This window comes from Canis lupus, chromosome 32 (assembly GCF_011100685.1).
Source record: "Canis lupus familiaris isolate Mischka breed German Shepherd chromosome 32, alternate assembly UU_Cfam_GSD_1.0, whole genome shotgun sequence".
NCBI lineage: Eukaryota > Metazoa > Chordata > Mammalia > Carnivora > Canidae > Canis > Canis lupus.
Window position 1 is genome coordinate 17843141 of NC_049253.1, and position 144179 is coordinate 17987319.

The 144179-nt window shown below is 38.9% G+C and overlaps 5 long non-coding RNA genes and 1 pseudogene across 15 annotated transcripts in view; 2 read left to right on the forward strand and 4 right to left on the reverse strand.

The window, feature by feature from the left end:
* LOC111093669 overlaps window positions 1-3993 on the reverse strand; it is a 5707-nt gene extending 1714 nt beyond the window's left edge. Inside the window, exons 1-2 of the long non-coding RNA XR_005382538.1 lie at window positions 3246-3993; window positions 395-443 (exon numbers count right to left, since the gene is read on the reverse strand). This is a non-coding gene — a long non-coding RNA (uncharacterized LOC111093669). The remainder of the gene's footprint in view (window positions 1-394; window positions 444-3245) is intronic.
* A 36884-nt stretch (window positions 3994-40877) lies between these two features.
* LOC111093655 lies at window positions 40878-51130 on the reverse strand. Its single transcript, XR_005382765.1, has 3 exons — window positions 51071-51130; window positions 48548-49129; window positions 40878-41375 (listed from the first exon to the last, which is right to left on the reverse strand). It is a non-coding gene; the product is annotated as an uncharacterized LOC111093655 (long non-coding RNA).
* Window positions 51131-52466: 1336 nt separating this feature from the next.
* Window positions 52467-56987, forward strand: LOC119877798. Its single transcript, XR_005382777.1, has 2 exons — window positions 52467-52649; window positions 53767-56987. It is a non-coding gene; the product is annotated as an uncharacterized LOC119877798 (long non-coding RNA).
* Window positions 56988-61197: 4210 nt separating this feature from the next.
* On the reverse strand, window positions 61198-62100 carry LOC100685237 (annotated as a pseudogene).
* Window positions 62101-70753: 8653 nt separating this feature from the next.
* Window positions 70754-106632, reverse strand: LOC119867192. Of its 11 annotated transcripts, none has more exons than XR_005382770.1 (8): window positions 106515-106632; window positions 104810-105168; window positions 101136-101332; window positions 89720-89861; window positions 89512-89557; window positions 85117-85204; window positions 79491-79717; window positions 70754-71219 (listed from the first exon to the last, which is right to left on the reverse strand). It is a non-coding gene; the product is annotated as an uncharacterized LOC119867192 (long non-coding RNA). The 11 variants fall into 11 exon arrangements; XR_005382769.1 differs by lacking the exon at window positions 70754-71219 and adding an exon at window positions 78676-78897; XR_005382771.1 differs by lacking the exon at window positions 70754-71219 and adding an exon at window positions 78676-78897 and having other exon boundaries at window positions 89406-89557.
* Window positions 78726-81753, forward strand: LOC111093625. Its single transcript, XR_005382778.1, has 3 exons — window positions 78726-78893; window positions 81367-81493; window positions 81599-81753. It is a non-coding gene; the product is annotated as an uncharacterized LOC111093625 (long non-coding RNA).
* Window positions 106633-144179: the final 37547 nt, after the last annotated feature.

Consider the following 144179-nt stretch of genomic DNA (forward strand, 5'->3'; position numbering starts at 1 on the left):
CAGAGGGAGAAGCAGGCTCCCTGCAGGGAGCTTGATGTGGGACTTGATCCCAGGACCCCGGGATTATGACCTGAGCCACCTGAGCAAAAGGCAGACCCTCAACCGGCTCAATCACTGAGCCACCCAGGTGCCCCAGACTGTTTCTTTAAAAATAAAAATAAAAACAACATGCAAAAAAAAAAAAAAAAAAAAAAACCTTTATCAGACTGAAGGTAGTTCTCTGTGGATAATTTTTTTAAAAAATAAACTTTTCACAACAAATGGAAAGCAAGAAAAAAAGAAAAGGAAGGAAGAAGAGGAAAGAAGGAAAAAGAGAGAGGGAAGAAGGGAGGGAGAGAGGAAAGAGAACTTTGCATACTAAAGACTCTAAATGCCATGTAACATTTTTACTTACTTTGCAGCCATTAGCCATGGTTTCAGAATTTGATACCAGGATTTTCTACCTGAAATTGAAAGTAGATATTCACTTAAATAGACAAACAAAATTTACTCTATGAAGCATACACATAAATAATAGATTTTAAATCAATTATAAAAAAACATTTTAATAAAAATGTATAAATATATATTTCTCATTTCTAAATTTCTCATTTCGATGTAACTTTATAATAGCAAACATTTAAAAATATATGTTGAATGAGTAAATACTGGAAGGCTTGAATTCTGTTTTGCATCCTCATATGCTAGGATAAATGTTTTTTTATCCTAAAAACTCATGTTTTTTGACTTTTGGAAATTCTTTTTGTACAGTGGGAAACACATTGTTATTTCTTTTAGAATAAAACTTGTAATCTATAAAACCATTAATATTTCATGCCCCATAATTTTTTCACTTAGTCTGCTTCTAGAAAATGCCCAAAATGTAGAGCAAAAAAACAACAAATAAAAGGACCTAGTCAGTGGTTCTAAAAGTGTGGCACACAGACCTCTGGGGATCCCTGAGTCACTTTCAGAAAAACTATGATGTCAGAACCATTTTCATAACAATGCTACGATGTCAGTGACTTTTCCACAATGTTGGCATTTGCACTGATAGTACAAAGCAATTGAGAGAGAAACAGCTAGTGCTTGAGCACAATTCAAAGGCAATGGCATCCAATGTGTTCATAGTGTACGTGAAATAAAGTTACTACTGATGAGAAATCTAATTCAAAATGTCTATGGACCCTTATGTTCACTGCAGCATTATTTACAATGGCCAAGATAGGGAAGCAGTCCAAGCATCCATTGATGGATAAATAGATAAAAAATATGTGTGTGTATATGTGTGTGTGTATATATATACATATATAATGGAATATTATTCAGCCATGAAAAAGAATGAGAGCTTGCCATTTGCAAGCTGGACACATCGATGGACCTAGAGGATATAATGATGAGTTAAATAAGTTAGAGAAAAGCAAATACCATATATTTTCATCTGTGGAATCAAAACAAAACAAACAAAAAGCACAATCAGACCTATAAATACATAAAATAAACTGATGGTTCCCATAAAAAGGGATCTGGGGGCCTAAGCCAACTGGCTGAAGGAAAGAGGGAGATATAGGCCTCCAGTTATGGAGTGAATAAATCACAGGAATAAAAGGTACAGCATAAGGAATACAGTCAATGATTATGTAATAGCACTGTACGGTGACAGATGGTAGCTACACTCACGGGAAGCACAGCCTAACATATAGAGAAATGAATCACTATGTGTGGTACACCTGAAACTGTTGTAACATTGTGTGTCAACTATACCTTGAAAACTAAAATAAAGTAATACCTATGAAAAATATATAAAAGTGGTTTCACTTAATGTTCTTTATAAAGCAGTAGAAATGTTAATTTTATTAAAATTCAAAGCTATGTACATGTATTTTTAATTGTATGGAAAAAATGGGACATACACACATACTACTTCCTTATTATTTAAGCTTTTTAATTTTTTGAGATATAATAGACATACCACTTTCAGGTGTACAACATAATAATTCAACATTTACATAAATAGCAAGATGATCACAATGAGTCTTATCCTTCACAGCATACAGTTGCAATTTTTTTGTGTGTGTGTGGCGAGAACTTTTAAGATCTATTCTTTTCAAGCACTCCTGCTGCATATTGAAGTAAAATGTTGGTCTTGAGGAAAAACACGTGGACCACCATCTGGGTTGTGATCTGAACTAGCTGCTCTTTTCATGGAATATCATTTTGCCTGAAAGATCCACTGTCAGTCCTGATTATGGTTATTCAAGTTGGGCATTTGACAGATCTTTTCTCAAAAATTAACAACATAGCCTATTACTTTAAGGAAAACAACAGCTAGTATCTATTGCCAACGACTGAATTTGAGCTTTCAACAAAAATTACCAGTTTGAAAACCTCATACCCAACAACTGTGGTTGACAATTATATAACACTGAAAGGCTTTTCTGATAGGATCTGTGGTGATATAAATGACTGTGATTTTATCATATCATATAATAAAATGTGTTAACATCTGGAAAATATGAATAACTCAGTGAATCAATATTTTCTAAATAACCAGTGCATGATGTTATAAAACCAAGCATGGTTAAAACAGTCAGTCACATTTCAAGACAGATGAAAAGACCCAAATGTAACAGTGCACAGATAGTTCATTGATAGGGCTTCTGATTGCACATTGCAACTAATCTTTAAAAAACTAACACTTGCCTAGTTTGGGGGTAATATCAAAAAAGATTACTCATAAAGACCTTTATAGGGCTACTAAAACACCCTTTTCAAACTATATATGTGTACATACTTCAACTAAAATAACATATTGCAACAGATTGAATTCAGAAGCACATAGGAAAATCTGTCTTGTAAAAGAATTATTTGAAAAATGTGAAACAATGTCACTCTTGTCACTAATTTCTTATTTTAAATATAAAAGTAAATATAAATATTTTCACTGAATATGTAATATTAGCATGTACTTGGTTTATTATTTTAGAATTTTAAATAAATTGATATTTTTCTAGTTTCTCAGTTCTTATTTCTAAAATGTAGATATTGAGCAATATAAATCACATAACTGAAAACTCTTTGGGAACCCTCAATAATATTTAGAAGTGTAAAGCAGCCCTGAGACCAAATAGTTTGATACTACTGACCTAGATCAGTATTGCATATTCAGATATTTAAATATTACAAAATGAAATATTCACTCCAGATACATCAAGTGGCCACATTTTGAAATCTGAGCCTCCGTTTACCTTTACTAGACAGCGTACCTCTCATACCAAGTGATCTTCAGTCCTTTTCTGGGATCCTCCTTTCAAGGCACGATTAGAACCATAATGGCTATAAAGATCCTTCAAAACACAAACATCAACTCATCCTTCTCTACCAGAAAAAAAAAATTAGAATTAGAAATAAATTTGGGGGCATAGAATGAAGGCAAAGAGGAGAGAATTCAAAGCCACAAGCCAAAATAGTTGTTTCTCAAATTACTTGCTTCACATAAGTTCTTCTTAAAACTATTTATGGACACAAATAAAATCTAATAAGCTTGCAATAAAAAATATTGGGGGTTTTAATCCACACTGAAAATGAAAGGAAGCAAACAGCGTCTCCCTCCACAGCCAGTCCCTTGCTCTCTGAGGACATGGGCTGCCCAGAGGTGATTGACCCCATGAGACTCAGCAAACCGCATCCATTCACTCTCAGTTTCGGAGGATGGACGTTTGTGTTGCAGAGCTACAATGCTACACCAAAAACCACAGCAAGCAGAGTTCCAGAATTATACCAGTAATTATTCAGGGGTGTTTTCTGGCATTCTTTCAAAACAGACAGCTTGAAAAGCCAGCTCTGACTGCAGAGCAGGATTCTAAAGCAATCGTTGAGACCTTTGCAGTGATACATAAACTTTTCTCTCTTGGGTAAATAGAGGTACATAACAAAATTGGGATTTCAAGACAATCCAGGCCAAAATAATCCATATTGACCTGAAATAGATAACTGAGGCAGTAGGAAAGTGGTCTGGGGTTTTGTTTGTTTGTGGGAACTAGGATGAGAAGATAAGTTCAAATATCTGGAAAGTAGCTTAATTCTCAAATTTACTTTCTGCATGCTGAACGAGTAAGACACTGTCATTTCTACCCAGATCATCAATGAAAAAGAAATTATCTAAATTTTTTTTGAGATTTTTTGGAGAAGACATAAAAAAATAGAGTGAAAAATGAGAAGAAGCCTCAAAATATCCCCTGAGCAGGCATGAGAAGCCGCAAAATCCTTTTGCTATATTATAAATCAGTAAGGCCATATATCGTAAATGAAATGCAATATGTTTCCTCTTTCTTTCCCTTATATTGGGTTACATAACCAACCAAATGAACTTTATGATGTATGGATATTTAGGGCTATCTCAAAGAGCAAGATTGTTCAGTCTTATGACCCAATTCAGCTATCAAGGGAGTCAGTTATCCAAACTGACTGCAGCATTACATCTATTATTAAAGAGGATTTTTCTAAAAACAGATTCCATTGTTAGAAGCTTTATTGCCAGAAGTTAAAATCAGATAAAGAAGCATTCTGTATCGGGGGGAGGGGGGGGTGAAAATATAATTAAATACTAACCTAATTTATGTTAAATTACAAACCAACTGATTATGAAGACCATAAAATAATGTATAAAAGGCATATAAAAGAATAAATAAAACAGGTAGGATAGAAAACCGGGCTTCCAAATGATCAAACTATTTCATATTTGTGTATATACTTTTAAAACTATGCCGAGGAGAAAACAGAAAGTAATTATTACATCCAAAAAATGTTGAACTTTTTTTTTTCACTAGAATGGTGACTGTTCATATTTTTTCATCTTTCCTTTGTTTTCAAAATTTCTATCATTGTGTTGCTACTATTGTCAAATTTGAAAGAAGTAAACACAGGGGCGCCTGGGTGGCTCAGTCAGTTGTGTCTTAATTTCTACTCAGATCATGATCTCAGGGTTGTGGGATCAAGCCCCCAGTTGGTCTCAGCACTGGGCATGGAGCCTGCTTAAGATCGTCTCTCCCCCTCTACCTCTGACCCCACTCCCACACACACTCTAAAAGGAATAAAAATAAAAGAAGTAAACACAGTAAGTCTGAAAAAATACCCACTTTGGAACAAGAGTGACTGAGATTGAAGTAACACTGAGCTACATTCAGGCCAGAGAAGAAGGGAAGGGAAAGCTGCAAGCACACTAGCTGGTGGCATAGGTGTCAGCATCTCTGGGGTGAGCTCCAGGTCCCAAAGAAGCAGGTGACAATGACCACTTACTCCTTCATCCTTGAAGCTTCTGGAAACAAGCCTCTAGCACTCTCTATGTGGCTTACTCCTGATTCATTCTCTCCAAGGGAGATCTTTGGATAGGAAAAGGGACAGGGGCTGGGGCTGGCTCCAGTCCTACCTGCATCCACCACCCCAACCAAGCACCAAAGAGTATCTCCTTTTCCACTGGCTAGCGCCAATTAAATGAAACTTTTTTCCCCCCACAATTACATTAGCAAACAATTTATATTACAACATAGCAGCAAAAGTTTAAAAGGTTAAAAATGCAAATACCTAGGTGGACCTATGCCTCAGAGGCAAAGGCAATCATCATCCAGAAGGTAAACAAATGGATGTAAGAAGGGAAAGGTGGAGCTTGGAAAGACACATTTTTCAGGATTCACAATTACGCTTAAAGCTGCTCCTGTTCAGTCTCCTGTGCAGGGTGTTGGAAATGGACAGATGGAAGCCCTGCGCTAGGGCACTCTGACTAACCCTGTTCAGCCAGACCTGCACGGCAGTTCCAGTCCAAGCTGAACTCATGTGCACTTTCAGATTTGAACATGTCTAGGCATGTCTGAAGGACACAGCAGACTCACCACAGCATGATTTGGATGAAGCACACAGGAACATACGGGAAATAACCGATCCTAAAGGAACAGTTCCTCAGAAATGCATACTGGGCACAGGATGCCATAATCCTGGATGCCATAATCTTGGAAGGAAAAGGGATTATCAGCAGCAGAAGATGATATTGGGGATTAAGCCCCACAGATGATGTTGAAGGAATACACAAAACACTGCTGTAGGGCCTTTGACCTGGGAGCAAGGGAAGGCTCTCCCCACTTAAACAGATGATCCGGTCTACATGAACAAGAGCAGAGGCATCTGCCGTCTACGCTTACTCCCAGGTGCCAGGGACCAACGTGGAGGAACAGGTCTAGCACAGCCTGATCTCAACAGAAGTGAACAGACCCCAGCAGCGGCAGCAGCCATGGGAAAGGAATTCTCTCTACCTCACTGTTGCACAGAACCCAGAAGAGATTATCACGAGATTTTGCACTGTTGGAAATCAGCAGGGTGTCGCAACTGTGGAATGCCTTCAGTTGGGTTCAGTGGTGGCATTCTAGGGGTCGGTGAGAAATGGCATGGTGAGAAGTGTATAAAAACCCTTTCTCTCTACTCGCCACCACTCCACACAACACACACACACACACACAAACACATGCACATACATAATTCATTCTTTCCACAATTTTTTAAATGCCTACTTGGTAGGCATAAATACCTATTTGGTAATTATGAAGACAGATGTGACTCCTGTCCATGTATCACTTAGCAGCCATGTAAGCCCATCGCCTTGCTGGCTGATCACTACCGCTTAGTCCAGGAGTAGGATGCCATCTCTAGCTGGGCCAGTCATAGTCTTATTTCCCCACAGCCACAGCTGATTGATCCAGGGGAGAGGACCTGGCCCACATTGAGCCAACAAGTCTATGGCCTGGAAATCCTAGAACTGAAAGAGTTGACTGTCTCTTTGGGGAGCCTCGATTATGGCATACGAGGATTAGACACTATCAACATGTGGTTTGGGAAAAAAGGAGAAGCTAGTTTGAAGATAAGAATAAAGCAGAGGCAAAAGGTAAGATGAGAAAGAAAGATTCCTGGCAAGGCTGGATTTGCCTGATTCCTCATGCCCCTGAGATGGCTACCATCCTGCCTTTGAATTTTGAATTTCTTTTTTTTTTAAGATTTTATTTATTTATTCATGAGAGACACAGAAGGAGAGAGAGACAGAGAGAGAGAGAGAGAGAAAGAGAGGCAGAGACATAGGCAGAGGGAAAAGCAGGCTCCATTCAGGAAACCTGATGTGGGACTTGATCCCGGGACCGGGATCACACCCTGAGCCAAAGACAGATGCTCAACCACTGAGCCACCCAGGTGTCCCCTGCCATTGAATTTCATCAGCCAGTCAAGGTAAAATTAACCTGGGCTTCTGTCACATACAGCCAAAGGAGTCCCAATATATTGACACACACACACACAGTAAGTTGTGGCAGCAATTGAATTTGTGCTCTCACACAAGACTTGCTGAGAATTGAGGTTCTCAATTGAGAACCTCAATTCTCAGCAACAGGCGCCTCAGAAAGTTAAGAGCAGCAGCAGAAGAAATGGCGGTTGACCCATTACAGCTAAAAAGGGTATATTGGTGAACTTGGAAAAACATGCCTTGGATGTTTCCAGAAATGCTGGCGTGAGGGGAGATTCTACAAAGACTAGAGTTAGTGAAATAATTTGTTATTGTTGACAATATTCAGTGTTTAGATCCTGACTCACATGGCCTAGAGAAAACATAGCAACATTGCTTTACACAAGTTATAAAATGCCTGTTTGTTACTTATTATAGCACAGGCAGGTTTTTTTATAGAGTCTTTATTCACCAAGGATTTATTCAGAAAAGCACTGTATTTATCTAACCAAAATTTTGAGTCAACTAGATATAGCCTCATCCTCTCTTCCTGTCCCTCTAAGGGACATCTGTCTTCAATTTCATTCTCTTGACATTTTGTGCTTCAAACTCAATGTCACAGTTTGATGAAGGCTGGTGGCTAGCAGCTCTTGGAAATGGTCACAAACTCATAACTACAATGGTGTCTGTATCAGAGAATCAAAGGTTCGTTCTCTCCCTTTCCAGTTTAGTGTTTTCCCATCTGTTAGACCTCTAAACCAGATCCAGCTGCTTTTCTTGACACCTGTCGTGTTTATTTAGAACCTGCTTTTACCAGAATCATTTCAACATAATAAAAACACCAGATTTGGCTTCGATGGGCTTTTCAGAGAAGGCAACACATAATACAGGAGAAATAAAAGAAAGAAAGAGGGAGACTGCCAGGCATACAAAGCAATACGAGTCAATTATCCAACTGTGTATATGATGTTTTCTTGGCGGCAAGAAGGCACAAAAAATATTTTATTATTTTTGGCTTAAATTCTCGCCTTCCTTCTTCATAGGACAGTACTATGAAATTAAAACTAACTTTTATTTTTGTGTGAAAGCCAATGTTTGCAATTAAGTAACACACTATGGACCTTGTCAGATAATGAAAAGTAAACACATATTGCCTGTGTAAAGTGCACTTATTCACACACACACATACACCCCTTTCTCTTGCACAAAGATGTACACAGCACACTACCTTGTATAAGCTTGCTGCGCACAGAGAATTTGCCAGTGTCTCACATATTGACTTCCATTTAACTCTCTCGTTCAACCAGAAAGGTGTTATTCAGAATTTGAGATTGGAGTTTAGTAGGCTCTTTAACTTTGGTCAGAAATGCAACTGTGGAAACAGGAATGAAGTTGAAAGAAACAATATTTTCCACTTAACTTCTTTGTTGGAAGTGAGAAATGAACACTTTTATGACCAAACAGAATTTAGGTTCCACTGAGCAGAGTGAGTGCAAGTTTCAATACCTTGCCCATCCTAACAGAAATGCATCTGTTTGGAAAGTGATTAAAATCCCCCATTGCCCAAGGGCTTCCTGTGGCATAAACACAGCTTGGGCTACAGAGCTCTTGGCTCTGGGACTCAGCCAAGCCTTCCAGAGTGTTGGCAGAAACCCCACTCAGTATCTCCCTCTGGACCAACGGGAGAAGTAGTAAACAAATCCATCCATCACCAGCAACTGGGAAGTGCTGAGAGCCATAAGTTTTAGCCACCAATATAGAAAGAAACTGATAAATTACCATCCATCACCTATTCTGCTAAGCATAAGTACAGGTTCTCATTTAGCTGTGGACTTGCTAAAAGCTTGGAATACAGAATACTCAGCAGAAAGAAGACAAAGGCCTGAATCTCCCTAGGAAAGGATGTCACTAGCGGGATTTATTTTGTTTTTTTAGTACAGTTAGGGGACTCGCTTCTATTGTTGTACTTAAAATTCTTGATAAACTTTCCTAGATGTTTATAATTCTAAGGAGATACAATTAATATTGTGTCACCTGAGATACAAGGATCAATTGTTCATTCATTAATTTATTCATTCTTCTTAACAAATTTATCAAACAGCTACTAGATTCCTGGCACCATTTGTATTCTGAGGAAACATGAAAGAGGTGAAAGACTGGAGCATAATAGACAAATTCCTTTCTTTATTTTTTTTTAAAGATTTATTTATTTATTTTAGAAAGAGAGAGAACCCTTGGCCGGGGTGGGGGAGGGCAGAGGGAGAGGGAGAAAGAGAATCTTAAGCAGACTCCCCACTACACCCAGAGCCTGTCGTAAGGCTTAATCTCACAACCCTGAGATGATAACATGATCCAAAATCAGGAGTTGAACACTCAACCAACTGAGCCACCCAGGCGTCCTTTCTTTTAAAGGCTTGTCATCCAAGTGCAAGGACAAGGGATTTCTATATACCAAAATTTTAAAATACTGTAAGATAATTACATAGAATTGAATTAAAAAAGACAATAGTGTTTACAAAAACCAAGACATTCTCTGCTAGTGGTTAAAAAGTAGGAACTAGTGGTTATTCATTTTATAGCAATACTTGTGATTTTTTTTTCCCTTATCTGAGTGAAACCCAGTAAGGTTTTATGAGATGTTTAGCAATGTTTTTCTAAGTTAACTTCTGATGGATAGAGTAGAAATGAGCTGAAGAGTACATTCCCTGACATTGTTAGCACATAGAAGTTAGCACATACTAGTTACATAGAAGTTACTCTATTGAGAAATGAATGAATGAATATTTAGGAAATGCTCAAAAAAAGTTGACAAATTGGCAAGGAAGAGAACCTGCTTACCAAAGCAGGAGCAGAAAATACTCGCTCCTCCCCAGCCCCGAGGTCTTTAATATCACTTGAAGTTTTTGTTTCTTTGTTTTTATCAGCCTCACAATACAGAGGAGAATTAACTAATCAACCAGCAAGTTCTCTAAAATATATTTTCAAAGAAAATTGAATTGATTTTGTGAATCTCAGTGAGGTCAACTTCAATGTCCAGTAGATGAGTGTACGTGACCTTCCTTGCTAAATCAATTCTACCTGTAACTACATCCTAGAATCTACTCGCATTATTGGATCAAACTTGGGCCTCTATATATTGGTATTTTACACTTGAGTTTTCTCAAGGTAATAAGTTTATAATAAAATTTAAATGAGACAAAAATCCCCGGTTGGCCTTTTCCGATTTTTATTTCTTTTAATACTTTATTAACATGACCAGGTGTTATTGGCTACCTAGTTGCTTTTGTCAAGAAGGGTATTCAGGTGAGTGACATATTTGTTTAGAAAAGTGAGAAATTAGTTTTACATTATCAGCAACTGCCTCAGAGTTGGTGACATGAGAAAATATTCTGTGATTTTTTTGTGTGTTGTGAGGCAGAATTTTAGAAGATTATCATACTATTAAGAATTAAAATGAGGGAGAAATGATAGTCTTGGTCCTAGACTCGAATAGCTGGTGTGAAAATGGTGTTAAAAGTTTAACATAATATGGTTTATGGTAAGTAGGTAAAATTCCCCCAGATTTCTATCGTGTAATCTTGTGCAATATCAGGATCTAGTCATAAATGAGCTTGGTGGAAAACATGCCACTCAGAGCAACACTCTAGGGCTGTCATGTGTTCAACTAGCAGCTTGACATAAGGCCCTATTTCTTCCCATGCTGGCTCCTTGTACACCAGTTATATTCAAACTTAGCAAAAGCAAATGAGGAGGGCCCACAGGTTCTAGTCTTTTCCTTCACCATCCAGTGAGCAATACCCCAGGAGAAGGCTCTTATTCAAGGGGTAAACTTTAAGAAACCTACCTGATCTAAAGAATTCCAACTATTAATGTTTCTATGTGCATTAGCCTCTGCTAAAGCCACTGCTCCCAGGGAACAACTTAATCTAGATTTGACAAATTGGAATGAAATGGGAGATATCACTATGAAAAAAATTAATTAAAAAAAGAGATACCCGAAGACATAGTAGTCTAATGTAAACAAAAGAACATGGGCAACATAATAATGATATCAAATAAACTAGCATCTAAGACCAGAACATTAATTGTAACAAGGAATATTTTTAACTTATAAAATTTATAATCCAAAAAAAAAGATACAACAATGTTGACATATCAAATATCAAAAATAGGGATGCCTGGGTGGCTCAGTCAGTTAAGTGTCTGCCTTCAGTTCTAGTCATGATCCCAGAATCCTGAAATTGAGTCCTGCATCAGGCCCCCTGCAGAGCTTCCCCCTCTCCCTCTGCCACTCCCCCTGCTTGTGCTCTCTCTCTCTCAAATAAATAAAAATCTTAAATATATATATCAAAAATAATTCAAGCATTTGGTCATTCAACAAATATATACTAAACACCTGCAGTCTGCTAAGGGTTAGTCACTAGAGATATATCAATGAATAGGTTGATTCTCACACGACAGACACATTTCTCACAATCATAGGACCTACATTTTGGTACGAAGCATAATCATCAATAAACAAAGAAATATACACTATAATAAAGCAGAATAGGAGACTAAAGGAGGATATTGAAGACTAATTAGTATCTGATTTTCAGGGATGCTCTCTCTTAAAATGTGCTATTTGAGCAAAGAAATTAATGCAACTAGAAAGCAATCTGGAATTCCGGAGAAAGCACATCCCAGGAGACATGAGGTGCAGATACAGCAGACCCTAAGTCAGGAACAAGTTTGGAGTGTTCAAAGACTAGCGAGCAAGTCAGGGTGGCTGGAGCAGGAGCTGGGCAAGTGGGAGATGCAGTCAGAGGGGTAGTTGGGGCCAGATTGAGTGAGCCACTGCAAGGAACTTTTATTTTATTAAGAGAATTAGGAATTACTAAAAAATGTAAACAGTTTTGAGCATACAAGATTACTCTGACTGTTTTCCTAAGAATTGACTAAAAGGAGGTGCAAAGAAAGCCAGAAAGAGGGGTGAAGAGGCTTGGAGCAACCCAAGAGGGATGATGGAAGCAACCTGGATGAGGGTAATAGCAATACAAGTGCTGAGAAATGATGGAATCTGAGCTATATCCTAAAAATTGTATAGTGATGTGGGGTATGAGGAAAAGAGTAGAATCAAAGATAACTCCTAGATATGAGGCATATCTAGAATGAATCATGGTGTCATATAACTCCTAGATATGAGGCATATCATTCACTGAATCATGGTGTCATAGAGATTTGAAAGACTAAGAGAATGGAAAAATCAAGAATCTGTTCAAAGATGCAGATGCATGTGAGGAGTTAAGCCTAGTAGTGAGAAGAACTGGGAGTTGTCTTCTAGGAGCTTCTGTTTTCTCAGTGAAATAAAAGTGATGTGATTAGCTGAGAGTGAGGAGGTGGGAAGAAAGATAAAGTTTCTGCAAAGGGAAACTGCAACAAGTGGGGGATGTAGTAGAGGTGAAAGATACTGTCCCTTTTGTGGTCATAAGTGAAAGTAAAACTAGCCAAACTGACTTGTAGCTTTGGCCAGCATTTTCAGGGTTCACTCCTGAGCATGGGGTAGGTAGAGAGGCACATGTAACCAGAGTTGGAGTTTTAAAGCAGCACAGAATGGTGGGAAAGCAGAACGAGGGAACTGAGGGTTTATACAAAGGAGTGACTACAGTCATGGACAGTGGAATTTAGGCTGATATATAGAAAAAATCAAATATGAGGGAATGATGGACAATGGAAGTCATGGGATTCATGGATCAGATATGGTAGTTGAAGAACTGTAACAGTGGAAAATGAGCTGGGAAGATTGGAAGAGATAGTGGTGGAATGTCAAATGCTTGAAATTAAAACCATTTTAGTTATTGGTAATGGAAATTGTTTAAAATTATGTAATAACAAGATCTAGATATAGGAGTAAGTGGCTGAGGAAAGGTAGAAGAAAAATAATTGATAATAAGAGGAAAAGGTTTTAAGTGGTTCATCCACATGAATGCTGAAATCATCAAAAGAAAGGACAAGAGTAGTGGTGAATAATTTTGAGATCTTCAAAAAATGAAAAATGAACAGAATATTGATAAGTAATTTTGATCATAAGAGTCATGATCACAGTGAAGGATTTTAATATATCTCTTTTAGAACTTGGTAAAGCAAGCACAGAAAACATACTTAAGGCTCTAAGGAAATATAATTCACAATGAATAAGGCTACCTTTATAGAAATGTCTAGAACTAGGTACCATATTAGCCAAGAATACACATTGCTCTCTTGTATTTATTAAATTTTTACAACTGAATTATGTACTTCACCATAAAGAAATCTTTCAAAAAATTCTATTGAAGGAAAGGGGAAAAATTTAAATTATAATATTTTATATAGATGGAAAGAAATTATTAAAAAGATAAGGAAATTTGTCAGAATATTCACAGTAGGGGTGAAAACAGATGCTTCATCCTAATATATCATCTTAATGTATGGTATCATTTACTTAATTTGTCCCCTACACTTTTCCACTAAAAAACTGAACTGTTTAGAGTCCCAAAATAGTATACTGTATAAAATAACTTATATGAGAAATTATTTTAAATTGAATTAGTCATCTATATTCTTCCTGCATAACCTCACACACCCAGATAGTTTATTGCCCAGAACCGTCATTTCACTTGCTTCCATGTGTCTGCCCTGAAAACCTTGTGGAATAATTGTTGCTACTTCACTGCTTGAACAAGAATTGTGAGAATCAGTGAGATACTATTTCAAGGGTTCTTTGAATGTTTTAGACAAAAGAAGCTCTAGAAATGAAAATTATTGTCCTTCCACCTACTCCAAAAAAAATTACTATAATCCAAGTGGTGCCACCAATATATGTGTTCCTTTGCAATAGCAGTAGAGAAAGACAACAGACCCTTGTCCCTCAAACCTATCACTAGTCCTTCAAAGATAGAAACAAAAAGGGCCCCAAATATTCAGAATATTTACAAGCTCTTAGGTTTATTGTTTTTACAACATATAGGTATTGTGAGTGTAATAATAAAAACATTTCAGTTTGACTAACTTACCAAAGCGCTTTTGGGGCACCACAAATTTCCCTAGACCACTAGACCATGTCCTCAAAAAGGTAAGATGAAGAAAACTACACCAAGCAGTACGGTATGTGTCAGCTTTCGCAGGAACAAACAGCCCCAAGTAGCTCCGCAGCTTACAATGAGCACCTACGGACTTCTCATGCTACTTAAAGATTGTGACTCAGCTGGGTTCAGCAGGCCTCACATGTCTTCTCAGTCCCCAACACAGACATCACTATCTGAGACCTGCTATTCTTATGGTAAAGGGCAAGAGGAAAAAGGCCGAAGATGAAGCATCCCATTGCATTTAAGTTGCTACTGAGTGAGACAACTGTCACGTCTACTCACATCTCGTTGGCCAGAGCATGTAATGGAGAGCAAACAACTGGGAATAACCCCACCTGTCACAATGTCTCAATGAAATCTCCATTCACTCTATATGGGATTGTTCACACTGTGGGAGCTAAAGCTAGGTATTGTGCTTCCCCAGAGCTTCCCCTTGTGGCATTTTGTGCAGCTATTTATAAGTCTTTGTGAGTGCTTTGCTACTACTGTGGGGATCCCAGTTTTCTTCCTCCAAACATCCTTCTTACTGGCCTTCTCAGTGTTGTTAGGGAAGCTTGTGCTATTCAGGTTCAGATGGACTTCAGTGACAACCTAGATCCCCTATGATTGGTCCAAAAATTCAGCAGTGTCAAGACCCAATGATAGACTACTTTCAATCCTCTGTAATCCTTTCATTTTTAAAAATCCTATATGCAAATTAAAAACAGATTTTTATGGATTTTCATTTCCTCTTCAAAAGCCACATGATATCTAATAAAGTAATAAACCCTCACACAACAACAAGCACTCATGTATACAGTATATGCCCTTAACACAAAACTGTCACCAATATCATTGCTTAAGAATTGATTTTTCTCTCAACAAAAATTTGTAATAGGGGTGCCTGGGTAGCTCAGTGGCTGAGTGTCTGCCTTTGGCTCAGGTCATGATCCTGGGGTCCTGGGATCGAGTCTCTCATCAGGCTCCCTGCAGGGAGCCTGCTTCTCCCTCTGCCTATGTCCCTGCCTCTCTCTCTCTCTGTGTCTCATGAATAAATAAATATTTTTTAAAAATTGTAATAAGTATTTCAATACTTTTTATATGCTAGATGTCAAGCATTATACACATCATTAATTTATTTACTCCTTGTACCAACACTGGAGGTAAATGTCATCCTCACCAACCCTGCTCTACAGATGAGGTAACCGAGGAACAGAAGGCAAACGACCTGTCGAAGCTAACACGCCAGGTAAGTGGCAGAGCTGGGATTCAAATCTTCGGCTGTGTGCTCCAGAGTTCTTGCTCTTTTCCATTACGTTATCTGCCTTGTCCCCTTCACTCAATTTTTTCTCTATTTTAGGAGACTCTATGTCAAATTTCTCCAAGCAAAGGAAAAAAATTATGGTGCCCATTTACTTTATGCTGTTTTGAACTTTCAACTCTTGCATTTTCTCAAAGCCTCCACATTAGAAGACCATACACAAACATAATGGGGTTTATGTTTGTACCACACTTCAGAATTAGCTGAGCTGAGATTCAAAGATATTAAAATTGGTGCCCACTTCCATACCTAGCAGGAGGCAGTTGGGACTTCTTAAAGACATGAATCTACGTCAATCCTTATAATTATTGCCCAGGCCCTCATGGATCCAAAGCAGTGAATATCCTCACTGTATAAGTCAGCTTTTCTCTGAACCAACAGCTGCTTCTTAACGAATGGTCATTTCTATTTTACAACCTAGTATTTTATAAACCTTTTCCTTCTTCTCTCTTTTTCAGTATGCCACACAAAGCTGGATATGTTTTGAAATACTGTGCTGGGGCACCTGGGTGGCTCAGTTGGTTAAACATCTGACGCTTGGATGCAGCTTGGGTCCTGATCTCATGGCTCCTGGGATAGAGGCCCCAGCCCTGCATAGGGCTCCATGATTAGCAGAAGTCTGCTTGGATATTCTCTCCTTCTGCCCCTGCCCCCACTTACATGCACTCTCTCTCAAAAAAATAAATACATCTTAAAAAAAAAAAAATATATATATATATATACTGTGCTATTTTTAAGGATAACAATCTCAAACAAATAAAATCCACATATTTCGATACACTGCTTATAGGTTCAAATTCCTTCTTTTTCAAATCTTGCTATCAGAAGTAAAACAGTGAAAGTTCCATTGTGGAAGGTGGCTAATTCCAGGGGTTAGGAAGTTAACAAATAGTGAAGTTTGGAATGGGGATGGGCCTCAGAGGGAGAAGAAAAGCAGACTAAGCAACAATATAGCCGGATAAGATCTAGACTATGGAATTCATTGCTGTATAATCAAGAACTGGCTCTCAGTGGATATCATTAGTAACTTTCTTGGCACACTAAATGGCTTGGTGATATTGCCAAGAATATATGTAGATTCTCTTTTAAGAATTATGCCAGCTTTGGTGCAAATCATTTTCTTTGGTCAATCAATAATCAAGACTGTTGCTTCTTTAAAGAGACCATTATCATGACTATAGGTAAAGCAAGTTCACAATTTTATTTTAGAAATATACTCTGTGTGGAAGAAATATATATACATATATAGGTGTGTGTATATCTATCGATTGATCAATAGATAGATCCTCTGTGTGAACCAGTTGTCACCTGCCAGAGTCAATAACTAAATAACCACTTTCTACACAAGTCTCTTAAGTCATGTTTGCTTATTAACATATATGGGCAAAGGGTGTAGGACAGGAAAAGTTAATTTGGGGTATTGTTAAAATAATTCAGTGTTAGCGAGGTAATAGCCTAGGTCTTTATCACAAATATTATTTTCTAAAAATATTGAATAAAACCTAATCTTGTTTATAAGGCTTATGAATTTCACATGCACTTAGGAAATTCAAAGATACTATCTCCTACCATACTTGTAATAATCAATTATGACTACCATCTAGTGAGCATTTATAACATGCAAACCCAGTGCTAAGTACATTCCACATAATGAATAGCATGTCCATGCTATTATGCAGAATGCTACAGAGATTCTATGTCCCAGAAACAGAGGCTACCTCTGTTTCATTGTCTTTGCAGTAAAAATATAAATATGCTTCTGTTAAGTATACTAATAGAGTTTTGTCTTCATAAACACTAGTACAACACCCCTCAAATCAAATGTGATTTAATGGGGAACATGAAAACAGATTCGATGTGTCTGATCTGCTGTCTTTCTTTAAAACATCCATGAAGAAAAAGAGACAGTAGGTGACAATAGAAAAAGAAAAAAAAAATGATAAACCAAAATTTCCAGGCAACTTCCCCTAAATGCATTGCAAGTGGAGACAGATTGAAAAGCAAATTATTAAACTCTACCATAACCATCTGACCCCAAAGTAAAAGATATTCACTAAAAATAAAAAATAAAAAAATCTCTGACTCATATCCTCTTTTGCACACCTAACCCCAGAATGTAGAGGCTGGACTCTAGAAAAACAAGCAAATGATCATTTTTAAAAGTAACCAGAGTCTTGTTCTCCATTTTATATCATCTCTATCAGTTCTTTTCTCTTTTTATTTTTCCACTCCATTAATAGGAAATAGAGAGGGATATTAAAATAGTATCCAAGGATATTTTGCATTTGAGGGTGGAAAATAAAGCACACGAAAATCAAATCAGACACAGGAGAGCTGAGAGTGCTGAGATGTGTGTGCTCATTCACACAGGTTAGAAGCACCCGTGAGCTTCGAAGCTCATCAACTGGTTCCCCAGCATGGCCAGAGCACAAAAGTCACTATAGATAGCACCAGCGCTGTCAGATGTGATGAATGCCAGGAGGCGTTACAAACAGAATAAAAGTAAAATGCTACATCCTGACTTGCAGGGTTGTATTTGAAAGAGGACAGTTGTCTGAGCCCTAGTGAACAACAAAGAGGTCTAAGGAAACTGAACTTTGTTGAAAAATGCCATGCTGGATAACTCTTCCCGAGTCAGTGCGTCCAGGAAATAAACAATGGAACCTACTGAAACATAAGAGAAAGAAAACATTTGGCAGACAGGGTGAGATTTCCCTAAAGACTAAGAGAGGTCATGGCTCTGAAAATTCTTTTCTTCAAAATTATATAAGAATTTTCCAAGACTCAGTGTACTCACAAAGGTCTCAGAACCTCTATAAAATAGAAGCAGGCATCTTCACAAACAGAACAGCTGAAGTAAAGGCAGAGATACAAAGGATATTGGCTGAAATAAGAAAAGAATTACAATAGTGAATGCAAGTCTGCTTTGGATATAGTAAAATGCAGAATAGACATTGCAGAGAATTTTTAAACATTATGTGGAATAACAAATGTGAAAACCCATGTAGAACATAGGAGGGAAACACAAAAAGATAAAACAAGAAAAAATATACAGATAGGTATATGCATATATATGTAAGAGAAAGTGTATCCACTCTAAGATTTATGGGTGTCTATGAAGTGGAAATAATACCCTCAATGCAAGAAATTTAAATGATGTTACTCAAAATAGAACTATTAATTTAAGACATAACCTAAAATGTTCCAGAAATGAAAAAAATATATATGATTCTTACAGACCTTCAAAGAGTTTATCATGTTCTAAGCTTGATTACTGTTTATGTGAAAGGTAATGAAAAGACATTCCTGGATGTATTCTTTCTGTTAACAGACTTCCCCCCACCCCCATTCAAACACACTTCTGTAAATAGGGAGAGCTCATGAAAAGAAACTTAGGTGTCACACAGTACAAGCCAGCTGGGGAGGCCATGGAAATAATTGGACCTCAGGAATACCTGCAAAATCAATGCAGCCAGAGCTGTCTTTCCACACTCATCTCTGAGTCTCTTAGTATCTTAGGCTCCATTTTTTCCATTTTTCTCACAGAGTGCAGAATAGCTTTCTTCACAAGAGAACTTGGCTGCCAACAGTCATGAGAAAAGATTGAACACAGGGCCAAGATCAAAACCCATGGGGCTAGGCCTCCTGGGTGTCTCAGCAGTTGAGTGTCTGCCTTTGGCTCAGGTCATGATCCCAGGTCCTGGGATTAAGTTCCCTACAGGGAGACTGCGTCTCCCTCTGCCTATGTTTCTGCCTCTCTCTTTGTGTGTCTCTCATGAATAAATAAATAGAATCTTTTTAAAAAGAAAAGAAAAGAAAGGAGAAATGAAACAAAAAAAGAAAAGAAAAAAGAAAAGGAAAAGAAAGAAAAGAAAAGAAAAGAAAAGAAAAGAAAAGAAAAGAAAAGAAGAGAAAAGAAAAGAAAACAGGTGCCAGACCTAAGACTGTCATCAGAAATAAGTGCATATGGCAGCCCCAGAGCAATCATAGGTATCAGGCTGCAGAGGCCATCCCTGAAGAGGAGGAATTATAATCCCACAAAAGATGGTGAAAGGCATCTAGGAACTAGGAAGACACTCAGACCAAACAATGGATATTCTCTCAAAACTTAAAGATACCACTACCAGCTTTTAACAATGGTCCTAGATTTGAAAGGTCAACACAAATCAGAATTAGAAAAGTCCAGAAAGAACTCAGGAGGAAAAACTAGAAAGAAAAGAAAAATTATTTCAAAAATAAAGACTAAATAAGAAGGATTACAAGAATGAATATACACAATAATGAATTACTTTTTAAATGGTAGAAAGTGAAAGTAGAAAAAAATTTATATTGAAACATGTGAAGTAATAAAAAAAGATTCAAAAGACTGGCAAATACTGAGGACAGACCCCCCCAAAATTGCATATGGATAATAAATAAAAGTCCCTAAAAAAAAAAACAAACAAAACCAACAACAAAGAAACAAAACAAATAAAAATCTAATTCAAGAACACTTCCTAGAGATAAGATAAATAATATTTTAAACTACATTTTGAAAGTCCTAATCATGTACTTGAGAATATCAACACTTGACGGTGTTTTGGGATGGGATTAATTAGTAGAACAGATTGTTCTCCTTAATGTGGGCAGAGCTCCTTCAATCAGCCGAAGGCTTGATTAGAACAAAAGGCAGGATTTACTACCCCCAGTAAGAGACAAGTCTCCTGCCTGATGGCCTTTGAACTGAGTACATTAGCTCTTCCTGTTTCTTCAGTAGCCTGCAGCCTTCAGACTCAAACTGGCATAACAGCTCTGGAGATTTTGGATTTGCCATCCTCCATAATCACTTGAGCTAGTTCCTTTAAACAGATAGATAGATGATAAATAACAGAGAGAGGGAGAGAGATTGCTCCTATTGCTTCTGTTCTCTAGAGAACTCTAACTAGTGTACAGGAACTTGAACGAACCAGCTCTTAATTAAGTTGAAAGGGACCTTTTTCCAGTTAACACTGTTTTTCATCCATACCAGAGAAAACACGGTTCTTCCTTTTAATGATATCTTATTCATAAAAGCCCTTTGGAAATAATGTAATAAGTGTAAAAAGAGGACACTTAGTGAATAAAAATCTACTTTTATTCTAAGTGATTTGGAACTAATTAATATAACACACAGAAAAGAACTTATTCCAATTGGAAATTCTCCAAGTGATCACCTTCATGAAGAATTATTCAGTACTTTGATGGAATTGATAATGATGATAATGGTGGGAAAGATTATGATGATGAGGTGGGTGTCTCAAAATTTAAGTCTCCATGATATTTTTTAGAGATATTTCTTTCAGTATCTGAAAAAGGGCTAATAAACTAAAGGGTGAGCTGAACAAATCAACCTAGATAACAATGACCCCATTATTAGTTTTATACCTAGTGTTCTTGCATGGAAAATTACTTAGTATGTAAAATGTTGGTCAGCGAATTTAACTTGAAATCTCACTAAAATATGAGGATTAGTTAGGAGATTGAGTCTGATAAATTTGTGGGAACAGCTGGGCATTTTTCATTGTTGATTATTTTACTATTTCATGGCAACATTCCTAACCCTAGATGTGCACCAGTGTAGAAATACGATTTTCCACTGAAGAGAAGAAACAGCAACTGTGTGAAGATTTGTGACTATGGTTTTTGTTTTATTGTATAGCCTTTAATCTGAATCAAGAATGAATCCAAATAAAATCTGCATAATTAACTGTTGTTTTGTTTTTAAAGAAAATTGCAATGAATACATGAACATTTGCTAAATATCTCAGCCATTTTCACAATATTCACAGAAGCTAAATGAGATTCCAACCCTGTAGGGATTAACGGTCAACATCATTATGTCTATTAGTTACATCAATGATCCTTTCCCACCTTCACATGGAAGGATGAACATTGCAGCGTTAGTTTTATAAAAATTGGATTCAGTCATCAACTTTCATTTAACAACAAAAAAACACAAAGAAATTATTACGAGATTGAAATATGTAATATAGTCTATATGAATAATCACTCAATAAGTTTTGAAGAAAAAAACCTAGAAAAAAAATGTGGCATTCCTACTCTGTTTGTCTTCATTTATCCCCAGTAGGTTTGTTTACCGCTAGAAATGTTGTTTCTTCATCCCACTTTAAATAATGCGGCCTTACTTATCAAAATGTGAGAATTGTGCCACTGAGAGAAATTATCTTAATCTTCCTCCAGCTTTCAAGATTGATTTTAGCACGAAGTCACAGGTTCAATTTCATTTTAAAACTGAGAACCTAAAAAAAAATAAAATAAATAAAAAAAAATAAAACTGAGAACCTAGAGCAAATGATACTTATCTAGGAGAGGTGCCAAACAGGAAAGAGTATAAAGAAAGCCTTTTAGAGTGCTGTGCTCATTCAGGAAAAACAGCACCTGATGTTATCTGAGACAGAATATTTTAGGTTGTATCTAAACGGAATGTGCTGAAGAATGGAATAGTCGTCAGTCAACTGGCGATTTTCCCTGCAAAATGCCAAGCAATTACTTTTAGTTTCTTTATTTATTATTTATTTACACGTTTTTACTCAAAGTTGAATCCACAACTAGAATTCACACTTTTCTGGGCTCATTTGAAAGACTAACTTTCGGGGCCCCTGGGTGGCTCACTGGTTGAGCGTCTTTGGCTCAGGTCGGGATCCCCAGGACCTGGGATTGAGTCCCGCATCAGGCTCCCCACAGGGAGTCTGCTTCTCCCTCTGCCTTTATCTCTGTCTCTCTCTGTGTCATATATATATATATATATACATATATACATATATATATATATATACACACACACACACACATATTGAATGAATGAATGAATCCTCAGTCCAATTCTTCACAGAATTGTATTTGAATCAAGGGGTTTTAGTTGTGGGAATCTGTAAGTGGAGAAAAAGAAGGGAAAATTGTGAGCAGAAACAGCGAATTATTATTTCTGCGTTTCTATATTATTCCCCAATTGTTGGGGCAGAAGGCAGAGGTACAATCTATCCTTCTGTGGTAAATCCTATGGTTCATTTCCCAGATTCCCTCCTTCAGGATAAGAGTTCCTGACTTCCCTAACTGCTGGGAATATTTGCTGATGATTCACAGATGAATCCTTCCTTGGGAATTGCCCCTCAGTCAAAGGGAGTTTATCTCACCCAGAGTTGTGTTCCCTACCAGAGCAACCCACATCCTATAACGGGGTCAAGATGAGGGTACCCAGCCTGGTCTCTTGTTTCAACACAGGTCATATCTGAATGACCATCCCAGCTGCCAAGATCCCCACCAGATTGGCTGAGGTCTCTGGCAAATGCAGTGCAGCGAAATACCTGCCCCTGCTCAGTTCTGCGTCCCTTTTCTCCAACACAAATGGAGCTGCTGAGAGCACCCCTCAATTATCCCTTACACAAAGACCTCCATATCAGAGTCTGTTTGCAGGGACCCCAATTAAGACACCTTCCATAGGGTAAAAAATAAGGAGGAAGAAGCACTGATTGTCTAGAACCATGTCATACTTTAATCAAAATAATAGTGTTATGGCAAGTAGTGATTCTGATGCCAGTCTGATGAATATTCCTTACACTTGCATCAACCTGAAAAGGAACTGCAGTGATATGCCATGAGGCTCAGTGTTTGTCATGATTCATTCAAACTCTGCCCCACCCCCACCCAAAATCCAACATAGAATATCTTCTTCTAATTATAAAACTTACGCTTGTTCATTTTAGAAAATTTACACAAGAAAGAAAAATATAAACAAGATTGTAAAAGTCATCTGCACTTCTACCTCCAATATAGAATTGTAATTAAACTGGTCCACAACCTTCCAGATATTTCTCTGCGTATACACAGACTCATCACACATATACATACTCATTTTTTTTACTAACAAGCAACAACAACAAAAACCCCTCTACTTCTCAGACTTTTATTGCCTGTTTTTTCCAATTTAACCATATAAAAATATATCATTTTTACTGACTGCTTAATATTCTATTTTAGAAGTAAATACAATTTAATTTAATCCTCTACTGATACATTTAGATCTTCCTAATTATTCAGTATTCTAAATTTTGTGGAAATAAATATCCTAGTCTCACTGATCAGATTAATTCCTTTGAATTATTTATTATTATTAATATTCATAGTCTATGAAATATTATTCATAGTCTATGAAAATGACTCTTTTCATTCACACTTTTTCATTCTTTTGCTTCTTTTCTAATTTAATATGTAAAATACAACCTCATTAGCATTTCAATTGACACTTCTAGTAGTAGGAAGACAGACTTATTTTTTTTTGTATATTTTTTTATTGGAGTTTGATTTGCCAACGTATAGCATAACTATACACAGTGCTCATCCTGTCAAGTGCCCCCCTCAGTGCCTGTCACCCAATCACCCCATTCCCCCACCCACCTCCCTTTCCACCACCCCTTGTTCATTTCACAGAGTTAGGTGTCTCTCATGTTCTAAGACAGACTTATCATATCAGCATATGCCACAATTGTAAGAAACAAGACATGCTGTTGATGGGAAAAAGCAAGAGTCAAAAAGATGAGATCATGCTGGAAAAATAGGCTAAACAAATGAATTTTAATAGGGGTCAGAATCAGGTTTCAAGACGATACTTTTCAAATAACCACAGAAGAACGGGATGGAGGAACATTTTTGGTTGTTGTTTTTAACAAAGTTAACACAGAAAAGACCTAGGTATTTCACTGAGTGACAGTTTAGACCGGGCCATGATTAATGCAGCTACCAGAAACTTCAAGGGGAACTTAGTTTTCAGAGTCCAGGACAAGGATGCTCCCTCAGTCATTTCCTTCTGAAATTACTATCCTAGATCTGAAATATTTTGTTCAGTCCAACATTTTCTAAGGCCCATTGGCTAACTCTAACATGTCCAGAAACCAGGAGAATAAAGTGTCTGTAAAGCAGATCATATGAAGAAGAGTTGAAGGGATCAGTAATATTTAATCAAATAAATAAAATTTAAGATGGCTTGGAACATGATAAGAATGGACTGGGGAGCACAGGGATGCAACTTAGCTATCTTTAAACATTTGAAGGGTTGTCATTCAGAGGAGGGATATGATTTACTCTTTATCACACCAAAAGGCAGAGCTAGAAGCAGTGAATAAGTATAAGTATACACAGGCAGATTTTATTTCAACATTAAGTAAGAAACGTCTAATAACCAGAACTGCTCAAATGTGGAATAAAATTAACAGGTCAGATTTTCCTTCCATTAAACCACCACTGAGCCCTCTTTCAATACCCAGTCATTCCAATACCTTCCAAGCCTCTCCTTCATTCTCACCCTGCATCTGGCCCTGCTGTATTGAGGGGACAGGAGGTACTAGAAAAGTGGAGTGGGCTCCTTTGCTTGTGTCCTCTGCCGCTGGCACTTTCACTAGAACTAACCATTTCTCTTAGGTCTGGGGAAGTGCAATTCAATTTCTGTGCAGTACTCTACCTTCTTGCTTCCCAAAAAATGTCTTGTTTAAATTCCAAAGTTTCTCCAGCATTAAACTAATGTCAAAACACCTAAACCAAAACATTTAGAAAACACAGAGGAAAAAATGAAAATAATTTCAAATGGCTCTAGTTTATTGCCTCCTCCAATACCAAATCTTTTATGAAATTTGCACTAATCAGACATACCTGATTTCTCCCCAACACACTAAGCAAAGGACTTCTCTGCAACTTAAGCTCTAGTTCACCTTTCTCCACGGAACCTGCTCCCTATGTCTCGGCTAGTTGCCATGTATACAGATGTGGATTCTAACACTTTTCTACATGAAAGAGAAATATCTTGGTTGGTCCTGAGGATCTTTGTCCCTTCTGAAGTATATAGAGAGTCAGTCATGCTTTCTGGGCAAACTCTACCATAGATGGATAAGACACCCAGTCAACGGAGATGATGAATATCTTCATCATCACTGGCCCTCTTTCCTTCCTTTAAGATGTTACTAATAAAACTTCTATCATTCAAAAGTTAGCTTCTCAAAAACAGCCTCCAGAATTACTTGAAAGTGTGTTTGGGGTCCTCCGAGCACTGATCAGGGTTCCTTTCTTAGTTCTTTCAGAGCATCAGCCTACACCTATTGAGGCCAAGCCAGCAGGTGCCACGAACATATGCACGGAGAGAGGGTACTTGGGTTACAACTACAGGGCAAGTGAATTAAAGGACAGTCATGCCATCCATTTGCCCCACATTAAGAGCCAAACCAGAAAATTTGTTTAATTGTGTATATTTATGGAAGTATAGTGTACCTTTCGGGAAAACCGATTCACGTGAGAAGTGAAATCTGTAGAATGGCTCAGAATATTTCACTTGTTATAACCAAATGAAGAAATGTAATAAAGGAAAGGGACACAGACAGAAAGAAGGGCAGGCTGAATTTACGAACAGATGAGGTTCCAACATTCATTCAGAAATCAGAATGTTTTCCCATGAAACAACCTTCCATCATACACATTGATTTCTAGGCAAATAAATACACAGAAGGCTTTTTTAATCCGCTTTGCACCTCAATGTGGTTACTAATATATCATAAAACTTAAAAATCATAGTTAACATGCTTTAAGTGCTTAATATATGCTAGTTATCACCTCAATGAATCTTTACAATAATATGATGAATTAGGAATTATTCATCATCATCATTTCATCTCTAACGGGTGGGAAAACTGAAGCTCAAACTACTAATGTCGGCAAAAGGTTTGAAGACAGGTCTTCTGAAGGTAGAAACACACGTTAGCCACAATGCAGTACTACCTCCAACTTGCCCACTACATATCGTTTCCAAGACAAGGGGTCCAGAGTTCCAACAGGGGGTACCAAGAGTCTATCATCACCTCTGCAACCCAAGAGCGGAATGGAGGTTCCATCTGTGCCCAGCTGGCTCCCTACTGAGAACAAGAATTGGGTATTCCTGAAAACTGAGCCATCCCCAAGAAAGTGCTAATAAATTGTCCAGAAAGTCAGAGGGGAAAGTACAAAGAGGAGAGAAGCAATCCCAGGCTGCTGGGAGGGACTCCACAGTGGAAAAGGCTTTTAAGAAATGAGGTCTTACAGCAGCAAAGGAGACATCCCAATGTGCTGCTGCCATTTTGAATAGATTTTTGTTCAGACAAACTTTTGAACTTTTAATTTACCTCACTTTCCCTTTTAATACCTGGTTCCATTAAACATGAGCATGAATACTTGTGTTTAATGGAAGAAATTAACAAATGGAGAAATTAACAAATCTCTACGAGTCTCACTGTTTTCATCCATAAAGGGGAGCTATTATAACTCATTTGCGATGTTGTCATGATAATTACGTACCCTAAGGAATATAATGCATGCATGTATCTGTTCACTTGATAGGAGTTTTATATACCAATACCTAGGCCATAGGGGATGCTCAGCAAATGTTTGTGGAATACATGAGCGCATAAGAACCACCCATATCTAAACATTAAGGATTATTGTTCAGAAAACATATCCTTCGTTTTGTAAAATACAGATTTTGATCTGAGGGAAAAAAAATGTTTTTGAAAATAGCATGTTGTTTTAACTGAATTGGGAGAAAAAGAGACATTTCAATCATTTATTGTCTATTGATTCCTACCCATGTTTTATGCAGGAAATATGACCCTACGAAGGATATCCCTGTGGTAAAGCATTAACAAATTAAGCCAAATGTCATTAAGTTTGTCTCATTCCTCATTCATGTGGAACGTTAGTAGATCACATAAGCAGGCACTCTAATTCTCTGTGCTCTATATTTTTCCATTTTTCAATTGCTCTCTACTTTGCCCTGTTTATTTAATTAAGGATTGGCTACTTACCAAGCTGCTATAGGTTCTTTTTGCTATTTTCCGAAGGTTAAGGAGAGAAGGGTCTCACTTGGATTATGCAGACACCTCTGACTTTGCTCATCCATATTCATGAACCCCTCTGGCTGTGTTTTCTCCGTGTGAATTGCTCTTAACAGATCATTCTCTCTCAAACCCTTTGCATTCACACAAACCTGCTTCTATAACCAACAGAAACATTAGCAGCAGGTGAAATCTTCATTACTGGTGGTTAGACAGGAATGCTAATTGGTTTCAAATATTAACTATTATTTTCTCTAAACTTTTCCCCTAAACATTTCACCTGGAGCTATTTTGATTTCATACTTTTCTAAAGAGCAGAATGCCTCCATCTGCATAGGAGCTTTATAGTAGTAGATGAAGCAAAGACAATTATGACAGTTTTATAAGCGTAAAAATTACCTCCAGATTAGAGTCAAGGCCAGCATGGCTGGAACAAGGATTTTTTTTCCTCCTTCACTCCTAATTCTTCTGGTTCATCCTGTGCTTGTAATTTATGTTTCCTAGGCCGTTAGCAGTGCTTTTCAAGAAGATGATTAGAATAACAGGCTTTTAGAATAGGTCTTAGAAATCCTATTCTTGTCCAAACTCCCTCAATTTAGAAATAAAACATACAGATGAAAGAGATTCAAGGAGTACATGCCCAGCTAGCAACAGAGCAGGGCCTAGCATCCAAGTCCCTAAGTCCATACTGGCTACAAAAGGGAGGAGAATCTTCATGTAGTCAGAAGAGGGGAGAACCCAACAGATACCATTCAGTAGGGTCCAAGGCCCCTGGCTTATAAGTTTCCCTCTGAAACTGCTGCCATGGCAGTAGGGTCACCTCAGTCTAGTGGCCTCCTGGCTTAATTAATTTCACAGAGACTGCAAACCCAAGTCTGATTCCAGAGTTCTTGATTTTTCCATAATGCCAAAGTGCTTCCCGAATAACTATAAAGACAAATAGTTCTTGAATAGCACTGCTGGGATTCAGACTCTCCTCAGATGTTTCTTGTCCTGGAGGAGTGGCAAGTGTGTCATTTTAACACAACTCCATGGGATTGCCTTGAAACCATGGACATTGATCTCTTTAGGCCTCAGTTCTCTCATCTGCTAAACGGGGATGATAATAAGCATACTGCTTTGTGATGGATGTAGATGGACTTGCAGATAAGATAAGTGGAGTAGAATTCTTATTACAGAGTTTAGTAGTAGCCACCATTCAGGACATGTAAGCTCCTATTCTTTGATAGGTAGAGAGACTCCTATCCCAGAGTATTTTGTACACTGTGTGTGTTGGAGGAGAAAATATAGGATTTCTATTTCTTTGTGTAATTGCTCTCCTGCAATTGCTGTCTTTTCTTACAGCTTGATATTCTGGGTACCATTTCTACTAGCCATAAACTCAGATAGAAAAATGTAACTCTTTCTTTTAAATTGACTTTACATTTAAATTTTTTGTAAATATACTTATTTCCATCTCAAGCATCAATGTTCCCCTGATGGCAGAAAATGTAATTCATTCACTTCTGGGTAAAACTCAGACAAATTCATTGATGTCACTCAAATCAGAATCTTGGCAAATCTCAACCCTTCTGGGTTTCATGTCTCTTTCTCTCCCTCTCTGTGGTCTTAGTCCTTGATCCTTAAAAAATCTTCTCACTCAAAATGATTGTCTCTGCCAAGCATTTATAAAAATCTACTTGATAAGCTCAAATACTCAGCCTTGAATGTTTTTCCTCCTATAGATTTCTTTTTTTTTTTTTTCCTCCTATAGATTTCTGAGGTTAAAAATCCTATCAAGGGTCTAGACAGGATTGGCAGCAGGGGATTGGCAGCAGGTGCTCCCTGCTGCCAGAGTAGAGGAAGAAGGATGTCGAGGCCTGAGCAAGAATAGCATCTCACTTACTCTGTCCAAATATCACCCCACTTTATAAGAACAGAAACCTATTCAAATTAACTTAAGTAAAAAAGAAAAAAGAAAAAAAAAAAGGAGTCTCAGAACAGCCGGGTGACTCCCTGGTTGGATGTCCGCATTTGGTTCAGGTCAAGATCCCGGCATTCTGGGATCAAGTCCCACATTAGGCTCCCCAGAGGGAGCCTGCTTCTCCCTCTGTGTCTCTCCCTCTCTCCGTGTGTATCTTTCTCATGATAAATAAATAAAATCTTTAATTTAAAAAAAGGAGGCTGGCCTTTAGAATACAGAAATTCATAGATTTCAATAACAAGAACCAAAAGAAATCTGGACTTCCAGAAATATGAACATCAAAGTGCATTTTCTTCCTCACTGTCCCCTCCTCCCTCTGCCCCGCACTTGGGGTTTCTCCCTTCTGCCTCTCCTTAGGTGTCTGCTCCAGTCTTCTTTTTCTTGATCTGCTTTCTTTATCTTGCACATGGCCTCAGAATAAGCACCCTAACCTCAGCTCTGTGTAAGGACTTCCCAGGTCGAACCCTGCAGCTGGTTTCACTTGTCACCAGGTTTCTTAGTACAAGTGTCCCCAGAGAGACTCTGACCATTCGGGCTTTTCCGGTACAGCCTGACCTCACAGGCTGCTGACAAGTTTGTGGCTTAATGGCCTTTGGGTCAGTTATCCATTCTAGTTCAATAAACTGTTGCTCTGACAGGTACTCTGAAACACACCTCTAATACCGTCCAACTATGGAAGAAGAGATATTAAAGATATTACACGTTGAAAGTAAAAAAGAAGAGTGAGCCATCTTACATGCTTATGCAAGACCCTGGAGGAAACTTACTGCTGCCCCAGCAGCAGGTCTCAGCTTTTCCTGGGTCATGGATGGCACTCTGGAACTATCTCTCCATGTTATTTCTAATTGCCAGTGTTTTCTACTTTGGAATATCCACTAAGAGGAGGATACTGTGATTGTATAAATGTTTCCTCTTTTATTACAGATCTCTTCCTTTTTAAAGATTAGAAATAAGAATTTTAAGTTATTTTTCTTTTGAGTAACACTTTTTGTACAAAGATAGTAGTGGGGTGACCTAGAGGAGCCGTGAAACCTGTAAACTGAAGGATGAGAGAAGAGACAAAAAAAGGAGCCAGGGGATTGAATTAAAATAAAATAAAATAAAACAAATAAATTTTTAAAGAGGGGTGGGTGGAGGCAAGAGGCTTTCAGGCTACTACAAGTATATTTTATTGTATTTTTCATGGTTATATATTGAGGATCTTTTGAAAATTATATTTGACAGAGATTTCTGTTATTCAGAAGTAACATGAATTCGAATTTTTATGGCTTCTTACTGGACAGCATTTGTGATAAAATTCTTTCTGCTGGTTTAAATGTAAATTGATAGGATTCATACTTAATGAAGGATGTGCCAAAAATTCTTCTAAAAATTCAATCTATAACAAAATACCAATCAGAAATATTTAGGAAAGGTAGAAGAGATACAAAACGGAATTAGATTCTAGTGAGTCGTATTTTTATTCTTTCTAAGGTAATTGAATTAACAGAGCAAACCACAAGAGGCAAATGGATTAAATCTCAAGACAAGATTTGTAGAATGATGAGTAAGCATTTTCTTACATAGGGCCCCTGAGAATCTTCCAGAGTGGCTACACTTAGAACCTAGGTGGCCAATTGTATCAGTGGAGAAGGAGGAGAGAAGAAGCCATGGGAACAGGCAAGCATTGGCTATGAACAATCAAGCTAATTCTCCTAACTTCATTAAAGTTAGTTCCTATTTGTATGACTTCTTGACTAGTAATTGAAATATATAGAGAAATTGTCGAAATCAGAAAAGAAATTTAGCAGGCATGGAAAGACCCATGGAAAACTTAAAAAACAAATCCTGCCTTGAAGAGAGAAGAAAGCATGCCAAGATCTGACGCCAAAGTTGGTCAAGTTTATGCTTGGGGGAAGGTAACTGTTTGAACATATTTCTAATGCTTTAGAAACCAATTTTTTCCTTGTTCATCACTGCATTTTCCATCTGTAAAAGTAATTATAGAAATATATTTGCAAGACATCCACAAGCTTCCATCTGTATGTAATCCCTACATGTCGATTACATACACTGACACTCTGCAAGCCTTAAACCTGGCTAGGACTCTTCTCTGGTAGAGAGTGTACTACCACACAGACATGTACCATTTGGAGTTGGAGTGATGGCTCAGCAAAATGAGAGATCTGATCGTGTGGTATCAAATAAGTTGACTTAGAAGTTGTACCATCTGGAACATTTTAAAACTGAGACTTGAGTCTGTGGAATCCTTATATGAACGATAAGTCTTTAGTAGGTGTGCCTATGCTTGTATGGAAGAAAGATTTATTGAAAAGTATCCTTTCCCCCTCCGCCCAAAAGAGCTCTCCATAACTGGCAGAGAAAATTAAGTGTAAAAAATACCTACATTACAGGTAACCATCCCATGGGAAACAATGGTTCTAGCTGGAGCCATGTGATTCTTTTACTACAGCATGATTTATGGAAGGTAATCTAGGAGGTAAATAAAGGAAGGGTTTTTGATTTGCTTTGCTTTTTTTTTTTTTTTTTTTTTAAGTAGGCTCCACACCCAGTATGGAGCTCAACACGGGGCTTAAACTCAGGATCCTGAGATCAAGACCTGAACTGAGCCCAAGAGTCATACACTCAACTGAATGAGACACTCAGGTGCCCCTGGAAAAACTTTTTGTACTACATTCATCAACCAAATTTTTGAAATCCTTCAATTTCAAAATGAAAAATGCAAAAACCTACATTTTATGGAATTATATACATGTGATTGCTTGTATTGTATATGTAACTGTTATGCTCTACATAATTGTAACCAATGTGCTAAACAAGTAGAATTGGAAAGGGTGAAAACTCCAGGTTTACTCTTTATCACAAATATCCCCTGCAAAACCCCTCATCTTTCACCTTGGACCCAGATAAAAACCTGAGTGGGTCATGTCATTCTTCAGTGGCTTCTCGACATAATAGCAGTTCAGCTGAATGTAGTATTCTAATCTGTCCCCTTTGGCTCAGGCCTACTTCAGGAGCAGCCTGCAGTCGGGAAGGGAGTGGGGGCCTGGCCAGTTCTCGTGGTTTCCATGACGCTACAGCTTCTTGTCCCAGTTCACTTGTCACAATTCCTAACTTCTGTGCAACCTTTCTCCCAGTGTCCCCACCCCATCAGAGCAGAGTGGCAAGGAAGTGAGAGAAAATAAAAACAAAGGACTTGCTTGAATAGTTCTGCTCTGACTTACTACTGGTGCTTTCTGGTCCCAGTGGATCAAGGCTGAACTGCATCTGTCTGCACAGTTTCCTCGTGGAGACATTCTCCAGCTAACTTTTTCTGGTCCTCCACTCCCCACTTCCTGCCCAGTGAAGGATCCACTTCCTACTGCTTTGGCCTTATTTTGGCAGGCCTCCCCTAGGAAAGGGTCCTTCATATAGCTTCCACCTAGCTGTGTTCTGAGGCATTCCCCTGATAGGAGCTCACACATGCTTATCACACCTCTCAGTGCTCCGCTGGTGTCCACTCTCCTCATCTGGCCATCAGGACTAGTTCCGACTGTAGTCTTTGCCTTTGGTTTGTCTTTGGTTAAGTCAACCAGTGGTGTCTTGTGTACCCCCAGGAGATACATAGCAAACCAGGATTCAGCCCCCTCTAAAGCCCTCTCACTAGACTTGGGAGTGATTAAGAAGCCTTTCTCTACCCACACACCTGAGAGGAGGGGACAAGGAATGCCCTCCAACAACCTCCTACAAAGATCCTTTCTTATTCCCTTTTTGTAACTTCAACTCATATTTATATCTTTTAGGAAGGAATTGGGTTAAGGGTATGCAATCCAATTTTTCCCACTTTCTTTGAAAATTCTGCATGCATAATTTTTCTTTTTGATTGAGATATAATTGACATAACGTTATATTAGTTTCCAACGTACAGTGTAATGAATCAATATATATTGATTAGTATATATATTGGTATATATTGTGAAATGATCGTCACAGTAAATCCAGTTAATATCTGTCACAATACAGAGTTAACAATGTCTTCCCTCTCATGCTAAGAATTGTCAAGATTCACTCTCCTAGCTATTTTCAACTATGCAATACCATATTATCTACTACAGTAACCATGCTATACATGATATCCCCATGACTTATTAATTTTAAAAATGCAAGTGTATGCCTTTTGACCCCCTTCACCCATTTTGCTCAACCCAATCCTCTCTGCCTGAGGCAACTGCCAATCTGTTCTCTATATACCCCAGCTCAGAGGTTTTTTTGTTTTGTTTTTTCTCTTGTAGATTCTACATATAATTGAGCTCATATGGTATTCATCTTTTTTTCTGTCTGACTTACTTCACTTAGCATAATGCCCTCAAGGCCCATCCATGTTGTTGCAAATGGCAAGATTTCATTCTATGAAATTCATTTTATGGCTAAATGATACTCTACTGTGTGGGTGTGTATATATGTGTGTATATATTTCTTATCCATTCATCCATTGATGAACATTTAGGTTGTTTCCAAGTCTTGGCTAACAGAAATAATGCTAAAATGAGCATAGGGGAGCATATATCTTTTCAAATTAGTGTTTTTGTTTTCTTTGGATAAATACCCAGATGTAGAATTGCTGGATCATATGATAATTCTATTTTTAATTTTTTGAGGAATCGCCATAATTTTTTGCATAGTGACTGCGCCAATTTACATTCTCATTATAGTGAGAACAAGAGTTCCCTTTCCTCTACATCCTCACCAACACTTGTCATTTCTTGTCCTTTTGAGACTAGCACTTCCATTTCGTGGTTTCGATTTGCATTTCCCTGATGTTTAATGAATTCTTAATTATTCTTTGGATAAGATGGTTTGGAGCCACCCAGACCAGTGTATGCCCCTCACTCATTGTAAACTCCGGAAAAGCATTTAACTTCTTGAGATCCATTTGTAAAATGGGGAAAATGACATCTACACAAGGCCAAAATAGTAAAAAACAAAACAAAACAAACAAAAAAACAAGAATGGATTGCTAAAGAATGAAGTACAAAATTAGTTCATATCTCTGAGATATGTAAGAAAAGGTGAATTCATAAGCAAAAGAAAAAAATGCATCGACACTAAATCTAGACATCTCAGTGAGTGCAGTTTTTTGACACGTATGCAAATGTGAGATGTTTTCTAGGCAAATCATTGCTGTTGAGAGGAAAGTTAAAGGTGAAGTTGGAACAAATAGAATAGAATGGCTCAGTGTCAGGTTAACTTGATACACAAAGGCTTGGGGATGTATGACTTTGTATATCAAACTCTCAAAACAAAGTGAACTTTGAAACAATAGCACTCAAATCACATTTCATATGCCAAGTTCAGACTTGTGCATCAGCCCAAGGACAATTTCAAGCTTTCTCTCGGGAAAGCTGCCTGAACTCCAGTGGTCCCATTCTGCAGTGCCGTATCTTTGCATGTGCAGCAGTGTATTTCAGCCAATTATCCATATTTGTCACTTTTCACTCATGATTATATTTAAGTTAGTAGAAAAAAGAGCACATTTGTCAAAATATGTTTGTTGTTTTGGGACGCCTGGATGGCTCAGTGGTTGGGCGCCTGCCTTCGGCTCAGATGGTGATCCTGGATCATGATCCCGGAATCCGGGATCAAGTTCCACATCGGGCTCCCTGAAAGGAGCCTGTTTCTCCCTCTGCCTGTGTCTCTGCCTCTCTCTCATCTGTGTCTCTCATGAATAAGTAAATAAATATTTTAAAAAAATTTTTTGTTGTTTTGTTTTTGTTTTTTACAAAAACTCATTCAAACTTGCTTAGGCAAATATAACCAAGGATACAAATATTCCACAGCAGACAGGAATTCTAAATTCAGACAGTTAGCCCTGGGCTCAGTCGGGACTAAACTAGGGAACTTATCAAGACCCCATTCATCCATTCACTCATTCATTGAACACTATGACAAGCACTGAGAAATTGCAGTGAACAAGTCAGACAAGGTCCCTGCCCTCGTGAAGCTTACATTCTAGTGAGAAAAGCAGATAATGAACCAAAATTTGAGTTGTTGTGATTCTGGCTATAAAAGAAATAGACAGATAAAAATTAACTGGGGAATAACCTTATAGCATGAATGATCAGAGCAGGCAACTTCTCTGGCAGAGCTTAAAGCAGAGTTGGGAAAGATGGGAAGAGAATGAGTGAGATATGCAAAGAATCTGGGAAAAGGACACTCCAGCAAAGGGAATAAAAAGGCAAATGATTAGAGGAAGGCTTGTTCCAAGCACAGAAAGGCCAGAGAGCAAGGGGGTGATGGTTTGAGGCAAGGGTAGGGAAGTGGACAAGACCCATATCATGGAGGGATATATGAACTACAGTGAGAAGTGTGGGTTTTGGTATAGGTGCAATGGGAAGCCACTGAGATGTAGGAGAGCAGCATGGCTTTTAGACAGATAAAGATAACTTTTGCTGTAGTGTGGGCACGTACTTTAGCAGAACATGAGTGGAAGTAGGGCAGCCAATTAAAAGGCTTTACTGAAAGACATGGTAGTCTAGTGAGAGATATGGTAGCAGGTCAACAGAGATTGGAAAAAATGATCGAAAAAAAAAAAAAAAAAAAAAAAAAAAAAAAGGAAAAAATGATCGATTTGTGCTAAAAATTGGAGGATAAGCTGATAGGACTTGGCACTGCATTGAATGGAGTGGTTAGGAGAAAAGGGAGACTTGAGGACAACTCTGAGGTTTGGGTTGAAACAGCTGCATGATGAGTCATGGGTGACAGACACCATTCTGTGTGAAGGGGAGCAGGAGTAGGGGCAGCTGGGACGCAGAAGAACACCAATCTGAATCAGTGACAACCAGGCGAACATTCTGTAAGAAATCTGGATTATGGAGAGGACTAGTCTGGAAGACAAATTTGGGAATCTTTAGAATACAGATGGTATTTAAAGAAATGGTAAGATCACCCAGAGAAAGAATTTAGGGAAGAATGAGAGGAAGTCACAGAACTGAGCCCTGACAAAGTCCAGAATCAGCCAGAGAGAGGACATGGAGTCAGCAAAGACAAATGAAGAACGAGTACTCAAGATGGCAGAAGGAAAGTGGGCAGTGTGTATGGTAACAGAGACAACTTTAAAAGGTAAGGGGAGGAGATGAGGACAGGACATTGCCTTGGATGTAGTTAAATGTAGGTTATTGCAATCTTCACACAAGCATTCTCTCTCTCTCTCTCTCTCTCTCTCTCTCTCTTCTCTCCCCCCCCCCATGGTCTCTATTTCTCATTCTTTTTCTTGTATGTCTGATTAATTCTTATCAATACTTAGTGTTTACTATGTGCTCTGGCATTATTCTAAATGTTCCTGTATATAATAAACTCATTCAATCCTCAAGGTAGCTACGAGGTAACTTTGTTTTACAGATGAGAAAATGAGCCACAGAAATGTTAAGTAACTCATATAAACTCACTCAGCCAACAGGTGATAGTGCTGGGATTATGAACCCAGGAAACCTATTCCAGAATCTGTGTTCTAACCACTACACTACGATGCCACTGAGACTGATCCTTTTGATTGCTCTAATGAGACATCTACTGGTTGAAAGAAAATAAGACTTACCCAAGCAACTCCCAGTTCAGGAGGGGAGATCTCAAATAGAGGGGATTCTTGGAGCAAAAGAGCAAAGAACAGTCATGCCTCCTAGGATCAAAAACTGGGAAACCAAAAAGAACAGAGGCTACCCTCTGTTGGCTTCTGTGGACCACTGTGACCTCTCTGTATTCCTGCTTCCAGTTCTCCTAGCAGTCAGGCTTTGCATGCAGTTTACACATGGTCATGGTGGCCACGTCATGCTCAGATTACCTGCTATGCTGAACACCACATTCCTTCTGCTTACTTATGTTCCCAAGATTAAGGAATCAATCAGCTAGCTCATCATCCTGAGCCAGGCCACAGCCATAGTAGGTCACTGGCCAGCCTACACAAAGATCTTTCTGGGACAAAATGCCAATTCCTCCTCCAATTATGCTCGACCTCTGGGACCGTGTCATACACCATAAAACATGGCTATAACTACAGAGCTTATACAGGATAAATTTGCCCAGAAGACTATACAGGCAAGCAGGTGCTCTGAATTATATATAGTACCTCAACTAACTAATTTTTGCTCCTTTGATAGCTATGTTGAATGATTATAAGAATCCACTTAACCTTTTTGATTGATTTTTTTCCCTTCAGATGGTCATTTTTTTCTCACTAATTTTGATTGAGAAGTATCTGCTCAGATATACGATTCCACTTGTAACTGAAATATGTCTATTGTTATCTACTTACTTTGGACAATTGTGTCATCTTCCAAACCTCTAAACAGTAGCTTCAAAACATGTAGCTTACTTAAAGGAATGAAATCCATTAGGCCTGCCATGGAGACCCACAGAGTAGCCTTGCAAGTGTGTGGCAGATAAGGACTCCCTTAAGCCCTGGGTTTTGTCACTTTAATGGAAAAGCCTTTTGAAGTGAATCAAAATATGATATGTCAGTGCAAGGGTGATATAACCCCTAAACTGAGAAAATATGAAAAACCAAGGCCTTTAACCAACTTCACACGCAAAATCTGTGGTTTATTTTCACTTTAGGGCAAGAAGCTAATGGAGAGTCTTTGCCAGATCTTACGCACTTTTATCAGCTCCCCCCACTTCCAGACCTGAGGGGTAGTGTCTCCTGCAAGGAAGAATGCCAGCATTTCTGTGAATCAGTCAGTTTGTCCAGATATTGTCTTGGTGCAGAGCTTTCTCTACTGGACCACACAGGAAGCAAGGAGTTTCGGCCTGTGACTCAGCTCCTGTCTTTCTCTGGACCCTTTTACACATCAAACACCTCCTGATGTCATCTCTAGAAATCACCTATTTAATGGGCAGAGCAAAGTTCAATTGTCTACACAGCCTACTTGATCAAATACATAATGAAAATAATCATAGTGCTCAAAGCATCTGCACGATGCTTTATAAAACCATCACAGCATTACTGTTAGTTGGTACAGTGGACATCATTTTATTCAGCAGTTGCTCCATGCCATATATTGAGGGGTTTATACAAATAATTTCACTTAAGGATTTGATATCCACAAGGAGCTATGAGACATGTGGATGAATATTATCATCACATCTATTGAATGTGGAAATTCAAGTTCAGAGAGATTTTTGTGAATTGCCCAAAGTTAGAGAACTGACCTATAATGAATTGTAACTAGAACCTATTTCTTTTCATTCCTTGTCATTTATTCATTCATTTAAAATTTCATTTATGATACTGATTGAGCTTGTTCAATATTCCAAATACGTACTAGGTGCAGAATACAGAGATGAATATTATGGACCTGGTTTTGTTTGGGAGCTATAACCCGGTTCATTAGTTTTCCTAAGAAATAATTAATGAGTACTTATAAATATCAGACTTTACTTTTTGCAGACTTTCCCTGCAGAAAGCCATATAAAGAGGTTCTTAAATCTTAGTATGCATAAAGATATCTAAGGATATCCACATTTAGATATCTGAAATGTGGATTACTGAGTCCAATCCCCAAAGCCAAGGAAGCATATTTCTCTCTTTCACTGGGTGATTTCTATAGAGGTTCTCTGCAGACCACATGATCTAAAAATGAAACCTGTAGGTGCCTATTATGTGAAGATTAGTAACAAAGGAAAAGTCGCCAAGACAACTGGCATTTTATTTGTTCATATTTCTACAGTCATATCTACTGGAATGAAAAATCCAGAATGGTTTTCTGTATGGTGCCAAGTATCCTATAGATTTATGTGTTTTCTGGATTGATAAATATTTTGGCAATGCACAGACACAACTTACAGTAATGTTTGTTCCATGAAACTGAGAAATTTGGTTTATTTTCACACTTTTTGCATCTTTTAAACATGTGCCAGAAGATGAACCAGTAAATAAATTTCTGCCACTTATGAACTTTCTGACCTTTGGATAGGAGTAGTCTTAAATCCCTGCTTAGCTTTAAGGAGAGTCTTAAATCCCAGTCTGGTCATCTTTACACCCGTAAAGATGCGATGATAGTAGTTAAATAACAAGAAGAGTCTAGAAAGTTAAAAAAAAAATCTTAATAAAAATATATTAAGAACTTTCAGCTTGATTGAAAATGATAAACAGGGACGCCTGGGTGGCTTAGTGGTGAAGCATCTGCCTTTGGCTCAGGGAATGATCCTGGGGTCCAGGACCGAGTCCCACATCGGGCTCCTTGCAGGGAGCCTGCTTCTCCCTCTGCCTATGTCTCTGCCTCTCTCTGTGTCTCATGAAAAAATAAATAAAATCTTTTAAAAAATAAAAGAAAATGAAAAAAAACATGTGTTGCTCTTCTTTGTGTTATAACAATAATATCCTAAACTAGACTGTATGTTCTGTAAAGATGAAGGCCAGTACTTTCCTGGCTCATCGTTGTTATCCCCAAAGCCCAGCAGTGTCTGGAATATGTAGTAATATCAGTCATGGGTCAACCAGAGAAGCAGAACCAGAGGAGCGATATAAAATAAAGGTCATTGCCTGCATCTGATGTGATCCAGCATCTAAGGTGGAACAGTAGTTAAGAACATTTAGATGTAAAATAGGGGCAGGCAAAGATAAACTGCAGGCCACACCTGTGTCTCACCACCTCCAGCCTCAATGACATAGGCAACCTGTAGCAGAAGCTAATGCCGTTGACATAGTGCAGCCCATACACCACCCAGGGAATAGAGAAGCCAAAGCAGGCGGTCCAGCAAGAACTGGAGAAGCTACAGGCCCAAGTGCTGGCCACGTGGCCACCAAATTAAGGCAGCAGGTTGGTGACAGCATTCACGGATTGCTACAGTGACTGGCACCCTACACCAAACTTCAGTGCATGAAACAATTGCTTTGTTTCTTTTCTGTCTTCCAAATTTCATGCAATTTTCTTTTATAAACAACTCTAACCCTGAAACATACATGGAAGAGAATTCTGGAAAGCATAGATGCAGTTTTACTGATGCTGACATAGTACAAAGCCACCACACAGGCACTTAAAAAGTTCTTAAATATATGAATTTATTCCTTTTTCTAAAAAAGATTTATTTATTTATTTTAAAGATTTTATCCATTTATTCATAAGAGACACAGATTGAGAGAGAGGCAAAGACACAGGCAGAGGGAGAAGCAGGCTCCTTGCAGGGATCCTGATGCAGGGCTCAATCCTGGCCCCAGGATCATGCCCTGAGCTGAAGGCAGATGCTGAACCACTGAGCCACCCAGGTGTCCCTATTTATTTATTTTAAAGAGAGAGGAAGTATGAGCAGGAGGGGTAGGAGAGAAGGAGAGAGAATCTCAAGCAGACTCCCTGCTGGGCGTCTGCAGATCATGACCCTGAGATCATGACCTGAGCCAAAACCAAGAGTCGGATGCTTAACCGACTGAGCCACCAGGTGCCTCTGTATGAATATATGTCAACATACAAATAAAAACATCTTAAATAAAAAATAAATATATATGAGATTCACAGGGATATTTGGAGCAGAAGCTTGACATGATATTACAGTTGTTACCAACACGGGAGGTTCTTCACCTGAGACCTGTCTCCTCTTGTTCTGCCTTGTGGGCATCTTCTGGACTGGAGAGAAGAGCCACTGAGGAGGAATTGGTCTGTGTAGCAGTTGGCAGAGTGGTCAGATGATGAATGAAGACACTGGAAGATTTGGTAAGTTTCAAGATACTCAAACTTGAAATGAAGCATGAAGAACCCATGAGCCATGTTTCCACTTACCTTTGCAGCAGGGAGGCAGGATATGTAGAATTGCATGTAAAGACTCTGCTTAAAGTCATCTACCATGTCCCAACCTTATAATCTCCCTCATGCTACTTTTTGATTCTTCCTATTTTTCTGTACCTATTAGCAGTAGATTCCTCAAAATGAAAAAACAATGCAATTAGCTTTATTTGAGATGCAAGAAGGAAAAAAGGGTTGGGAGTAATCAATCAACCAATTAGTCAACCTTTCATTCAATCTAATACTTATTATTCCTTATCGTCACATGTTTATTTTTAGATTTACACACAATTTGGGAAATTTCCTTTTCCTTTATGTCTTAACATGAGTTTTTATTCCACGGTGTAGTCAATCCAGAAATGTGGTTGGTAGGATATATAAAATAAAACTACATCCTTAATCCATCAAAGCATGGCACTATTATAAATTAAATTCTGTATTTATTCTAAACATTCATGACGTTTTGACCACAATGAATTGATTTTCATTTAAAAAATACCATGCTTTTAACTTACTGTGTATATGTAAAATGTATCAGACTGGAAAGCTAAGTATCCAATATATTACACAAGTATTATCCGGCCCCCACTGTGTACAGCACATGCTGGACATGGTCACATTATTTTGTCCTCATAATGGCTCCTACAAGGGAGCTACTTTTATTTCCATTTTTTATATAAGAAAACCTGATAGACTGTCAATGACTTGCCCGAGAACACATAATTTCACAAGCAAATCATAATTTATACCTATCTCTTTCTGATTCTGAAATGCATATTTCTTCCACAAAACCACATTGCTTCAGTGGAAAAAAATTATAAATACTCAAAGGATATGTAAACAAACTTTCATTGGTGTTCAACTATTTTTCTAATGTCTTTAGAGAAAATAGATTTCCCTCCCTGTGTATTGTGAGCTGCTTTTGGAAAAAGATTTTTAAAAAAAAGAAGTCTTCAAGGAGCCCTGTGAAGACCTGGTGTAAATCTATGGAAATGACACTTTCCTTCTTTGTAATCTCCATTTCATGTCTGTGGCACAACATCCTGGGCAACAGGACTTTGACATTATTCTGCCTTTTGCTTTGTTCCTGACAGCAACCAGGTTTGCAGTAATCCCTCAGAAACATGCAGCCTGTGGAGTCTTATTCTCCAGTTAAACTATTCCCAGGAGGAGCTCAGCCACCACCCTAACAGGCTCTCCAGACGCTCATTACCTTCTTCCAGGCTTCTACTGTCTAGTTTCTCCACAGCTTAAGAAATGTTACGAGGCTTGCCTTAAACAAAAACAAATTACTAAGGAGACATTTGATTTTGAAATCCTATTTAAAAATCAGAATTGCACTTTTTTTCATGACAAGCTGGTATTGTGGTGAACCTAATGCTGTATAATATTCAGGGGAACCACATGCCAGTGAGTGAGGGATCTGCAGGTGTTACCGAGAATTCATAAGCTTCTTTTGTTCAGGAAGACAGTTATCACAGCCCCAGGAGTCCATGAGTTAAAGAATTCACCTCATCACATGCAAGCTTTGACACACAGTAACATAAGCAGTCTCCAGCTTATAAATGGGTCGGGCTCCAAATTATGAAGTCAGACTCTGATGGATTCTCCACTAAAAACTACTATCAGTGTTGGTCTTTTACTCACTCACACTAGCCTGCAGACTTGAAATAAGTCTACAATAACTAAGAAGCTCCGATTAGTGTCTGTAACAAAAGTCATTCAGAGTCCCAACCAGGACTCAGGACCACATCTCCACCCCACGGCCACAGCCCTGGCAGGGCGAGCTGCCTTCTAATGTGCTCCCACCACCCTGCAAACGTGAGGCAGGATTTCCAAGTGTGCTCCCTCTTCTGCATTAAAAACACCAGAGGCCTAAGAGATGAAGATCTCACATGGGCTGGGAAAGAAGATGGGCTAAGGTGTCCACAAAGCAACAGAATGGAAGAGAGGGGTAAGAAGGCAGGCGATGGTCCTCCTCCACAACCGCGGGGACTCTGCCCCTGTCTCTGGTTTCCAACGTGATCAGCTTTATTTAGCATAATGGCAGAGAAACAGTGGGGTAAGACAGGAGTAGCTGCCGTAGGGCAAAGTTTCGGGGCCCGGGGAACTCAAAGACAGCCGTCTTCCATGTTCCTGTCCATAACAGGAGGGTGTTTATTAAGAATGCACCACCAGGGGACACCTGGGTGGCTCAGCGGTTGAGCATCTGCCTCTGGCTACGGTTGCCATCCTGGGATCTTGGGATCGAGTACCCCCCCCCCCCCCGCCCCCTGCACTGAGCCTGCTTCTTCCTCTGCCTGTGTCTTTGCCTCTCTCTGTGTGTGTCTCTCGTGAATGAATAAATAAAATCTTAAAAAAAAGGAAAAGAATGCACCACCAGTTCCAATTCATCAGCTCTGGAGACAAGCAGCCCAGGTAGTTTTGAAGCAGCCCATGCTCTGAAAAACAGCTATTCTAAAAGTAGAAAAGGAAAAAAAGAAACCAATCTTCGTAAATGCCTATCTCCAGTCTGTTGAAAAAGCACAACATGAGGGATGTAAAAAAAAGGCAGCTTTAACTTTTGTCTCCTACTTCCCCTTCAAGGTGTATTCAGTGAGGAAGGCTTTCCCCTGGTTCAAGTGGGGCATGTGGTTGATTTTTCTCATTCCCAGATAGCTTTCCCCACCACACCGAGACCAATTGGTGAGTCCCAGCTCCGGGTTACCCTGCTCCACAAACTCTAAGGTGTCTATAGATCACCTGGAGATCTTGTGAAAATGCAGATGATTTCATAGGTGTGGGTGGGGCCTGCAGTTTAGCATGTCTAACAAGCTCCCAAGTAGCTGGTGCCACTCGTCCTAGGATCATACTCTGAGCGGCAAGGAGTCAAAGGACACAGAGAGGAGATGAGCAAGGATAAGAAACGTGTTACTTCGATTAGTATGAGCGTGATTTGGCTTTGGGCCTTCATGGTCCTGGCAAACCATCATATGGGGGCGTTCATGGCTCTTCAAGAGATCTGTGTCACTGGGGTTCTCTGACTTCAAGTACCTGAGCCGGCTTATACATTTCTTTTGATTATCACTTGCTTTTCCTTCACCAACCCTTGGAATCTCAGACATACTTCTATCTTCTTGCCGCTATGGTCCCTTTGGCCTTTGGGATAACCCCACTGGCCAAGACTAAACAGTTCTCTGTTCCTGTGTGTGTGTGTGTGTGTGTGTGTGTGTGTGTGACACTCTTGCTCCCAATCTCGATCTTTCTCTCAGTATCTATGATCCATGGAAAACCTTCACGAAGCCTTTGCTTTGTAAAACATTGGGAGTGCAGGCTATATCCCAAAGCAATAGAAACTCCTCTCATTGTGCCACCAAAGCAGTTAGTCCGTTCATCTCTCATCCTGTCGATTTGCCTGGTGAGGGACAGACTTTTGCCCACTAAAGTCCCAGCTGCAGGAGCTTTCTGCATCTTCCACTTAAAGTCTCCCTCTGCAGTCTTGCAATTCAGAAGCTATAATCCCCACACCCCCCTCCCTTTAGGAGGTTCACAAAGAGAGCTGAGAAGGCTGCTTTCTCTAAAGATGTCTGTCTCACTAAACTGTTATTTGGTAACAGATAAATGACAATACTATATATTTTTTTAAAGCAAGGAGATAATCAATACAGAATTAAAGATAGTGATTACCTCTCACTGGGTCACAGATTTAGCTTCAATAGTTTTGTGACTGTTCTAGTTCTTACAAGGCAGGTTCACATAAGTGTTATGATCATGCATTTGAGGGATACACAGCTCCAAAATATGCAGCTTTGGAATATTGATTATTTTGAGTTAAAGACACTTGCAAAATAGCAGATGCAAGAAGGGCATTCTGACTTTCCTTCTTCCTGAAGGTGGAAGATGAAACACCCATGTGAAAGATGCCCTCTCTAAGCCCAGAGGAAAGAAATATTCTTATCACCAGAAACAAGGAGTAGAAGTCAAGAGAACTCAGTACACCAACTAAAATAACTCTTAATTTCCTTAAATCTCCACATATATTTTAGTTATTTTTCCACAAGCACCACTTTGTTCAATCTAGTATGTAAGTGCATAGGCCACTTCCTCGAGGCTTCATTATCTTGGGTCTCCTTGTGCATGCAAAATTGTATTAAGGAAAATCTATATACTTTTCTCCTGTTAATCTGTCTTATGGCATTCCCAACCAGAAACCCTAAAAGTACAGAGAAATTTCATTTCCATTACACACTGTGTGACCTATATTTCTTTTTATCTATTAATTATCACATGATAAAAAGGAATTTTAAGTATATAAGTATATGTCATTAATTGCTGTATAACAAACCATCCTAACACTTCGGGGCTTGAACAATGATTTATTCTTTTTTTTTTTTTTTTTTTTTTAATTTATGATAGTCACAGAGAGAGAGAGAGAGGCAGAGACATAGGCAGAGGGAGAAGCAGGCTCCATGCACCAGGAGCCTGATGTGGGATTCAATCCCAGGTCTCCAGGATCGCGCCCTGGGCCAAAGGCAGGCGCCAAACCGCTGCGCCACCCAGAGATCCCTGATTTATTCTTGCTACCAATTTTGTCAGTTTATTAGGCAGTTCCTCTGCTCCAGGTGGTGTAGGCTGAAGTCACTCATGAAGCTATATTCAGCAGTTGGAGAGGCTGGGATGGAAGGCCTCACTCTTGTGTCTAGGCTTCTGGAGGCGGCTCTTGCCTGGGATGTTTTTTTTGTGTGTGTGTCTGTGTGTGTGTGTGTGTGTGTGTATGTGTGTTTTATCTATTCACGAGAGACACAGAGAGAGAGAAAGGCAGAGACACAGGCAGAGAGAGAAGCAGGCTCCTGGCAGGCAGCTCGATGCAGGACTCGATCCCAGGACTTCAGGATCACACCCTGAGCCGAAGGCAGACACTCAACCACTAAGCCACCCAGGCGTCCCACCTGGGGTGTTTTGTTCCTCCTTTATAGGCTTTTTCTTTCCATATGATTTTAGATCATCAATGGCCTTTTCCCGTCACCTTACTCTAAAGCAGGATAGCCTAAAGTTCCTTACAACATGACAGCTGGGTTCCAAATAGCAAAATCAAAAGCTGCCCAGTTGTGAAGAGCTAAGCCCAGAATTGGTCGAGTATCACTTCTGCCATTAAATCTGTTAGTGGAGGCCTGCCACGTAGCCACTCAAGTTCAGGGGAAGGGAAATAGAATCCTTCTCTTGACAGAAAGAGTGGCATATGCATAAAGGGAAGGGTGTGCTGTCTGCTGTCTTTGAAGAGTATCAACCACATGAAGCCACAGAATATTTTTCCCAGGAAAGAAAGGACTCTAGTCTGGGTTATAACAACTGAGCTATAGGGATGCCTGAGTGGCTCAGTGGTTGAGCATCTGCCTTCGGCTCAGGGTGCAATCCCGGGATCTGGGATCAAGTCCTGCATCAGGCTCCCTGAGGGGAGCCTGCTTTTCCCTCTGCCTGCATCTCTGCCTCTCTGTGTGTGTCTCTCATGAATAAATAAATAAATCTTTAAATAAATAAATATAAAAAAATAAAAACTGAGCTATAGACATGAACCTAGAATTTGACCAGCAGCACTTGGGTGGCATAGTTGCTTATGTGCCCTATTCCTGATTTCAGCTCAGGTCATGATCTCATGAGTCAGGAGATCCAGTCCCCTGCATTGGACTCTGTGGTCAGCCTGGAGTCTGCTTGAGACTCTTTTTTCCCTCTCCTTTTGCCCCTCTACCCAAAATAAATAAATAAATTTTTATTTAAAAAAAAGAGAAAGAGAATTTGAGTAATTCCAAGCTGTTCAAACCATCATCATTCACACATATTTCTGAAAGGTAAAAGCCTTCACACGTTAACATCAACAAAGAAAGATTACCTGGAAAACAAAAGAAAAGGTCTCCATTCAGAGAAAAAGGAACATGTGTAAGCACACGTTGTGATGCCATTAAATGATGTGTACCTAGCAAACTACACACCTTCTCAAAACTAAATATTTGTAAGGAGGAATGCTTGATTCCAAAACTACTTGCAAAAGTGAAAAGCAATAGTTAATTCTAATGGATGCGAACTTAGATAGTAAATAAAAATTCATCATTCATTTGCTCTAAATGAGCTTCTTCATTTCACTACCCTATCTCTGTTAGAATCACACTTTCTCCATCAGTGAAACTCAAATTCTCTAAATATGGTAATAGCTTTTCCTTTGTTCCTCCTATCAATTCTTCCATCAACATATTTTCACATTCACCCTGCTCTTCAGCTTGTATCCACAATATAGCCCAGATTTTTACAGCAGTAAAAGTAAGACTATAATTTTCTTCTGTCTCTGATTCTATGTCCACTTCCAACCTAGTACTCTTGAACAGTCATTCCAAAAACACTTCTTCATCTGTCCATGTTCCCATTCAAAAATTTTTTGACTCTTTACTCTCTTCACTACCCCTGGTTGGACTGGGAAGGTGATTTTCACAATCAATTTAGAGATTAAAAAAAAAATGGGACACCTGGGACACCTGGGTGGCTCAGTCAGTTGAGCATCTGACTCTTGATTTCAGCTCAGGTCATAATCTCAGGATCACAAGATCAAGCCTAGAGTTGGGCTCCTCACTCAGTGAGGAGTCTGCTTGAAGATTCTCTCTCCCTCGCCCTCCCCCTACTCACACGTACATAATGTCTCTCTCTCTCTCTCTTTCCCTAAAATAAATAAATAAATCTTTAATAATAAAAAAACATACCTCTCTTTGGAGATCTATCTATATGGCTGCTCTCGGCCTGCACCCCTCCACCACCACCACCACCCTACATGTACCCAAAAAGACTGATCATTACTGGGAGGAGTGTTTCACATCCTTTATAATCTGGTGTAGGAAAAACAGATGAGAACAACTGGATTATAAGATAAAGTCCAGATTCCCTGTCAGGTACTTGAATTCATATCTAATCTATTTATGTTCTTAATATTTTTCCCACTACTCTTGACTGAAAATCAATTATTAATGGGAATAGGACTAAAACAGTAGGGAAACTTAGTCCCCAGGTTCATAAAGCTTACCACATAACAGGAAGAGAAAACACTAAACAAACTCATAATGTTAAGGAAAACACCAGGGTGCCAAAGGGCAGGAGAGAAAGCAGGCTCAGGGTTTGAGAACAGAGAGGAGACCTCTTGTGTCTTACATCATTCTGGATTCAGAAAAGGAGTTTCTCAGAGAGAGAGAGAGAGAGAGAGAGAGTTTCTCTGTTTAGGTGTCATATAATAACTCACTCTCTATGGTAATGTTATACAAGCAACTGTTTATTCTCTTATTCCTGAGCTTACCTCATGCCAAATAAGGGTGTGGACTAAAAAGGCTTCAGATCCAAAACAGCATAACAATTTTTCTGACAGATCCTAAAAACAAGTAAGATATATTCTGGTAGATTTTGTTAACCACCCTGAGTGTCTAAAACAGAAAAGAAAACAAAACAGAACAAAAAAAGGAGACTGTGGGTATGTGTTGTTCATTCATATTTTGTGGGTTGTCTTACTGTTTGTTTTGTCGGCTATTTTTATTAATAATAAGCAAAACAGAAAAACAGAGTGAGTCACAAATAGAAGATGCATATTTAGGGTCTCTAGCTGAGGACCAGGAGATGACAAAGAAACTAAGGAGCGAGATCTAGTGGCTGTCTTGAACCTGGCAAGGCCTGACTTACAGAGGGGCATGGATTGTGTGTATAACTCTCTCACTTCAGGCAGGGGGGAGGTGGATGGGGTGGCTAGCCTGTGCAAGCCGGTCAGACACATGGGATTATCTTCACAAGCAACCAGAGATCGAAGAGGTTGGAAAGAACACAGGCTTTGGGACCAGACAAGCCTAGGTTTGACACTTCCTAGTCATGTGAGCCTCAGTTTCCTCCTCTGTGAAAAGGAAAAGATAAAACCTTTATGCATATATTTTGGTGCAAATTAAGAGATGACATCTATGTGAAGAGACTGTTTCATGGTAGACTTTCAATAAACTGTAGCTATTATTTCTGTTAACATTAGGCCAGGGTCACCACTATTTTACACATGACAACGTGTCCCAGTGACCAGAAGCACAGTGAGACTGAACTGTGTCACTAGATCCTCCCAACAGCTCAAGGAACCATCAGAACTCACTAGCCATAGGGATGGTAGGCAAAGGTATTTCACTACTCTAGCTTTGCTCCTCATACACATGGGGATTGTGTCAACTCCTAAGAATTCAGAAAAATTCGTATTTTACAGTTTGGGTCAGGTCAGTGCCTGGCATATGGTAAGCACTCAATAAATGGAAAATGTTACTATTCTCCTTTTACAAATTAAAAAGCAAGGAGAAAAGACTGACATTGTTATTTGCAAGATGCTGAATTTCCAAGCATCTTACTTAGCAAATGATATCACCTCTCACCACCACCCATGAGTACAGATGACTTTAGACCCTGCCTTTGAATTATCTTTTCAGATTTTTTTTCCTTTCTATATTTTGTTTTCCTTGTGAAAGATGCATTAATGTTTTTAAAGAGTCCTACTGGATTATGTCTTTTGTAGGCACTGATGAGTTACTTTTAAAGACTTTTGGTTGGGAGATGGTAACATAAGCACAAATAAATTTCATCGTTACCCTCTTCTTTTCAGATGATCATGGTTAAGCTTTCACTCTTGGGCAAATGAATAAAAATTACATATTTTGGTCATCAGCCCTTCTTACTCTAGTGTAACTCCCTCAAATTCCAGGAGATGTAGACCTTTTAAAATGCCTCATCTAGGGGAATTCAGAGTCATTTCACCTCCTGGACCTCTGGGATCTCTGTAGGATCAAACAAGATCATGTGGCAGGAGTAGTTCTTGGAGATGAGGCATATTTCCTGTAAATATGTAAGCACTGGGTGACTAATAGGGAAAACCTTACTCTGTTAACACCACAGGAGGAAAATAAGAACAGGAGATGATGGTGGGGAAAGCGTTTACGTAGGATTTCTTATTTTAAGCTTCCACTTGTAAGGCAAGATCAAATTGCATCCACACAAATGTGACTTGAGCTGAAGATAGTGAACGTACATTGCAGGTCCATCAACATTGTTAAAAATATTTAACTCTGGGTCAACATTGAAAGAGACTCTGCACCAGGCACTGGGCTAGACCCTGTCACAGAGGTGATTAAAATAGACCCTTACGGGGTTTTTTCCTGTTGCTGAATTTCCAGAGTATTGACTGGCACTTCTTTCAATACCTTAAGCCTTGTACATTCTTCTTTGTCAAGCTACTCTTCTCTTGGTGCTATGGTAAAGAATCTTGAGTTTCTGTTCTGCAGCAATTCATCAGGTTATTGTTCTCCTTTTATTGGCTTGATGTAGCCAGTCTAGGTCAAGATAACTCATTTTCCCTAAAGTAGTTTTTTGTTTTGTTTTGTTTTGTGTTTTGTTTCTGTAAACTCTATGCCCAATGCAGACCTTAAACTCACAACCCCGGGATCAAGGGTCCTATTCTCTACCGACTGAGCCTCCCAGGCACCCCAGTAGTTCTCTTTCTTTCCTTATTCCTTTTTTCTTTATTGGAATTTGATTTGCCAACATATAGCATAACACCCAGTGCTCACCCCGCCAAGTGCCCCCTCAGTGCCCTGGTCACCCAGTCACCCCGTCACCCCAGACCCCCCCCCCACCTCCCTTTCTACCACCCCTTGTTCATTTCCCAGAGTTAGGTGTCTCTCAAGTTCTGTCACCCTCTCTGATATTTTCGCTCATTTTTTCTCCTTTCCCCTTTATTCCCTTTCACTATTTTTTATATTCCCCAAATGAATGAGAACATATGTTTGTCCTTCTCCGATTGACTTACTTCACTCAGCATAATACCCTCCAGTTCCATCCACGTCGAAGCAAATGGTGGGTATTTGTCGTTTCTAATGGCTGAGTAATATTCCACTGTATACATAGACCACATCTTCTTTATCCATTCATCTTTCAATGGACACCGAGGCTCCTTCCACAGTTTGGCTATTGTGGACATTGCTGCTAGAAACATCGGGGTGCAGGTGTTCCGGCGTTTCACTGCATCTGTATCTGTATCTTTGGGGTAAATTCGCAGCAATGATTCCTAACGAAGCACATGTGGCCTCCGCCTGAACCTCTAGCAGACACAGTGCCTGGTGGATAAAAAGTGTTTAATGAGCATTTGGTTGATTACATTTAGACTTTAATTTTACTATTTGCAAAAGTACTGTTCCACCTTTGTAGAAATAGATTTAATTTTGTACTGCGAATACGCTCCTCTGCAGCAGCCCCCACGGTAAAACCAGAGGCTGGCGGCTACACACGGGGACAAGGAGCTAGCGCACCTGTGCATCCAGACTGACCCCACTGTGGACTCCACCAGGCCACCCAGCAGCAGGATAACAGCACACAAGTTACCCTCCCTGAACACCTTCCTAATCTGTGCATTTAGAACAAGAACCCCAACCTCAAGAGGTTACTTTGAAGATGAACTACCATAAAGAATGTAAGGAGGGATCCCTGGGTGGCGCAGCGGTTCGGCGCCTGCCTTTGGCCCAGGGCGCGATCCTGGAGACCCGGGATCGAATCCCACGTCGGGCTCCCGGTGCATGGAGCCTGCTTCTCCCTCTGCCTGTGTCTCTGCCTCTCTCTCTCTCTCTCTGTGTGTATGTGACTATCATAAGTAAATAAAAATTAAAAAAAAAAAAAAAAAGAATGTAAAGAGCATGGTACCCAGGCCATTTCAGAAATGCTCATCGCCTGTTTTCTTCTTCCCCGACAAAAATGTAACTGCGGCCGTGAAGTTTGCAACCCGCCCCCCCCCCAAAAAAAAGGGAAAAGATCTCCCAAAGTTGCTTGCTACTTCAAGGATTATAGATTCTCTTATTCCCCCGACCATTCAAGAAGTGTCAGGCACATCGCAAACTCCAAAGGAAATTAAATGCTGTTCCCCTGCCACCCACGCCACCCACCAGGGCCCCCAAAGCCTATTAAAAATAACTCTAACAAAATAAAATAAATAAATAAATAACTCTAGGGCAAGGATTTGAGCTGAAAACCGGGCGGGCGGGGAGAGCACGAGGCGCCAGCTCCTCCTCCGAAGCGTCGCTCCACCTATGGGCGTGGCGCGGCGCCGGCGGCTGACGTCACAGCTGCGCCGGGTTCCCGCCCGGCCGGAGGGCGGGGCGCGGGCGGCGGACGGGGTGGGGCGGGGCGCGGGCGGCGGACGGGGCGGGGCGGGGCGCGGGCGGCGGACGGGGCGGCGCCCCCGCGGCGTGCAGACGGCCTGCTGGGGACCCCCAGTGGTCACCGGGAGTCACGGCTTCCCCGCGGCAGGAAAGCTCGCGGCCTCGGGGGACGTACGGGCCTCCGCTGTGGTGGCTCTTTCTCGGGGTCACCAGGGCTCTTTTCTCCGGAGTCAGAGGGTAAGAGAGCAACGTCTTTATTTTTTTTTTTTTATTTTTTTTTTTTTTTGAGAGCAACGTCTTTAAAACCGAAGCAGGCCTCAGGTTTCGACGCCGAGTCGTCGGTGACTCCACAAAGACGGCTTCTGGCTGGAAGAGACCCGACGTGTGCTTGGCGACCCTAACCGGAAGGAGGGCGGGAGGAGAGCCCGGGCGGGGGGGGGGGGGGGGGGCCGCCGCCGAGCCCCGCCTTTGGGGTCAGCCGCCGGCGCCTGCGAGCGGACACAGGAGGGGGGGGCCGCAAGCCGAGGGCCTGCGCTGGGCCAACTCCTGTAGCTCACTTGCTGCTGCTTCCTGAGCCTCTCTCCCTCCAAGCCTAGTGAAAATAAACAATAAGGCTACATAATGCTAAGAATAAATAATAAAGGGCTCAGCCTAGGCTCCAGGAGTGTCTGGAGAACAGAGATGGGCCCAACGGGAATGTTTTTAAGATTTTTATTTATTCATGCATGAGCGATGCACAGAGAGGGAGGCAGAGACCCAGGCAGAGGGAGAAGCTGGCTCCACGCAGGGAGCCCGACGTGGGACTCGATCCCGGGACCCCGGGGTCACGCCCTGGACTGCAGGCGGCGCTAACCGCTGAGCCACCCAGGCGCCCCCGACAGGAATGTGTTTCCACAAAGTACCAAGTCACTCCTGGGTAGGGACTTCTCCTTTTGAGGAAGGACTGGGGGGGATGCAAGTTTGTTTCAAGGAGGGCTGGCGTCATGTTCCCTGTCACTGCTGACGTCTAAAGTGACAGCTCAGCCTCTAGTGGACACTAGGGCAAGGGCAGTCGGAGCGGGGACCGCCAGAGACCCTAAGGTTACAACTTTCTGAAGGTGGCGTCCTTAATGGCTAAGCCCAGGATGCTGTCCCCCAGACATAAGCAGAAGAGAAAAATGGTGGACAACAGAGGGAGCCAAGGAGGCGGTTGGTTTGTTCATTCATGCATCCTTCAAGTCTGCGTGGATTGAATGGTGGCTGTCCAAAATAGATGTCCATATTCAACCCCGGTCAACCTGTGGACATGACCTTATTTGGAAAAAGGACCTTTTTTTTTTTTTAAGATTTTATTTATTTATTTATTCATTCACAGAGAGAGAGGCAGAGACACAGGCAGAGGGAGAAGCAAGGCTCCATGCAGGGAGCCCGACGTGGGACTCGATCCCAAGACTCCAGGGCCATGCCCTGGGCCGAAGGCAGGCACCAAAGCGCTGAGCCATCCAGGGATCCCCAAGGACTTTTCAATTGTAATGAAGTTAAGGATCGTGTGATGAGACCATCCTGGATTACCTGGGTGGGCCCTAAATCCAATGCCGGTGTCCACAGAGGAAAGAGAGAGAGGTAGAGGAGAAGGTCCTATGAACAGTGAGGCAGAGATTGGAGTTACTTGGTCACAAGCCAGGGAATGCCTGGAGCCACCAGAAGCTAGAAAAGGCAAGGAAAGACGTCTCCTCACAAACCCTTCAGAGGCAGCGTGACCTACCAGCACCTTGATTTCAAACTTCTGGCCTCCGGAACAGTGAAAGAATAGAGTGCTGTTGTTTTACGCCAACAGCTTATGGGAATTTTCTAAAACATTTACTTATTTGAGAGAGAGAGCTCATGCACGCAAGCAGGGGAGGAGTGGAGGGAGGGAGAGACAGTTCAAGTGGACTCCCCACTGAGCACAGAGGCCATGGGAGACTCGATCTCACCACCCTGAGATCACGACCTGAGCCGAAATCAAGAGTCAAATGCTCAACCAACTGAGTCGCCCAGGCACCCCAGTTTATGGTAGTTTTCAAAGGCAATCTCAGGAAAGTAATACATTACATATATATTTACTGAGCACATTCACTGTGCAAAACACCATGCTAGGTACTGGGGATAGAGCAGTAAACAAAGACTCTCATAGAGCTTATCTTCCAAGGAAGAAACAGATTAACACCCTGGTGATTAAACCAACAAGAAACCATCTGAGAATGAAAAGTCCTACAAATAAATATTTCATAGTGATTTGGTAACGAGTGAATGAGGAATGCTACTCCAGACGGGGTAATTGGGAAAGACCTCGTTGAGGAGGTAACATTTTAGCTGATATCATTCAGAAATGGCTGTTAAAAATTGGGAAGTATCGGAGTGGGGCTGGACTTTTTCCAAAGAAAGTCAGGAGAGAGCCAGAAAAAAATGCTATTTTGTAAAACTATTACTGTGCTCCCTTTAAGAACCCCAAAATTGCTTTTTTTAAACTGTGTTTCTTGGAGCCTTAAGGTGACCTGCTAGAACCCCTCTGGGAGCCACAACTGGAGGGAGATCTGGAGAGGATTCAGTTAGGCCTCTATATTTCCGATGTCTCTACTAATCAGAAAAGAGGAGGACCTGCCAGCTTCATGTACATACAGCTCCCAAGCAAGCTTTTATTTTTATTTTTATTTTTATTTTTTTTTAAGATTTTATTTATTTACTCATGAGACACAGCGAGAGAGAGAGGCAGAGACACAGGCAGAGGGAGAAGCAGACCCCATGCAGGGAGCCCGACGCAGGACTCGATCCTGGGACTCGATCCTGGGACTCGATCCTGGGACTCCAGGATCACACCCTGAGCCGAAGGCAGGCGCTAAACCTCTGAGCCACCAAGGATCCCCCCAAGCAAGCTTTTACTGAAGAAAGTATTCCACGGCTTAGAGAAAATTTGAAAACACTGTCTCAAGTTGGTGTAGCCTAGGAAACATGAAATTATGCTCTGTAGAATGTGTTCTCTCCAGGGCTTTCTGCTCCTCAAGGTACAGCCAGTAGTTCACCAGGATCTGCATAGACTGAGGGAAGGACATAGAACTTTTCTCCTTCCTCCCGGATTCTGTCTTCCCTTTGACTGACATCCACTCCTCCAAAATATCTAATTTCTCCTCAGGAAAGAAGTCTTTGCTTCAGTAAAACTTACTTAACTAGAAGACATACTTGGATTATGTTATATTCTTACTTTTTAACCTTGACCTACAATAGTTCAGTTTTCACACTTGGCCTACCTAAATGTTTTCTCAGGATCCTACCCTGGTGAGACCCGTGGATTGCTTCACAGCAGTGCTAAGTGAGGCCAGGGACCAAGCAGGACATCCCGTTGGTGGCAGGCTCCTCCCCCCGTAGGCAGACACAAAAAAATAAGAAGCTACAGGGTAAAGTTGAAGACTTCTGTGGATTTGACCAGGCCACTTCCAGGCTTCTTCGGCCCCATATTTACCTGTTAGAATTAGACCATCTGTAAGTAACAGAAAGAAACTGAGAACCAGTGGCTTCAACAAGAGATGATAGAGAGGATATTTTTATTTCTCTCTCCTAAGACGTCCAGGTAGTCGTCAGGCCAATCCAGCGTGACTCTGGACACTGAGGGACCGGGTTGCTTCTGTCTTGCAGCCATGCAGGGGGACTTCTATCCCAGGGTCACCGCAAGTTTCAAAGTGGCTGCTCTCCAAAGTTCTTTTTGAAGCCATGCTTCCAAATGACTGCTCTCTCCAAAGGATAGACAAAGTGGGGAGTGGGGTGGGACAGGGGGAGGACGTGTCTTTTCACTTTAAAGACACTTCCCGGAAGTTGCAATTAGTACTTCTGCTTAAATTTCATTGGACAAAACTTAGCCACAAAAGAGCAGAGAAATGTAGTCCTTTTTCCCAGGTAGCCATGTGCCAACTTAAAATGAGGGCCTTTATTACTTACTGCCTTCCTCCTAGCTCTGCAACCTCCCTTGCCCTGTGCTCAGTGCTCATTCTGACGCCCTGAGCTCCGCTGCATGGTCCTGCTTCCACTGCCTCGAGCAGATAGATCAGCTCCTTCCGATTGAAAGCAGAAAGTCTTTTGCATGTTCTCTTCCTCTCTGGGTCACTCTTCCCCAGCCCCACAGCCCACCCTCCTTATCTATTTAATTCCTGTTTATCCTCCAGGAATTAACCCGATCAACACTGCCAGTCCCAAACAGGGTCAAGTGTGCCTCTACCTGTGTCTCAGAGGAGCATATGTTTCTCATCTGTAGCACTGACCACAGTTACATTTTGACATTTCCTTGTTTGGTTATTTGATTCCTGATTATCTCTTCCTTTAAACAGTAAGTCAGCTTGTCTATCGTTTACAGCTGTATCCCCGGTAGCCCCTGTATCCCTTGCTTAGTATCTGTATTTAGAAGATGCCCAATAAACATGAGTTATACCATTTAAATGTTGTGCTTCATGAACATTGTACAAATTTCTTTGAAAAAAATCTACTTATGATAAATACAACATATATGTCTCATTATAAACTTTTCCTTTCATCTGCCAAATAATAAAATCTAAAATTTTCCTTCTTCATAATCTGGAAAATCTGAATGGTTTTTTGGGGGGATGGGGGTTCTTATATTGACAAACTTAGGGGTGGGAGAGTAGGAGAGAAGGATTTGTTTCTGAATGGTTTTTTGGGGGGATGGGGGTTCTTATATTGACAAACTTAGGGGTGGGAGAGTAGGAGAGAAGGATTTGTTTCTATCTTTAAGTCTTCCCAATAGCTCCAGGGTCTGGATTTTTTTTCTTCCCAAATTTATGTGTAGCTAGCTTTACACTTTTGTATCGATCCATCCTGGAATATATTTCTTAAATACACTCTAATCAGAGTAGCAGCCTTGCTTTAATATTTGAGCCAATCTGACCTAATGCTAGTAATATAAATAATAGTTTCAGTCTTATAACTTGAGCAGTCCCCTATCAGCAGCTTTTTTGAAAAATATCCTGGTGTGTAATTCACAAGCACTCACTGTTTAGGGGTGGTGATGGAATTGGGACGTATTCAGAGAACCAGAATTGCGCAATTCCCAGCACTAATCTGTCACTAGAATTGAGTCATATCCTTCTGTATCCTCTTTGTGGAGAAATAGCCATGAATAATAAAATAACTATGAGAGACAGAAAAGAAGAATCAAGAGCTGACTATACTTGCAGCGTTTTCCAATTGTGACCTACATGATTCCATTTTTATTTATTTTTTAAGATTTTATTTATTCATCACACACACACACACACACACACACACAGAGAGGCAGAGACACAGGCAGAGGGAGAAGCAGGCTCCAAGCAGGCAGCCCGACTTGGGACTTGATCCCAGGTCTCCAGGATCACGCCCTGGGCTGAAGGTGGCGCTAAAACGCTGAGCCACCAGGGCTGCCCAGTTTTTAAATTGCCTTGAATTGTATGTTGTTCTTTTAATTTTTTTTTTTTTTAACTTTCTTAGAGAGAGTGCAGGAGAGGAGGGGAAGGGCACAGGGAGAGAGAATCTGAAGCAGGCTCCACATGCAGCACAGAGCCTGAAGCGGGGCTCAATCCTAAGACCCTGAGATCATGACCTAAGCCAAAATCAAAAGCCCAACACTTAACCAACTATACTACCTAGGCGCCCCAAATCATATGTTGTTCTTAATAACGATAAAATTAAAATAGCAGCTAATATTTATTGAGCACTTACTATATGCCAGGCAGAACCATCAACATAAAGCATTAGAGAACAGTTGGTTAATCTAATATTATTAACCAAATGCCCTAGAGCACCTTAAATTTGAAATTCATTGTGTATGGCAGTATACATATATATAAGTAGTACACAGAATCCTCTGCCCCTGAATTGGATGGCACAACTATAAGATTCTAGCTTGACCTCTCTTCCTTCCATATCCAAATCTTGGCATGGATCATCATGGATACCCTTCCATCTCATTTGGGTTTCAAATTAGTAACTGAATTATCTGTCAGGGGGCAAAAAAATTTCTCTATCCTTCAAGATTCTTCTAGCCAGTCCAAGAATTAAATTGACATGAGACAGATTAATAGGAAAAAAAAAAAACAATGCAGTTTAATTGCATGCACAAGAAGCCAAATAATAAAATTGAGACCCAAAGAAACGACCAAGGCAGACACTTTTATACTTTTTAGACAGAGAAACATAAATCTGTGAAGAACTGACAGAACAAAGGAAATTTGTGTTCAAGAGCTTCAATTAGTAAGGAGTTTTAAATAGAATTTGGGCTGGAGGCTGGAGTAGTAAATTAGTAGAAGTAACAGGGTTTGTGTAGATAGACTTCTTTGGCCCTGAATTCCCCAACTCTCACAAAATGGATGTCCCAGTGTAGGGACAAATGTCTACCTCCCAGTGTAGGGAGGGTACATTTCCCATGGGAGATTTATTTCCTGCTTTCTGGAGCCAAAGCCAGGAGGGATCAGACTGTTCTTGCACTGCCTGTTTCTTAAGTAACTTTAATTCAAAATAACAACTAACTATGCCAAAGTAGCACCCTTGGGGGCAGCCTGCCCTGTGCCCCCATACTACCTCTTCAGGCTCTTAGAGATTCATTTCTTAGGTGTGTTTCCCCTACCAAAGGATATTTAGGTCCGAATCTAATACTGTAGATAAGCAACCCACAGCCTGCAGGCTTCATGCAGCCCATCTGGTTTTGCGACACTGTCCGTAATATAACTTCAGGAGCAACAAGTAAGAATATTAATATTTACAAATGCTATCCCCCCATATATACATATTTATAAAATCTTCTCCATGTTTTTTCTTGTTTCCAGGCCTCTACATATTCTGTTCCCTCTGTCTGACACCACAGTCTCCTTTTTCCTGGCAAATTCTGAATTATTCACCAGATCTCAGCTTTCACAGCTCTCTAAATCCAAATTTCTAATGGATGCTCTTATTGTGTAGCATTTATCATGCTATATTATACAGGTACATTTATTTGTCTCTATTGCTCAATGAACTATAAGCTTTAGTAGCGAGGATCATGTCTTCTATTTACTTATTTTATTTTTTGCATAAAATGCAGGTAACATAAGTATCTGTTGAAGATGTATGCAAAAATACTATTTATCACAGCTCTGGCAATGACCAAGAAGGTATGTCTTTAACACTGCTTCATAGCCAGCTGTTAGTTGCCCAATTCTCAAACATAAACTGTACCACAGATTCTTTTGCTTTCTTTGCAAAAGCGACAGCTATTCAACCATGTGAATATAAACAGACCATCCAACTGCCCCCATCACAAAATAAACACTTCAGGATTCCTTGCCATCAAATGTATCTCCAATAAGTCACAAGTTAGATCAATAAAATTATAGGAAACTATTTACTGTGAGAATTTATCTAAATATTTGAATACATTGGTCATGTTTCTTAAAGGCTCAACACTTGCAATGGTTCCCTAATATCTGTAGAGTAAAAATCCATATATCTGAGGCAGGCATTCAAAGCTACCATGATCTTGCTCCTTTTTACCTTCCCAGCCCTTTCTTCCGATCTCATCACATTTTCTACATTCTAGGTAAATGGATTTGTTTTTCTCCATTTAAACCCAATATGTGCAATCTTTTGCATTAAAATGGTAATAACAGACCCTTAGAGAGTCTATTTTGTGCCTGTCCCTCTTCTAAGTGCTTTATCACAGCTCTGGCAATGACCAAGAAGGTATGTCTTTAACACTGTTAAGACACTTAATGTTAACTCACTTAATCCTTACAACAGCGCTATTTGGTAGATATCATTATGATCTTCATTTTAGACATGAGAAGCCCGAGGCATCTTGCAGAAGGTCAATTAGTACACAGCAAAGCCTTGATATGAGGTGACTAACCATGTGTCTCCTGCCATCTAGCAGGCTAGCCCAGGCTTGCTCAGACAGTGGCAAATTTCCAAGATAGAGAGAGAGCACGAAAGTCCTGTTGAGGTCTAGGCTCAAAATTGACAGTGTCATACCCACTGCATTCTACTAGGCAAAGCAAGTCACAAAGCCAGCTCATATTCCAAGAGAGGAGAAATATTCTGTTTATTGAAAGGAGAACAGCAAAGTTACATGTGGATACAGGGAAGGAAGGAAAGAATGGCAATCAGTTTGCAAGTATTCTACTACACATGGCCAAAACTAGCTGCCAAGAAGGGTGAGAGAGTCTTCAAATGGCAGCCATAAGCTCATGAGTAGGAAGAACAGATTCAGTGGGAACAAACTAGCAATCTGTAAAGATTTCTTTTTTTTTTTAATTTCAGATTTTTTTTATTTCTTCACATTTATTTATCAGGAGTGAGCAGAATAAAAAATATAATTGAGTCTCATCATTATGGAAATGGCTTTAAGAGAGACCTGGTCAGATGAATATTATTGCTTCTCATTTTCAACCGGTAATAGTTGCCATTGAGAAACAGCCAAGAGTCTGTCAAGAATGCTCAAGATAGGGACACCTGGGGGGCTCAGTTGATTAAGCATCCGACCATGATTTCAGCTCAGGTCATGATCTCAGGGTTGTGAGATTGAGCCCCATGCCCCATGTCCTGCTCCCCACTCGGCAGGGAGTCTGTTTGAGTTTCCCTCCCTCTGCTCTTTCCCCAGCTGTGTGCTCTCTTGGGTGCTCTCTCTCTCTCTCTCTCTCTCAAATAAATAAATAAATCCTTTTAAAAAAAGAATGCTAGAGATATGTTATATAATATATATATGTTATATAATACAAGGCCTGTTTACAGGGGGGATAATCTAGGAAATAATTTATGTGAACTTCTTAATTTCATCATACAAGACAAACACTAAAGCACCACCCATGCCTCTGAGAACATTGGACCATGCACGCTTGAAAAAAAGCTTTGGCTTCTTCATCATGAGCAACCTTCCTCCAGCAGTCAAGCATGCCTGTGTATGTGATGCCAGTTCCTTTGCATCCTGACTGCATCATCATATGGTGACAAACAGCGTCCAATGGATAGGAAGTCAACCCAGCAACCGCTGTGATGGATTATGCGATCATCCAGCTCATGAAGATGTGAGTATTCTTGGGATCTGGATCCTAAGACACTCCCATTACAGTGTCATAGACACTGAAGTAGGCAGCTGGGTAGATGGGAATCCCCTGCACAGACATATTAAAACCCTGGTACGGGTCCTTCATCCCATCAGACTTGTAGATCTTAACCAGCCAGTCACCAAGGCCTCTGAATTCCCTTTTAGCTCCAGCTTTGCCCACGTCAGCTACCAGATAGGTACGGGCAAAATCAACAGGATACACAAAACACAAGGTTATGGCCCCAGTAGCACCTCCTCATGCCAGATTCCCTGCAAGTAGAACCAAAACTGTATTCCTCTGTCCATACCAGCCAGGAAGATCTGCTGGTGTTGATCTTTGAAGGCAAAGTTTAGAGCCTGGGTGGGAAAGGATCTGATGCCATTGGCTAGGTTACCATGCCAGAAAGACAGGACTCCCTGGTCCTTGGGGATGCGGACCATGCCATCTATAATGGCCATGTATTGCTTCTCTGCAGTGATTTGCTTGCTGGCATGCTGCACCTGCAGCAGCAACTTGACCCACTGGAAAGGTACAACCACAGTCTTGGAGATGGCCATGGCTTCTCCACCTGCCAGGAAGTCCTTGGTGAAACACACAGCAGCACCTCTCATATCGAAATGAGAGAGGAGAGGACCCACAGGCAACTGTGGAGCAGTTTGTAAAGATTCCAACTGTCCCCTAATTCTAATCAAAATCACTATAGAGTATTTTGGGAGAACTTGACAATTTGATTCTAAAATTTATGCAGAAAAGCAAATGGCTTTTCTAGAGAAGAAGAGCCAAGACAGTGCTAAAGAAGAACCAGATGGGGACACTTATCCTTTCAGAAGTCAAGACCAATGGAGTGGACCGGAGACCAGAAACAAACTCATGCATATACGAAAGCTCAGTTCTAAATAGGAGCATGTGTTACATATTTGTGGACAACTAAAGACTGTGTGAAAGGCAAAACCAGATAAACTTTGGAAGGCAGCATCAAATATCTTCACACTATGGAAAAAAAAGAAGGATCTCTTAGACAAGACCCCAAATCACCAAAGCAGGAGGACAGGAAGGCCACATTTTACCATACTAAAGAATTTGGGCCTCCTGTTTATCAAAAGGCACTATAAAGAGCATGACAAGACAAGCCAGTGTGGAAAGGAACAGGGGTAGGTCAATGAATGATTGGAATAGAGTGGCAAGGCAGAAATGATTCAAACTGGTCACGAGCCACAAACTGAGAGAGAATACTTAAAACATTAACAATCAATAAAAGATCGTTATCTAGAATTTATGAAGAACTCCTCTAAAGAAAAAAAGGACAAAAGACATACCAATCATTTCAGAAAAGAGGAAATGTTTATGGTAAAAAAAAAAAAAGGATGTAAAAGATGTCCAGTCTCATTCATAATTAAGACAAAAGAAATGGGAATCAAAATCACATGGCATTTTATGCCTCCCTGCTTTTGCAAATTTTAAAATAGCTGACAATGTCAAGTGTCTTCATAATGAAGATATTTAGCAACAGAAACACTCATACACTGCAAATGGGAGTACAATCCTGGTGGAAAACTGTTTGACAATACATAATAAAGTTGCACACCACATATTCTATATCCCACAACTTCTCTCCTGGGTGCATGTGCTAGAGAGACTTTTACACATATAAGGAGATATATACACTATCATAGAAACATTGTTCATAAAAGCCAAATCGGAAAAAAAAAATGTCTAATTACACTGAAATGGGTAAATAAAATGTGTCTTCAAACTTCGGGATTCTCTATCTAGTATTAAAAGTGAATGGATCAGCAGGGCGGACACTCCAAAACCGAGGTAAACAACACCAACAACAAGACCAAAGTCAGTCTTAGAAAAAAGAAGCTGCATGATTGCCCTTAGAGTAAAGTGCAGGGTTTCGGGATTCAGGCGCGGGGGCTGTGCTGTACTCTGCGGCCACCCGCTGAGCTGGGACCTACGGATCCCAGAGTTCCCTCCCCTGTGTGGTTTGAGGTTAAATCTGACCAAAAGAGGAACTTAAAGGATCGTAGGGGCACAAGTGAAGAAGCAGCCTGTTTTATTGAAAGGCACGTACACGCAGATGCGGGGAGGACAGCCTCGGAGGTGCCAGGTTCGCTCTCCGCCGCGTCTCCCCTCCTGGGCTGCAGGGCCTCGGTCCCCCGGCCCTTGGCTCCCCCGGGCCGCCCCTCCCTAGCCCTGCTGGTGGCTGCCGTCCTTGCTCCTCCGGGTCGCTGCTGGCCCGTCCCCCAGTGCTTCAGGGGCCGCTAGTGGTTTCTCCTCCATCTCACAGCCCCTTCCAGATCTGCAGGGAAAGCCAGAAGATGCAATTTCTACAAACCCCCCCCTTAGGGGATCCCTGGGTGGCGCGGCGGTTTGGCGCCTGCCTTTGGCCCAGGGCGCGATCCTGGAGACCCGGGATCGAATCCCACGTCGGGCTCCCGGTGCATGGAGCCTGCTTCTCCCTCTGCCTGTGTCTCTGCCTCTCTCTCTCTCTGTGACTATCATAAATCAATCAATCAATCAACCCCCCCCCCCCTTAGCCCACATCACTAGAAAGATGAGCAAGGGAATATCTTGTTCAAAATTCCTCAAGTGGGGAGGAGAAAGGACAGCGTTAAGGACTTCTGAGGCACCGGAACGTTCTTTTACTTAAGTTGGGTGGCAGGTACAAAGTATCCATTCTATAAATATTCTTTAGGTTGCACGCAGTGGGATAAATGTTCCAGTGCAAAATGAAAAATGAAAACAAGGAAGGTGGGCGGGGGAATGGGTGAAATAAATAAAAGAGATTAGGAGGGCACTTACCCAGACTAGCACCGAGTAATGTACAGAATTGTTGGATCGCTATGTCGTGCACCTGAAGCTCATATGATACTGCATGTTAATTATATGTCAGTACAAAATATTTTTTTAAAAGTTAAAAATAAAAACATATAGCAAGCGATTTCAAACCAAAGAGTCCAAATCCTTAGGGAAAATTCATATGAAGTTAAATACAAAGGAGAAAAAGAATCTCATTGGCCAAAGGGAAGAGCAACGTCAGCGCCCCGGACTTGTTCCCTGTGCAGAGGGGGCAGAGCTGTCAGATAGAGACTGGAGAGCCTGATGGCTAGATGGCAGACTGCTCACTTCCCTGTGGGGGGGTGGGCGAGGGGTGATCCTGGCATCTGAACATTCATCTCTTCCCTTTTCTAACCAACCTCGCTTCTGGACCATCTCGTTCAGTCTCATGACTTGCAACACCAGCGAGGGGCTGCTGATTTACATTTCAGCCTGGGCCTTTCTCCTGAACTCCTGTTTTTCATATCCAAAGGCCTCCCCAGCATCTCACCCTGGGTGCTTAATTGGTATCTCAAAGGCAACTGTCCCAGACTGAGGTCCTGACCTCACCCGCATGAACCAGCCCCCTCCATTGCCCTATCCTAGCCCTGCACCTGCTCCTCCCTCCATTATTCCCCTGTCAATAAATGAAGATCCATCCTGACTGTTGCTTAGGTAAAAAACATGGTATCTTTCTTGACACTTCTCTCACTCTGTATGTGACCCCTTGGCAAATTCTGTTACTCTAGTTGCACTGGTCTCCCTACTTTCTCACTATCCCACCAGATCTCCTGCCTCAGAGCCTTTGCACTAATTGACCTTCGGCCTGGTACGCGTGGTCCTAAGACAACTGCCCAGTTGGTTGCTCTGCCTCATTCAGTCTTTACTCAAGTATCTTCTTAATTAGGCCTCCTTAAATCCCCTGATTCTAGTCACAAACCAACCTGCAACATCTTCTCTTTTTTCTTGCTTTATTTTTCTTTTTATCATTTATCATTATTTAATATAATGCATATCTGTCGTATTTAACTTGTTTTCTGTTATTACAGACACATAATAGGATTTAGGTCCCAAGAGGCTAGAGTTTTATATCTGTTTGATTCACTGCTGTAATCCCACAAGTAGAGCAGCATCTGGCACGTAAGAGGTTCTCAATGAATACTTGCTGAATGAATGACAATCTGTCAGGCACTCTAAGTACTCCACATGGATTACCACATGACATTGTCACGATTCCCATGAATCATACCCATTTCGCAGATAAGAAAACTGAGGCTTTGGAGAGTTGAGTTGACTGGTCTTGCCCAAAGTCACACGGTGGTGCGTGGCAAAGCTGGGAAAATAAATCCCAGCAGCTTGACTTCTGAGTCCTCACCCTTAAACACAGAACTACCCTTTCCCAGACTGACACAGCAAGTCTAAGACACAGCCCTGAAGAGAAGGCTGAAAGTCAGGTGCCAGAGAGGGCAGATATAAACTTAAAAATCAGGAGCAGAATGAAAACAAGAGACAAAGCTAAATCCTCAGAATCAGATGCAATAGGGTGACAAGGGTGTGAGTCTGGTGTGGCCCAAGAGAGTGACAGACACTCTCAGGTGACTACAGCTCATCCTTAGAAGCTGGGGGAGATGTATTCTCTGTATGCATTAGGAAAATTCAAGATGCAGATAAAGAAAATTCAAGATCTTGGACTATAAGGAAATGACACGCTGAAGCACACAGACTGGGGCATCATATATTCACTCACTGGTTCATTCCCTAAACCCACCAATTCCCAACTGCCTTACCTTAGAGAAGAACATCACCACTCTAAGACTTGGGGCTTCTACTTGGTAAAATAAGAATGCTAATGGTCTCTACTCATGAGATCGTTCAAAGCCTAAGATAATGCATACAAGGTGTTTCATTCTTTTTTTAAAGATTTTATTTATTTACTCATGAAAGACACACAGAGAGAGGCAGAATCAGGCAGAGGGAGAAGCGGGTTCCTTGCAAGGGAGGCCAATGCAGGACTCGATCGCCAGACCCCAGGATCATGCACTGAGCCAAAGGCAGACACTCAGGACACTCCTGCTCCAAAGGCAGAAGCCACCCAGACGTCCTGTATATAAGGTGTTTCAAATAACACCTGGCATGTAAACGAAAGCTTCTATGTGTATTACCCATCATCATTGTTCTTTATCAGAATTATTGCCTCCTACTGGGCAGATTCCTTGTCTTAATGGTGTTGAATAGACAGCATGAACAAAATTTGCTCTCATGGAATATGCCTGCCATCAGTCTCCTGGCTATATGGGCCAAATCAAACTCCTGACAAAGAACTCCTGGGACAGCAAATGCTCTTTGCCCCCTTCAGCCTGCATGCACCCCACTTCTGCACAAAAAAGCAGACTCTGATGGTCACAAGCCAGAAGAACACGAGCACATTCTGTCCTACATGCCATGTCTGACCCTGCTTATGCCTGTCATCTCACCAGTGAGTGCTCTGGGACTTAGAAGTCTGTAAGATCATTAGAGGGGGGATCCAAGAAAGGAAAGCCAAACCTGGGTTCCAGAAGAAAGTATCTGTGAGTATTTCAAATAGACAGAGACAACCCAGGGAGCCTGTCTTTGAGACTACAATAAATTGCTACTGCCTAAGCATCCACTGTAAAGCCAGGTCGGGAAGGAGGAATGAAAAGAAAAGACATTTGAGGAAAGCTCTTTGGAAAATATTGCATGGAACCTCACTTAGAATTAAAATTCCATGAAAAGTTTTTACTGCTACATAATAGAGCATCTTTAATATAGCAAAATGCTACTAAATATGTGTATTGGAGTATATCTATTTTCATTGAGAACTGATAAAATCCAAAATCATACTCTGTGATAAAGATAGAAAATCAGGCTTTGCAAATGGATTTTTAGGCTAGAAAATGAAATGGCCACCGGATGGCAGTAAAAGGTAAGAGATAAGGATAAGCAATGTGTTTTTATTAACCCTTAAAAGCCCTTAAAAGTGTTTTAAGATAGACAAAAACTTCAAGTGCCCAAATATAACATGTATGGCATTCTTAAAATTAGATATAGAAACAAAATCTTAACTATCAGAAATCTTTGACTATAATCTGTCTCAAGTAAAATGATGCTCAATTTTGGTTATGACAAAAAGATTAAAGATTCTGTGCCTCCTATACCTCTATCTTCAAATTTGAACCAATATTGTTACAAGTAAATTATAAGGTAATTAAAATTTTTAAGGGAATTCAAAAGCACAAGGCAAGCTTTCCAGCTGGGTTTCCCTTGAGCTCAACTCTTGATGCTCTTCCTCTGCCTTCATCCCATTTCCAATAAAAATCATTATCAAAATCCCCTTAGGCAGTTAAGCGGCCTTGACTGTCTAGCTCAAAATTGTCTCCATGCCACCTGGGTGGTTCCGTTAAGCCACTGGCTCTTGACTTCAATTGAGGTTATGACTTTAGGGTCCTAAGATCGAGCCCCCAAGGTGGGGCTCCATGCTGGCTGTTGAGCCTCCTTAAGATTTTCTCCCTTTGCCCCTACCCCTGCTCATGAGTGGGCTCTCTCTCTAGGGAAAAATAAATAAATAAATAAATAAATAAATAAATAAATAAATAAATAAATAAATTCTGTGGTGGCATATTCTCACATTCTGTGGTGGCATATTCTGGTGCCCTTCAGGGGCAGTGAATCAAAGATGAGCCTGGAAAAGTAGCAGGGAGGCTGGCAAGCCTTATTAAAAATTTAGATGTCGGGCAGCCCGGGTGGCTCAGCGGTAATTTAGATGTCATTCTGACGGCATTAAGAAGTCACTAAAACTTTTTAAACAGGAGTGATGTAGTCAGATTGCACTCAGAATGATTAGCTACCATGTGCAATGAATTGTCCACTCTGCAGCCAATCTTACCATTTCTTGGTTAAAAATCTCAAGTGCCTTCCAACAGCCCTTAGAGTAAAAAACCAAATTTTCACTTTTTTACAGGGCTCTTCTGGATCTGAGCCTGAAGGCTGACTTAACTAATCCACCTGACCCCTAAATGCTAGTCTTTTCCTTTTTCCTGGGCACCATTCAGCCTCTCCCAATTTTGGAGCATTCTTGCCCTGAGGTTCCTCCGCTTGCATTGGGCTTGGTGAATTCCTCAATCTTCTGGCTTCAGATTAAAGACCTCTGGGCTCCTCAGGAAGCTTTTCTCTGCACTCCCAGACTTTCCCTTTCCCTATAATGAGATCCCAGAAGCCCATCACACTCAATATTTGAATGATTACTCATTTAACGAATCTGTCCCCACGAGGCTGTAACCTGGACAGGGGCAGAGACTGTGAGGTCTCATTGTGGGGGTCTAACAAGTGAGCTGCCAATGGCAGCACAGAATAGCACAGAATAGACAGATAAAGCTCAATGAATGGATAAAAACAAATGTAAAAAAACAAAAACAAACACATGCCTCCTGGAAGCATGAATCCAGTTAAAAACTATTCTAACAATAGAGTTGAGATGAAAGGGTGGAGATGGAGAGGAAGGGAGCAGCTGCAAGAGCTATTTGGGATGTCTGATCGACAGGAAGCTAATTATATTTTATATACTCAACTAATTGCACTTTACCTGGTGGCTAGGTGTGTCCTCTGCCATAGATTTCTTCTTGCAGACCAGCACTACCATGAAATTCCATTTAGCTAATGCAATGGGAGAATTATGACCCTAAAGAATTTATGAAGCTTGAACTACTCAAGACTGATGTATCTCCTTTATCCTTCTGATAAGTGCCACCCCATCCCCCAGGCAAGGCACCGGAGAAATCAAATACTAATTCCCCTACTTCAGAAAAGAATAGCAATTGAGACTTTGGATGAGGCCTGGATGCCTTTTAACTTGAGATACCATTTCCTTTCTCAATACCTCCCTTGAAATGTAATGTCTGCCTTCCAGAGATTTCCATGGGTTTAACGTAATTGGCCCATAATTGAAGAAGCCAGCATATCAGCAGCTCACAAGACTCAAATATCAAAAGATCCACTCCTGAGGAGTCCCATCTGTCCTTAAGCACAAACAGTATTGAAACAGGAATCCAGTCTTTACCTGTGACTCCAGGAAAGACACTGAGAAATCTCATTTGTAACCCCCAGAAACATTACTCAGATGCGTACTGCTTCCAAATTCTCAAGCCTCCTCAAATTACTTTGCATGTTCTTTCTTAACATAATCTCCCAAAACTCTCTTTCCATTCCAAAGTTGGGCTCTTCTTCCCCCTGCCTGTTGGTGTCCCCTCCAGCCAGCAGGGCTTCACCTGCCTTGGTGTTCTTTCCCAATTATCTGCTCAGAAGCAGACCATCCTCTGGAGTTCAGGAGAGGGTAGGGAGCAGGAGCCAATAGTTTTCCTTTTTGGGTGTGGGCAGGAGAAAGGCTAGGCATACTCACATGTGATCATATTGTTCATAAAACTAAGTGTAGACTCCTTAAGCTTAGATGCTTTATATCACAAGGCCAAGTCAAACTCACAAATTCTACTTTAAACACTAAAAAACAATAATTTCAAATTTACAGCATTAATTTAATATTAAAATTAAATTTCTTTTCCTGAATCTAAGTTTCCACATCACATTTACTAGTACATGATGGCTTTAGTTTGTGAGATTATATATATATATATATATATATATATATATATATATATATATATATATCATCCTGTGCTAGGTGATGACTCAATTTTGCCACCACTATTCCCTATTCAAACTACTGTTCTGCAAAATAATTATTTCTGTATTGCACAAATGATGCTGCCTGGCCTTCACTTGACAAGAATGCTTCATTTACATATTAAGTCTACTTCTGGTTTTTCTCAGCCTATGGTGAGTAAAGTGGTACTATTGGGGGGGTCAACACAATTATGAAAAGGAAATAAATTGAGAGGTTGTCCTCAGTTAGAAGGTGATTAAGGGGATCCCAACTATGCAAATACTAATTTTTTAGATTAGCATCAAAATGAAAACATAATATTTTTCCATTTCTTATAGATTCTTATGATTCCTCAGAGGTCTTGACACTCCACTGGAAAAACATAGCTCCAAGGTATTGTTTGGTGACTGCCAGCCCCAATATTCATATAATCTCTCTCTTTCAGCCTTCTCTAGTATCACTTCCCTGTAGGGAAAGTAACCAGCTTTTATCCAGTTTTAGGAAGAAAGTCTATCCCAAAGGTTCCCAAAAAGTTCTAAAATTCCAGGTGGTCTCTCCCTTCTGTCTCTAAACCCAAAGCATTTATTAAACATAACAATTTGCAATTCATCATTGAAACCTTTTCTGTATATTGACTTACCCACTGTTATTATTTAACGAGTTGATGCCTGACCTCTACTAGATTGAATCTCCACTACCACTCCCAAAGAGCAGTAACCAGAATCTTTTTTATTTTATTTATTTATCTTAGAGAGAGAGAGAGCTCATTAGTGGGAAAGGTGAGAGGAGGGCTAGATGGAGAGAATCTCAACTGGAGTTCAAATCTGAGCACGGAGCCTGAAGCTGGGTCTCGATCTCACAATGCTGACATCATGGCCTGAGCCAAAATCAAGAGTCAGAGGATTAACCTATTGAGCCACGTAGGCACCCCAGAGTCTTGCTTTGAAATTTATTTGGATCCTCACACTGTCTAGAGACATAATATCCATGCTGATTGATAAGAACATTTGTCCTTTTTGTGCTCTCTTGAGGATACCCACACAGTCCTTCTCAGGTCCCCGTGTGATATGGCTCCATAATTCCTCTTGACTCCACCATTCATAGTCATGCACAGTGTGTCAATTTGGACCTTCTGAGAAGTCGATGCCAAAACAAGATGAGAGGTGCAAAAGATTTATTGGAGGAAATGTTGGCAGGGAAACAAGTCTTCAGCCCATGATAAAGGTCTGATGTCTGCAAAAGTGAGGGAACAAGGGATCAGAGGATTAGACAGGAAGACCTCAGAGGGAAAGCCTCACTAACCAATGAGATGCCCCCACACCAAGTGTGAGCTGACTCTGGAACCTGCACTGTGATCAATAATTAGTTGGGAGCAGCTGGGGGACGTGTGGCCTAACATCCTTGTAGGGGTGGATCCAAGGGTACAACAGCTGAGCTGCCAGTTCACTATATCCCCCACTACAGATTCTCTTCAAGAGATGCTGGCATGGTGTGCCTCTGTAGCCACTACATAGAGCTTCACACAAATGAGCATAATTCAAAGTGCTTATGCTTCTAAGGATGTGTGCATATACACTCTTGCACAAATATCTCTGTCTTAAGCTTGATTGCAAATTATAAAATAAACCTCCATCTCAGAAATCATTAAACATGTGAGAGATTTGGACAAAGGAGAAATTAGAAGCCTCTGATAAGTGCTTAAGACCCCGTGGGGAGCCCAGTGCTGGACTCGATCCCAGGACCCCAGGATCACAACCTGAGCCAAAGGCAGACGCTCAACCACTGAGCCACCCAGGTTCCCAACAGGCACCTTCTTGCTGTATCCTCACACAGCAGAGAAAGCGAGCTAGTCTCTTCTAAGAACCCTAATCCCATCATGAGCTGCCCCCCCCAATCTTGACCTCACCTAAACCTAATTACCTCCCAAAAGTCCCATTTCTGAATACCATCACATTGGAGGTTAGGGCTTCAACATATAAATTTGCAGGATGTGGGAGATGACACTCAGCCCGTAGCAGCAGGAACAACAGAAGAGAAGAGGCATAGAAAAGTCTCAAGGTTCTGACAGGTATCTTAGAGATGAAGGCAAACCTAAGCATGATGTTCTGTCATCAGCTTCCGAAATGCCACAATTACTGAAGCTAACTCTGGTTTTGGTTTGTTTTGCTTTTTTTGCCTACAGGAGCCAAGGGGGTAAGTAAATGAGCAAGGAAGATCTAAAGAAATGTTACTGAGTACAGTGGGAGGGAAGGACACTGTAACAAATTTGAGAGCACTTGGTCCATTTAAATAGGACAGCAGCTGTGTAGCTTCCGCCTTGTGAGAATTTAGGTTGGCCATATCCTGTGTTGTTTAAAGGTAATGGAGTAATGTAAGTTTTACATGAAATCTTCTTATGATTAAACATTGGTTAAAGAAATATACAAAGCACTCTTCAGTCCAAACAGACAGGGCTGCAAACCTACTTTGTAACACAGGCCACTAAATTTTCCCCTTTTCCCTGCTGTGATACCTTCCCCAAAGATATTTATATTACAAAGGCTTGGAAACCTTTAAAGGGAAAAACTCTGGCAAGTGAGATTTTCATACTAAAGAAAAGGGAAGATACTGGACACTGTACCTTCTCTGTGCCCTCCAAATCTCAAATGTACTCTATGCCCCATTTCAACTACGTCTAAGACTAATCCTGGTTAGAAAACAGAGTCTAAATGAACACTTTGATTTTCGACAAGAATCAAATCCATCTTCCATAATAGTTTTATTTCATAAGACATCAAAAAGTACACAGTTGTCATTTTGGTAAGTACTTCAATTTTATTTAAGAAGTAAATCCTTGGATTCGAGGAGCTTTTCCCCAGTCGGCATCTTATAAGAAGGACAAGCCTCTCAGACTGGTCTTAGACCTCACATTTGACTGGTCATGCACTGTATATGCTGTCAGTCACCACCCCTCATTTAAAAGGTACCAGTATAAAGGAAAAGTAATTATCTGTTCAGGGCCTGATTCTGTTGCTTAACTGCTTGAATGGCTCCCAAAAATTCCACTGGGAACCACAGGCACAGAAGTGCTAGAGCATCTCCTCTTTTCTGTTGAAAAGTTAAAATAGGGCATCTTATCACCATGGTTACAGAGTTCTGTGGGTAGTCTTGGTCCCTTACTAACCAAAAAGATCAGTGAAGTGACCAACAGGGAATCTGCACTGCAGCTGCCCTGACATGCTGATAACAGTAGAGGAGCTCACAGGCAACCTGAGGCATCCTGGAACTGACATGTGCTTTCCAATAATGGGTCTACACAAGGAAAAACATCTTATGTGTTTTCCAATAATTACAAAGATCAATGTGAATTTATGCATACTTTTGCAATTAATTAGAAGATACAATTATTCATGATAAATAGGTATAGAAGGATAACTTGGGGTAATACTCATTACATGAATTTAAGATCAACAAAATTAAATTGAACTCGAGAGAAGCAAAATGCATGGTCTTATTTAAAACTATAAATGTAGACAGGATGTCTCTATTCGGCCGGCTTGTGTCGGGTATCTGCTATGTGATATACCTTGTGTTGGATGAGGTGCATCACACAGGCATGAAAGGCAACAGCCCCACTGCAAATTGATCATAAACTAATCAGAGGTTTGTAAGTGGAAAAATTATTAGCCAGTATAATAAGTGCTATGTGAATGTTATCAATAAATGGTCAGAGGGCACGAAGGCAAGAATAATTGTTTGAGAGAGTGCATGGAGGCTTCCAAGTGGAAAGGGCAGGTTCTAGGCCGATGAGCCACAGAGGAGAAAGCCTGTGCAAAGGCCCTGGTGTGAAAGGGCGCCACCTGTAGGCAGTGACAGTAAGAACCCCATTGCAGCTGGAGCTCTGGACCGTGGCTTTGGCAGAAGCTGAGGCAGGAAGACTATTTGAGGCCACAATAGGCAAAACCTTTTTTTTTTTTTTAATTTTTTATTTATTTATGATAGTCACACAGAATGAGAGAGAGAGGCAGAGACACAGGCAGAGGGGGAAGCAGGCTCCATGCACCGGGAGCCCGACGTGGGACTCGATCCCAGGACTCCAGGATCGCGCCCTGGGCCAAAGACAGGGGCTAAACGTCTGCACCACCCAGGGATCCCCGCAAAACCTTTTATACTGGATTTAATACTGTAGGCAACAAGGAGACAATTGGACTTTAGTCAGAACACAAGATGATCAAATTTGATCTCAAAAGTCTCCGTAGCTGCCATATGGAGAAGAACTAGAATAGTTAGAAACCCATAGGAAATATAAAATGAGCATACTGCACTGATGTGATGTGCCAGGCTTTTTGTTGTTTGATGCACTCTTCTTTTATTAAATATATATTCATAAGAAAAACTTCTTATAAAATACACAGATCAGTTTTATAGTAGACTGTATCCATATCCCCAAGGATTTTGTGTACAGGAAAAGCATCTCGTGGGATAACTTTTTTATACTTTCTAATAAGAGAATGGGCTTAATTAATCACTTTTTCAGAATTCAGAGACTCAAAAATTTGTTTATTTGACTCTCATGCATTTTGCATTTCAGAACCTTGAAAATAGGCCCCTGCATAGAGCCCAAAGAGGTTGGGGGTTATTTTAAAGGCTTCCAAAAAAAAAAAGTATCCACAGCACTCCCTTGGAAGTAATTAATTCTGGTATCCATAACGTTTTGTTAGAGAAAGAAATGCAAAAAAAAGAAAAGTTATGCTACAGAATAACAAGCAGGGAAATTTTTTTAAAAAACAACAAAAGGGACTCCAAGGAGAGTTTGAAGCTGTTATGCACCTTTTCCCCTGAGTAATGGGAAATATTTCTTACCTTCCTCCTCCACCACTCCTGACGAGTCATGAAATCCAGACATGAAATTTAGACAATATTTAATCACAGCTACATTCACCACTAATCATCAAGACACAACCCCAGTAGCTTGTGTCAACCATGGGAGCCCAAGGCAAAAAGAATCCTCAAGGTGGGGGAAACCTGGGTGGCTCAGTGGTTGGGTGTCTGCCTTTGGCTCAGGGCTTGATCTCAGGGTTTGGGATCGAGTCCCACATCGGGCTCCTGCAGAGAACTTGCTTCTTCCTCTGCCTATGTCTCTGCCTCTCTCTCTTTGTCTCTCATGAAAAAAATAAATAAAATCTTAAAAAAAAAAAAAGAATCCTCAAGAGTTACAGAAGTAAGACTTCACTCACAACCCTGTAATAATTTCCTGCTGATTCCACAAGAGAAGGAATTTACTGAATTTAATTCGTGAAAAAAGACACGATTATGACCTTATCTCCAGGAAATGGGCTAATCATCCACACACATTATCTATTGTAACAATACAACATCCTATTTTTCCCACTTTACAGATGAGAGAAAAGCCTTAGAGACACGAATGTTCCTAAGGTCACACAGCTGGTAAATGGCCCAAATAGGATTGGATCCATAACTTCTTGATTCTAAAGCTTGTGCTCTCATTCAAGAGAGCTACCAACAAAAAAAAATAAAAAAATAAATAAAAATAAAAATAAAATAAATAAATAAATTAAAAAAAAAAAAAAGAGAGAGCTACCAACATAAGGAGTGCCAAGTGCCAGCTGAATAAGACAAGCAGTGAACTCGATAGTTTTTAGAACTTTTTGTCTGGGTTGAAGGGCCAAGGAAGTCTTCCTGGTGAGGGCGGCACTCGACCTGAATCCTATGCACAAGCCAAAAGATAAGGAAAGCCCATTCCAGGTTTGAATTGAATAGCAAACACAAAGAGATATTAATCGATATGTGACATAAGATATAAATTTATACATACTTATACACTCAATAAACATACTACACACCCATTATGTGTAAGATACTATACTAGAGATAGGGAGGTGAATAAGAAGGTTATGTGAGGGCAACAGCATTTCTTTAAAAATTGTTGTGAAGTGCCCCTGCCTTACAAGGTTACTATGTTAACCAATATAACTACAGCAAGGGGTTGGTAGAGAAAAAGAATAAGACAAGACTGTCAATGTAATTTGTAATGAAACTTGTAGGCTAATAAGTTTGTAATTGCGACGCCTCAGTATAAAATGATTTTGAAGTGGCTGACAAAGATACCATGGTGAACAGAATGAAATGTAAAAATCTGAGAAAGATTGGAGTGAAAAAATATATATATAAAAAAATAAGATGAAGCTGGGTCAAGGTCAGTCAAAAAGCCAAAGGCCTGCTTGGAAAGGGCTATAAATCCGGCTTTATATTTCCTATACCTTGTAAACTCCCCCTCTCCAAATCATCAGTTATGATTCTATAAGATAAAACAAATCATTCAATTAAAAATAAAATTTAAAAAAATTAAAAATAAAATAAAATCGAATTTCTGATAGTTGGAATCAGAATAGCTAACATTTATTGGTTACCATTTGTAACTACAATATGGGGCTTAATTAATTAATATGCATTTTTCCACCCGATGATCACAGTAACTTCACTCAATAGGTGCTATTGTAGTCTTCCTTGTACAGAGAAGAAACTATGCCTTAGAGAAGTTAAGTGGATTTCCCAAAAGTACCTAACTGGTCTCCAATCAAGGAAACTCTTTACTTACCTCAAACCCAGAAATTTAACTGCTAGATTATATCTAAAAAAAATTTTCCCAGTAGGACACCAAAAAATAGACCAAGCAATGAAGAACAGTGAACCTCACTTCAATAAGCATATAAACTACCTGGGGATCTCAAGATACAGACTCTGATTCCATAAATCTGGGATGGGTCTTGAGAATCTGCATTTCTAACCAACTCTCAAGAGATACTCTTGTTGTTGGCCCAGACCACAGTGTGACTGGCAAGCTGTAGTGAACAGTATTGCTACGGTTTCCAGGGGTTCTATCTTACAGCACCCCTCAAAGGAAGTGGATGACCTAAATCAAAGCATTTCAATACCAGCATCTTTTTTGTTTTTTGGTTTTTGGTTTTTGTTTTTTTAGAGAGGGACTGCAGAGGGTGGAGGAGGGACATTGGGAGAGGGAGAGAATCTTAGGCAGACTTCCCACTGATCTCAGAGCTGGAAGCAGGGCTCAATCTCACAATCCTGAGATCATGACCTGTGAAATCAAGAGTCGGACACTTTACCAACTGAGGCATGCAGGTGCCCTGCACCTCTTTTTAAAAGCAAAATTATACAAGGAATGTAGCACTGGAATGGTTTGGCCTAACCAAGGAATTTAGAGAAAGAAAGAAGGGTATTCTATTAATAATATACCTTATGTTCACACTAGTCTGTATTTAATTGCAACAAAATTGTAACGAATCCCTTCCACTAGAGACAGGTACTGATGACGCGATCTCAAGGAGGTGGGTGTAAGTGCTAATTACACACATGGCTCTGATTTACTTTGAGAAAGTAAAAAAGGCCAAAGCAGAAGGAGATTCATAAGGAAAGGGAAATGGCCTCAGATTTTTAAGGGAAATGATCTCAGATTTTCGAAATCTGTTTAAGAAACAGCTTTTTCTAAAATCACTGCTACATGGCAGCACCTAACATAAAGAACTTCTCCTTTCAATTAACAAAGGATGGGAAGGAGCCTCCGAGAATACTGCCTCTGAGCCCACGATTTTATAACATAATTGCCTATGTTCAATCACTATTTTGCTTTTAACTTCAAACCTGTTGCCAAGGAAACATCAATATCGAAGCACATTGAAGGTGAATCTTTCTTCTTCACGTTTTTGAAGTGAATCAGTTAGCAAGGTAGCAATGAGTTACAGAGTTTCATTAATCCAGTACTTAGTTGGATCTAATCCCAATCACCACGTCCTTGATAAATCCACTGGACCTTCTTATGCCTCCTCTTCTTTACCCATAAAATGACTACGATGATAGGGTTGTACTCCCTCACAATGTACTTCTGGGGCATCGTCATTTCATCTGATGGACACTTTGTCACTTCATTTTCACAGTCAGGAATTCACAGATTCAAAGTCTTCTCTGTGTTTACACCGTTAGGGAAAGGGACTGAGAACCCCCTTTTCCTCCTTCAGGAATGCAAAGCCAATACTCAACTTGCCAAAAGGAGATAAAGTAATGTGATAGCAGAATGATATTTTTATTTTTTTCTTTCAAGTTTTCATTTAAATTCCAGTTAGTTAACATAATTCATTTCAGGTATTAGTTTCGGTAGTATTCAGTGATTAATCACTTACATACAACACCAGGGCTCATCATAAGTGCCCTCCTCAATGCCCATCACCATTTGGCCCATCTCTCTGCCCACCTCATGTCCAGCAACCCTCAGTTTGTTCTCTATAATTAAGAGTCTGTTTTATGGTTTGCCTCTCTTTCTTTCCCCTCTATGTTTATCTGTTATGTAGAATGAAATTTTTAAAGATACCACCACTGCAACTATCACATAGTTCAGGTTTCTCAGTTTCATGGTGCTTTAGAACTCACAGCCAAGGAAAACCACAAGCTGAGACGTGTCTAACAAGGTCCTTCTGGGTCATTGGCTACTGGGTAGAAATGATCACAAATGGGTAGATTCAGGTAACATGCCCCAGACGTTTATATAATTTGAAGGTTTCTTATAGAAAAAAAGCAAACTTGTGGATTCAAAAATGAGTACAAGTGTATCAGGGAATACGAAAAGAAATCACAATAAGTAATAAATTAAAAACTGACAGACACCGTAAATGTCCAGAAAAATATCATAATTTTATTAACTTCTTGACACACTGATGTGATGAGTCTTTTTTACTCTTCTTTGAACTTCATGCTCCTTGAACAACTTTTCGTATGATAATTATTTTATGATTTCCATGGAGAAGATGGAGTTCGATATTTCCGTAAGCAGGTTTGCTCACAATTTACTTATGAAACCATCAGAAGAGCTTCCTTCAGCTTCACAACTCATTACTGGTAACTTCATATAAATTTTTAAGATTGTGGTCAATATCAGGGAGGCTCTTGTCAAGTGTCTTTAACATGTGAGTTCTAGGGTTAAGGGAATTTCTAACAGTTGCACCTATTTGAGTACATATCAAATCATTTCCTCCCCTGCTACCCACATGCCTCTGATGTTGGGTACTAAACACATTCAGCAGCTTGACTGCACCTCTGGCCTTGCACCTAAGCAAATCACAGTAGGAGTGGAGTTTTTTTAGAAGCTATTCCAACACCAAGACAGCTAGCAGTAACTCAACCTTGTGTAGAGATGTGAGTCAAATATGTCCCATAAACCCAAACTAAACACATTCCCAAAGTCAACTTTCCCACAACTGAAGCCCAGAAATGCCTGAAGCTTCCCAATGCCAGTTGGTGGAGGGCAAATGTGATGGAAAGCAAGTCAAAATGAGAGGAGAAAGTGATCCTTGCCTACCTCAGTTAAAATGTCTTATTTTGACTCCCTGCTAACAGGCCCTGGGGCTTAAACTCCATTTGCTTTATTGTCAGTCCATTTTGGACAGAAAATGGCTCTTCTCTCATTTTCTCATGCCAGATAACTAATATACTCACCTTCAATATGATCACATCAGGCAAAGAATTGCACTACATGCTTTTTTTAAAGCTCATGTAATCCTCACGTCAACACCAAAGCTACTGATTAAGGCACACACAGCTCAGGGAACATAGGCTCTGAAAGTTGACGCCATTTGTTTGAGACTGCAAAACTAGTGCAATCATTTCTCAAACTGGCACACATGCAAGTGTGCTCTCTTGCCTTCTTGAGAGAACAGAGTGAGCTGCAAGTAGAAGAATGAGAGAAGGATTTACTATGCTTTCTTTAGCCAAAAAAAAAAAAAAAAAATGAGTAGATATCAAAGACTCATTAAGAATTTAAAGTGCTACATTGATAACTTCTAGTATTGAGTTGGACCCTAGGCTAAGAATCCAAAAAGTTGATTCAGATATTGGCACTGCTTTAAGGTAACTTGGGGAATCAAGATTCAATGAATCTTACTAAATGGCTTGATTTGATAGTTCTTCCCAAAGCAGTATATATAGATTGTACCTTACAAAAGTCTGTAATAAAGCATGGTCATAAGAAATTTATTTGTTTGAACTACCAGTTATAATTCTCTTTGGTTTCCTGACTGAGCTTATATCCATTACCCCAGGGAATCCTACGGTGACAAAACTTAACTCCAAAACCCTAGCTCTGTTGAGACCATTGAAAGGCACCTAATCACTATTTCGGTTTGCACCATTAGTCTATCCCATGTGCCTCTGAGCATGTGGCCACACTAGAAAGTTCAACTCCAGGAAACTATAGACAGGCTCTTTTGAGGGGATCTTAAACGCAAAACATGCTGCATTTAAGACCCATACACTCTTCATAAACTCTTTCAAACAGAAGTGTTCCCCACTATTACTCATCAGAAATATACAAATTGAAACTACAGTAAGATGACACTCTGCGATGACCAGAAGAGATTATATTTAAAGACTGACCTATCTCAATGTTGGCAAGGGTGTGGAGAAACTGGAACTCTCAAACATTGGTGGTAGGAGTGTAAAATGGCACAACCACTTTGCAGAAATATTTGGCAGAACAAACTAAAGCTAAACCTGTGTGTACCCTCTACCCAACAACTCCATTCCTGGATATATATCCAAAAGAAATTAGTGCATATATCTATCAAAAGACACATACAAGAATTTTCATAGGCATTCTTTTGGTAATCACCAGAAACTGGAAACAACCATTTAAGTTAAACTCCCATGAGTAGTAGAAAGGATATATTGTAGTGACATCATACACTGGAATACTGTCCAGAAAAAGAGAATGAATTAACTTCAGCTGCAGGCAATGACAATAAATCTCACAAACAAGCATGAGTGAAAGAATACAGATACAACAGACTATATAGTACAATTTTTAAACCAAATTTACACACAAATATGACAGCATTCACAAGCAGGCAAAACTACTCAGAAGTGATAGACAACAAGAGAGTGATTACTTGGAGGAATAGATTAGGAAGGAATATTGGAAATCAAAATCTTCTGACTGGTGGTTATGCAGGTGATAATGTGCAAAATTCATTGAGTTAAAGGCCTAAGATCTGTGTTCCATAAATCTATACCTGAATGTAAAATATTTTTATATATTGATGCCAAGGCAGACCTGCCTTGCAAAGAAAAAAGATCAAGATATCAAAACAATTAAACAGGAACCTGGGGGCATAGACAAGAGAGCAGAGTCTCAACCATTGTGACTTATAAGGAGTACAGGGGAAGGAAGGGGGCAGCAAAATCTGGTCTCTCTCTCTAAGCCAACAAATATTTACAAATTTGTGTCCTCTTGTCTGTCTCTGTCTCTCCCCGCCTCCTCCCTTCAATTTCTTTCTTGTTTCTTGCTTTTCCCACTTGAATCTTTCCCCAATTACAGAAAGGAAAGCAAGAAGATCTTTGGAGTCAGGGAAATCCTGATATTTCACACTTTGGTTTTGCATGAAGAGTTTGGCTTCAATCGGCTCAGTGGACTGGCAGGTCATGCCCTATTTAACACTCAAGTGGTAAGAAAGTCAAAATTGAAGGGGTTTTATAGTGAGTCCCAAATGGCCTTTCTAATTGCAGTTATGTTTTTCAATAACTTGAATTACTCTACCACTTTATTTCAGCAATGAAGAGCTGTTAGAAGACATATTAACACCCTCAAATACCTAAAATCAATGTTAGTTGGAGATATTCATAGACATCAACTAAAGGAATTTTTAAAAATAAAGACATTGAACACCAGGTAGTGGTTATTTCTATGGTAGCAGCATAATGGCAGGCTTTGGTTGTCACTATAAACAAGTCTTTGATATACTGCTTTAGAATGCAATGCAGTAAAGTGGTATCATTGTGAAAGTCTAAAAAAAAATTCATTTACATGATGCCAGAAAGTTTTGCCCTAGTATTATGCAAATGAATACTCATGGCTCAGGATAAAATTTCCAGAGCTTTATCTCAAACAATATAGATTGAAATGAAGACTGTGTCCTCTGGGAAAATGTTAAGTTCTTAAAAGTGGAACTGTTATCAACAGTTCAAGTGAAGAATTTAGTTTATGTATTTTGGATTTTCTATACTGGAAGGTTTTTAATTGCTTCATGAAATATGAAAGCAGAACAAAAAACGATCTTGGACCATTTCATCAACATCTTTGTGAGTTTGAGCAAGTTTGGACAAGAAGTGTTATCAAAACTAACCCCTGTGCTTTGGAATCAAAATACAGTGTGAAGACAGAGTTTGGGATAAAGAGGAACAATAGCTTTATTGCTTTGCGGAGCAAAGGAGGCTATAGCAAGCAGGCTAAGGCCTTCAAAAACTGCAAGCCCTCCCACAGGAAGGGGCTGGGGTTGGGGAGGGGTTATAGGGAAATACAAGATCTAGTCCATTTTGACAGGAATTGTCTAAGTGCTACTAGCCTCCTTCATCTTGTCTTTAGGGTGGTATTGGGTTCTCGAAACAAAAGGCTAAGAAGGGAGGAGGGGAGATTTGGGAAGGAGAGGAAAGAGGTTACTTTAAGATAGAAGTTCACCAAAGCATCAGCGCAGCCGTTTTGATTTCTGTTCAGCTTTATGACTTTAAGCAGTTTCAAAAGATTGACTAAGATTCAGTCATCTTGCATACAGTATAAATTTGATACTCAAACTTAAACATGAAACAAGTATTTTAAACAGCTTAATCATTTTATTGAATTCTAATTTGACATTTTTGTCATCCTCACATGTTTCTGAATTGTGCTATAATCTAAATGCAATAAATAAAGGTAACTATATTTAAGGTTAAAATGCCTCTTTAAAAGTTTAGGTATATGTTGTTCATGCTTAAAAAAAAGAAAAAGAAAAGACAGAAAATGTGGCTGAGTTATTGAGCTATTGAGCTAAGGTAAGTTCTCAAGTTTTCACTATGTACTCCTAATAAACCAAGTAGCTGCTCTTGGAGAATATTTGAAATTGTTAGGAAGGAGATTTGAGAGAGTAATGGTAGCAGAACTAGTTAAGAATTTCAAAATCTTATTCTACCTCTCATTTTATGACCCTGCACATATTACTTGACTTCTACACATTTATTCCCACATCTGTAAAATGAGAATGATGACACAATCCACCTCATAAGGCTTTTATAACTAATAAATGCTAAAATACTTAAAAGCAGTTAGGAAAAAACCTTACAACATGACAGGTGCTCAGTAAATGTGAGATCTTACATTTTATCCTTTTTTCTTTTGTTGGCAATATTCACAGCCTTTTAACTTTTTCCCCATAAAGGACTTTTTACACAAAGTAATACAAAAAGTAATACAATAAAATACCATAGAAATCTAATAGAGCAGATAATTGAAATTTAGAGACAAGAAAACAAGTTTATTTTAAGCAGAACACCACATGTCATAGATTAGGCTAATGACGAGTTTAGCTCCTTCAGTGATCTGTGGGTGCCAACTAACACATCCAAGAAGCCAAATCTCTGGTGACAGGTTCCTTCCTTCTTTCCCTCCTACCACTTCATATAATGTTCGCTGACTTGAAACTAAGCTGAGGTGAGCAGTAATGAAATCCAAATGAAATATTCCTCCATCCAGAAGAGCTCAAACTTGGATCCCAGGAAAACACAAGCAATACCTTGCTTAAAGGATTTTGAACAGCAAATTGATGATGCAGCAGCATATAAAACTATAACTAAAAGCCACTTCCATTTAAAGTTCCACTGAGCATTGCAAGGCAACAGTGAGTGAGGGAGAGGGAAGTGTCTCGATCCAGGAAGTGTGCAGCACACACACTACGGTTTGTAAAAACTCCTAATTCTTGTAGCTGGCAAGAGCTTGCTTCTGGTCCAAATAACATTCTCCAGAAGTTCCTGAGCTTCTTGAATCCCCTGTCTTGCACCAACATTAAGGAGAATCTCTACATCCCTAGAAGAGGCAGTTATTTAGTCGTGTAAAGAAAAAGTAAACCGAAAGCACCTGCATGTCCAATGTTTAGGCTAAGGCCAGGTTAACACCTGTTTGGACTCATTCTAAGGTATTGAGGGAAATACGTGCTGTTTCATCTGAGTTTCATCATAGGTGTCTTCATAATAAAATCAAAGCCACATGAAGAAATAGTCTTACAGCATCATAGTCCAGCTGGATTTTTTTTTTCCCCCTATTTAGACGAGTTTTTCTAGCCAAGACTCTTAGGTAGTGTCTGAGACCCCTCTCTTGCAAGCAAATTCTAAATTCTAGTTTGGAAGTGGTAACTGGAGACAGGCCCCACTCGACATGCCTGTCCATCAGCTGTGAAACTACCAGCTGTCAGTCATAAGAGAACATATTGACTATACCATTTTGACTTGGCTGCCTTGGAAAGATCATTTCAAAATTTCATTACCAAATTATGCATGCAACTAATATCCCTGAGTGTTATGTCAATTCCCAAAACTCACTCTATATCTATCAGCACCTCACTGAGAATCCCTCTTTCTGAATCTTGTCTACTCACCAGTCTGAGGTAGATTAAAGGATAGAATTTGAAGGAGGAGGTTGTATGCATTACTTGGTAATGGAATATATGTCAGTTACATTAGTTGAAATAAAAAGCAAGCTGAAAGTTTAATGGTTTATTTTTGGGACCCTATCAAAATATCTCTGTCTCAAAATAGCTGCATAAAAAAAATGTCACAGACTATGAACTATTCAAAAACATTGAGAACTTCTCCAGAGAAAATAGTCGTACTTCTCTTGATGACTACAAGTAACCAGAAGAGGATTAGTGCAATAAACACAGGGAGAATGTGCCCAAAGAGAGCTATCTCCCTTAGATTCTTATGTTTCATTCTGTTTATATGAAAATTCTATAAGGCCATAAAGATGGTATACCCAAGGTGTAGGAGACTGTAAGGACCGTGAAATAACCTGGCCTTTCGTCTCAAGTTCATGGAATGCCTTAAGAATATAACCAGTGGAATCTATGCACATGTATGAATCTTGGATTCCCTTACTTTGTGACTTTTATCATAACTCATAACAATGTAAGTACATAAAAAGGCAAGAGTAGGAAGTGAACTATATATAAAACACTTTTGTCTGTCAATTGCAGGTAACATATGGGGGCAGGTTTAGAAGGAATGACATCTCAACTAGAAGAGAAAAGACAGCTAATTTCATTACCCTACTTCCATGGATCCAGTCATGTTTTTAAGTTTTCCTACTGCAAGGTTTAAAGGAAGCATAGGGATGGTCCTGCTTGGAGGCTTGTCTGAAAAAGAAAGGAAAAGAAAAGGGGACTGGTTATATGGGCTGGAAGGGTGGTGGGGAGTGAGTATGCAATAAAAAACAAGGAAACAGTCTCACAAAAAGGTATGTCCTTAGTAAAATCAAAAGAAGTGCCAATACAAATATGTAACCATTAGTGGGAACCATCTTATTATAGATCTAGACAAACATTAAAAAGTCTCATTAAAAAATGTCTCTCATTTGAAGCATGTGCAATACTTACTTTTTTTTTTTTTTATTCATGATAGTCACAGAGAGAGGGGCAGAGACACAGGCAGAGGGAGAAGCAGGCCCCACGCACTGGGAGCCCCACGTAGGATTCGATCCCGGGTCTCCAGGATCGCACCCTGGGCCAAAGGCAGGTGCCAAACCGCTGAGCCACCCAGGGATCCCCTGTGCAATACTTATTTTAAAACTAATATAAGAATAATTAAATCACTTATTTGCTCCAAACGTATTTGTTGGCTTTTCCAAATATCAAAATAATTATACTCTTCTCTCCAAAATACACAGGAAATCAAAATACAGGAAAGAACCATCTGGGAATGTTAGGAATTTGGTAAAATATAAGCTAATCCTTAAGCACTATTTCCAGTTGCTGTAGTATAAATGGGATATGCCAGTACTCTCCAATAGAGCTCTCCAAAGATAGAAATATTCTATATCTGCTCTGTCCAATAGAGTAGCTGCTACACACATGTGGCTATTAAGTACTTGGAATGTATATAGTGCAACTAAAACACTGAATATAGGGGCAGCCCCGGTGGTGTAGCGGTTTAGCGCCGTCTGCAGCCCAGGGCATGATCCTGGAAACCCTGGATGGAGTCCCATGTCAGGCTCTCTGCGTGGTGCCTGCTTCTTTCTCTGCCTGTGTCTCTGCCTTTCTCTCTCTCTGTGTCTCTACGAATAAATAAATAAAGTCTTAAAAAAAACACTGAATATGTATTTATTTATTTAATTTATTGATGTATTTATTTATTTTTAGAGGGAAAAGGCAGAGCGAGTTGGAGAGAGAATCTTAAGCAGGCTCCATGCCCAGCAGAAAGTCCAGTGCAGGGCTTGATCTCACCTCTGAGATCATGACCTGAACCAAAATCAAGAATCTGATACTTAACCAACTAAGCCACCCAGATGCCCCAAGAACTCAATTTTTTATCTTTATTAATTTAAATTTAAATGGCCGCATGTGGCTGATGGCCATTATATTGGACAACATGAATAATAGAATTATTGCCTTCTTACTTTGCAGTTTTTTTTCAAGTTAGTTATGATTAGGGAAAAATTGTCAGAAATACAAGGAAATGTACATAAGTTTGCTATTTTTGATGCATGAAAATTTTGGAAAATTAGTGGAAAAATAAAAGTCAGAGAAAAAATGGGCAGACAACATGAACCGACAATTCGCAGAAAAAGAAACAAAAATTACAAGACATGTTTTTAAAAAAATGTTCAACTTTATAATTGATAAAAATGATAAATTTTAAATGAGACAGCTTATGTTGTTATTCCAGTTGGTAAAGATTAATAAATAATTTTAAAAATATTTTTAAATCTGTGAATATATACTAGAGTGGACTTGGACAACCTTTCAGAATAGTTTTTCAATATGTACCAAAAGCTTTAGAAATGATACTTATCTGGCCTGATGGTTCTATTTTTAGTGATTTTTTTCTTTTTTTGGTAAGGAAATCAGCTGTACAAAAAGATATAGATGAAGGGCTCTTTCCAACAGCAGTTTGTGATAGTAAGAAACTAGGAAAAGGACTAAACATAAATAGGGGAATCTTCAAGTAAATTAAGGAATATTATACATATGTCATTTGAAAAAAATCTAGAAGAATATCCATCAAAATGTTTACAGTAGTCTTCACTGTGTGATAGGACATATGTGATTTTTGTTTTTTTTCAATGTTTTCCTTATTAGTCATAAATTATTTTGTAAGTCATTAACTGTAAATCCTGTTTTAAAAGCACATGAGGGAAGGTCTTGTTTTTGTAATGCTTTCCCCACCCTATTCCTGACAAGGGATGCCATCACTGAAAGATGGAAAGGTTTTTCATTTTTCATACTGGCCTTTAATTGTACTATCCCATGGAAGACAGAACCTGGCTTCCAAAATGTTGTTCAGGGCAAGTTTAATGCACATACTAGTCACCCTAGAACCTTGTTGAAATGAAATCTCTGCTTGGGGGGCTGGGTTAGGGTCTCAGATGCTGCATTTATAGCAAGTGCCTGCCAGGTGATGCCAACATTGCAGGTATGTGGCCTACACTCCCAGTTGCAGGGGCTTCAGCCTCGTTTAGTCAATCACCAACCACATTTAGCTCCACTATAGCCATGCCATTCCTTCCTGATTCTCAAAGTTACTTTTTCTGTTGCCAGGTGAACTTTATCAGAATATCCATTTTCAACTTTGTGTTGAAATGAGTTCCTGAAATAGCTTCCTCTGCTGGTTTATGTTTACTTTATAATCACTGCAGACTTCTAGAGTAGTGGTTTGACCTGACTACACATTTACAGTCCCTTGGGGAGCTTTTTCTGTTCACTTAAGTCAATCTGAAGCCAAGCATCAGCATGTTTCAAAACTACCCAGGAGACTCTAATACGAAGCCAAGTTTGTCAACCACTATTCTAGAGAAAAGGAAGGCAACATCTGAGAAGAATAAGCTCATCAGTTCATGGGTAATAGCAAAGTCATAAATGTGTTCACTTCTCTCTCAGATAACTGAACATTTCTCAGGATCATAAGATCCTGTACAGCAGTGTACATCAGCATCATCTAATAGAAATATAATGCAAGCCATACATAATTTTGAATTTCCTGGTCACTGCATTAAAAGTTTTAAAAGAAATAGGTAAAATTAATTTAAGTAATATATTTTATTTAATCCTATCACATTATTATTCAACATGTAATCAATATAAAGAATTATTAACTATATAATTTATATTCCTTTCTTCACATTAAATCTTGGAAATCCGGTGTGTATTTTACCTCTCTATTCAGACTAGCCACACTTCACGTGCTCAATAATCTTTGTGGCTAGTGTATGCCATTTTGGACAACACAGTTTAGAGAGTATGGTAACAAGTAAATTGAGACTGCATGAACTCAAAGCCCATTCTCTATATTAAGTGACTCTGGCTTTGCATCTAATTTGTCCTTATTTTCTATCACAGTCTCCATAAAAAGAGAGTTTCAAGCATCTCAGAGACCGTTTCTATTTTTTAACCTCTAGAGTGTGAGGTGGAGTGTTCAAGTGTATTTTTCTAAAGTAATTCTTATTTTCTCAAACTAAACATATAATATTGTATATTTTTCTGTGAGGACTCATCAGGCCAATATTATACAGTCAGAATTAAGAAAGCTGCCTGTGTTGGGACGCCTGGGTGGCTCAGCGGTTGAGCCTCTGCCTTTGGCTCAGGGCGTGATCTTGGAGTCCCAGAATCAAGTCCCATATCGGACTCCTTGCATGGAGCCTGGTTCTCCTGTCTCTGCCTCTCTCTGCCTCTCTCTGCCTCTCTCTGTGTCTCTTATGAATAAATAAATAAAATCGTAAAAAAAAAAAAAAGAAAAGAAAGCTGCCTGTGAAAAATTTAGAACACTGAATACAAACCAGTTGCATAAAATTTAAGCCAAAAAATGGACTAAACAATAAGAAATATGTATTTCTACTTTAAAACTTCAAATTAATGTGTCTTTTATGGTCAAGAGCTCAGAATTTTAATACGGTAATGCTAGCACATAGCACTGTTAATAAAATTACTGATGTGCTAAATCTCAACTAGAACGTTACATGTGTTCCAACTGAGCTTTTTAAAAACTATTTTATTTATTTATTTGAGAGACAGAGAGCACATAGAGTGAGCACGAGCAGGAGGAAAGGCAAAGGGAAGGGCAGAGGGAGAAGCAGACTCCCTGCTGAGCAGACAGCTTGATGCAGGGGCTGGATCCCAGGAACCTGGATCATGACCTGAGCTGAAGGCAGACATTTAACCACTGAACCACTCAGGCACCCCCAATTTAGCTCTTTTAAAGCTAATCTATTGTTTGCTTACATGATGTAGACTGTTTTTCAATGCATCAGCCACATCACCTCCACCACTACTCCTGCCTCTCCACCAAGTGGAAAAAGTAGAGAAGATACCAAGACTTAAATATTAATAGAGTTTATATCTCTACCTTATTTTCATTCTAGGAAAAAAGCACCAAAAATCATAAGATTTTCTATTCAGCACTTCCTGAAATAACTCTGCAGTTTTGCTCTTGGTAGATTGGTCTTTCATACCTAAACCAATACATTGCCATCTCTTCATCCTTCACCACACCAGCTCCTGGGTAAAAACAAAAGATATCATAGGAAAAAAAGAAGACTCTGTTAACTGCTTGATGCTAAAATCTTTTATAAACCTACAGATTCAGAAATCCAAAGAGCAAGTCCCATCCCTCATCCCCCACTCCCATAGCTCCCCAGTAAAATGAGCACCAGAAGTTACCTTTCAGGTATCTCTGGCCAACAATAAGTTGGGCACTGGGATACCCAAAGCGAGCATAAAGATGTGCCACATGGAAATGGAAGCTCTGGGAATACAGCCAGATATAAAGCAGAGAGATCATGGTTCCCATTGTGACCAGGATCTGCAAAAAGAAAAAGAAAGAAAAGGAGGAACGCAAAGAGTAGTGTGGGAATCTACTTCAGATATGGTTCAGATGTGGAAGCAATGAGTATATTCTGAAAAAGGCATTTCAGGATGAGATACATATTATTTAAAGATGAGATGTGTCCTTTATAGGTCTCTGTTGGGAAAAAATATTTGCTGTCACTGGTGTTTTAACCTATTTTTAGTCATTCTGATAGTGCTTTCCCTTGGATGATGCAAGATAACTAGATTGGGTAATTAACTAGGATTGGATGCTGACCAATAGAATCTTGGCAGTTTATAAAAGGGGGAAAAAGTGGAGGCAGAAGCAAAAGAGGAAGAAGAAAAATAATTAACGTGTTTGTTCTTTGGGCAGAAACATGATGGGGAGCTAAGATGGGGAGGGAGGTTGCTGCCCTGCTCTCGCACAGGCTGGAGAAGGCACAGCCCTGGTTTATTTGTCCAATACTATCAGCTGCTTCTACAGAGACAGAAGACCTTCAGACCACACTTTCAGCTTCCTCCCTAAAAAAGATCCTAGTGAGTCAGTGGCATCCAGAAGACAAATGGAGATGAGAATTCAGTTTGTTAGGGCTGACATTAAAAAGTATAACAAACTAAAAAAAAAAAAAAAGTATAACAAACTGAGTGGCTTACACAATAGAAATTTATTTCCTCACAGTCTGGAGAGAGATTTTCCAGATCAAGCTGTCAGCAGGATTGGTTTCTATAGATGACTGTCTTCTTCCTGTATCTTCACATCATCTTCCCTCTGTACATCTCTGTGTCCAAATTTCCTACTTTTGTAAGGACTTTGGTCATACTGGATTAGGGCCTATCTTAATGACCTTATTTTAACTAAATTACCTCTCTAAAGATCCTGTATCAAATAGAGTCACACTCTGAGGTCCTAGGGGTTAGGACTTTAATATATGAATTTGGGGGGAGAAGAGGACAAAATTCAGCCCATACTAGTAAGCCAACACTATGCAGCAAAATGACAAACTGCTCCACAGGGCCCTCAGATTCATCCCCTGGTTATACTCAGTTGGCTTCTAAAGAGAAGGTCATACTGAAAAAAAATACAATGGGATTGACACCTTCCCTTTTGGATGTGCTTCTACTTCGAGGAGAAGAAAAGAATGCAGCTTCTAACCTAAAAACCCAATTCTCAGTTGCTGGCATAAAAGGGAAAAAATCTATTACAGATTCCTATACTAAGAACTGAACTTGAAAATAGACTATTTTAACAAATTATTTCAACTCAATTTGTTTAGCCAAATAAATCAATCAGAAATTGTTACCTTGGAGAATAACAGAGGGATTCTACAGACTTTAATTCAGAATTATTCTAAGTACAAAACAAAGATCATTAAATATTTTTCATGGTCATATTGAAGATACAGAGAGAAGAAAATGATAACCTTACCATAATCCAATATGGACAAAATTTTAACTATTTATACTTATAAGTATATCCTGTTTATAAATTATATATTACTCTAAGTAATTTCTATAATAGAATTTCAGATTTGATGACTATCTCTCCCCTCATCAGGGAATTATTGGTTATTCACAACAATGAATGCCAAAGTCTGTGTGTCAATCTATGTGTGTGTGTATGATGGTATTATTTTTGTTGTTGGAGATGTGTTTTGTTTGTCTTTTTTGATATGTGTTCAGGGAGGTATTTTATTATAATTTCTTATCCTCATACCAGGACTTCAAAAGTCGTTTCTATTGATTTTGCTTCATGAGCAGGTGATCTTTCATGTATTTCTATATGTTACAAGGTTTCACAGCAGATGAATGTCTGTGTTGAAACTCTCCAAATCCTTTTTGAAATTATTTTATTTATTTAGCATTTCTTTTGAGTATGTCTGACAGTTCTAATCACTGCAGATAAAATAATGAACAAAACAAGCAAAATTCACTAACCTGTTGTAGCTTATAATTGGGGTAGAAAAATGAGGGAACAGATAAAAATTAAAACAAATAAGTAAAACATACAACATATTAAATAGTAATAAATGCCATAAAGAACAGAAGGAGAATAGAAAATCATGTGAGGTAAGGTTAACAATTTTTAAAAGGATGGGGCCAGCCAGCTGACTGGCCCAATCAATAGAGCATCTGCCTCTTGATCTCAGGGTTGTGAGTTTGAGCCCCAAGCTGGGTGTAGAGATTACTTTTTTAAAAATTAAATTAAGTTGGTGGGATGCCGGGATGGCTCAGGGGTGGAGTGCCTGCCTTTGGCCCAGGAAGTGATCCTGCAGTCCTGGGATTGAGTCCCACACCGGGTTCCCTGCGTGGAGCCTGCTTCTCTCTCTGCTTGTGTCTCTGCCTCTCTGTGTCTATCATGTATAAATAGATTTTTTTAATTAAATTAAATTGAAAAATTAAAAATAAATAAAAGGATAGATAGAAAGAATGGGCAAAGAAAAGTAGAGAAGAATTTATCTCAAAGAGATGTATGATTGTGGCTTTGTCTAATGGAGTAAAATTCAATGAGTTTCACACAAAATCCAGAAAGATTTGAGAGAACTATTTGGCGAAACACTTCCAGCTTTAGCCCAAAAGGACAGATAGTAGGAAATGAAGTCATTGGACCCCCAAATTTCTACTTGCAGAAAGCAAGCTAAGAAAAGTATTTGGCTGCAAACACCTGGTACCTTTTATGAAGAAAGGAAGGATAGATGAGAAAGTGGAACCAAAGTGGAACCAACCACCTCCAAGTTCGGAGGGTGGAACTAAAAGCCTTAGAGAGGGACGCCTGGATGGCTCAGTGGTTGAGCATCTCTGCCTTCGTCTCAGGATGTGATCCCAGGGTCCGGGATCGAGTCTCCCATCGGGCTTCTTGCAGGGAGCCTGTTTCTCTGTGTGCCTACATCTTTCCCCCCCTTCTGTGTCTCTCATGAATAAATAAAATCTTAAAAAAAAAAAAAAAGCCTAGGGAATTATTCCCAGAACTTGAGACCCAATCAAGGAACTTCCAATATTTGCCTGGCTGGACTTCAGAATTGCTATGGATTGAGAACTCCTTTGTGACTCCTATTTTGCCCCCTATTTGAACTGACCTGTCCAAGGCAGTTTTCCTCTGCCTGTCTCACCATTGTATGTTGGGTGTATGGAGGCAGATAACTTGTCTTTTTAGTCTCACAGGTCACAGATAGAAATTATATTCATAAAGTTGTACTTAAGGAAAAGTACATGGAGAGCCTCATTCACCTCTGGACCTGATTTAGATGCTGAGATTCTAAATTCTGAGGTGATACTAGAATTGGGTGAGAATTTTGGGGACCTTGGGAGGTGGTGAGTATATTTTGCACTTACAAGGAAGATGAATCATTGGAGCTGGTGGGCAGAATGTGATAGACAGCCTCTAAAATGACTCCCAATGTTCACTGCCTAATGGTATTTACATTTTGTATAAGCTCCTCCCCTTAAGTGTAGGCTGAATCTAGTGACTCTGTACTAGCCAATAGAATACAAGAGTGATAAGACACCACCAGCTACCTCATTTTTAGGGCCAAGTGCAAAATGAACCTGTAGAGCCCTTGGTTCAAGTAGTTTACTAGTAATATTTAGGACCAGAGCAGTAAGCCAAGCGTGGGCTTTTTTAATTCACAGGGCTCTGTGCAAATGCATAAGTCACACAACCATGAAGCCAGCCCCAGGGGCACCTTTCAGATTAGATTATAAAATCTGTGACACCTGTCCTTCTGCTCCTGCCACCACCACCAGAACCTCAAAATTGAAGACCCTGTTTCTTATTTGGAAATAAGGTCTTTGCAGATATACTGAGTTAAGATAACATTACAATGGCTAAGGGTGGGCCCTACATCTAAGCACTTACGACCCATGTCCTTTGTCTGATGTCCTTATAAAAAGGCCATGTGAACACTCAGAGACACATAGGGAAGAATGCCATGTGACCACGGTGGCAGAGAATGGAGTGATGCATCTGCAAACCAAGGAGCCCCAAGAATAAGCAGAGCCATCAGAAGCAAGGAGAGAGGTGTGGATATCCTCCCTCAGAGCTTCCAGAAAGAACCAAACCTGCCAACAACTTGATTTTGGACGTTCAGCCTCCTGAACTATGAGAGAATGAATTTCTGTTATTTTCAGCCACCCAGTTTGTGACACTTTGTTATGGTAGCCCTAGAAAATAAGTATACCCTTCAAAGCAAAGGTGAGACAGGCTTCCTGTCTATTATAAAAGATGTGGATTTCCAAATATCAGAGTTGTTGTGCTGTAATTCAACCCACTGCATGGGCAGGTATCACTCAACTCTCTGGGCATCACCCTGTGGGATATTGGAACTCCGAGAACTGTCACAAACTGGCTGAGCTCAGGCTACTGCTATTGCTGTACTATGCTGTCCTTTGTCTCCATGAAACTATGGCACATGATTCACTAACTTCTGCCCAGGTAAAACCTCAGACTCTTCGTTGTTCTTGACAGGGGTGACAGAACTTGCTGATGAATTGGATATGAAGAGTAAGATAAAGAAAAGAATCAAAAATAACCTCAAGGCACATGATCGGAGCCGTAGGGTGAAGAGTAGTTCTATTTCCTGAGATGGGGCTGACTGTGGCAGAAAGAGATACTTCATTCTTTGCATTCTGTGCCCTGATTATACCCTGAATTTACTGAAAATTCCACGTAGGTAAATCAGCATCAGCAGGTCACCTAAATGCTCTGACACTCTGCTTAAATTTTTCTATTTTTGTCTTCCAAACATCATGGGACATGTTTGCTAAAATTCAAAAGCAACATATCTAGATCATGGCTATTAATATCTAGATCACAGTTATTATTTCCATTTAAAAAGACAATGAGGTTTTTTGTAATTTTGTTTGGAAGCATTGCTGGCTCATAAGGATCACTACTTCCTTTTTCTGAGCATTCACAACCCAAGTACAACCCAAATTTTGCCACACTGATTCTCTTATTATGAATATCATGATCAAGGGGAACCTGTGTGGCTCAGTCGGTTAAGTGGCCAGTTCTTGATTTCAGCTCAGGTCATGATCTCAGGGTCTTGAGATTAAGCCCCATGTTGGCTGTGCACTCAGTGGAGAGTCTGCTTGAGACTCTCTCTCTCCTTCCGCTCCTCCCTCCCTAAAATAAAGAAATGAATCTTTAAGAAAAAAAAAAAAAATTCACTTCAAGTTGCTGTGGGCAAGTGGCTTTGGTTTTCCTACAATGTTAGTTTGCCAATGAGTTGTGTTAGTTTGAGATCCAGTATGGATAGATCATGTTATATTTAAAAATTGGTAGGAGCTCTGTGAAGTATCATACTAGCATGGTAAGGAGGTAGCACTCAGAGGAGGCTACTGAATGGTTGGAAAAATTATTACAATAAGAAAACAAGTTAACTGTTAAGCATATAAGGAAATATACTGAAGATGATAAAAACTACATTTCTTTCTATCTGAGAAGGAACTTACAGCACATAAAGAATCGGCAAGGAAGAACCTTCTTACCACACTAGTCTTGCCTGGACTGGATTCACTGACATCTCCGTGGTAAGAAGGGGTGGGGGGTGAGCAGAGAAAAAAAGATGGATAACCACACCTCTCTCCTTGCTTCTGATGGCTCTGCTTATTCTTGGGGCTCCTTGGTTTGCAGATGCATCACTCCATTCTCTGCCACCGTGGTCACATGGCATTCTTCCCTATGTGTCTCTGAGTGTTCACATGGCCTTTTTATAAAAGATGGGAAGGGAAGGAAAGATGAAAAGTCAAGGGAAGATCCCAAGAGGATGTTTGATTAGATAGATAGATGATAGATAGATATCGATAGATATCTATATTGATATATTTATATTTATATATCTATATATGTATCTCCTGATGTTCTGGCTACTGTGTGTGAATGTATATATATAAACAGTCATATATATATATGTCTATTCATGACTTGCACATATGGGTTGTGCTTCAGTTTGTGTATGTCAGGTTAAGTGTATTTATGGACAAAATGCTAGTTTAACTGAAATAATCTTCATAAAGTGGACACAATCTTAAAAAGATTCCTGTAAAGAAAGCATGGAATGAAGTGAATACTAATGTTATAAGGCTTAGTGACCAAGGAATTTCATGGGTGTCTGATTCACATGACTCCAGTCACTGGAACAAGAGGACCAGGTTTGGAGTGCTGAGGAGAGAGGGCGCAGGGGTTCACGACTTTTGTTTGGGTCATATTTGGCTCAAAGAAGTGCTACAAAGCAGGCTGTTGGATAGGGATGTTGGGAATTTTACAGATATCTAGACTAAACATTTGAGCCACCTGAATAAAGGTGGTAATTTCAGTTACATAGAGTTAAAGACATTTTAACTTTAAATATCAAGATTTTGCTTTTTGGAAGTTTCATATCTCTTGTGATCTGTCTTCCTCTATTGTCAATAATTAGAATTCTTTATATATATTCTAATGTTTTTAAAGTAATGCTTTTTAAATTTAAAGGCAAATGTTTCCAATCTGGAATCTTACAAGACAAGTTCACAGTATATTTTTTCATGAGTAAATATATCAACAACTTTTTATATGGGTTGCTGAAAAGGGCCATTTGAAATCAGCTGTTCCATTTTTTAAAGCATGCAATTTTCAAATATACAAAAAAAGAAATTAGGTTTCCCATGCACCCACCAGCCATATTTGGTTGGTTTATATTTTGCCATATTTGCTCCAAGTATTTTTTAAGAAATACAACGTTGTAGAAATAATAACACATTCACTGTCAGCTCTTGTCTGCTCTCTTCCTAGAGGTAACCACCAAACCTGCATTAAGGGTAAAACATCCTAATGAATATTTTTAGGCAAGGATGGGTTTCAGTTCACTCTATCAACAGGGATAAATCTTAAATATAAATGTTAAGGAGGAAAAAAAGAAAGTCTCAAACTATTTCAGTATTTCATATTTGAATGAAGATAATATTTAATTAGCATTGCTAAAGCTAACACATCAAATTGCTTTACTCTTTGTTGGAATATTTTTCAACCAGTACAGTGTTGATATCAACTGATCAGAAGCCAGAGATTATTTTACCATTGCAGTTCGTTTGGTAGAAATCCATTAAAACACAAAATTCATTACAGGGAAAACTAGTTTTAAATGGATCCTTAAGTGATGACATGACTAGAATCAATATTTCAGTCCCTGACTAAGGTCAATTCTGTAAGTTTGAGGACATAATTTGTGCTAAACTCTGTGGTCGCAAAAATAAACATATGACCCAGACCCTGCTCTCAAGCATTCCAAAGTGGTGGAGCAGAAATATAAGCAGATTGCAAAACAGCATGATAAGCACCTTAATAAAGATGCAAAATGTATAAATTTCCAAGGATGAGAGGATGGTGTCTAATTCTGCCAAGTAAAGTTCTTCCAAAAGTTCTGCCACTGATGGGACCAACATTTTTTGGCCTAGAGAACAGTTAACATGGATCAAATTGTCTGAAATTGAATTCCCTACTTTCTCCCTCACAAATGACCTCTTCCTCAGTTCTCCTACATTCAGTCAGTTGCTAGTCTCACCTGATCAGACTCCTGCCATCTCTTACGCAGTCACCTTTCTCCTCCCTGCTGGCACGGACTAGACTCAACCGCCACCACCTCATTCGGAGTTATTCAGCAATCTAGCTCATCACCAAGCCCAGCCTTGAGGTCCCCAATCCATCTGTAGAGGAACCATTGGGTTCGGTGATCCTCCTTGTCTTCCATGGCACCATGTACCTATCCCATTACAGTGGAAAAGCAGCCACAGCCAACTGTGAAACAATTTCCCACATTACTATCTTTTGAAAACAGCTTTGCCCTATTCATGGTCGATATTCACTTTCCTATTGTGAGGAGCATTTTTCCATTATATGTTCATGATAATATCAATTTCAATAAATGAATGCTGCCCGCACAGCAATTAAGGAAGCACACCCACATTTTATAAGTTCTGCAAAGGAAACGATGTTTTGTGTATGTTCACTTATTTTTGTTTTGGTTGTTTTTAAAGATTTTATTTATTCATTCATGAGAGACACACAGAGAGAGGCAGAGACACAGGTAGAGGGAGAGGCTACCCACAGGGAGCCTGATGCAGGACTCGATCCCAGGACCCCAGGATCACAACCTGAGCCAAAGACAGCCACTCAACCACTAAGCCACCCAGGGGCCCCTGTTCATTTATTTTTGTATTCCTACGGCTTCACTAACTGCCTCATACACCATGGCTCATTCAATATTTGAATGAATGAATTTGAATGGAGTATGACTTGAACTTAATTTAAAGAATTGACTGATTATCTTTCTTTGTTCTTAGCCAATTCTCAAGAAGAATCAGTTTGAGACTTTCAAGTATTTAAGAAGAAATATTAAAACATACCATGTGTTGGTAATTATAAAATTCAAAGTAGCTAAAAAACTAAAAAAGCAAAAATCCCCTGAGATAACAGTTTTGAATTTGCCTTGGAGGTGCTACAATGGTTGTTACGAGGCCAAACTGACACTCAGTCTCACAAGCCACAAACAAGGTTTCAGCTAACAATATGTTTGCCAAGCTTTGTTGAGGGAAATGGGACAGGAGGTACAGTAAGTGCAGTCTATGCATGTCGTCGGAAGACCCACAAGCCACCCATCACCCACAGCTGGTGGGGCAGCTGCAGGACATGCCTGTGGTCACTGGCCACAGTGAAGCCACCCTCAACTTCCCCACTATCTTTTAAACTGTTCCAGTCCTACTGGCCTGAGGCCTGCATACCAACCCACGGAATCCACCCCCCCACACCCCACCCCCGCCTTGCAGTTTGCACAGAGCAAAGGTAAATAAAGCAAATTAGACACAACATTCCAGGGTTTATCTTCCCTCTGTGGTGGCCAAGGAAAGCTTACCAAGAAAAGAGGGGAGGTCACTCCTCTTCCATCAGCCCAAGCCCCGTGTTAACCCTTTACATACAGCCTACTATTTTTTCATGTCCTCAGTATTAATAAATAACTGATAAACAGACAGGTAAATTGGGAGGGAAAAGACAATCTTGAGTTAAATTACAAGCTAAAGAGGACCTACAGCTTCTCCAATTAAGTGTGTGTTTCATTCTTTCTGTGGCTGCTGCTGCATCTCCTACTCTGTCCTAGATACTTATTGTTCAGTAGTAATCAGAGGCATTCTACAAATACTTCCTGAAGATTAACTTGGTCTTCATGTTGGAAAAGGAAGCTCCTAGCAGTGCCTGTAATCCATGTGTGCACCCCTGTGTAGAAAACACTGGTCCTGGCTAATATGGGGATGGAGGGGGGAGGGTGCAGAGTGAAAGCTTAGGAGAACATACTAGGAATGTTGCAAACCACTATTGCCTTAAAGAGAACTACAATAATTAGATATAGGAGCATTTATTCTTTTTTTTAAGATTTTATTTATTTATGCATGAGAGATGCAGAGAGAGGCAGAGACACAGGCAGAGGGAGAAGCAGACTCCCTACGAGGAGCCTGATGCGGTGCTCAATCCCAGGACCCTGGGATCAGAACCTGACCCAAAGGCAGCTGCTCAACCACTGAGCCACCCAGGTGCCCCTAGGAGCATTAATTCTTCAAAGTCCCTCGAATCCTAATTATATGGACAGAAAGCTAAAAAAAAAAAAAAAAAAAAAATTAAGTCCAAACTGGAATGAAATTTGACTTTTCTTCTCTTATTTATAAATTAAAAAGTAAATTCTAATGACTATATCATTTTAAAAGTCAGGTCAGTATTAAAAAGACATGTCTGTATTTTGTTTGTTGGATATTTGATGGCCAAAGAATGCCACTGATATTTGAGACCAATTTAATCTTAGGGACAAAGTAGAGTTTTCACACAAGGAATTGATTTTGTTTTTCCTTCTCCCCCTGGAGAACTGAAATCATTACCCTATCCTAAACTTTATGGATGTCAGGTAGCTTCACAGAAATTTCCATGGGAGCTAATTTCATATTTGAATTTAAAAGGATAATCCCATATCAATGGCCTATTTAGTCACTGTCCTTCTATGATCTAGTTAGCAACCAGTTCTTAGGGAGCAGTTAGTTCCCTACAAAGCTTTAGCACCTCCATAATTGTCAGACTATGGCTAAATATGGTACAATAAACAAATGTTTATGTGTGTTCTTTCCTGAAACCTCACTAAATTGGCAGAAAACCAACTGGGAGTGGGACTGGGGAGGTGGGAACAAGAAAACAAAAAGATAAAAGAGGATTAAATCATCTTTCCAGAAAATCTAACTTCAACATAATAAGACATCCGTGAAGAAATCATAGAAAATGAAATGGAGAAAACTATCAAAACATGATTCAAGAAAATCTCCAGAACTGAAAAAGAGTTTTCAGACTAAAAGGTCACACCAAGATGAAAAAAGGAGTCCAGTACAATGGGGGGGAAAGTCATATAAACACATATCACTGAGAAACTTCAGAACATTAGCTATAGAAAATAAGATTCTAAAAGCTTCCAGGAGAGTGAGGGGAATGAGAAGAAAAGGAAAAAGAACTCACATACCAAGAAGCATGAATCAGAATATACCAGATGTTTCAGTATCAAAGCTATATTCATACCTAGAACATAGTAGAAAAATCTCTTCAAATCTGAAGAATAAAGTATTACAAGTCTCAAATTCTACACCTTGTCTAACTATAAAATAAATATGATGATAGAATGAGAACATTTTCCTTTTCAGAGATGCAAAGGCCTCCAAGGTTCAGTGCCACACTAGAGCAGGGGCATGAACCAAGAAGGAGGGAGTGTCAAGGCTCCAAGAATGAAGAATGTGGTCCAAGAGGAAAGCAACGGGGACTTCCAGGATGATGTGGTGGGAAATCCCAAGAAGGCAGCTGGAAAGCAAGTGGAAGGGACAGAGAGCCCCAGACTGGAGTAGCAGAATGGAACTTGTGTCTTCAAGAAAATGGGGAAGCTGAGAGATTATCCGAAGTGCTAGAAGATATTAAGAGGAAGTCAATACTTTGTGAAGCAATACAGGATGAATTAGCTATAGGTACATGGAGAACTAAGGAGAAAAAGGAAATTACAACTACCTAGAAAACAAAGTTATAGAAGAAAGTAATTATAATCATGATACTGATGGGGTTCAAAACAGGATACCCCAAAATACAGCACCTTGGCGTATTGAATCTTTCAAGCTAAGTTTGAGAAAACAGCAGAAGCAGGAAGGTTTCTCTGACATTCCTCTCCCCTTCTCACCTGAAGCAGATCATAAGACCCTCATTTGAGACGTGCCCCCACTATACCTACAAGAAAGCGGTATCCTTATCTCTGAGACCCAGAATCCAAATGAGGAGGCTTTGCTGAGCTTTTTCCAGGTTGCTACACTTCACTCATACTTCTTGTCCTGTTTCTCCATGAGGTTCCATTCTTCAGCAAATCCCACATAGAAACACTCAGATTATAATTTCTTCAAAAGGTCTTCTTTTCCTTATGAAGACTCCTGTGTCATGTAAAAGTTATATTAAGTATATTTGTATGCTTTTCTCCTGTCTTTGTTAGTTTATTTTTCATAAAAGATTTTATTTATTTTAGAGAGAGTGCACACACAGCACCCACACAACACACACGCACACATGCATCGGGTGGGGAGGGGCAGAGGGAGAGGGAGAGAATCTCAAGCAGACTCTGTGCTCAGTGAGAAGCCAACTCAGGGCTGGATTCCACAACATGGGTTTCCATCCCAGGTCCCTGAGATCATGACCTGAGCTGAAACCAAGAGTCTGACATTTGACTGAGCCACTCAAGCGCCTCTCTTTGCTGGTTTAATTTTTCAGACACAACCAAGGACCTTAGGAGGGCCAACGAAAATTTTTTCCTCCCCTACATTAGACTACTATTTAAATGTGCATAATAATGACAACTGAATGTTGATTCAGCCAAAAATGAAGCTGCAGCTATACTAGAAAGAGGAGAGGATAACTATTTGAGGGGCAGGGGAGCAGAGGCTAGAATTGGGAATTGATCAATAATACATAAATTGAACAAAATAGCATTACATGACTGTTATTTAGAAATATGACAGCAAACACCAGGAGGAAGGTCTAAAAGTTGAAAGTGGTTTTCTTTGAGGAGCAATAATCAGGAGAAGGAAGGGGGAGAAAAGTGTCATTTTTAAATTATAAGCCTTATGAAATACTGAACTTTTTTTAACTATGTCTGCATATAGCTTTGAAAGTTAAAATTTAGTTTAGAAAGTAGAAAAAATATGACAGCTTTTTCATCAAACAGCCAAATGAATTATAAATAATGACAAATAACATCTTTTAGATGGGTGATCCAGGAAAATAAATATTGAACAAGCATAGACCCTTGTGACTTCCTGTTGAAGGTGTAATAATTCATAGCTAGCAACACTATTAGAATGCTCCTGGAGATGTGGCATTCCCATCTTGAACCTCATCACTGGATAACTCTTCTGCCAAAACTTAAAAGTGCTGCTAGCTGCAGTTTGTTTTGCACCTGGCAGTCCACCTCTCAGGCTGCTATGTGAACCATTTTAGGTGTGAACAGGGAATAACAACAGTAATTTCATTATGCATTGTCACAATTGTTCCAATTTAATCTCACATTTATAGCACCAAGAACTAACACAGAGCCATTTAGTTAACTCTACTATAAATGCCAAAACAAAATAAAACTTTGCCATTATAAGAACCAAAGGGGGTATTTTGGATATTTTGATGAGGACTTTCTGATGTATCATCCTGGTAAATCTTAAATGGTTGCAAATTATAGATATTTTGGAGACTTTATCGATTTTAAAGTGCTTAGAACTCAAAAGATCTATTGCTGAATTATTAATAATTGGCAGTTTACACAGACAAAATAGCCATATAAATTTATCAGCACTCCACACAAGAGGGAGATGTGCAGCTTCTCCTTGTCTTTTTTTTTTAATCAGTGTATTTTCATGTGGCTGGTGATAATTCACCAAAGTAGATAGGAAACCTTGGATAGAATAGCAAAAAAAACAAAAAGCAACGTGTTTCCTTTCACAGCCCATTCTGCCCATATCATTCAACTTATATAAGTCAGTCACATTCATTTTACATTTTCATTTGGACTTAGCTGTAATTATACAGCAATAAATAGTGAAACAGGGTCCATTCAGAGAGTTGGCCATTTAACTTGTTGCTAGGGGAAGATCTAGCTCCTAAAGCAGAATCAGGGCTATTCCTGGTATATCTAGCAAGTTCTCAGTTATTAGGACTGATAAATGGCAGTTGTTTCAGGTCAGAATCAAAGACTAGAGTTCCATTTTGTTGTTTTAAGTCAATGGAAACTGAACCTCTTAAGTTTCAACTAAGGCACAGAAGAGAGAGTTTAAAATCTTCCACATTACATCTCTGGTATAATAATACACAAGATATATAGTGTATTATTATATACACTATATATAGTGGTTGCCTCTAAGGAGCAAGACTGATGGGTAGAGGTGAAGAGGGACAGGTAGGGAGCTAGTGATAGGAGATTAGGGGGCCTTTTCCTTACGAACTAATTCTTGAATTATATACCATGTACATACCTTACCATTGAAAAAAACTAATTTTAAAAAACAATATATATGAGGGTGTATCTATAGTCTTATAATCTTCATACAATTTCTATCCCTGAGACATCAGTGTTACTTGTTAGCACAGCAATCACAATAGTTTCCATTCAAGAATATTCTGTTAAACTGAGCTTTATGTTAATATATCCCATAGCTTTTTTTTTTTTCTTGTGAGTACATCACAACTCCTTCTTAACTTCCTTTGGTTCCTGGTTATGTGTGTGTGCATGTTTATAGCTGGGAACTGAATTGTTATGCTCCCTGAAAGTGTTTCTAACTCCCTGTCCTTGGGGCCTGTCAGGTGTGCAGTGTCCATTAGCCATCAACCGAGAGAAAAGAAATGCGGAGAGATAAAGAGGTATATTTAAATGCAGCTGGAAAGAGTAATATAAATCAAGACTGGCATCCTTAAAGGGCCTAGTGTTGTATTTCTGGCTGCAAAAGATATCTAAAATGAGAATTAATTTGCATTTTTTTCATCTGCTGATTTGCCATCACAAAATTGCTGACATTCCCCCTTTCCCCACCTCTGCAGCCCCCATCACCTTTACTTACCTATATTTGAATAATCCACTCTCTGATAACTTAGAGTAAGAGCATGTTAAAATATAAGTGAGCTGAAAATACTGAGAGCAAACAAATCTGGTAGCACATTTTTATTCTTATCCAGAATTTTATTTTTTAAAAGCTCTAAATTTTCAGTATTAAGCTAATTTTCAAAGGATAGAAAATTAAACTGATGTTGATATTAGTCCTCCAATTTTCTAGCTAAGTTTGTATATATTAAGCCGTATTTATATAATTCCTAACAGCTGGCTAAAAAAAAAGTAAGGAAAAGAAAAATGTAAAGCTAGCTATCTGGTGTCAAATAATCATTCTCGCTAAATTTTAATGAGTTTTTTTCTTTTAACAATTTATTGTTTTTAAATATATTAACGTTAACTGGGAAGCCCAGATTTGTGTGTATATGGAAATTTTGAGAGTTTTTTTGATGTGTATAATTTTGAATAAATCTATCTTCAATAGAAACTCCTGGGTGGCTCAGTGGTTGGGTGTCTGTCTTCGACTCAGGTTGTTATCCCGGGGTCCTGGGTAGAGTTTTGCATCGGGCTCCCCGTGGGGAGCCTGCTTCTCCCTCTGCCTATGTTTTTGTGCCTCTCATGATCAAATAAATAAAATCTTTTTAAAAATCCACTTGCAATATATTTTCCAAGAAAACTGAAATACTTCATGTATAAAGTCTTGATTCTGGAGCATTCTGGGAAAACGCAGTGTGGTTCCTATTTTACATAACTATGACTGATGATTAATCACATTTTGTCCTCTTTCCCAGTTCCATCTTGTATCCTGGAATTGAGCACCTACCTCCCATTTATGCCACGAACGCGGAGGGTACGCCTTGTACTTCCAGGGCAGATTTGCTCCCAAGGCATATTTGTCACTCTCATGGGATCTTCTTTGCTGCCTCTGAGGCATCCAGGGCTTCATCTTTTTCTTCTCAAGTAAGATTCTCTGTTCAGTCTGTGCTCACCAGAAGGGTAGAGGATTCTCATTTATTGTGCTTGGCCTGGAGTTGACTCTCCAGGGGACCTTTATTCTTCCCTTCCCCTCTCTCAACTTCTATCCCCTTTCATCCTCCCTCCAGGCCAGGCTTTGCTGGGTAGCTCCTTTTCCTTTTCTGATTTATGCTTGAGGTAAAGCAGCTGTCTTTTAAAGATAAGAACCTGAGAACAGAGATACCAAATGGTTGTAAAGAATAACATGGAAAAGACAAAAAAGCCCCTTTGCCTAAAAATAGCTTTGTCATTAGCCCTTTTTATGCTGAGCATCCAGTTTTATTTCCCCTGTCCCTCTGTTTACACAGACTAAGTCAGTCAAACTACCCTCACCTGAAGAAAAACAAGGGGTACAAAGGAAATCCTTGACTCCAGGCTATTTTTTACCAAAGTAATACAGTATAAAGGTGGCTAATTTGAATTTTCTTTACTTTCAGTAACTGCTAAAATTATAGTATAATATAAAAGAAGTGGCTTTTGGACAAAAAGAAAGTATGGGACAAAAAGAGGAATCAGAAGAAAACGAACTATGAAAACGAAGGAAAATGGGAAGAAAAGGAAGATAAACTAGAAATCAAGCTAGAAGCAAAGGAAAAATACAGATTATATTGATAGAGTTAAGTCATACATTAGGATCCACAAAATGGAGGCAACCCCGGTGGCCTTTCCCACATCACAAATCTAAACCTAAGTTAGCCTGCACTTAGGGGAAACACCTCACTGTCAGAGAATCCCAGCATACACCAATCCCAATCCTTCAATTTAACATTAGCTAGCTTACTTTACCCTAGAAAACAGGAACTGTTAGCCCTACACAGAAATCCTGACCTGCTAGCCCATCATGCTCTGTTTCTGCGCACGTGTGTGTGCACACACAGACACACACACACACAAAGGGGGAAAGGGCAGAAGAAGAGAGAATCCCTAGCCAACTCCCTGTTCAGCATGGAGCTGAATTTAGGGCTGGATCTCAGTACCCTGAGGTCATGACGTGAGCCAAATCAGGAGTCAGATGCATTAACTGAGTGGCCCAGTCTGGCGCCCCTCTGCCTTGCTGCTTCTAATGTCCTATAAAACTGGCTTTTCTCCCAAAGTCCTCCAGACCAGTGCTCCTCTGCTTGTAAGGAACTGTATTTGGTAATCCAAATCCATGGATTATTTCCCTTGAATAAAGGACATCAAATTCATTACTAAGGTGTTTTAGTTTTGCCACTCGACAATATAGGTCTTCCTCAATTTATAATGGGGTTATGTCCAATAACCCTATCGTAAATTGATAATATTGTAAGTTGAAAATGCATTTAATGCATCTAACCTACAGAACATCCAGCTTAGCCTAGCCTACCTTGAACATGGCTCAGAACACTTACACTAGCCCATAGCTGGGCAAAATCATCTAACACAAAGCCTATTTTGTAATAGAGTGTTAACTAGCTCATGTAATTTATTGAATACTGCATTGATAGAGAATGGTTGTATGGATTCAAAATAATTTAAGTATATCAGTTGTTTACCCTCATGATTATGTAGGAGCCATCTCAAAACAGGCAGATGTAGAGGAGACAGCCTCTGAGGTGAGAATGGTCTGAATAGGCTTCATTTCCCTGCATATTCCTCAAGGATAAAGTTACATCACAAATGAACATTCAGCAAAAAGTGACCTCACTCCTCTATCTGTAGGGTGTAAATTATAATGTAATAAAGAGAAAGGTCAACACATACTCTGCTTCAGTGTCAGTTAGCCGGGGTTAAGACCCTGCCAGACTACTGTGAATTATTTCATGATCTAAGACCCTGTCACTTGATGTATGATCAACAAGCCAACAATGTTGGCCTTCACCTGTGAGCTGGTTAAAGATGCAGAATCTCAGGTCCCACTCCAGACCTACTGAATCGGAATTTGCATACTAACCAGACTGCCAAGTCTCTTAGAAGTTTGAGAAATACTGATCTAGGCCGAGTTACCTAATCTATGCGTGTCCCAGATTCCTCATTTACAAAGTGGGCATGCTAGCACTTACACTCAGCATTGTGAGGAATGAGGAATACATGTAGAGGGATAGCAAATGTCTAATAACCATTAATAAAGACATATCATAAAATATGGTTCAGGGTTCTGAAATTGAATTTTATGCTCTGGTGCGCAAACAATTAAATGTAACTAAAGCTGGGTTTTCATTCTAAATGCTAACTGACTTTTATGACCACTTCCCCAAATGAAATAGTCATTTAAAAATGAGTGGTTTCAAAAGGGCCATCCATATTAATTGCCCAGCTTAGCAATTCACTTACTTTTCTGGAAATCAGTCTTTATCGGAGTATAAGAGGAGTTAGTTCAACTAAGGCCTTTTCTAATTCTATATTTTTATTTTAAGATTTGCTATGAAGACTAATAGACTTAACAGTGATTAATTTGGAATGCTACAAATTAGACATATAGTTGGTATAATTCTCAGCCTTTCTGAGTATAAAACTCTGAGCAGGACAAAAGAACAAAAAAAGATGACCAGAGTAAGAGGCCAGCCTAAAGAAGGGATTGAAAGGTATCTTGTAGATCTCTGATTTCTTTTCTACAAATATGCAATCTCTAGGGCTGCATACGATTAAATATGTTAAGCCAGAAATGCTTAAAATCACAGTGCCTAAAAGGCTCTTGCTTAAAAATGCTACTTCCTAGGACCTGATCTCTTGAGATTCTGATGCAGGAAGTCTAAAGGATGAAGCTTCGGAATTTGTATTTATAGCAAACACCCCAAGAAATTATGACATTGGCAGACACAATTTGAGAAACTCCGGCTAGGTGATTTTTCTTATGACCAAACATAGTTTGATTATTGCATATTAGATCATTTAATATAACAATATTATTTTACTCACAGGTACTCCATACTGTTGTACATAGGTAAAACCACTGTCATTTGGGAAATCTGAGTATGAGTTTCAACTGCGATAAAAGCTCTATGTTGGGCATGATAAGCAACAGTACAGCAAACTATTTAATGTCTGTTTCTCTTTTCTTATGTTGTTAGTGGGGAAGCAAGTGGCTCAATATGCACCCAGCCACTTGCCCGTACCTGGCCTGGCAAATCAGAACGCTCTATTCCTCCTTGTCACTTTGATTAGCTCAGGAATTTGCAAGTGACCTGAGCCCAGCCAATAGGAGCCAGCTCCAGAACGTTCGCTGAAACTTTTGGGGGAAAGAACTGTCTTTTTTGACGTAACTAAACCTCCAGCTAAACATGATCCAGGGTTATATTTGGCATCACCAAAGAAAGCCTGGCTGAAAACGATGCCAATACTAGAGAAAACAATATCAAGACTTTAAATAAGAAAGAGGATGACATTGTCTACGGGGACAGATAAATTACACCTAGACTTCCAGCACAAGAACTTCTTTCTCTCTCTCCTACTTAAGCAATTATCATGCAGTTGGAGATTTCCAACAAATGTTGACTAATTTGTTTGCTAATGAAATAAAAATCCTTAGTCACAGATGACAAGGTCAAAAAGCTGTTCAAATTATTATTGCAATATTTTGGCAACCCATTTAAAAATATGTAACGCACACATGTATATGACTTTTAAAAATTTAATCAGCAGAGCAATCAAAAACATCTGTATAACTACCAGACATTAAAATTAGGCACTATCCATAAGTTATCATTTTTCTTTATACAATTTGCCAAACAATTCCCTAATCGCAACCAAAAACCATTCAGCTTGAAGGATGAGTCACATCCTGATTGTCTGGTTCTAGCTTAAAATCTCAATGTTCAGAGCCCTCTGTTTTCTTGCATCCTTATTGTTTTTGAAATCTGGAAACCATCTCTTTCTCCAAGCTCCTGCCTCTGTAAGAATCAATGAAGATCAGGGATTCACTAAATTGGTAGATTTGAAGTTTTCCTCTTCATACAGATTTTTAAAGATTAAAAGGATGGCCTCAAGTGAGCAATCCTTATTCTTTTAACATGCTGCCATCATGTGGCTGCTTTGCTCATTCACATTCAAAAGTTTCACAAAGATTGCAATGTTTATAGTGACCAGCAAGGTGCGAAGGAGGAAGCCCCAAAGAAACTGAATATGAATAGAATACATTCTGACTGTAAGCTTCATGCAGAGTATGGTAGGAAATATGTATGGTTCGCCAAAATTAGGAAATTTGCCAAAATGTAATATGCCAAAATGCAAAAAAGAATGTGTAGGAAACTAAATAGGCTCAAACTAAGTGCAAAGGAGACTCAGAAGGGAGTCGTCTTAGACTCAAGCCTGTTTTTCAAATCTTAAGACTGTAATTTTAATAAGGCTATTCAATAAAAGTTGACAGCATTTGTTCATACTATTAATTACTTGTAACATCTCATCAATCATCTCCATTTTCATTCTAAGGTGCTTGAGACCAATAGAGAATTTGCCATATGTTTCAGTAACCTAAAAGCAAAGTGAGGCTGTTTGTTCATAGCTGGTTATAAAAGTACTTTGGACTTGTGAGGCTTTTTTTGTTTACTCTATCATTTTTTTAGTCCTGTGTAGTAGATATGGCAGATGGATTAGAGAAGATTCATCACAATTTTCTGACTCTAGCACATTTTTTTGAGCTAGAATATAAAACTATATTCTGTTTTATATACAGGTGCTCAAAAAATGTGGTTTCAATTGATTGGAAAAATCCATATGAAAACTCGTGAGTTTTGAGATTTCTTGTGTGGTTTTTTGTAATCAAAGAAAAATTCAGTGAAATTAGTAAAACTAACTTCTGCAAAATTGTCAAATTGTTTCCAAAATAAGTTTTATGACGCATGGGTGGCTCAGTGCTTGAGCGTCTGTCTGCCTTCAGCTCAGGGCATGATCCCACCGTCCCCGGATGGAGTCCAGCATCGGGCTCCCTGCATGGAGCCTGCTTCTCCCTCTGCCTGTGTCTCTGCCTGCCTCTCTCTCCCTGTCTCTCATGAATAAATAAATAAATAAAATCTGAAAAAAAATAATTTTTAACACCTGAGAATTAGAGAAGAGAAATAAATTTAGTACCTTAAGATTAGAAAAGTTGTGCTTTTTTAAAAAAATTTTTAGAGTAAGTGCTACATTTAATGTGGGGCTTGGACTTGCGACCCCAAGATCAAAAGTTGCATGCTCTACTGAGCCAGCCAGGAGTCCTAAAGTTGTGTTTTTTTAAATTGGAAAAAAAAAAAAGGCTTTTAGAGCTGTGCATAAGACATATAGGTACCAAATTCTACTTATTTTAATTGCCTACATCATATCTACAAATTATTATTTTAAAATATTATAAAAAGAGATTGTATACTGACAGGTCTTCTGGAGCTTGTCCACATTTGGCAATGTCATTATCTCAGACTCCTGGCCCTCAGCACTACTTTTCCCCCAAATTAGAATGCAATATAGCTATTACAGTGTTTTACATTCTCTTTTTCTCCCCTCTCAAACACAAAGTTTATTAAGATCAGCAACAAGATTAATGTTGATCACAACCCCCTCAAAAATCCTATGTTGGTGTCCTGATCTATAGAACCTCAGAACATGACCTTATTTGGAAATAGAGGTAAGCAAGTTAAAATGAGATCATTTGGATGGGCCCTAATCCAACACGGCCCATATCCCTATAAAAATGATAAATTTGGACACAGAGACATGTATAGAGGGAAGGCAATGTGTAAACACAGGGAGAAGACAGCTAATCACAAGCTGAGGAGGGAAGACTGAAACAGAGCCTTCCCTTGCTGGCCTCAGGAGGAACCAATCCTGCCACACCATGATCCTGGGCTCATAGTCTCCTGAACTGCAGGACATTCTATTTCTGTTGTTTAAGCCACCCAGTTTGTAGTACTTTATTACAGCAGCTCTAACGAACTAATACCATTAGCCTGGGGAGTAGAAGCATAATAACTTTATTTTTAGGCCATGTGTATCTTTGCGGCTAGCCCTAACTTAACTGTTGTAATTCTAGAAACTATAAGAACAATAAGCTGTTATTTTTATCCAGAAAACGTTAGTGTGAAATCATTTTTTAGAAAAAGTAAGCAGGTAGAGAGTATATAATTTAAAAAATTGGAATAAAGAATTAAAAACTGGTAATTCCAGGCATAAATTTTGGCTTTGGCAACTATTTCTCCAACTGCATTTTCCTATTTCCTCTCCCAACCAAACTCTGATCAGGCTTTGTGAAGAGAGGACCAATTATTTGCCTCTTTAACCCTCAACATTTTAGGGCAAGAGAAGAAATAGACAATTAGTCTTGATTTTCAAGTGGGTTTTTAAAGAAAACTGCCTAGAGAAGAAGATCAATTGAGAACTGCTAATGACAATTGTCAATCTTTTTGAACATCCAGAATCTAAACGCCCTTCCAATGATCGAACCTCCCCATCTTGTGAGGCAGAGCCTGCTTCCCACTGCTGAAGCTAGAAATGCCTTATACTGGTTTCCATAGCATTCACGCAGGTAGAGTGAATACCTCACTCAGGCCACAGTCCAGGCATGGCCTAGACAACTACATCAAATGTTATAGGTGCAAAGAAGCAAGGTAAGAGCAATCCCTCCTAACTAAATAGAAATACTAAATGTATATTTAAATTCTTCATGGATAGTTGAGGGAAAAGAGAGGTAAATAGGAAAGAGAAGATAGAGAATAAAATGCAAAAGGAAACATGATGACAAAAAATTCCTCCTGAGGGGCACCTGGGTGGCTCAGTTGGTTAAGCATCTGCCTAAAGCTCAGGTCATGATCCCAGGGTCCTGGGATCTAGTCCCAAGGTGAGCTCCCTGCTCAGCGGAGAGTCTGCTTCTCCCTCTCTCTCTGTCTGCTGCCCTTCTTGCTTGTGCTCTGTGTGTGTGTGTGTGTGTGTGTGTGTGTGTCAAATAAATATTAAAAGCTTAAAAAAAAAAAAAAAAGAATTCCTCCATGGGCACCTGGCTGGCTCAGTCGGAGGAGCATGGGACTCTTGACCTCAGGGTTGTGAGTTTGAGCCTGATGGTTGTTGTAGACATTATTTAAATATATAACCTTTAAAAGAAGAAAGAATTCCTACAAAATTTTCTTTGTAATTATTTTTATTTATTTTATTTATTTTATTTTTTAAAAGATTGTATTTATTTATTCATGAGAGACACAGAGAGAGAGCAGAGACATAGGCAGGGGGAGAAGCAGGTTCCATGCAATGGAACTCAATCCTGGGACTCCAGAATCACGCCCTGAGCCAAACGCAGACACTCAACCACTGAGCCACCCAGGCATCCCTATTTTATATTTTTAAAAGATTTTGTTTATTTATTCATGAGAGACACAAAGAAAAAAGCAGACATAGGAAGAGGAAGAAGCAGGCTCCCTGTGGGGAGCCCGATGAGGGACTTGATCCCAAGACCCTGGGATCATGACCTGAGCCAAAGGCAGATGCTCAACCACTGAGCCACCCAGGTCCCCCTCTTTGTAATTATTTTTAGATTTAAAACCTTCTGTCCTGATTTTTGATCATTACCTAAGCCTTATTTTACATAATTTTGAAAGCATATATCAAATTATCTTTAATATACCTAAATAGCAGCATTAGCAAATGATATTAACAGATAACAAAAAATGGAAAGACAAATAGCCATCAAACACATGAAAAAATGTTCAACCTCAATCACAATAAAAGACATACAATTTAAAATGATAGTGACATATTATCTCTCGCTTACCAAATTGGAAAACCCAAAAAGTTTGATCTGACCATACACTGCATTGGAATAAGTGTTGAAAACAGGCCCTTCATATCACTTGTGGGTATGGGTATGTAAGTTGGGACAAGCACTTTTTTGGAGAGAAATTCAGAAGTATCCTTCAAGATCACACATAACTCTCTGCCTTTTAACCCAATAATTCCATCTCTACGAATTGGTCCTGCAGGTGAATACAGACATAATCAAAACCATGAAAGTAAAGGGATATTACTGGCAACTGCAATAGAGAATTAATGAGGTGGATTCTGATACATCTAAATGATGGAATACTCTGAAGCTATTAAAATAAACCAGGAATCTCTCCAAGTACTGCTATAGCAATCAGAGCTAAACTTATTGGTGAGGGGGAAATACTATATTACGTTAACCCTAGATTTTACCATAGGCCAGGAAGATTTGACAAAGCAGAAGTGGACTTGTTGAAAGTAGAAGAACAAAGATAAGGAAGGCTTATGCATATCCAGGGAAGAGAATGGAGAGGGATACAGGTGAGAGATGGGAGGAAGGGGCTTGAATCCATAAACCACAGTTCCACACCTGTGATGGTCCTGGCTGTCTCCAGGACTTTGGAAGAAATATCTTCCAGACACAGCAAGGAAAGCAAGGCTGAAGAGGACTACCATGAGAGATGGCAAAGTGGTGCTGTGCACCCAGCACATGAAACATACCGAAGCTGACATTTCAAGCCAAAGGGGACCTTAGATGTTATACGTAATCCACCTAACTCTTTGTTACATATAGAGAAACCGAAGCCTAGGAAAGTTGTGACCAGCCAAAAGTCCCACAACTTGAATGTAGTGGCATTAGGATAATAATCAGCGTCCCCTAACTCCAAGTCCAGTGCATGCTTTGCATACACACATTCATTGTGTTTCTCCCCATAAATGATCGTTTTATACAGTTGTTTCTTTCATTTTCAATACAAGAAAGATACAGTCTGGAGGAGTATTTTCTTTTTGTTCTGGCAATTGTGTAGTCAAGGCTGCTACAATTCTTGGTCTTTAGTTTGGGACCATTTCTTAGGTTGGCCTCCGGTCCAGGCCATCCATCCACTAAGGATAAGTAAAATGAGCCCTAATTGGGTTAATGCTGTGTTTTCTGGTTGAGGCTGTTTTTGAGTGCAAAGATCAGAAACCCATTCAAGTAGTTCAAGTACAAGGAAAGCCATTAACACTGAGGGTACAGGAGCACTGTTCTTAGGCTTTTACATCCAAACACAGGAAAGAAGTTAGAGTGGGTTCCATATGAATTAGAAGGTTTAGAAACAAAAATGTTTTCTATACGCTTTCATTTTTACATCTGACAGGACGAAATTTACAAAAATAGATTCAATTTTACAACTGAATTTTTTTTTAAGAAGGAAAGCACGCATGAGCAGAGGGAGACACAGAAAGATTGAGAATCATTTTTTTAAATATTCTATTTATCTATTCATTTGAGAGAGAGAGAAAGCAAGGGGAAGGGCAGAAGGAGAGGGGAAGAAAGAATCCCAGGCAGACTCCAGGCTGAGTGTGGGACTCTATCTCACCACCTTGAAATCATGACCCGAGCTAAATGCCAAGAGTCAATCGCTTAATCAACTGAGCACCCAGGTAACCCCAGCTGAATTTTTAAAAGCCACTATAGGAAAATAGAATGGGTAAAATATGGCTCAACCAGCAGCTGGTATAAAAACAAAAAAAAAGTGAGTCAAGGCTTTCGCTAAAACTTTAATATGAATTTAGGAAGTGTTAATAGAAGTACAGGGCCTAGAATAAGAAAAGTCTTTTTTTCTGCATTATTCATACAGTATGTGCACTATTGTGCTCAATTCTAGGCACCATAAGAGAAATAGAAGAACAAAAAATATCCAATGAGAAGTTGTCAGACTGGTAAAAATTCTGAAAATCTGGTCTAAAGGAAAGTCCCCAGCAAAAGGAAATGGTTGCTCTTTCTAAATGTTTGAGGAGTGTCACCTGAAACTAATATAACACAGTATGTGAACTATACTAGAATTAAAATTTTTTAAAATAAAATAAATAAAATGGGTTATCACTCTTTGCACACCTGAAACTAACACTGTTTGTTAACTATTACTGCAGTTACACTTAAAAATTAAAATAAATACAAATAAATAAATGTTTGAAGAGCATTTAGTTATAGATATCCCATTTGGCTGCAAGGAACTAGGACAGGTTAGTGGTCATTGTGGAAATGGAATGGTCTGTGGAGGGTGGCATTCTGTGAGACAGAGGGTCACGTGCAAGCAAGTGGGGATGGATAGTTGTATGCTTGGTTGAGTCCTTTTAGTATATGGCCCCATTCAGAGAGGAAAAAAATTATAGAACACATTCCTTTCTTCAATTCTGAGTGACTTTCTTGAATTCCATTGGGGAAAAGGTTTCACAACTTAGGTTACATTCTTTAAGAAGCAGCAGAAGGTGGGAACATTTTGACACTTCTTTGTAGTCATTAAGACGTTAATATTAGGACATGTTTGCAAATAGCAACTTGTTAAACTCCTTATATTGGTATAGTGCTTGAGTTAACAAAATGCTTTCACATGAATCCTCTCATTTCATTTTTGAAACACCTCCACAAGATAAGCATTACTATCCCCAGGAAACAAGTGCAGAGGCAATATGACTTGTCAAAGACCTGGCAAATGAGGACAATGCTCAAGCAATACTTAGTTTCTCCATTCAACGTAAATGGTAATGATCAAGATGGTTACCCTAGAGACTTTTTTTTTTAATCACTGCTTAGTATTAAGCTGAAGAACCAACCATTCCATTTCAAGCTAGATGTGCCTGGTCTTTCTATTACCCCAGAGAATGTTCAAATGAGAGTATATTTATTGAAATAAATAAAACATACTTCATACAACTGAGAAAAGAAGGCTCTGGCTTTAAAAAGTGCATACTCACTTAACATGTTAAACAAAATCTCTGTAGTATTGTGATTCTTTTCAGTATTTTATGAGAAAATATTTTCTGTATATTTTACCGTTAGTCCCCAAATACATTAATATTGGCACTTTGCATTTGGACTGCTGGGTAGCAATGTCATCACCAAGTGTGGATTCGTTTTTTACTAACCTAGATTCTATACATCCAAGAAATAAGGAGGCATAATGATGAGCTCTAAGATTACTAGGGTGTACCTAGCACCTAGCACAATGCCCAACAAGTATTAATCGCTTTATAAATACTTATTTAATAAAAGGGCTTTTTCTAAGGAAAAAAAGTCAGATGCGCAGGTTCTGTACACCAGTTTTCATAGCAGCACTCTTCAGAACAGCCAAAAGGTAGGAAGAATCCAATGTCCATCAACAGATGAATGGATAAATAAAATGAAATATATGTATAATGAACTATCATTCAACCTTAAAAAAAGGGTATTATGATGTGTTGTGACATGAATGAACCTTGAACACATCATGCCAAGTGAAATAAGCCAAACACCAAAGGACAGGTATTGGATGATTCTACTTATATGAGGTCCGAGGGTAGTTGAATTCATAGAAAAGTAAAATAGTGGTTGGGAGGGGCCAAGGCAAGGGAGAAATGGAGAGTTACTATTTAGCAAGTACAAAGTTTCAGTTTAGGAAGATGGGGAAAGTTCCAGAGATAGATGGCAGTGATGGTTGCACAGCAACATATTATACTTCAACGCTACCGAACTGTGCACTAAAATATGCTTAAAATTGTAAATTTTTTTTTTTTTTATGATAGTCACACACACAGAGAGAGAGAGAGAGGCAGAGACACAGGCAGAGGGAGAAGCAGGCTCCATGCACCGGGAGCCCGACGTGGGACTCGATCCTGGGTCTCCAGGATCGCGCCCCGGGCCAAAGGCATGCGCTAAACCGCTGCGCCATCCAGGGATCCCTAAAATTGTAAATTTTATGTTATGTAAAATATACATGACAATTTTGAAAGTTAAAAAATCAATGATTTACTTTAGTATTACCTAATTAGAAGTCACACTCCAAATCTATGGGACATTTTTGAGATTTACTGTAACTTAGATTTTTAAATTCTATCTTCTTTAAAAAAAATCATTTGGACTTCGGTTTCCAATTCAGCATGTAAGAAACTTAGAAGTCATCACCCTGTCCTAACGACAAATACAAAGTTGAACAAAATGAAAAACTGAAAAAAAAATCAACAACTCTTCTAAGATCTATGAAAATCAAAAACAGAGCAAACCTCTGTCCTTAGAACTGGAGAAACAGACAGGCAAATGCAGAGAATCACAACTTACCAGAGCAGAAACCTTCGTGAGAACCAGTGCTGGGGTAGGAAAATCTGAACTATAACTGACTAATTGCTGGAGGCTCAGTATGGACAATTCTGAGAGTTCAAAACTCCAGGAGGACCCAATCATACAGATCCCCCCACTCATACATGTTTTTAAGTTTTCCCTCAGGAAGTTGATCTGGTTCTCACAGTAACTATCAGAGAAAAATCCCCTTGAGCTTCTAGGAGGAGTAGGAGGAAAGAAACTGTTTTTGAAATATGCCAGAGCACTCACTTTGTTCTTCTGAACATAACAGGAGAAGCTATTTAACTAGAGCCTTACCTGTTGGAGTTTTATGAGAGCTGAATTGAACTGAAAGAAGGAAAGTACCCAACTCAAGCCCATTCTATCCATTCTGTCCCACCTAAAAGGGGAGAAAAAAAAACCTGAAAATCGCTTGTAAAGCAGATGCACGCTCACTAAAAGACTAAGACCCAATCATAGTACAAGCGAACACTTTCCTTATGCCAACACCTCGCTTCCATATTATTGAAGGTCTATTTATAGCATTTCCTTTTACCCAGTGTCCAGTGATAAAGAAAAAATTACAAGGCATACTTGCTGGCAAAAATACAATTTAAAGAGACCAAACAAACATCAGAACTAGACAAAGATATGGCAAAGATGTTGGAATTATCAATAGGGAGTTAAAAATAACTATGATTAATATGCTAAGAATGCTAATGGATAAAGTAGACAGCACGTAAGAACAGATAGGCAATGTAAGCAAATAGGAATTCAGAGAAAGAACTAAAAAGAAATGCTAGAAAGCAAAAACACTAACAGAAATGAAGAATGCTTCAAATGGGCATATTAGGAGTTTGGACATGGAAGAAAAAATATGTGAGCTTGCAGAAATCTTAATAGAAAACTCCAAAACATGAGGTTAAGCATCTGACTCTTGGTTTCCAGCTCAGATATGATCTCAGGGTCATGAGATTGAGCCCTGCATCGGGCTCCATGCTCAGCATGGAGTCTGTTTAAGTTTCTCTTTCTCCCTCTCCTTCTGTCTCTCCCCTCTGCACATTCTCTCTCTCTCTCTCTCTCTCTCTCACTGGAAAATAAATAAATACATCTTTAAAAAAAATAAAGGAAGAAAACTCCCAAACTGAAAAGCCTAGAAAATAAAATAACAGACTATCCAAGAACTATGAAATAACTATAAAATGTCTAATATATATATATAATAGAAATACCAGAAGGAAGAGAGACAAAGGAACAGAAGAAATGTCTAAAACACAAGGTCTGAGAATTTTCCTAAATTAATATCATATACCAAATCATGGATCCGGGAGTCTCAGAGAACACCAAACAGAATAGATGTCCCCCCAAAAAATGACATTTAGGCATGTCCTCTTCAAACTACAGAAAATGAAAGATAAAGAGAAAATCCCAAAAGAAGTCAGAAAAAATAAAAACCACTTACTTATAGAAGTGCAAAAATAGGAATTCCATCTGACTTCTCAGAAACCAGGCAAGCAAAAAGGGAATGGGGTGAACTATTTGAAGTACAGGGGAAAAAATTCCATCAACTTAAAATTCTGTACCCTGCAAAATTATTTTTCAAAGTGAAGGAGAGATAAAGACTTTCACAAACAAAAATTGAGGGAATTTGTTGCCAGCAAACCTGTTTTGCAAGAAATGTTAGAGGGAAATAGCATAATACAAGTCATAAGTTCTTATCTACAGTATGAAAGGAAGAGCATCAGAGAAGGAATAAGAGAAGACAAATTAAAGACCTTTATTTTTCTTATTCGTACATGATCTAACAGATAAGAGTTTGTTCAAAATAATAACAAAAATATATTTAATTATGTAGACTTATGTGTGTGTGTGTATAAGTGACATGAATGACAGCAATGATACAAGAGATGAGAGGAGATGGAGTGCAGGGGACACAAGAGATACAAGATACAAGATACAAGAGATGGAGTGCAGGGGATTTTTAGACCAGGGATTAAGATGATTTTCTATTATAAGCAGTATAGTGTTATTCAAAAGTGAACTTGGATTAGTTGTAAATGTATACAGCAAACTTGCGGGTTAGTATTAAAAAAAAGTTCTAAAAAGTTTGGAAAAGTTCAACTTCTATGCTAAGAAAGAGAAAATGGAGTCATTTAAAATGTTCAGTGTAAACTACAAAAGGCAGAAAAAAGTGGACATTTTAGACACAACACCAAAGACCTAATCCATAAAAGAAAGAATAAAGCAGACTTCATTAAAATTAAATTTTTCTGCTTTGTGAAAGAAACGATTTTCTGTCAAGAAAATGAAAAAAAAAAAAAAACAATCCATAGACTGGGAGAAATAATTTGCAAAATACATATCTGATAAAGGACTATTATCCAAAATATACAAAGAGCTCTTAAAACTCAGCAATAAGAAAACAGCCAATTAAAAATAGGTCAAAGATCTTAATAGACAACTCATCAAAAAAGATATACAGAACACAAATAAGCACATGAAAAGATGTTCCACGTCATACACCATCAGGAAGGTATAAATTAAAACAACAATGGGGTTGTTTAATCAAGGGTACCTGGCTGGCTCAGTCGATAGAGCCTGCAACTCTTAATCTCACGGTCATGAGTTTGAGCCCCACACTGGAGGTAGAGTTTATGCAAAAAAACAAATAAATAGATAGATAGTATTAAAACAAACAATGAGATACCATTACACATGTATTAGAATGGCCAAAATCTTGAACCCTGACCATATCCAAATGCAGACAAGGATGTGGAGAAACAGGAACTTTTACTCATCCCTGGTATGAATGCAAAGTAGTACAGCCATTTGGGAAGACAGTTGTCAGTTTCTTACAAAACTAAACAAACTCACCATATGATTCAGCAGTTGTACTTCTTGGTATTTACCCAAAGGTTTAAACCTTATATCCACACAAAAATCTGCCCACAGATGTTCATAGGAGCTTTATCCATAATTACCAAAACTTGGAAGCAACTAAGATGTCCTTCAGTAGGTGAATGGATAAATGAACCGTGGTATATATATTCGGATAATATTATTCAGCACTAAAAAGAAATGAGCTATCAAGACATGAAAAGACATGGAGGAAACTCAGATGTACATTACTAAGTGAAAGAAGCCAATCTGAAAAGCCTACATGCAGTATGAGTAGAAGGAAAAAATGAAAAAAGATGGAGTGCAGGGGATTTTTAGACCCGTGAAACTGCTCTATAGGATACTGTATTTGTGGATACATTATACACATATAATGATATGGACCCATAGTATGCACAATATCAAGAATGAATGCTAAAGTAAACTATGGTCTTTTGGTAATAGTGATGTGTCAGTGTAGGTTCATCAGTTGTAACAAATGTGATATTATGGTGGAGGATGTTGGTGATGGGGGAAGCTATGCATGTATATACGGGAAATCTCTGTGCCTTCCTTTCAATTTTGCTGTGAACCCAAAATTCTCTAAAAAATTAAGACTACTTAAAAAAATCCACCGGAAAAAAAAAATCCACCAGATTTGAAATAACTTATTACTAAGACAAAAAGTAGAAAGATCTGGTTAGCAAGCATAAAGGAAAGGTTTATCTTTTCCAGCAACCAAAAATCAAATTTTCAATAAGAATAAATGTCTGATTCATTTAACATCTTTATAATTATGAGGGGTTATATTGTAATATGTATTTATGGATGAGAACATAAAAGCTATTTACCAGAACTTATGAAGAGATTTGGAAATGACATTTCACTTTGACAAATTGTTATTTAGTAACATTTGAAGAAGTCTCTCTATCTAATAGACATGGGCTATATTTGGTTCATGGAAAATAATCTGTCCTCCTGACTCTTCTGAAGCAGAGAAAAGAGCTATTTAGAAAGGCAGGACCAAGTGTTGGGTTTAGCTTTCATGCACAATAAGGTAACGCTGTACTTAACAATGTGGATGGTAGAAATATGTGGCATTGTTTGTAGCCTTAAATAGATTCATATAGTTGGGAAAATATGACCAACAGAGGAAAATAGTGCTTCCCAGTGCAGAGACCAATGCTTCCCAGTTGGTGCCCCTCAAAGGCATGCACAGGTGTTCTCCACACAATACAGTGCTTTGTTAACAATTAATCAGAAATTGCTCCTCTATAGTACTCATGATCAACGCAAATGGCATGTGCATTTTCTACAGACTTGGCCAGCCAGCCATCTATTATCCACCCATGAATCTGTGACTGGCTTCACAGTAGCAATGTGCAGACACTAGGCCTTTGTCACGATCCTTAGCTTTCTTTGTCCAGAGGGTATCTTTGATGTGTCCCTCCCAACCCAAGCTTTCTGCTAAGGATTATCTTTTGTTACCTACCTTTCCCCTATTACCTTGGCCACTTGTTGTCATTATATCTCATAGTATGTAATATTTTTTGGCTTTGTTGCTCTACCATTGTCATAACACCAAAATATATTTAATCCTTTCATCTTATAATAAAATTTCAAAATTGTGCTTTACTGATATAACAATAAAATATGCACTCAGCATACTATTGTAATTTTGATGTCCTTAAGTTACTATAAATAATAAATAATTTCAGGGGAAAAAAAGCTGTTATTATCTTGCCAGATCCAGGCTTTTCAATGGGTAAGTGAAATTTGCTATGGACCCAGGGTTGGCAAATGTTTTCTATAAAGAGCCAGATAGTCCCCTTTAGTACTAGGTAGATAGTAAATAGGTAGTATAGATAGTAAGTAAATATTTAAGGCTTTATGTGCCATATGGTCTCTGTTATAACTACTCAGCCCTGCCTTTGTAGCCCTGTCATAGGCTGAATTCCAAAAACACTTCATTTACAAAAACAGATTGTGGGTCATAATTTGCCTACCCTGCTATAGCTAGTAAGAACTAATAGCTATTGGAGAACAAAACTCACATATGTGGCCTATATCTGGAAGAATAGACAATAGGTAGAGTGTGTTCTTGGCTGGAGAAACTGAATGTGGGGCAAGATACAGGCATAGAACTGACCGTTAGTAGAACACCCAACAGGCGGAGGAAGAATTCATTGAAGCCTGAGGATAGCAAAGTTGAAGGGTGATTACATTAATGTTATTAAGTCATGGTGAACAGAATATTAATGGCCCTCAATGTCTATTTGAAGAATTTGGACATTATGGGTTATAAAATTCTTACTTATGCCTTTATTTCATTTTAAGCATTAGCAAAGGCTATGGTACCTATTTGAAATGTCTCACTGGACAACTTTAAATCATAACCAAAAGCCCAAGAATTTCAACAGCTTCAGAGATAGGAAGTAGATATGTAAGTAGAAGCATGTGATCATTACAATACAACTGCTTTCATACACATTCTCATTTGATTTTTACAGCCCTTTGTAAGAATTAACTGTATAAAATCACGCATCAGTGCCCCTTTATAAACCGTATAACATAATAAGAAAGACATTTCATTATATAGTATTAAAACAACCCCATTAAATAAGGTAATACTGTGTTGTAACTCTGCTTTACAGACCGGGAAGCTGAGACTCAGAGATACTGAGTTTTCCAAGGTCATGATGCCAATGCAGAGCCAGTACTGGCAGGACAGTGTAGCAGCAAAGCTGGAGGGTGTTTACACGAATGTTATAAGTCAAGAGTTAAGTCAAGAGTGCGGTTCGAAAATAACTAGTCATGCAATCTTTGGAAAATAAGTCACTTATCCTTCTGAGTAGTATTCTTTTAATGTACAAATCCATGATATGACACTACCTCATGGTAGCCGTGAAAGTAAATTAAGATAATATATGTGTCTTAGCTCTTCCAGGCTCATTTTCTTTCTCCTCTCTTCTTAACCTTTTCAACTTATTTGTACCTCAATAATTTGAGCAGGAATGTGATCAGTCACTTTCTAGTGCTACCTCTTGGGATATCCTGGTGTAGTCTTTCTTTTTCAATTTCCACTTATATCTAAATCAGCTTTGATATTCTTCAACTCAACATCCCAAGTGAGGAAATACTGCTGGTCTATGCCAGGGAAAAAATATACTCAAAGACCTCAAAGCTGTTTCCTTGGGCAGCCAGACCAAGGAAATGAACTCTAAGAAAACAAGGGGGGGGGTGTCTGGGTGACACAGTTGGCTGGGCATTAGATTTGGTTTCCAGTCAGGTGATGACCTCAAGGGTAGTGAGATCAACCCCTCTGTGGGGCTCTGTGCTCAACATGGAGTCTGCTTGGGACTCTCTCCCTCCCTTTGCCCTGCTCCCTCAAAATAAATAAGCCTAAAAAAAAAAAAAAAAGAAAGAAAGAAAGAAAGGGGTAAATTGTCATCAGAAGTACTTTTTGAAAAAAAAAAAAAAAAGAAGTACTTTTTGAAAGTAGAGCATTCAATGAAACATTTCATAGGCCAAAAGATGTAAAGTGAGGAAGCAGTTACCATTAATTTACACAGAAAAATTTTTTAGTGTTCCCAGACTCCAAAAATAACCTCTCTCAGGCTTTTCTGACACTTTAGGACACATCTTGCCAACAGATGCACAAGATATATTGAGGTAAAGCATAGATGCTCACAGACACAGCTCAAAGTTACGGTGGCTTGATGCTGAGATGCTGAGTGTACTTCCCAGAGAAGGAGCTTGGCCAGACCCCTCTACTGTTCAGGGTGCTCACTGTCACTCGTCTATAATAGCTGCTTCAAAACAAACACTGAATGCTCTTTTCCTGTTTTGCCTTTTTTCTTAAAAGAGAAAATCCTCCTCAATTATCTTTTGGTTAGTGAAAACAGGAACAAATGTAGGTCTTTTGGGAAAAGCAAAGTGGGGTAGAGTAAACTTTCAAAAAGCAAGGGATACCTATACTTAAAGTGGAAGCACTATACAAATGAGATATTTTGTTATTGGTCTGATTCATCACCTAGGGTGCCTTCTAATGATCCACATATTGAGAAAGATAAACTATAGTGGGAAATTACCTTCTGGGAAATTCCAACAGCTGATTTCTAATGTAAATCTCAAATGATAAATTAGTTACTTATGGACTTCATACTCCATTATTCAAATTTTCTAACAGTTGAGAGAAAACCACATCTTATTCTTAGACTTGTGTGGGTGTCCAGTGAATGAATATTTCATTTCTGATCATTTTTACTCCATTGGGCAATTCCCAACATAAAATACGTTATTCTTTAATGCCTTATATAAACTTGAAGCTCTTTTTAGGAGATAAAAACACCCTACCTTAATCTGCTTTAATATACAGAATGTTAGAGTTAACGGTCATCCTTGAGTAAATTTAGACCAACTCCCTTATGTCACAGATGAGGAAATGGAAGGTCCTAAGATATATAGTGACTACCCCAAAGTCTTACAGCTAGCTGGAGGCAATGACAGTGTAGGATCTTGAGTTTGGATAGGCTCTAATACAAACAATGGCACTTTACTTTCCAATGATAAATGAAATGGAGTTTTTGCACATATATATTTTCCAAGTAACTAAAATTTAAGCACTAAATAATTGTCAGCCATTTTTTGAAGTATTCTAATACACTTTTCTGCCTTTAAAAACAAAGTAAATGGACCTTCACTTTGCCTTTTATAAATGATTCATTGTTTTATTAACATTAATTGCTGTGTTATTATATAAGGAAATCCTAAGAGACTATTGAAATACGAAAAAATTGATCAAGAGTGATTCTCTATGTCTTAGTAGAAACTCCATATATATTTGTTAGTGGATTGCTTCTACACTGTTGTTGTCTCATATTCTTTACTTGTTAGTAAACATGATTTTTCAGTGATTCAGCTTTCCCTCATCCTCCCTCACATCCCTATTTCTTTAGATGGGTAGTCTAAGGCACCCAAATCATCAACTTAATTTTACACGAAAATGTTAGTCCTGTAGCTTTAGGGCAACCTCTATTCTCCTCTTCAGAGCAGAAGATTGGGATTTAGAGCATCTATTTTCCTCAGAGACTTGAAAGCAAAAGTTGAAGTCTGGTTCAAATTGAAGGTTAATTCCAGAGCGGCATATGCTATGTGGCAAATGTTTGTGTCCCTCTCAAATTCATATGTTGAAATCCTAATCCCTAAGATAAAAACTATTAGGAAGTGGAGACTTTGGGAAATGATTAATCCGTGAAGGCACAGCCTGGTGAGTGGGATCAGTGTCCTTATAAAAGAAGATCCCGAGAGTTCCTTCATTCCTTTCTATCCTGTAAGGAGGACACAGTGAGAAATTAGCAGTCCATAGCCCACAAGAGGGCCTTCACCAGAAACTGATCATGTGGGTACCCTGATCTCAGACTTCCAGACCCATAACTGGGAGAAATAAATGTTTTTTTATGAGCCATCTAGTCTCTGGTATTTTGTTATAGCAAAGGAGCTAATGCATCACAAAGCCATAATGTGTCTGTATCATTTTTTGTTTATTAAAAAGTAGCCATCCTCTTCTCTTCTCTTCTCTTCTCTTCTCTTCTCTTCTCTTCTCTTCTCTTCTCTTCTCTTCTCTTCTCTTCTCTTCATTCTCTTCTCTTCTCTTGCTCTTTCCCTTCTATTCGCATTCATCCTACTGAACAATTCAATCTTAAAGACATTAGATGAACAGATCAAGGGAGATATTCAAACAAATAGGCAGAATTGCATGAGGCATCGGAGCCCTTGAAGAATGAGAAGAGCATCCATATTGGGAAGGAGATTGTCCAGTTCATAGTGTCGGAGTGTGAGAAGGGTGAAGAGGGTACTCATTCAGCAAAAAAGGGCTGGGAGGGAAATGTTTGCTCCCAAGCGGAGTGAGGGAGGGCTCCATACAGGGACGGGATTCTAGTTTGGGGACTTGGAGCCCAAAAGAATGAGCATGACATACCTGAGTGAGCAAATTGGCATCAGGTGTCAGAGCCAGAGCTGGATAAGGAGGGCTCTCCAATGGGGTGGGATGGAGGGAGGCTATTAGATCCTGAGCAGGATAAGAAAGGTGTTACACAAAGGACATGTGTGGGATGGAGTATCAGAGCGAGAGAAGAGTGGGGAGGACACGGACCTGGGGAGGCAGCCCATGCAAGGAATCAGAGCCTGAGGAGGGTGTTCACCCATGGGGACATCTTCAAACAGGGATTCAGAGATGGTGTAGATTAAGAAGGGAGTCCACATGGGAGAAAGCCCAACTTGAAGTGTCAAGCAGAACAAAGAGGTTATCATGCAAGGAAAGGGCCAATGCAGGGTGTGAGAACCTACGGAGGGGAGAAGATAATGTATGCAAGCAAGGTGACCTGGAATGGTACATATGAGCCTGACTGAGGAAGATGGATATGCAGTAGTCCAGGGCAGGGAATTAAAGCCTAAACATGCAGATGGGATAAGGAAGCTTCCACAATGGGGAGGGGCTACAGCAGATTAATCAAATAAACATAAAAAGAGAGAAAACTATTAACTCATTGACTCTACCCTGTGTATAATGTACCTTTCCAGTAACATCTTCATTCATTAAGGTCTGTAAACTTATGTGTAGAAGCATATGAGAATAAACATATGTTTAACTCATTGGAAAAAAAGAAGGGAGAAAACTAAAATGAATTCTGTGTTGTTTGGAATCTAAAGTATTGATTAAACTCATTATTTTCAATACTTGGATGTGAAAATTAGTACACTTGTAAATGTATGTATGTGTGTATATGTATATTTATTCCTTCTCTCTTACCACTGATAAGGCCTTAGGGCAGTAATCACCCCCATCTTCATCCATACCCCCAATGTCATTAAGCACATCAAACACCTAGATCATGGCTTATACATTAGTCTCTACTAAAAAAAAAAAAAAAGACTCCTTGAAGAAATGACTGATTTCAGGGAAAGGATCAACAAAGCACAAGATGAGCATGGGTTCCAGCTACAGAATGAGCAACTCATGGGAATAAAGGACACAGCTAACGAATATAGTCAGTAATAATATAATAGCATTGTGTAGTGACAGATGATAGCTAGCTACACTTGTGGTGAGCATAGCATAACATATTGAGAAGTTTAATCACTTGTACCCCTGAAACTAATGCAACATTGTGTGTTAACTATATCCAAACTTAAAAATTAAAAAAAAAAATTAGGCTGGATATCCTGTGCCCCTAAACAAGGGATTGTTCTTGAATGATAGGGACATGTCAAAAACACACCAGTATCAGCTTGAAAGGGCTCCTACCAGCCAAATCTGGGACCATTGAGAGCACCAGTAAATAATGGTAGTAAAAACTATAATGCACAGATTAAATAGGAAATCATGGATTCAATCAATGATTAGCTAGATGGATAGATAGATAGATAGATGCAGAAAAATAAATGAATAAATAGAAAGTTTAATGAGAAATAGGTTGAGAAATAGTTTTGAAGTACCTCTCCACAAAACACATATTAATTACAAAAAATAAAAGGAATAACTTCACAGAGGAGAAACCTGGCAGATTATACCTTAATCAAGTTATTCAAGTTAATAGCATCAATAATGGGACAAATTAAAACCATGAGCCACTATATAGAATGAAATGAGAGGAAGAGAGCATTATTTCTATGATATTCTTACCAGAAGTATGAAATCTGGATGCACTCATGAGGAAAGATCAGACAAATTCAAACTGAGAGACATTTTACAAAGTAAGTGGTCTATAATATTAAAAACAGTCAGGGTCATGAAATTTAAAACAAGGTGGATGGATTATTCCAGACCCAGCATGAAAAAGACAAAACAACTCAATGCAATCCATGATTCTGAACTGGATATTTTTGCAATAAAAGTCATAATTGGGACCAATGGAGAAACTTGAACAGGCTCTATGTACTTGATGTGGATTTGATGGTAATAATGTGATAATGATGATTTCTTGATTTTATTGGCTATATTGTGGTAATGCAGGAGAATGTCCTAGTTCATAAAGAATATACCTCAAAGTATTTGGAGGTAATGGGTATCAGCTACTGTCTAATAGATTAGGGGGAAAAAAGAATTCTTTGATTGTACTCTTAACTTTTGTGTAAGTTTGAGATTTCTTTTTAATGTGTGTGTGCATGTTGTAATGCCTCCTTAATGACTTACCTGTCATCTTCCCAGTGAGGTCTTCCATGACAATCCTTTTAAAAGTGCAACTTCCGATGAGCACACTATTCCCCTATTCTGATTTTTCTTCACTGTACGTAGTCTTAAACATTGATATAATTTATTCATTTGTTCTTGTTCTGTGTCCTCACCTTTACCCCATTCCACTACTAGAATGTGAGTTCCCTGAAGGCAGGACCTTTTTGTTCACTATTGCAAGCCAGTGTCTAGAACAGTGACTGTTATGTTGGGTATTCAATAAATATTAAGCTACTGAATATAGCTGGTTGTTCAGAGACAGGTTCTGTTTTCATTCTATAAAATGATGGCCCTTGGTCAATAAAAACCTCAAACCTCAAAGGCATTTTGTTCCATTAAGTTTAGGTTCAAGTGTATGTTAAATAAGGCAAGGGGTTGAAGATCCTTAGAACTCAATTAATTCCCTCATCTCAATTTCTAATTTAAAAAGAAATTCGAAAAGTAAACATGAATACATATCAATAAAGCAATAAAATAGATCTCACAAGTGTGTAATAAAATATTTCACATATTAGCATGTGGCCCATTTAAAATCATCCATACCTTGCACGTGGATGAACAAATGCATAAAGAAAATGTGGTATATACATACAATAGAATATTACTCAATCTCAAAAAAAGAAGGTAATCCTGCCATTTGCAACAACAGGGATGAACCTGGGGATCACTGTGTAAGTGAAACAAGCTAGTCACAGAAGGACGAATACCGCACAATTCCACTTATTTTTTTTTTAAGATTTTATTTATTTATTCATGAGACACAAGAGAGAAAGAGAGGCAGAGACACAGGCAGAGGGAAAAGGAGGCTCCATGCATGGAGCCTGATGTGGGACTTAATCCCGGGTCTCCAGGATCAGGCCCTGGGCTGAAGGAGGCCCTAAACCGCTGAGACACCCGGGCTGCCCCACAATTCCACTTATATGAGGTATCTAAAATAGTCAAATTCATAGAAGCAGAGAAGAGCAATGATGGCCAGGGAAAGAGGGCAGATGGAAATGAGGAGTGGCTAATTAACAGGTATAAAGTTTCAGACAAGCAAGATGAATTAAGGTCTAGAGATCTGGTGTACAACATTATGCTTATTATATTATATCCTTAAAATCGGTTAAGAGAGTAGATCTCATGTTGAGTTCTTAACTATAACAAAACAAAACTTAAAAAGTTTAAAAAATACATCTTGCTTATGTTCAGATTTGCCACAGGTTGTCCACATATATTAATTCCTGAATATCAATTATTTCTTAATATTCCACAGAGTATTCTTAATTAAATCAATATTTTGCCTAATATTTATAAATTTCACTTGTATTGAAAATAGCTGTTGAATACATTATTGAGTCATAGAGATTTGGTAACATCATACATGTTTAAGCCTATCTTGAGTAAAGTTATATTATAAAATGTCACTTAATTACAGATTAACATCAACAATTTGTGGCAACTTAAAATCTTATTGGTGAGTAGATATGTATTTTTAAATCACTGTCTCAAATATCTATGACATTTTGAAACATCTGTATTTCTCCCCTATTATTTAATTTAAACTAAGATTTGGCTTTATTTCTTGTGCCTTAGAAATATACTTTGTTCAGAAATAGGGCTACTTGTACACAGCATCATGTATCTACAAAGCAATTCTGAAACCAAGCCAATGAAATAATAGTTTCTTGAATAACAAAATATTGTTACTTGGGAATGCTTAGTGTTCGCTTTTTTTTTTTTTTTTTTTTTTGCTTTTCTGTGTGTGTTCCAGTTGTGGTTCCAGAAATATTCATAAACTAGCATGATAATCACAATTGCACATGGTAGCTGAGGAACTTTTTTTAACATTATCTAATTCATATTACAATTGAATATGTCAATCTAAATATAGAATCAGTCAAGCATGCTGGCAATTCTTCATGTCACTATACAGACTTAGATATTGCTTTAAGACATAGAATAAATTGCAATATAGGTGATGACAATGAAATCTTAAATATTTTATAAAGTCTTACAGGGTAACAATGATTTACCACACATGAACCCTTTATAATGTTTGCAGATGCTATGTAAAATTCACAATTAATTACCGAATCGAAGTATTGCCTTAAGAACTGGATTGAAATTACAGATGTTTTTTGCCTCAGCTACGTGAAGCTTTGCCCAATTAAAATTAATTGTAAAAACTATTGAAAAGTTTTAATGAATCAAGAAATTTAGCATAATGTCAATACCTATTAGGTGAGAATCTTTATCGTAGCATAGTAATTTTTCTAAAATGAAAGCAAGAAAAATAATTCTTACAGAATAAATATATAATAATTTACTGATTCTATTTACTTTCATTTTATACCATCCAAACATCCCTGGGCCATCAGCAGAAGGTCAGACATGACAACTATAATTAATATCAGTCATCCTTTATATTTTCTAACTTGGAGTTGCAAAAAAAATTACATAACTTCACATTTAAAATTTTTTGTTAATATAAATATAATTTTGTCATGTAGGGGAATAAACTGTATCTTATTTAACAATGCTAGCTTAATTTTTGACATGTAAATATTCAAGGATATAGTACGTGAGCCTCCACAAATGCTACAGATGATGCATTTAAAGTCATTGTACAAATGAATAATGAAACAGTGTATTTGTTGGAGTTTTATTATAACCTGATAAATATAACCCATAGATACTAGTAGAGTTATTAAATATATCATGTCATATATTTATATATTATATATATTAATATTATACAATAATATATTTATTATGAGTTTAAAAGATTTTAACAGAACTATTAGAAAATGGTAGAATTATTATATCAGCACTATTCAATTAAAATCCTAGAGATGCAGATTTATTTTTTTTAAGATTTCATTTATTTATTCATGAGAGACACAAAGAGAAAGACAGAGACACAGGCAGAGGGAGAAGCAGGCTCTCTGTGGGGAGCCCAATGCGGGACTCAATCCCAGGACCCCTGGATCATGACCTAAGCCAAAGGCAGATGCTCGACCACTGAGCCACCCAGGTGCCCGAGATGCAGATTTAATAGAGTTGTATATTGATAATGCTTCATCCCATTAAATAAATAAATTGGTGATAAATATGACAGCTTTGATGCTGACATAGGTGCTTTTGAGACCAACATTCCTAAAGTATACCAACATTCCTAAGTGTAAATTATTCTTGACTTTTAGATAGTAAAAGCATATATGAGACAGACTTTATTCAATAATCTCTCTTCCCCAGAATATCTTTCCATATCAAGCAAATTTCCCATGGCTTCCTTGCAATGTACATATTCTCTATTTTGAAGACTTCCCTTTTAGGTGAACTGTAACTTCTCATTTAAAAAAAAAAAGCAGGTTTGATCTCCATTGTACAGAAGTTCATCAGCAGGAGGTGTTTCTGCTGAAGACAGGTGGGGAGAGGGGAGCAAGAGAGTATGCTTAGGGAAAAGTCTATAAAGGAAAAAGGAGACCTAGCTGTACAGTGGGTGGAGGATTTTGGAGAGAGCAAAGCAGCTGCAATCTGGAGAAGACACTTGGGGAAAAAAGTAAAAGAGATGTGTAAAGAATGTTTTATGAAGTTTGCTATACGATTTGCTATTTAAACTTATCCTCCTTCAGTTTATAGTGTTAAAGTGAGTTTGATTTGTAGGTTGTAGTCCTTTCTAATAGCACCAAAAAAAAAAAAAAAGGCACTTATCTGTTAAGGTAAAAAACATTTCAACCATTTACTATCTAAAAACATCTCTAGGCACAAGTGGTACAGGGGAATGTTTGGAGACAACAGAGGGCTTAGTATAAAACTCTGGGAAACTGACATCCTGAAATCAGGTGGATAAGACACAATAGAAGGAGAAGAGAAGAGCAACCACATGGTGTCTGGGAAATCAAGAAAAGACAATGTTTCCAACAAAGGGATCCTGCTGCTAAGAAGTGGGAAGAAGGCAGAAAACTGATTCTTGGGTTTGGCAACATGACAAGTAACACCAGTAAGACCATTTTTGCACACCTGATGGGAATAAAAGCCAGATATTAGTGAGTTGAAGAGGGACTTGGAGGTTAAAAAAAAAAAATAGACAATTATCTTCATAGCAAAGCCTTATGAGAAAGTTTTCAATGAAGAAGAGCAAAGAAAATATGGCTGCTGAAAGGAGTCCTGTGGGAGGAAGAGGAACTCTTTCTTACCAACAAAGAAGCAAAGCATAAATGGTATGAATGCAGGAAGGGGGCATGTTTGACGTTGGTAGCAAGGGCATGTTTTTATGAAATGAGGTCATAGTATGAGCTCGAGGGCATGGAGGTTGGCTAGGTTACTGATTCTTAAATTTAGCTGCAAGTTGGAGTCATCTGGTGAGTTTTAAATAGTGCTTATGCTTAGATCCTGATTTAATTGGTATAGGGTGAAGCCAGGATGTTGTAAGTTTCCAAACCTCTCCAGGTGATTCTTAAAGCAGCAAATTTTAAGAACTACCTGGTAAGGTTTTGGGGGATAGAGAGGGTATTTGGCATCAACTATTTGCATGAGTCCAGACTACCTGCTCTATGGAAAACAAAAAAAAGAGGTCACTTCTTGCTTTCAAGGAAACTAAAAATCTGTAAGCTGTTCAGAAATCTCAAGTCTGTTCAGGAAATTTGAAAACTATTTATTTATTTATTTATTTATTTATTTATTTATTTATAAAATAAATTTATTTTTTATTGGTGTTCAATTTGTCAACATACAGAATAACACCCAGTGCTCATCCCGTCAAGTGCCCGCCTCAGTGCCCGCAACACAGTCACCCCCACCCCCCGCCCACCACTCCTAGTTAGTTTCCCAGAGTTAGGAGTCTTTCATGTTCTGTCTCCTTTTCTGATATTTCCCACTTATTTTGAAAATAATTTAGAAACATGAGCAAATTTAAGCATATTTTTAGCATATTTTTAAAAATTAGGGTAAAAACCATATTCAATTGTGCAGAATAAGGAAAATAAGGGATCAATTCTAGAGGTGATGGTTCAGGGAAAGCTCATTAAAGGAGAGTATCAAAATAAATTTTGAAGAAGTGAAGAACAAAAATCAAAAGATGTTTGAAGGACATTTCAGATAGGGGAAAGAAACAATGAGAATGAAAACAAGGAAATCTGGGGAAAACATATACTTCTGGGTAATTGAGGGACATGGGTAGGAGAGAGAATTTTCACTACATGACTTATTTTTTTAACCTTTCAAATGTTGAAACATGTAAAAGTTTAACCGTTTCAAAAATAAGTAAATAAGCATTTTAATGGAAATCAATTGATCTAGATTGAAAGACAGTTAAAACCAGTTAAAATTGATCTAGATTGAAAGACAGAAAACCAGTGAGGGAGAGGAAAGTTGGAAGAGAGAGTTGATAAAGGTACTGGAAGTGCCCACAGTATCCACAGGAATATATGTTTTCTCTATCATATCACCCAAAGAGATGAAATCACAACTTAACCAAAGAAGCTCTAACATTGGGATGCCTGGGTGGCTCAGAGGTTGAACAGCTGCCTTGGGCTCAGGGCATGATACCGGAGTCCTGGGATCGAGTCCTGAGATCAAGTCCCACATCGGGCTCCCTGCAAGGAGCCTGTTTCTCCCTCTGCCTATGTCTCTGCCTCTCTCTCCGTGTGTCTGTCATGAATAAATAAATAAAATATTTTTTAAAAAGAAGCTCTACCACCACCACAGTGAAAGGAGGTTTAACAGGCACAAAGTCTAAAAGCCAATGTGGAACTGTGGGGCCTCATCCCTCTCTTGAGAGGAACCCATAGAGTGAGCTGAAATGTGTTTCTTATTGCTGTGTAGTAGGAAAAAGATCATTCTTGTTATTTATATTTGCAGTACTTTGTAGCCCTTAAGCCATTAATTATTTAAAGAGATATTCATGTTCTTTCATGTGGTCTCTTTTTCTGAAGAGAGGATGGGGGAAGCACATTTTCTTCAATTCTCTTTTCAGGACTCAAAAATATATCATAAGAACAACTTTTCATTAATACCAGATATTTGCGTGGCTTATACAATTTAGAGAAAAGCTGCATTCTAGGGCATAGCAAGAAGGAATATTGACTGCAAATTGAAATTATAAATTACTGAAAACAATCCAAGTCACAATTAATGCTACCTGTTGCCCCTATGTATGGTACTAAATTTACTTATAAGTTTTTTAAGAGTTACAATTGTATTAGGTGATGAAATAAAACAAACACACAAAAAAAATTTGATCTAATAAACATGAGGCTTGAAACAGTAAAACTGAGGTACTTAGCTGCATTATGAAATTAATTGCTTTACTTTGATATCTTTTAATGGAAACTTTCAGTTTGTTTATTTGATTTATGTTTAAAAATTGATAAAATGTTTTGGGGCTCCTGGGTGGAACAGCCAGTTACGCCTCCAACTCTTGGTTTCGGCTTAGGTCATGTTCTCAGGGCCATGAGTTCCAGCCCTGAGTTGGCTCCCTGCTCAGTACAGAGTCTGCTTAAGATTCTCCCTCTCCCTCTGCCCCTCCTGCTCATGCTCTCTTGAGCACTTGCTCTCTCTCTAAAATAAATAAATCTTTGAAAATTTAAAGAAAAAAATCCATATAGTGTTTTACTTTTGTAAAGTGACAATGGTGGTGTGAAATATTGCCGGGATTCAATCTCCATGCTAGTAATGTTTTACCTTGGTATGATGCTCTAGAGATGAAAAAGTACCTTACGTAGCTCACAAAGTCTTTACAATAGCCCTGTTACCATTCTCACTTTGCCTAAGAGAAGTGCCAATGCTCACTCAGGGGGTGATTTGATTCTTAGCCTGGAAGTATCCGTGTCAAATCCATGTCGTCTGAATTCAATTTTCCTTTTTCCCCCCACTACTGCCTCACTGCTCCTTCTTTTATGTGACCCATACTCGTATCCGGTGAATTCTTGAACAAGTTCCCTGCATGTTATTTTAGTATAGCAAGAGCAAAACAAAATTAACAACGAAAACATTCATATAGATGAGATTATCTGTTAAATATGGCTAAGGGCAACCTCAAACAAGAAAATATCCTTTAAAAAAAAGATTTTATGTATTTATTCATGACAGACACAGAGAGAGAGGCAGAGACATAAGCAGAGGGAGAAAAAAGCTCCCTGTGGGGAGCCCGATGTGGGACTTGATCTTGGGATTTGAACCTAGGACTCTGGGATCATGCCCTGAGCCAAAGGCAAAGGCTCAACCACTGAACCAACCAGGTGCCCCGAAAATATTCTTCATATGGTAAAACCAGAGTGGCTGAGAAGCCAGCCTGTTTTGTTCAAATCGTGTACTGGAGTTGCCCTTTATTAAAAAAAAAATTTTTTTAAAGGGCAAAGTTGTGATGCCAAATGTAGTTTGAGCCCCACACAAGGAGCTAACTGCATGGCTACAAAGCAAAGCTTACCATTTTCTTCTTCTTTTACAAAAAAAGATATCATTTGTAGCAGTTTCATCATCTTTTAAAGACATTTTTTGAAATTTTCCTGAAATTTTCAAAACATACTCAATTTTAACAATCATCAATATTTTGCTGTATTGTTTCTCTCTCCTACACTTAAAAAGGATCATCTTTTGGTTGGAACATTTTAAAGTAAATTCCAGAAGTCATTTCATCTTTCCCCTCAGTATTTGTGTTCAATTTTAAAATAATAACATAGAGGGTGGGTTTTGGTGGGGGGGAGTTGTTGTTTTTACATATCCAAATGCCATTATTTTATCTAATAACATTAACAGTAATTCTTGAATATTAATGTTAAGTTCATATTCAATTTTCCCCCATTAGCTAAAAACTTAAAAGAAAAAATTAAAAGATATCAGCTTCCGAACAAGGTTCAACACATTTTATTGGTTTATTCTGCCTCCTTATTCTTTTAAAATAATTCTTAAAAAAATTCTTTTGAATTCTTTAAAGTCTCTTCTAAAGCTGTCTAAAACAGCTTCTTCTCTCTCTTTCTTTCTCTCTCTCTCTCAAACTCTCTCTCTTCTCCTTCCTCTCTGATCAATGCTATTTTCTTTTTGAGGAAACCAGGTCAATTGCCCACATCCTATATGTGGCTAATACTCCCTTGCATTGCCTGTTGTCCTTTGATTTCCAGTGGCCTAAACACTTGAATAGATACGAAGTGAACTATGCCACCCCATCTATAAAATATTCTTTTAAAATAATTTTCCAGGTAAACTTGGAAACAGTATGAGTCTCAATCTTCAGTGAAATATTTTATAAAGACAAGATGTTTTTACTGTAGATTGATGACCTTTGAAGAATTGATGTCAAAGTTGCAAATGGGATTTTATTCCTAATTCTATTATTTCTTCCGTGCTTATTGGCTTGAATTCCTCTGTTTAGGAGAATTTCGTCTTCATCAACTAGTTCAGTATAAACTGAAATGTAATCCATAGCAGAGCAACAGGGTAAATGCTTGCTTCTTCACCTTTAATTATTAGATTAGAGTAACCAGTTGGTGCTGTGGATACTTCCAGTTGCATCCAATGAATTTACTTTTCCCTTTCTCCTTCCCTCCTCCTATCCTTCCTTCCTCCTTCACCCTCTCCTCTCTCTGTCCTCTCTCCTTCCTCTTTTTTTACTCTTTAATTTCAATTAATTTCTTTTTCTAAATTCAATGTGTTTGACTTAAGCTTATGGTCATTATTCTTTTGATGTTCAAATTTCCCCATTTTGGCTAGCAGGAGATTTCTCTAACTTTTTCCAGTGTTATTTTGCAGGCATCTATAGTCTTTGATGATGCCCTTACTTTTTGGGACAATATAATACAATTTAATATAAGCTTATCATGTACATTTTCTGCCCCAGCTCTGGAGTCACCCTTTTCTCCAAAGATCTTATGACTACGGATATTTGCTGCTATTGATTTGTCATTGCTTTTAAGGTTTTTTCCTTGGACAGAGCTAAGATATTAATTAATTAATTTATTTATTTATTTGAGAGTGAGCACAAACGGTTGGAAAAGGGCAGAGAGAGAGGGAGAAGCAGACTTCTTGCTGAGCAGGGAGCCCAAGTCAGGACTCAATCTCAGGACCCTAGGATCATGACCTGAGCCAAAGGCAGACACTTAACTGACTGAGCCACCCAGACACCCCCTAAGATATCTTTTTCAAGAGAAAAAGAAAAATTATATGTTCTCACTGATATTCCCATTCAAATATGAGATTACAGGGTCTTAATTTTATTGGTTTTATACCTCCTTTTTTTCCCTTATGCTAAATTATGTATACTTAAGAAAATTAACGTACCTATAAATTTATCCTGTAACATACATATAACTTTTTAATTTTTATTTATTTGTTGAGAAAGAGAAAGAGGGAGAGAGTAAGAGACAGGGAGAGAGAGACAGACTATGAGCAAGGGGAAATGGCAGAGGGAGAAGCAGACTCCCCTGAGCAGGGATCCCAATACAGGACTCGATCCCAGGACCCTGAGATCCTGACCTGAGCCAAAGACTGACACTCAACTGACTGAGCCACCCAGGCGCCCCAATAATTTTTTAAAAAATAACAATACTGATATAATTCCCAATGTTAATTATTAACGCTTCTTGGTAGCTCTTTTTGTATTTATTGTATATCTCACTAAAGATTAAGAGAAACATTATTTCTAAATTTACTTAGACTAATTCTTTTCTGTTAGAATATGGCACCAACTTGGGGCACCTAGGTGGCCCATTCGGTTAAGTGTCTGACTCTTGATTTCAGCTCAGGTCATGATCGTGGCATCCTGAGATTGAGCCCCTCATCCGGCTCCCCACTCACCCTGGAGTCCGCTTGTCTCTTGCCCTCTGCTCCTCCCCTCTCTCTCTTGCTCTCATAAATAAAGAAATTTTTTAAAAAAAGAATATGGCATCAACTTAATATCCAATTAGGTTTATTTAATTCAGTTTGCTTTCAATATTTATAGTTTGCTTATTGGAGTCTTTTAAATTCTATAAAAATATTTATAACACCCCAAAGTAAAAACTGTGAAACAAGTTTTGCTTCCATCCCTATCTCTTCTCCCTCCCTCCCTCTCACCATAATAATCTTTATTAATTTTTGATGTATTCATCCACTATTGTTTCTTTTTGTAAATCTGAGCAAATAGGTGAACTTTTACAGAAAATATAACATACTAAATACCATATTCTGCATTTTTTCTTTTCTTTTTTTTTAAGATTTTATTTATTTATTTGACAGAGAGAGAGAGCAAGCACAAGCAGGGGGAGCAGTAGATGGAAAAGGAGAAGCAGGCTCCCCACCAAGCAGGAAGCTCAACACAGGGCTCAATCCCAGGCCCCTGGGATCATGCCCTGAATTGAAGGCAGATGTTTAACCCACTGAGCCACCCAGGCACCACTCTGCACATTATTTCTTTCCCTAAGTAATATATGTGAAAGATCACTATATTTCAGTGCATAGAGATTTTTCTTCATTCCTTTTTGTAGCTCCATCTTATTTCATTATGTCAATGTATCAGTTTATTGATATGTTTTCTGTTGACGATAATCTGAGTTATTTCCAGTCTTTTGCTATTACAAACACTGCCACAATAAATAAAATGTGCATAAGTTATTCTGTATTTTTCAAAGCACAATCTTTTTTTAAAAGTAGGGAATAACGAAAACAAGAATTCTTTAGTAGGGAATGTTTGCCAAAACTCTTTCTATTGTAGTATGTAGTATTAGCAAATAAGATGGACATTCTAATAACAATGGATCACACAGATATAGGTCTCTCAAAAACACATTACTTACATTGCTTGTTTAGCGGCTATAAATTAGGTGTATTAGATAAAGAAGGCTAACTGCTGTAATAAATAAACAACAAAACTGTGGTGACAACACAATAAAAGTGTTAGTCTGGTGTTTCTAGTTGGTCTGTAGCCTTTGTATGATCAATCCTGAGGATCGAAAATCTTCTTTCGATTTGGAAGTCTCCTTCTTTGTGCACAACCCTCAAATACAGAAAAGGAGAGTGGAGAAGGCACACCTTTTGAAAGACTTGAGGTAGAAATGACACGTTCCACTTCCACACTCCTTGACAAGCATCCATCACATGGCCACACATGGCCACCCCTCCTGGCAAGGGAGCAGGAGTTTCAGTGGCATGCTCAGGAAGAAGAAATGGGTTTGGTGAACAATGAGCCAGTCTCTTCCATTCTGGGCTCTGATTACATAGTTCATGTTTTTGAGTTTATTTACTTGAATGTCTATATACAAATCTAAAACCCATATAAAGATCATGTCAGTGAATAGACACTGTGTCCTTTCAAGACAGCCTTTTGAAGTGTGTGCAGCAAATGGAGCAGGGGAGCTTATGACAGTTGCAATCTTACAAATGTCTATATTTTTACATGAGCTATCATTCAAGGGAAAATTCAGTACCTAGAGGTGACATGAAGAGATTTGGCTACCTCCAAAATATGCAGTCTGAATAAAAATGCGTTGCTTTGTAGAAGTGGTTTCAAGTCATGTCCCCCAGTCTTTGAGGCCAATCCAAATGCCACAGGCAACCAACCAAGAGTAGAGCCTCAAAATTTCAGATTCTGTTCATCTGAAACTTTCAACATGTTATTGGAAATTGAACTGTAGTTTGACTTATCTATAAAGAATGTTCATAAACCAACTTCACAGAAAACATAAGAAGCAGAAATGTTCAAAAATAGATTTTAAAAGTACTTGAGCTTTGATACATTTACGATAATTAATGTTATTATAGAAAAAATTGTAAAGCAAATGTACTGGTATTTATCCTAGGCAATACATTTAGCAGTTACTTGGAATGTTACATATATTCATATGTGAAAATATTATAAATTTGTTGTATATTTACATTTATATCATATAAGTATTTATCCTCAAGATACTGTGTTTATCTTCAAGTGCTCTGTCACTCATAATAGTCATTAATTTGAACAAACCCTTTCTGCAGATTCTACTACCTTACAAAATCAGTGATGTGAAACAAGTACTTCTGCATTATAATAATATATAATAACACGGATTGGCCAGACTTTTCCCTTTCCTTACATATTTTTTAAAATTCCCGAACTGTCAGCTTATTTTGGAGAAAAAGTGACTTGTTTCATTTTTGAAAATTAAGATGAGTACACTGTTTTAATTTTAAAACAGGAAATAAAAATCTAAACAAAGAGCCAGCATGTAAATTTCCATATCCTGTGGTGAAATATGATAAATGACCTGGACAGCTCTTGTCTAGAGTTGTTGGATTAATCTATTAATGGAGGAAAAGATTGTCTCAGACTGTTTCCTGCTGAGATTCTGAGCAGCAGAGGAGGCTTATTGAAGAAATTAACGACTACTCCATGTCTTCTAGGATACTAGAAGACAATGAAAACAGTATTCATCTAGAAAGAATAACACTGGTATCTTAAACACTGTTGCTTAGTTAGAGAGTTTACGTATTTCATTTAAGACAGAAAAAGTTAGGTATGTGTGGTCAAAAGCACTAATTAAATTCTCTCCTGAGAAGTTTTTCATTCAGAAATCTCTTTAAAGCAATTACAATAGCTAACAAGATGATTCTAAGCTAGTTAGCTGTATTAGTTGCTTTCTCTAGGTTGTTCTAGGCTAACAAACAGCTTCGAACTGCTCCCCCTTACCGCCAACCCCCCCTCCCCAAACAGACACACACCACACAAGACAAAGCTGGGAAAATCTGAGTCTGGAAAAGCCTTTAGATGTTTCTCTTGAACCATTTCCGTCCAATTGAGAGGACTGTGGGGTTATGCTTGTCTCTACAAAGTTTTAACAATAGATATGATGGCCACCCCTTTCATATGGCTTTTGCCCTGGAATTGAGTCTGTGGAGGAGTATGAAGTATAAATTTCATGGTTTTAGACTCGTCTTTTTTTTCCCCCCTTTTGTAGTGCTTCCCTTTTCTCCTTAGGATAAAGATGGCATTTGGATTCCCTCTCATACTAAGAGAACTATATGGAATTTTAAGCTCCGAGAATTTAGCCAATGAGCTTTTCTTAGTTATCCTTGCCTTGTAACGTTGGGCATAAGAAATTTACATAACAACCAAGAGTTTAGATAAAAACAGAGTTCGTCTCAAAATCTCTGGCAATCTTCGGTAAACAGAATAGTAAAGATCAAGAACAGTTCATTTCCCAGAGCTAGCAGCAATACACTTGTGGAAATGTTTTGAACATCATCTTGTTAGATATTGTAACTAGGGGAATTTTCTAGTTTAGTATGGAATCATTATGCCTGGTGAGACACCACACACACTTAACTTCTTTGGGTCTTTTCCTTTGTCTGCTATTTAGCTTTCAATTGTATTCACTGTTTTCCTTGGTGTTGCTATTGGTGTTCAATTAACTAAACAAGGAGGCCATTACATTGAGGTGGCTCTAATGTCAAGGCAGCCTAAAATCTAAGCCTGTAAATGCCTCCAGGCTATGAAATAGAAACTTAAGACAACCAATGACAGAGTCAACTAAGCTCTAAGCTATAGCTAATCAAATAATTTCCTTTCTCGGCTTTCACACCTTCTCTTTGTAAGTCTTTTCCCCAGCTCCTGTCCGTGGAGGGCCCCTAACTATTTCTGGTTTGGTGTTGCCCAATTCCAATCAATTTTTGCTCCAATAAACTCTTGCACTTTTAAATATGCCTCAGTTTATCTGTTAACAGTTCTGACAGCACTATAGAACTTTTTGGTGAGGCATGCTCCTTGGGATAGATCTTTGAAGCTCTTCCCTTTCACAAACTCCTGCCCTTATTTCCAGCATACGTACTTGAAAATTCCACGTGAATTCTCTAAATATCAACTTAAATATTTCATAACTTTCCTAACTTAGCTCTTCTCTCCTCTGTCCACTCACATCTACCCTCTTGGCTTCCCCATTTTTTTAAAATTTTATTTTTAAAAAGTTTTATTTTAAGTAGGCTCCACATTCAACAGCAGGGCTCAAACCCATTACCCAAGATTAAGAGTTGCAGGCTCCACCGACTAAGCCAGCCAGGCACCGATCCCCTCTTCGTTAGATGCTACTTTATATCCCAGACCACCAATCTAAAAATCTGGGTATGTTCTTTTATGCCTTTTCACTTATTTTTGTCCACTTCCCATGACTTCCTAAATGGTCAGACCCAGTCAGTCACTAAATCTTATTGATTCTTCCTTTAAGATGTTTTATATCATGTGGATGTCCAATTTTCCAAGCACCATTTATTGAAGAGACTGTCTTTCTTCCAATGGATAGTCTTTCCTCCTTTATCGAATATTAGTTGACCATAAAGTTCAGGGTCCACTTCTGGATTCTCTATTCTGTTCCACTGATCTATGTGTCTGTTTTTGTGCCAGTACCACACTGTCTTGTTGTACTACAAAGCTGTAGTACAACCTGAAATCTGGCATTGTGATGCCCCCAGATATGGTTTTCTTTTTTAAAATTCCCCTGGCTATTCGGGGTCTTTTCTGATTCCACACAAATCTTAAAATAATTTGTTCTAACTCTCTGAAGAAAGTCCATGGTATTTTGATAGGGATTGCATTAAACGTGTATATTGCCCTAGGTAACATTGACATTTTCACAATATTAATTCTGCCAATCCATGAGCATGGAATATTTTTCCATCTCTTTGTGTCTTCCTCAATTTCTTTCAGAAGTGTTCTATAGTTTTGAGGGTATAGATCCTTTACATCTTTGGTTAGGTTTATTCCTAGGTATCTTATGCTTTTGAGTGCAATTGTAAATGGGATTGACGCCTTAATTTCTCTTTCTTCAGTCTCATTGTTAGTGTATAGAAATGCCATTGATTTCTGGGCATTGATTTTGTATCCTGCCACGCTACCGAATTGCTGTATGAGTTCTAGCAATCTTGGGGTGGAGACTTTTGGGTTTTCTATGTAGAGTATCATGTCATCGGCGAAGAGGGAGAGTTTGACTTCTTCTTTGCCAATTTGAATGCCTTTAATGTCTTTTTGTTGTCTGATTGCTGAGGCTAGGACTTCCAGTACTATGTTGAACAGCAGTGGTGAGAGTGGACATCCCTGTCTTGTTCCTGATATTTATAGCAGCAATGGCCACGATAGCCAAACTGTGGAAGGAGCCTCGGTGTCCAACGAAAGATGAATGGATAAAGAAGATGTGGTTTATGTATACAATGGAATATTACTCAGCCATTAGAAATGACAAATACCCACCATTTGCTTCAACGTGGATGGAACTGGAGGGTGTTATGCTGAATGAAGTAAGTCAGTCGGAGAAGGACAAACATTATATGTTCTCATTCATTTGGGGAATATAAATAATAGTGAAAGGGAATATAAGGGAAGGGAGAAGAAATGTGTGGGAAATATCAGAAAGGGAGACAGAACGTAAAGACTGCTAACTCTGGGAAACGAACTAGGGGTGGTAGAAGGGGAGAAGGGCGGGGGGTGGGAGTGAATGGGTGACGGGCACTGGGGGTTATTCTGTATGTTAGTAAATTGAACACCAATAAAAAATAAATAAAAAAAAAGATGTTTTATATCATTCTCTTGGTTACAGTGTTATACTGGTTTTAGGCTATATACCTAAGTAACATACATCGTCTTCTAACAAAATTTTCCCTTTTATGTTTTGCCTCCTACCTCATGCTAGATTAGTATCCTAAAATCAATGAACACTGTATTTCCCCTTCTCTGAGGTATTAATTGGTTTCTCAGTTCCTCAGGGTAAGGTCTGCTATCTTTCTCCAAGATTTAGGATGTTGACTCAGTGTAATGGTTAAGATCAGGTTCAGCTGCAAGTGACAGATAATCCAAAATAAAAGTGGCTCAGACAAAATAGATGTAAAAGTTCAGAGAAATCCAGGGCGGGTTTGATACTCCATAGTATTACTTGCTTTCTCTATCTTATTTTCCTTCATGTGTGACCTATATTCCCAAGTTCGTTTCATGGTCCAAAATGGCTTTCCAATTCTGTTTTCATTCCAGTCAGCAAGAAGAGAAGGGCATATCTTAAAATAAAAAAAAATAAAAAATAAATTCCTGGATGCTGTGCCTACATCCTTTGGTGAAAACTTATTTTTCTGGCCAAATGTAACTATATTTTCATGAGCAAGTGTCCCACTACAAATTGAAAGTTC